Here is a 125,058-nt window from a genome sequence, read left to right as displayed (position 1 = left end):
CAAATCAAAACAACTTTGAGATATCATCTTACACCTGTCAGAATGGCTAAAGTCAAAAACACCAAGGATAGCCTTTGCTGGAGAGGCTGTGGAGGATGCTGGTGGGAATGCAATCTTGTGCAACCACTGTGGAAGTCAGTGTTTCAGTTTCTCAGGATTCGGGATCAACCTACCCCTGGGCCCAGCAATACCACTCTTGGGAATATACCCAAGAGATGCCCTATCATATGACAAGAGCATTTGTTCAACTATGTTCATAGCAGTATTATTTGTAATAGCCAGAACCTGGAAACCACCTAGATGCCCCTCAATGGGAGAATGGATGAAGAAAGTGTGGAATATCTACACATTAGAGTACTATGCTGCGGTAAAAAAACAATGACTTCTCTAATTTTGCATGCAAATGGATGGAAATAGAAAACACTATCCTGAGTGAGGTATCCCAGACCCAAAAAGATGAACATGGGATGTACTCACTCATAATTGGTTTCTAGCCATAAATAAGGGTCACGGAGTCTACAATAGGTGAACCTAAAGAAACTAAGTAAGAAGGTGAACCAAAGGAAAAACATATAGTTTTCCTCTTGGCTAAGGGAAGTAGACAAAATTGCCGGGGAGAAAATTGGGATCTTGGGGGTGGGGTGGGATGGGGGTAAGGGGAGATGGGGAGAGAAAAGTTAGAAGGGAAGGAGGTGGGGCCTTGGGGAAACAGGAGGATTGGGATAAAGGAAGGTTGGACAGGGGAGCACGGAACCACAATTCTTAGTTAAGGGAGCCACTTTAGGTTTGGCAAGAGACCTGACCCTAGAGGGGCTCCCAGGGGCCCAAGCCAAGGTCCCCAGTTAGTTCCTTGGGCAGCTGAGGATAGGGAACCTGAAATGACCCTATCCTAGAGCAATACTGACGAATATCTTGCATATCATCATAGAACCTTCATCTGATGACGGATGGAGATAGAGACAGAGACCCACACTGGAGCACTAGACTGAGCTCCCAAGGTCCCAATGAGGAGCAGAAGGAGGGAGAACATGAGCAAAGAAGTCGGGACCACGAGGGGTGCACCCACCCACTGAGACAGTGGAGCTGATCTATTGGGAGCTCACCAAGGCCAGCTGGACTGTGACTGAAAAAGCATGGGATAAAACTGGACTCTCTGAACATGGCGAACAATGAGGGCTGATGAGACGCAAAGGACAATGGCACGGGGTTTTGATCCAACGTAATGTGCTGGCTTTGTGGGAGCCTAGCCAGTTTGGATGTTCACCTTCCTAGATATGGACGGAGGGGGGAGGACGTAGGACTTACCACAGGGCAGGGAACCCTGACTGCTCTTTGGACTGGAGAGAGAGGGGGAAAGGAGTGGGGGGAGGGGGAGAAGGGTGGGGGGATGGGGAGAAGGGTGGGAGGAGGGGGAGGGAAATGGGAGGCTGGGAGGAGGTGGAAACTTGTTTTTTTTCTCCTTTTCTCAATAAAAAAAAAGAAGAAAAAAAAAGACCCCAACAGAAAACCAGACACACTGAACTTATAGACGAAAAAGTAAGGAATAGCCTTGAAAGCATTGGCACAGGAGACATCTTCCTGCACAGACACTAATATCAATAATCAATAAATTGGGCCTCATGAAACTGAGAAACTTCTGTAAAGCAAAGATAATTGTCAAGAGGGCAAAACAGCAGCTAACAGAATGAGATTTTCACCAACTCCACATCTGACAGAGTGAAAATATCCAAAATATATAAAGAACATAAGAAACTAGATACCAAGAAAACAAATAACCCCCATTTAAACATGGGACACAGATCTAAACAAAGAATAATCAATAGAGGAACCTCAAATGGCTGAGAAACACTCGAAGAAAAGCTCCACATCCTTAGCCATGCACAAAATGCAAATTAAAACTACTTTGAGATTCTCTCTTACATGTGTAAGAATGGCTAAGATCAATAACAGAGATGGCAGTTTATTATGGTGAGAATGTGAAGCACCATTAAACCACAAGAACACTTGTTCAACTATATTCATTGTGCCTTTACTTATAATAGCCAGAAACTGAAAACAACCTAGATGTCCCTAAACTGAAGAGTATATAAAGAAAATGTGGTACATTTACACAATGGAATATTATTGGGCTGTTTAAAAAATAATAACATCATGAAACTTGTAGGAAATAAAAGCAAATCCTGACTGAGGTAGCAGAGACCCAGAAAGACAAACAAGGCATATATTTAAAGGGGTTAAATCAGCTCCCTTTAGAGGGCGGGGTTTGCCTCAGGCAAATCCCTGCCAATAAAGAGTGCGCGGAGAGGCGGCTCGGCCCTTTTGTTCCTCGCTACCTGTGCTACGCTGGAACTTTGGTTCAGTAAGTTTAACAATAAACTGGTAAATATTCTTTGATATCTGCATTGCCTTTATTTTGTGCCGGTACATCTGGCGCCTCCCCCGTGGGGCTTTGCCGAGAACCGGCCCCGAATTGGAGTCTCCTGCACCCCGAGCCGCTGCAGCGGTCTCTCTGGGCGCACGCTGAAACGGCTGAGATTCTGAGCGGCTCGATTTTCCCTGCTGCTTGTTAGAGTATCAAGCAGTTAGTTTGATTCGACAGAGCCTTTTTAACAGCGCCTAAGACTCTGTTCCGAGCCGCCCCGGCCAGATTTCCCGTGCGCAACCGCCCGCCGGCGCGCGCGCTGCCTGTGTCTGCTCCCCCTCCCACCCCCACCGCCGCCAGCGCTCAGGTCACGTGACAGCGGCCTGAGAGCCCCGGCAAAAAATACTTATCAGCTTGGTGTCTGTTTCAATTTTGTTTTTGAGTCCTTTTATTTCAGATTTAGGACACGTGGATTCAACTGGGCTCTTTCGCCACCACTGGCAGGAACCAGTTATTACAGGTAAGAGAACTTTTTCTTTTCTAAATAATGTCTGACAACGTGACCTCAGCCTATTTCAATAGTTCTTTTGAATGCACCATTTGGGAGATCTTACAAGAGGTGTCTACCACACCACATATATGGATATTCCTGGGATTCTTAATTTTCCTTAGCACTATTTGGTTTGATAATAGGAAAATGATCAAATCTCTTAAGGCAGAGGTTGAACGTTTAAAAACTATTGAGAATGACAACAATCTTCTCAAGAATCAGTTTGAAGTTCTCCAGGAAGAAAACAAATCTTTGTTTAACATGACTCGGTTAACTGAGCAAAATCTAAAAAAAGTACAGGTTGATGTTAAGGAGAAATTCATTACTATGGAAGAAGGAACAGCTGAATTGGATCGTAAGTTTCAGCAGTCCCTTTCTGATGTTAAGGAGAAATTCATTACTATGGAAGAAGGAACAGCTGAATTAGATCGTAAGTTTCAGCAGTCCCTTTCTGTAGGAACTGAAACGTTAACTGAGAGAATCAAAACTGCTGAATGTGACAATCGAATTTTGTCTAAAGCGTATGACAGATTGGCGGAAAGATTGTCAATACAAGAAGGCACGGTTTATGCCATAAAAATTATGTCCAAAGATGACAAGTTATCTCTACTGGACAAATTTCATACTCTAGAATCCTCAATGAAGGCTTTAGAACATAATTCTGGGCAGGAGATTCAGACATTACAAAAAGCAATGGTGAATAGAATTGAAAAGATTGAGGAATTTCTAAATTCTGAAGAAGAAGAGCAAAGGGTAGAAAGGCAAATTTTAACTACATCTGTGGATAAATCCCTCCGGGACAATTTTCACAAAGCTCTACCTACAGCTCTACATGCCTTTCCTGTAATAACAACAGAAAAGGTGGTTGGTTCCAGAAACCCTAGGGTCATCAAGGAAGATACATGGGAGCCTGTCCGTATGAATGATCTCAAAGAAATTAAACAGGCCATCATGTCTTTTGGGATGCACTCCCCTTTTGTTAAAGAGATGCTAAAATCTTGGGCCACAACAAGCAAAGCAACCCCCTTGGACTGGCTCCAGCTGAGCTCCGCGGTCCTTGAGAGTGGACCGCACTTAAAATGGAAATGCTTATTCAGGCAAGAGGCTAGACTTATAGAACAGCAGGAAAAGGCGAAGGGAATTGACGTTTCCCTAGATAAAATTCTAGGTGAAGGGCTCTTTTCAGACCCTCAGGAACAAGCTAATTTGGATGAAAACATACTTTCTATGTGTACTACAGCAGCCTTAAGGGCTTGGGACAGAGTACAAGACCCAGGACAGAGAATGGAATCATTTGTCACAGTTAAACAGGGTCAGAGAGAACCCTTCAGTGACTTTTTACAAAGATTAACTAAGGCTGTACAAATGGGGATACCTGACCCAGAAGCAAGACGTATAATAATTGAGTCTTTGGCTTACGAAAATGCTAATGTGGAATGCAAAAGGATCTTGAGGCCTTTAATGTTCAGATCAGCGTCCTTGGAAGAATGGGTCTTGCATACACTAGATGTTGACACATTTGACTATGGCACTGAAGCATGGGTAGAAGAAGCAATTTCCAATGGTAAAAGGAGACACCAGAATACCAAATGTTTTAATTGTGGCAAAATGGGTCATATGAAAAGGAATTGTAAACAACGGGTTTTCAGAAATAATAATAATGCGTCTTCTAGAAATAACAGGAATAGAAGGAATCAGCCTTCAGGTTTATGTAAAAGATGTGGGAAGGGCAGACATTGGACGAATGAATGCAGGTCTACAAGAGATAGACAAGGCAACCTGATACAGACGGGAAACGTGAGAAGGGGGGCCTCTCAGGCCCCCATGGCAAACATGGTTCAGACATTCCCAGTTTCTGCAGAGAACATGCCTCGTCAGGACAATTAGAAAGCCACATGCCTACTGTTACAAGCAATAGTAATCAGAAAGATGAGTTACGTGTGTTTTGGCAAACTTCTATAAATGATCAAAGACCTAAGCTGAGAGTGTGTGTAAATGGCATTTTTATTACTGGCCTACTGGACACAGGTGCTGATGTAAGTATCATTACCCCAGAATCTTGGCATCCATATTGGCCTCTTCAGAATGTAAATGTTCAGCTCCTGGGAATTGGAACCCTATCTCGAGTAAGGCAGAGCACGAGATGGGTTGAATGTATAGGGCCTGAGGGACAAATAGGAAAATTAAGGCCTTATGTAGCCAATATTGCAATGAATTTATGGGGTCGTGACCTATTACAACAATGGAATACTCAAATTAACATTCCTGCTACTTCTAGAGCCCATATTTCTGAAAGGAATATTAAAAGTTATTACAAAAGGACAAAACCGGCCATTAGGGCTGTGCAGGAACAAGCAATTGATGTCCCTTCAGAAATACCAACAGCCTTGCCTCTAAAATGGTTGACTGAGAAACCAATATGGACAAAGCAATGGCCTTTAGCTGAGGAAAAGCTACAGGCTTTAGAACAGCTGGTACAAGAGCAACTAGATGCTGGACATATAGAAGAATCTACCAGCCCTTGGAATTCTCCTGTATTTGTGGTTAAGAAAAAATCAGGTAAATGGAGAATGGTGACAGATCTCAGGGCCATCAACAAGGTTATTCAACCTATGGGCCCTCTGCAATCTGGAATTCCGTTGCCCTCTTTATTACCAAAAGGATGGCCTCTCATAGTTATTGATTTGAAGGATTGTTTTTTCACTATACCTTTGCAAAAAGAAGATAGAGAAAAATTTGCCTTCACAGTGCCTACTTATAACAATTCTCAACCTTCGAGGAGGTACCACTGGACCGTCCTCCCCCAGGGTATGTTAAATAGCCCCTCCCTGTGCCAATATTTTGTGAACCAACCATTGCAAATAATACGCAAGAAATTTCCCAAATCTATTGTATACCATTACATGGACGACATATTGTTATCTGATTCAAACATAGATACCTTGAACAGGCTGTTTGAAGAAATACAGATACTGTTACCTAAATGGGGATTGCAAATTGCTCCTGAAAAGATTCAGAAGGGAGATTCTGTTAATTATTTAGGTTATAGAATAGGTTTGCAAAAAATTAAGACACAGAAGGCACAAATTCGGAGGGATCGCTTACGGACTCTTAATGACTTTCAAAGACTGTTAGGAGACATTTCCAGTTTACGACCAACTATTGGGATAACACCTGATCTAATAATTCATTTGAACAAGACCTTGGATGGTGATACAGATTTAAACAGTCCCAGAGAATTAACAGCTGAAGCAGAAAAGGAACTGACAATGATTGAGGAGAAATTACAACAGGCACATGTGGACAGAGTGAATCCAGAGCTCGATTGTATTCTCGTCATATTACCATCGAAAATTTCTCCTACAGGAATTTTAATGCAGAGAGATGATATTATCTTGGAATGGATCTTTTTACCACATAAACCAAGTAAGAAACTGAAAACTTATGTGGAAAAAGTCTCTGAGTTAATTATAAAAGGCAAGCTGAGACTTCGTCAACTAGCAGGCATAGACCCAGCAGAAATTATAGTGCCTTTCACTGCTGATGAACTAAAGAAATTATGGGAAGATAATGAACCATGGCAAAGAGCTTGTGCTAATTTTTTGGGAGACATTAATAACAACTATCCAAAAAGCAAGCGGCTCAACTTCATAAAGAGAACTTCTTGGATCCTTCCTCGAATAGTCCGTGATGCTCCAATAACTGGAGCCCATACATTCTATACTGATGCCAATAAATCAGGGAAGGCAGGTTACAAATCAGAAGACTTGGGTAAGGTGGAACAAAGTCCTTATGATTCTGTCCAGAAGGCAGAATTATATGCCATTCTTATGGTACTAAGAGATTTTAAAGAACCTATTAATATAGTTACTGATTCACAATATGCAGAAAGAGTTATTTTACATATTGAAACTGCTGAATTTATACCTGATGATACAGAACTAACCTCATTGTTTATCCAGGTTCAAGATTTGATCAGGAACAGGCTTTGCCCTATGTACATAACACACATCCGATCCCATACGGGTCTGCCAGGTCCTCTAGCACAAGGTAATGCAGAAATTGATCAATTATTGATTGGTAGTGTGCTTCAAGCCTCTGAATTTCATAAAAAACATCATGTTAATAGCAAAGGTTTGAAGAAAGAGTTTTCTATTACATGGCAACAGGCTAAGGAGATTGTGAAGAAATGCCCTACCTGCTCTTTCTATAACCAAACGCCACTGCCAGCAGGAGTTAATCCAAAGGGCACTCATAGAAATGAAATCTGGCAGATGGATGTGTTCCACTTTCCAGAATTTGGCAAATTGAAATATGTTCATCACACCATCGACACTTATTCAGGCTTTCAGTGGGCAACTGCTTTAAGTTCAGAAAAAGCTGATTCAGTAATCACTCATTTATTAGAAGTCATGGCTATCATGGGTATACCTACACAAATAAAGACAGATAATGGTCCTGCTTATGTCTCTAGGAAGATGAAACGGTTTTTTGATCATTACAATATCAAGCATGTTACAGGTATACCATACAATCCTACAGGTCAAGCAGTCATAGAAAGATCAAATCGAACTATAAAGGATATGTTGAACAAACAGAAAGGGGTGGAAAACACCCCTAGAAATAGGTTACATAATGCTTTGTTAACCTTGAATTTTCTCAACGCTAACGAGAAGGGAACGACGGCTGCAGAAAGACATTGGATAATGGAAAAGTCTGCTGAACTAAATCAACCAGTTTATTTCAAGGATGTACTAACCTCACAATGGAAGCCAGGAGATGTGCTGCGTTGGGGAAGGGGTTTTGCTCTTATCTCCACAGGTGAGGAAAAATTATGGATACCGTCAAAATTAATAAAGGTTCGGTTTGAGGAAGAGAAGTCACTTGGAAAAGATAAATAACAATTCATTCACAAGGATGACCGACATACAGATGGTAAGGATTACTAATAGGATGGGGGCAGGGTTCTTTTCCTATCTCCACAGGAAAATATTCATCTCCAAAGAATTTGAGGGACCCTGAATATTTAATTACTGATGGATGGAAAATAGATACGACCCATTAAACATCAACAATAAAATTCTATACGTATAGTAAGTATTGGTTTTATATATATTTATGTATATTTATATGTTTTATTGAACACTTCTTTATAAATGTGTAGAGCTGGTTTTGGAGTTGGACTATGGCTCAGTCCTTCTTCAATTCCAAGCCTGTTGATAAGAGATATTTCAAAGTTTCTGTCTCAGGTCAGGAGCCATGAAATGGGACAGAATAAGAATAATTTTATACTTGATAAACTTTCTTTGCCTTCCCTCACATCTGTGTCTTTCTTTATATGTCAGTATAAGTCCTTGTTGTTAATGTTTAAATTTCCCATAACAAGCAACATATTTTCCTACAGTAATTTTTGAAGTTTCCAGGATGAAGATGGGGCCCCACAACATCAACTCAATCTGGTTTTTATGACGTCATGAATTTTTTTTTTTAAGCACTAATTTTGGATCTGTTTTTTGGTACCAATTGCAAGAGACAATTTCATATGATGCACATTTTTGACAACACTCTGGCCGGACCTTCTCGAAACACACAGAGACTAGTTATAGTCTTCTTAAGTCAAAGGTTAATTTGGGAATTTTACCATCGTTTGCTTTCACAGGGGCCCCTAAGAAGAACGTCGCCCCCATGTCAGCTAGAAGCAATCTAAGAGGACGACGTCCCCTCTCCCAACAGAGTTTGCCCACAGGGTTAGGGACATCTTTTAGTGGTTGGTTTAGGGGTGAGGGGATGGGGAGATATTGTATGGAATTAGGGATATATATATAAAAAAAAAGAGGGGGATTAACTGGGTTGATGGGATGATTGGTATTTGTGACTTACTGTTTTTAGAAAATTATGTTGGTACTGTTTCTTGTATATTGATATATTGAATATTGAATGTGAGTGTTCCTACCTCTATTTTGGTATAAGAGTATGCTTATATTGTATGGATACATCTATCATATCACAATGTACATTTCTACCTCTGGTCCTATTTATGTAATAACATTGTTTACATTTGATAAGTAATGACATTGTTTACAAGTGAAGATCATTGTCTTCATACATTGCACAATTGTTTATTCCCTTAGTTTTCAAATTAGATAGGTATTGAGAATTACATGTTTGTCATATTATTTTTAGGTTAATCAGGTTTTTTAGATACATAGAGATTATTTTCAGTATAGATAGTATAATCTTCAGCTTCTTTGAAGAGCTGTAGAAAATGGCCTTTAATCTAACCTAGAATTCTGTGCCATCGAGACACAATTTACTCCTGGCAACACCACTCTACTCCCGAGAGAACGTTGAGCACCAAAGACACTCCACTGGGAGCTTGTCTTCCTGGCAGAACTGGCCTTTGGGTTAAGAAAAACCCATACCTCAACTACTGACTAAGATATAAACAGGATTGTCTTATCTTGCCAAGACAGGGTAGGATAATCCTAAGAAAGTTCCTTGCATTTGAGAATGGTATGTCAGTTATGTTAGGCCTTAGCCAAAGTTGGTTGACTCAACATTGCAAACGAGATTTTGGGTGATTGCCCAGGCAGTCAGTTGTCTCTGTCATTTGTTGCACATTTTGGATATCTCTTTTTTGTTAAGTAATATTTACTCCCTTCTCAGATCTTTGATGGAGTTGAAGATTATTTAATTGTAGTTACTCTTTAGCAAAACTTTTGCTCTCAATATTGTTTGTTATATTTATCATTTGTTATTATTGTTATAGTTATATTTGGTTTAGTTGTGTCTTATTTAGACAAAAGGGGGAGATAAAGGGGTTAAATCAGCTCCCTTTAGAGGGCGGGGTTTGCCTCAGGCAAATCCCTGCCAATAAAGAGTGCGCGGAGAGGCGGCTCGGCCCTTTTGTTCCTCGCTACCTGTGCTACGCTGGAACTTTGGTTCAGTAAGTTTAACAATAAACTGGTAAATATTCTTTGATATCTGCATTGCCTTTATTTTGTGCCGGTACATCTATTCACATATAAGTGGATATTAGCTATTGAGCAAATGATAATCAAGCTTCAATCCACAGACCAGAGAGGTTAGGGAAAGAGACGGAGTCCTGGAGGGAAGCCTGGATCTCAATGGCAAGGAAAATAGGACAGAATTTGCAGGTGAACTGAGGGCAGGCTGGGATGGGAGCAGGATGGATCAGGTAGTGGGGAGGGATCATAGGAGGGAGTTGGGGGACAGATAGCTGTATTTGGGGGGCATATGGGGGTCTGTGTGCAACCTAATGCAAAAGAAACTTCCTGGAACCTATGAGGGTGACCTAGTGAGGATTCCTAGCAACAGAGAATATAGATTCTGTACTGGCCATCTCTTGTTGCCAGTCAAGACATCCAGTGATGCAACCATGGTGCATTCTATTGAATTATTGCCTGAGGGGGTTCCTTTAGAAATTTTCTAAAGACTCTAGGCCAGTGCTATGACATAAGGTTGCTCTCTGAAAACTGACAGTGGGGCCTATTGCTGACGACAACATCCACAGCTCATTAATAGTAGAGAGGTCGAATTGTTGCCTGCAAGGAGCCTTCATCCTTACAGTCTAATCTCTATGGAGCAAGAAGGTACTCTGCAGGCTACAGAAAGAGAAACCTCAACACTAACCCAGTCACAAAACCCTTAGCCTGCAATCTGTCCTCCCTGCAAGATATGCAAGAACTTGTGGAAGTGGACAGCCAATGTCTGATTTAATTGATTTAATTTGAGACCTAGACCACAAGAGAGAACCATTGCTTCACACTGCCTGGAAAGCCAGGCAATGGAAACTGGATAGCCCAGAGACCTAGAGTGAAACTAAACGTTGCTGGGGAAAAATCAATAAAAATGATTCCTTATGATATTCTGCTATACTCATAGATCAATGCCTTGTCTAGTTTCCTTCAGAGAGACTTCCTATGGCTGTTGATGGAGCTGCGGGCTGCGTTCCTGCCACTCGGCTCCTGGCCGCCTGGCTAGCTTATGCCCCGAAATAATTACACAGAAACTGTATCCTTTTTAACACTGCTTGGCCCATTAGCTCTAGCCTCTTACTGGCTAACTCTCACATCTTGATTAATCAATTTCTATTAATGTGTGTCTTACCAGGAAAGATTCAGCATATAAGGCCTGGCAGCTGGCTCCATCACATCTTTGGCAGTTTCTGCCAAAGGATAAGGATGACTATGAATTTTCTGTTGATATAATTTCTATAAAATCAGAGTATAATAATTAATTTTAATGCCAGAAGTATTTAGTATCATTATAGAATTCTTAACTAACTGCATGTGCTATAAAACAGTAGGGAAAGACAAATAAAAGAATGAAACTGGCAACATTATTAGTTCACCCCAGAGATGCATGGAGTATATCATGATTCTCTATGGCCATGAAGTGCTGTAGTCAACCTACCAAGATAGCATAAAGAATTAAAAGAAATATTTGGGTATAACAGTGTATCCAAAAGAAATCATACTGACTCAGAGACAAAAGCACGAAACTTGGCTAAGAAACAGAATGATTAAAAGTAATATTTCCCAGATGTCAGTATCAATTCAAATAATACACTAATATTAAAAACACTCAAAGCCAGATGGTAGTGGTGCACACTTTTAATCTCAGCACTCGAGAAGCAGAGGCAGGCAGAGTCTGTGAGTTGGAGGCCAGCCTGGTCTACAAGAGCTAGTTCCACAATAGGCTGCTAATCTCAGGATGATTTTTATAATATTTCAAAATCAAATGAATTCACTAAATTTAAAGAACATTTTTACATGACAGACATATAAATTTATAAAATTATTAAAAGCATATAATACAAGAATGAATTTTAAAACATGCAAGTATTATCACTGCAGTTATTTATGGAACAATTCTATGAATAGTCAGGATATTTATATGCATCAAGTCAAGAAACATTTCAAACTGTGTATGAAGGAAATAATAATCTGCAGATACAAAATTGATCAGTAAGGACATTTCTGGAAGTTTCCTTGACTTTGGACTGAAGTCAAAGAAAGGCTGTTATTCTTTGGGTCCCTGCCCTAGCCACGCCCACTCCTTTTAACCTCTGACCTCCGCCCTCCATTACTCTCTCTCCGTTTTCTCTCCCAGTGTACACACGGGGCTTTGCCTCTCTCCTCCTCTCTCTCCCTCCTTCTCTCCCTCTCTTTCTTCTCTCTCTCCCTCTCCCTTTTTCTCTTTCCCTCTTTCTTAATAAATGTTTATGGCTATTTCCTGTGTTTATATGTCTGTTACCGCCGCCACCGCCAATGCGGCTCATGGCGACTCTGCCAGCCCACCCCGGGGACCAACAACCATCTCGTCAGGGCTAGCAGTTGCTTTTATGGCTTCATGGGTCTGCTCACATGCGCCCACTGCATTGGGGGTTCCACCGCGTGGCTTCCCGCTGCCGCTGGGAACCCCCCTATATATTTTTTAAGAATAACAAAGGCTTTTCCAAAAAGTGACAGTCAATTGCAGGGAACTGTTGTGGTTTATTATATATTATAGCGTAAATATGTAGCTCTGTTTCTCCTTCCTCAACCACGTAATTGTAATATGCCAATTTTAAACAACACAAAACAAAGAGTGGGTAGCTTTGTACAAGCATTTGATCTGTATAAATTCATTTACTGTACCCAGACCATGCAAATATCTGTCATGTGATTTATCTGTTGGAATTGTTAATACTTCCTTCCTAACTATAATAAAAAAAAAACACTAATAGAATGCAATAAAAAATAGTAACATCCAAAAGTTCATGTGAAAATAATATATGGGCTAGGCAGTCTTGGTGCATGTCTTTAATCCTAGCACTAGGGAGGCAGTGCCAGGCAGATCTCTGTAAGTTTGAGGCCAGCCTAATATACAAGAGCTATTTCTAGTAGAGGCTCCAAAACTACAAAGAAACCCTTTCTCGAAAAACAACAGAAAAGAAAGAAAGAGAGAGAGAATATTGGTAATACTAGAGGACATTGTGCTTGTGGAGTATAGGAACATAAAATCTGATTATGTGTTAGTGGTATCTTAGTTAAGGTTTTTTATTGCTGTGAAAAGACACCATGACCATGGTAACTCAGTTTTTAACTTACTTTTTATTTAGTCTTTGTGACATTTACATCATGCATCTCAATCCCATTCTTCTTTCATCCCTATGTACCTGCCCTCCAAGCTTCTCAATGTGGTTTTTTTTGAGACAGAGTTTCTCTGTAGTTTTGGAGCCTGATGGTGTGGGCCCATATTTCGATATGGCACAAAAGCCATTAGCCCGGTTTGAGCGGATCATGTAACTCTGCAGACAAGCTGTCTCTGCCTTTAACAAAAGCCAGGATGTGCTTCTCCTAGCTTTCTTTTGTTAAAGTGTGGATTACCTGAGAAGAGATGTTTGACTGAAGCTGATGAGTTATGAGTTTAGATGTTTGGTGCTTCCTTCTTTTGTAATTTGGAGTATGTCTTATAGAGATGCTAATTCGTGGCCTACCTGACTGCTAGATGCGGACATGACTTGAGCCGAGGCCCCTGGTTGCCTAGGTGATGGCGTAATGTGTGGGTATATAAGATGTTTGGAGAATAAAGGGTGATAAAGGGTGAGCTGGCTTTTTCCATGATGACAGTGTAAGCTGTGCCAGTTTTATTCCTCGTGACTCCGTTCCAGCACAAGACTTTAATCCCAGCTCTCTGGAGAAGGGGCAGGCAAATCTCTGTGCGTTCAAGGCCAGCCTGGTCTACATAGTGAGTTCAGGACAGGCTCCAAAGCTCCCGAGAAAATCTGTCTCAAAAAAAAAACAAAAAAAAAACAAAAAAACAAAAAACCTTGGAAGCAGGAGCTGAGGAAAAGGCCAAGGAAGAGCGCTGTTACTGGCTTGCTCTTCATGGCTTGCTCATCCTGGATTCTTATAGAACCCAGAACCATCAGCCAAGAAAGGGGTGGGCCCTCCTACAATGTGCTAGCCCTTCCTATAGCAGTCACTAAATAAGAAAATGCTTTATGGGCTTCTCTGCAGCCCAACCTTAAGGAGGCATTTTCTCATTTGAGACTTCCTCTTCCCCAATGACTCTAACTTGTGTCAAGTTCACATAAAATAAGCCAATGCAACTGTACTGGATAATTCCACTTTTGCCTGGAATCCTAGTACTTGTCAGGAAGTAGAGGCATGAGTTTCAAGGTTCACCCTCAGCTAAACAGTAACTAAATTCTAGGCTACCCAAAATTTTGTCTCACAAAAAAGTACAGTCTCTATTTCTGGAAAGAAAAAAGGATGTGATGAAGGCTGAATTGTCATATGAAAACATCTTAACCTGGTGCTCCATTCATCCTTTTTTTTTTTTTTTTTTTTTTTTGGTTTTTCGAGACAGGGTTTCTCTGTGGCTTTGGAGCCTGTCCTGGAACTAGCTCTGTAGACCAGGCTGGTCTCGAACTCACAGAGATCCGCCTACCTCTGCCTCCCGAGTGCTGGAATTAAAGGCGTGCGCCACATCATCCTTAATAAACATAGGACCAATAATAACCTCAATATAAAAAATGAGAGAAACTACAACCATATTCTTTCTGGGTGAAGACTGAGGTTATTATGTGCAATTCTGGAGGTAGCTAGATTTTGAAGGTAATTCATCCCCAAGTTAATGAAGAGGAGAGAATTGCATGCATCCCAAAGTAGCTTCCCACAGACAGAAAAAAGTCTCCATTCTGTGTCTCCAGTGACGACGTCTACGGGCACTGAAAGGGCCTCTGCTTCATGAAATACAAAGAGTTGCTCTTCTTATGAGTTACAGAGATTCTTCTGGGTTTGATTTCAAGCAGATTTCATCATTTTCATTTCTTCCCCTTTGTTTAATTTTAGTGTGAATAGTGCTAATTCAGTTTGGCTAGCATAGGTCAAGCTGAATGTCTCCACTTCCCTCATCCTGAGCCGATATCTAATTTCACAGAACAGATTTAAACACAAACCTGGTTAACTCAATGCCACCAGAGCCTTCCAGTCCTTCTGTGTCTTCATCATTTTACATATCTGACCCATCACACCCAAACCTGCTCCTTGACTGTGAGCATGTACGTTCAGAGTTAAACAGATTCTTCATTCTGGGAAATGCCCTTCAGTGGTTCCCATGCCTGTAATGAAGCTTCTCTTGAACAATCCTTATCATGCCCCACCTCCCAGGAAAAAGAAAATAATTGTCACTGAGAAATTCCCCATCATCCGCTAGGAATTTGAGATCAGAAGCTCTGCACTAAGTGGCAACAATATGCAAATATGTTTATAGAAAATTCCGAAAAGATGGAAAAAGAGGTGGATGTGGTGTAAATGTCAAAGAATGAAAATAGCAGAGACACACGTCTTCAATCAGGTCAAAAGTGACCAAGTTTGCAACCATCTATCTCTACTGTGTATTGTAGGCAGCTACAGCAGGAAGCACAGTCACCCTCTGTGAAATGCTGGCATCTGTGACAGGAAGCACCTGCCAATTTCTGTGGAATGTTGGAATTGGTACATCATTATTGTTATCATAATATTATTTTGATATTATTTTATTATTGTTGCTGACTGGAGAAGCCACTCATTTGCCCCCAGTTCCTTTCTTTCCAGGTGACTTTACAACACTAAAAAAAATCTGGGACATTATCTGCCTCATGGCTCTGCCTTTCAGGTTCAAAATCTTAGGGATAAGGTCATCTTAGCCTCAGGTATAATGACGTTACTCATATCCCCAAACATTAAGGCTCCTGGGAGGAAACCATGTTGGACATATTTGGTCCAGGCCTCTATCAAAAAGCTATTTGTCTGAATACCATTGGAAATGCCATCAGGGGTGTGTCTCAGAAGATCCACAGTTAGATGTAAAGCTAAGATTCTAGAAGGACCCATGACAGTCAGAACTTCATGTGTATGCTCTGGGTGTTCCATTCCAAAGTCCAAGGCAGGGGGAAGCAATTCATTTGTAGAGCAACCATTAACCATGAAGAATGCACAGTGAGGCCCATGCTGTAACCTTCAAAATTACAGAACACTCAACAAGAGCCTGTGCTCTACACACAATAGAGAACCCATGATCACAATGACCAGGCAAAGTCCAAAAACTCCCTGACTCATGCTGAATCCACTAACACCCGGTTCATCATTTACCATAACGAACTATTATTTGAGTTATAAAATATGATCTCCTTCCCTGACCCTTATTTTTCACAGATCAGTACCCTCCAATGACCTACATCATTGTTTTCTTCCTTTGTTTATGCTCTCATCTTAGCAGCCATTAGTTGCTGGGAAGCAGCCCTGTGTTTAACATTTAGAACAAAATAGTAGCTGAAAATATCCTTTATTTGATGTGTGAACTCTCACTATATTTCCTGGTAAGATTTTTTTTGTCAAATTTCATTATAGTTAATTTGTGTGTAAATCTTAAGCATGCATTCACATCTCCTGTGAGCTCATGTGCACAATGGTTCCGTTTAGAGCTGATAGATGAGGCTCCTAGCTGGCTTTCAGCGAGTGGGATGGGAGAGAATGCAACATGAAAGGAAAATGCTCACTATGGAAGTTTTATTCCCACACCACTCTCCACCCAGCGATGAATCAAGAGCACTTGCGGTGCACTATATCAGGACCTTGTTCCTCGTACTGCTCACGCTGGATCCAGCGGGACTGGAAGGCACACAGTGAGGCTAGAATGGATCCCCCAGTCCAGACTGAGAGGTTCCTATTGGGTTGGGCAGCCACAACCACATAGGCGTCTGGACTAAGACACTGCAGCAGCTCAGCCTTGAAGCGACTTTCGAAGCCAGAGAAGAGAGAGGAGCCTCCACACAGCAGCACATTTTGTTCCATTTCGGCCTGCAGCTCCTGTGGCACCGTGCAGAGGCTCTGTTCCACCATCCTGGGGAGGCCCAAAGATGAAGGTCCCGAGGTCTCCGGGGGATGGAATAGTAGTTCAGGACACTGGAAGAGCTCCTTCCCCACTGTGATCATCTGTCCATCTGGCAGCTTCAGGCACCGCCGGAATTTGTCATCAGGGCGCCCTTGCTCCTTCTGGAAATCTGAGGCCACATAGCAGTATTGATGCTTGATATTCTCCATTGTGTCCATGTCTTCCTTCTTCAGTGGCAAGCTAGATCTCAAGATTTTCTCTGCCAGGAAGGTAGTCAAGTAGTGGCCAGCCAGGTCAAGGCGCTGGATGCCACTGGGTAGGTTGTAGCCTTGGAAGACTGGCACTGTGTAGCTGACCCCGTGGCCAGTGTCTACCACCAGCCCATTAACGCGCCCATTGGCATAGACTGACAGCACGGATTGGGAGGCCACATATATGGCAGGGGAGTGCAGAGACTCGAAGGCTACTTCCACCAGCTTTTCGCGGTTGCTTGCAGGGTTGAAGGGCGGGTCGGTGAACAGCAGAGGATGGTCCTGGGTAGCAACTCGGAGGTCATTCTCCAGGATGTGGCGCCAGATGATCTCAGCTGCTTCCCAGTTCACCACAATACCATTACGAACAGGCTGCATCAGGGTTAACTCCTGGCAAGCCTGGGCTGCCTCACCAATAAAAGTGTCCACCTTGGGCTGCCCCATTGTGGTTTGTTTCTTGGGCTGGTAGCCCACAACACTGGCCACAATGTAGCCGGGCTGAGTCTGTCCTGCGAAGCCCATCTTACATGTGCCAGAACCCATGTCGATGACCACAGAGCTCTTCTTTGTTGGCAGCTTGTTACCAACCACACAGCAGGGTTCTTGTTGCAGATTCTTGTGTACTGGGGTTGAGCGAGGGTTCAGGTCAAGCGGCCTGTGGGGTTCCATGCGCTTGGGACCATTTACATCCATCTTGCAAGTAGATTCGGTGAGGATGATTGACAAAGTTGACAACTTTACTCCGGGGTGCAGGAAAAAGAGGCTCAGCCAGGACTAGCATGAGCAAAATGAGAGAGAGGTGTTCCCTTGATATCTATGAGATCACTCAACCTGCCTTGGCTTCACAATGCAAGGACAGGGTGTGGTCAGAAGGGGTACAACCCTGCCTCCAAGTTCAGAGTTGACTAAGGCCACAAAGCCAAATATGGAGAGGTAAGTCTGGCCTCTGTCCAAGTCTTTGATTCTGCATCATCTCCCCCAAAATTAGTATCTATCACCCATCATAAACAGCCATGTGCCAATAGGAATCTGAAGGTGACAAACCAACTTGAGTTTCAGATTTTTTATCTCATATGCCTATGTGGTCATAGTGTGCATTCATATGTGTATGCAGGTTCACCTGTGTATGGGTGTGTTTGGGGGGCAGGTGATCCACGTGTACTTATCTCCCTGTGTGGATGGGAGCCCAATGTTGTTTGTTTTTATTATTCAATTTTTGGCATAGGCTCTGTTTTGGTTACTTTTTATTACTGTGAGAATATACCCTGACAAAGTTAAGTATAAGGAAAAGCATTCAATTTGGAGACTCAAGGTTCCACAGGGTTAGAGTCCATGACCATCATTTTAGGGAACACGGCAGCAGGCAGGCAAGCATGGTGCTATTGTTAGAGCTGTAGTTAAGAGCTTACATCTGATCCATTGGCACAAGGCAGAGAGAGCTAACAGGGAACAGAGAGAGCTTTTGAAACTTCAAAGCCCACCCTCAGTGACACATGCCAAAGAAGGCCAAACCTCCTAATAATTCCAAGACAGTTCCTAATACTGGGACCCAAACATTCCATTATATGTGTAAGTATTGCAGCTCAGATGGAAAGGTATCCTGGCAGTCAGGAGCCAAAATTACCACAAAGTTACTGTAAACATAGCAGCTTACAGTTCTGCTCCAGGGAAAGGTTTCCCCAAAGCAAGTGTAACAACTATAGGATTTCCCCAGCAAAGTTATTACAGCTCTGCTCAGGCCAGATGAAATGTTACAGCTCTGCTCTGCTAGTGGAAAGTTTCCCTGGTAAAGTGTTACAGCTTGTTCCACTCCAGAAAAAAATGTCACACCACACTCAAGAGATTTATTGGGAAGAAAGAATCCAGCAGTGTGGCTGCCCCTAGGGTAAGAAGCAGCAGCAAACTGAACAGGGCACAGAGCTACAAACAGGGGTTCTTGGGAAACAGATCTTTCTAGGGTGACTTGAGATTGGTGAATTTTTGTAGCCTGATTTGGGGACAAGCCTAGGAATTGGTGGGATTTCAAGCCCTGGTCCTGGGGTCAAGTCAGAGTCAGGGTGCTTTTTCCTTGACCTTTTTCACCCTATAGTATTAGCCTCCGAGGACTCCGCATTCTCCATTCCAAACAGCACGGGGTCTTTAAATCAAAACAGAACTTACTGAGGCAGGTAGTCTTGCAGTTCTATTTGCTCTAGGGTTTTCTTTCTCTGAATTCCCAGGTTTAATTACAGGTAGGCTGCTGTGCCTACATGGACTGTTGGATCGTTATTCCAGATCTCCTTGAGCTTCTTAACCATGAAGCCATCTCTTTGACCCTGGCTTTCTGATTTTTGAAAGGAATAAAGAGCCAGCATTGTAAAAAAAAAGGGGGGGGGGATAAGTAACTGTCTCAAATTCCTTGTCCTTTCTGTTACTACACTTGCCTCAATCATTCTCATAATTCCCTTTAAAAAACACTACATATATGGGTGTTTTGTCTGTCTGTATGTCTGTGCCATGTATGCCCCTAGAGACTGGAAGAGGGCATTAGATCCATGGAACTGGAGTTACAGGATGGTGGGAACCACTATGTAGGTTCTTGAATTTGAACCCAAGTTATTAAGAAGTGCAAAAAGTGTTCTTGACCACCAAGATATCTCTCCCAACTCCTAAACTCTAGACCCCATCCCCTTCTAGCAGAACAGGAATTTGCCTCTTCAAATCTCATCTCAATACCTTCCTCCTGGAAATGGTCCCCAATTCCACTCTGTATTTTCTTAGAGAGGGGAGGGTTGTCTGCCTTCTCTTTGTGTACTCTGCTTTCTCCTGGTTACAGTGAGCCTCTTGGGATGCACAAGCTGGTGCTTCCACAGTAAATACTAGTGGCATTTGGGAACAGAGTTCAATAATTGTTAGCAGGACTAGTGAGATAGCTGGGTCTTAAAGCACTTGGCTAGTATGGTGAAGCTCTAGGGTTGACCCACAGCACTTTAGAACAAGCCATTAGTAACATCTAAAACCAACGTAGTAGACAGCATCTATCTTAGGCTACTCACTCTAAAACCAATGCTTCATTGGACTGATCTCAGGAATTATCTGTTAAAACCAGACAAATAAAATATATTTGCTTTTTTCTTTGTAGATGTGATGCAAGGAGTGACAGCATTACCATAGACGGGTACACTGGGCTTCTTAAAAGAGATTTATTTATTTTTATTTTATGTGTATGGTTGTTTTGTCTGCATGTATGTCTGTGGGCCATCTGCATGCAGTGCTCACAGAAGCCAGAAGAGGGCAACAGATCCCCTGGGCTGGAGTTAAGGTGATTATGTACCGTCATGGGAATACTGGATATAAAACCTGCATTCTTTGGAAGAACAGCCAGTACATTAACCACTGAGACATCTCTCCTGCTCCCAGACATTATTTTTTTCTGAAACAAGTCTAATTAACTAGCCTTAAATGGACTGAGATTTTTCTATATAGTCTTGGCTGGTATTGTTTCAACGAGATCCACCTGTCTCTCTCTCTCTCTCTCTCTCTCTCTCTCTCTCTCTCTCTCTCTCTCTCTCTCTCTCTCTCTCTTTCTCTCTAGAATACTGGGATTAAAGACATGCCCCACCACTCCTGGCACTCACTGAACATTCTTAAATGTACAAAAATGTAATCAAAATGTACTGTTTGTTTCTGTCAAAAAGATAAATAAGGCAGAATTCTATTTCAAAAAAAAAAGGCAAAGAAGCTCCTTGGTAAAACTTGTCCATGATCAATTGTTCTTGAGGTGAAATGTTCAATAAAGGTTTCATGTCGGTGCTCAAAACTATGTTCTGGTAGTAACTGCATTGTTTTAACCCAGCCACTATCATAAGTATGTGAGGTGAGCTGTGACCATTTAAGCACTAACCTCTTTCCTTTATGGAAGAAGTCCTCGAGCGACCCCTGCTGGGTGTGTTTGCTTGTTGAGCTTGACACCATTATGCTCCCTTCCACAAAAGTAAAATTTTTGCCTGGCCATTTTCTTGAGATGCTCAGATCCATTACTAACACTAAGAGAGATTAATTTTTTTTAGTTTTAATGTCTTCATTTTTATGTCTGAGTGTCTTCCTTTGCCTAAGAATAGTGTTTATGGAGCATGTGTATTGATTGATTTATTAACTTTTGCTATATGTTGTTTAATTCATACGTTGGAAATGTTCATACACTATTGAGTTTCATTAGCTCACATTCACAGTAATTTCATACATGTTGTACTTTGTTCTCACTCATCTTGCTATGACAGTGAACTCCCCATTCCCAAGGCAACTGCTGGTTCCATCCCTGCCCCTCTTTCCTTTCCATTTCCATGTTTCAAGTGTTCTATTACCCACCCTCTTCTTCCCTAACTCTAAATGTCTCTCACTCCTCTTCCTAGACCCTTTTCTCTTCACACACACACACACAAACACATACACTAATTCTGCATATTTGAAAAAAGTAGGCAACATTGTTTTTGAACCAGGTTTATTTCCTGGACACTATAATCTCCAGTTAAGTCCATGATCCTGCAATAGTCATGATTTTATTCTTACTAATAAATTCATAAAATTCATTATGTACTTGTATCAATTATTTTGTTTCATTTTATCAAAATTTTGTTGTTCCACAGCCACTCACCTGATAGGACTGTTGTCTAGAATGTACAAGGGCAGAGGTAGTTCTGCACAGTAGAAAGATACTGATTGGCAGGATGCAAAGCTAAGCCAGCGTGGTTTTACCAGTGAGCAGACATCATTTCATTTACTGCCCTCAATACGTGGCCTTAATTTCTGGATGGGAATAATAATACCTGCCTGGACTATTTTAGAGTACTTTGAAGCAAATTTGTGAAAGTATTTCCAAATTGCCATGCAAATGTAATCAATTTTTTTCTTTCAGTACTGAATATTGAAGAGGAATTCTGCAAATAAAAACATATTTTCAGGCTTGTGAAATGACTCAACAGGAAAAAGTGTTTGCTTTGTAAGCCTGGGAACCTGAGTTTCATCGCCAGTGGAATGAAAGAACCAGCCCCAAGTTCTCCTCTCATCTTTACATGCATACTGTGGCCACACACATAAATACGCATCAATAATAATAAATAAAATACTCATATTAAAAATTTAAAAACATGCATTAAACTTCTGTTATATTGTGATAGCTTCATTACAAATATATAATTTTTATGAAGAGTGGATAGGAGTTTGAGTAGGGGGAAGGTGGTGAGAATGGGCGTGGGAAGAGTGGAGGGACGGGGAACTGTGGTTGGTATGTAAAATGAAAAACAAGTTCTTTAAAATTTTTTTTAAAAAGGAAATGTCCTGTAGTCAGACTGATGATTATCTTAAAAGTCACCATAGAACCTTCATCCAACAGCAGATGGAAACAGAGGAAGAGACCCACAAGGGAGCACTGGACTGAGCTACCAAGATCCAGTTGAGGAGTGGAAGGAGTGAGAGTATGAGCAAGGAGGTCAAGACCATGAGGGGTCATCCACTGAGACAGTTTGCCTGAGCTGATGATGGGAGCTCACCAACTCCAAACTGTCTGGGAGTAAACAAGCATGGGATCAAACTAGTCCCCCTGAATGTGGTTGACAGTTGGGGCAGACTGAGGGGCCACTGACAGTGGCGCTGGGATTTGTCTCTACTGCATGTACTGGCTTTTGGGAATCCTATTCTCTTTGGATGTATGCCTGGCTCAGCCTAGATGTAGTACGGAGGGCCTTGAACTTTCCACAGGGCAGGGTGCCTTGTCCTCTCTTAGGATTGAAGGGGGTTAGGGGAAGTGGGAAAAGTGAAGGGAGTGGGGATTTGGATTGGTATTTTTTAAAGTAATATAATAATAATAATAATAATAATGGAAGTGTGCTGTTAAAAACAAAAAAGAAAACAGTTCTATAAACCACAGAAAACAGTCACTGCTTTCCACAATGATCTATTTCTTCAAGGTCTAAGTACTTCCATAAAAACAACTACTTCATTCTGATGTTTACTCTAGATATAGTTACTCGACTAGAGAGATATCCTACTACACAGGTTTGGTCTCAGCACCCACAGGGTGACTCACAGCTGTCTGTGACTCCAGTTACAGGGAATTCAATGCTCTGCTCTCTGCAGCGCTGTGAGCATGTGGTACATTCTCCTATACCCAGCCAAAACACTCAAAACCTGTAAAATAAAAATACTTTAAAACTTCTTTGCTGCCTTATGAAAAAGTGAAAACCTGGTATTTTACATTTAAAGGGTGACTCAATTCTTAAGATATACCTTTATTAATGATAAAAATCTAAACAGCTTTTTGTTATGCAAACTTAAGATTTTAGGATAAGCTTGTTTGCAGAGAGATCCTTTTTCATAATTAGGACTTGATCTAATTAAAATATACCTAGATTGTTAATGAGACAGTGGGCTAATTCCGTTGTGATTTAAACTGTTCTGACAAACTATTTGAGGCAGCAATATCTTCATTTTTTTGTTGTTGTTTGTGTATTGGTTGCTTGGTTGAGTTTTGCTGTTGTGTGTTTGTTTGTTTGTTGGTTTTGGAGACGGTTTTTCTGTGTATCAGTTCTAGCTATCCAGGAACTCACTCTGTAGAGCAGACTGGGCCTTGAACTCATAGAAATCCACCTGCCTCTGCCTCCTTAGTGCTGGGATCAAAGGCGTGCGCCACCACCCCCCAGCTCTTCATTTCTTTTAAAAAAAACTATTCCTTTTAGTTTTTATGATTATACTATAACTAAATCATTTTCCCCTTTCCTTTCCTTCCTCCAAACCTTTCCATATACTCCTTCTTGCTCTCTTTCAAATTCATGGCCTCTCTTTTCATTAAGTGCTGTTCCACAAATGCATCAGTGTGAAGGAAAGAAATAAAATTATTTTCCTACTGGGGTCATTTAACCAAGAGAGACTCCAGATTTTACTCTCTACTTCATGCCTGTTGTGTCTTCTGTCCTTGGTTGACTACCTTGTCTAGCTATCAAGTTTTTTAATTCCAGCAACCGAAATCTCCCTTTACCTAATCTAATTAACTTGCCCAATCAAAACACACCACTGCATCCCAGTCCTTTCTAACACTGACCTCCACCTTTTTTCTCTTTAAAAACAAATCACACCTTCAAGGTCACTTCCTGCTGTTTTATTGTCTGAGTCAGAAATCAGTCACTTTAATTCGAGCCCCCCTCCACCCACTCCCCGCTTAATAAAGGATCTCTCTGTGAAGACGTGAAGAAGATAGGTGTTTGGGTGTGGTTCTAATCTGGGGTCAGGGAGGAAGCACCCCCCTTTTTGTGGGCGTGGTCCCTTCAGTTTTAATATTATATTTTGGGAATGGGACAAAAAGCAATTAGAATTTACGATGTTTGTTGTCTTTCGCCGTGCGATTTTTTGTTTGTTTGTTTGTTTGTTTTTTAAGACCAGAAGGCTGATATTCCAAGACGAGAAGTTACCCAGCGTGGGGTCAGACGCCGCAGTGCAGCGTCCTCCTAGATCCAGTTCTGGTCACGGCCGGCAGCAAGCAGTGGGGAGGCTGTGCCGAGCGGGTCCGGGGCAGCCTGACCTCCTGAGCTGTGTGGAAGGTGGCCTGAGGCGGAGTGAGTGGGGCAGGTCTCGGCGGGGCGGCCCCCAAGAGCGGTGAAGAGGAATAGGAAAAAAGCTGAGTGTGCCTGGAAAACTGAGAAATGGGAAAGCGCCTGGCGTGGGCGGGTTTAGAAGAGCCAGGGTGACGAGATCCGGGTTGTAGTGGGCGGAGCCAGGGTTGTGCTCTAAGGTTCCAGGATAGAGTGACAGAAAAACGCACCATTCGCTGTGGGAACTCGGGGAGCCGCATAGCCCAGAATCCGGGGCGGAGGACAGTGGCTTCTCTGGAAGGACGTGAAAACTCCCGGTAACCATAGGTGACACGTTCGGTGGCCTGGGAAAGTCAGCAGTCAGCCGCGCAGTGGCGGGAACCGCAGCCCAGCGGCCCTGGAACCTCCCAGGTCAGAGGAGCTGCGGGGCTGGGACCCAGGAGGGTAGGGACCAGGGGTGTGCTCGCTGAGGCTGCTCAGAAAGACACATTTTTTTTTTAAATTCCCTTGTGAATATTGTCCCGTTGTCAGTAAGTTTGAGATCCTATGAGGTGGGACTTATGCTTGCCAGAATATTTTCACAAAATAACCTGGTAAAGCGTTTGTATTATATGCTGTCTGCAAACACGGTTCTCTTTGCTATCATTGTAGCAGTTACAAAGCCCCTGGAATTTAAATTCATCCATGCTTTCTTAATTCCCCTGTTCTTCCACGTTCCTATTCAAGAGAATGGCCTTTGCCACTGGGACTAGGTAACCAGAGAGCTTAGTAGATATTAGTCACATGAGGAACTCGTGCAGGTTTAACTGAATCAGAAAATACACTGTGACAGGACAAGACCATGCAGAGGTTCCTCCATCTTGTATTCTTGCTGAGACCGTTCCCAGGGTTAATTAGAAACTGATTTCCTTGATGGAGAATCTACGGAAAACTACCCAGCTCTATTCTAGGAAGCAAATTCTATTCTATCTAAACTTTCTTAACCTTTTTAAAAACTGTTTGTTTGTGGAGAACCTCCTCCAGCTGCACACACATCCTAGCTGCCTGTGTGTGCAGAAACCCTTCTCAGGGTTTCTAACATCCTATCTTAGCTCCTGTTAAAAACTGCTTGCTTCAAACTGCTGACACTGCAGAACTTCCCCTGCGATGCCAAGCAAGACGCCTGGACTGAGACCTCTGACCTTAAAAACTCTGTGTTCGGGATACTTGAAGCCTTGCCTAGGTGTGATAAAGCTAAAGCTAAAGCTAGCTGGGATAAAGACTTGAGCTGGCTGTAAACTGTTTGAGTGCTAATCTCTGGTGTCAAGTACCACAGCTTTGGTTGAGAACATTAACTTTTACTAAGCAAACTTTTAATCCCCATTAATTTTTCATCTGAGATTTATGTGTTCTATGATGTGAATGCAGCATTCAGAAATATATCTTCATATGCTAGGTTTTTAATGTAACCTCTTAGGTCCAGGCAAGTACAGTATGTATGTTGTAAGGATATCAGGCCACACTATTTTTATAGTTAGAAAACTCATTATAGGTGAAAACAAAATTAGAAAGCACTGTTTGAATAAAATAATCACTCACCTAAATCAGAAAATCTGTCTCCTTGGTTGAAGAAAGGCACTTTTCCCATATACTCGTGGCCAGTCTGTTGTTTTTTTACTTCAGGGTCTGTTGACATTCAGTGCTGTGACTGTGGACTTTTGCAGGAGTGGGAATGTCTAGACCCTGCTCAAAGGGCTTTCTGCAGAGATCTCCTGTTGGAGAACTGTAGCAGCGTGGATCCTGAGGGTGAGAATATCTTCCTGCAGTCTCTCTTGCACTGCATGTCTGAGAGCTGCGTGTGAATGAGTCTCACATCTTGGAGAGTCAAGTGAAATCCTTAGAGAAAGAGACATTTGTCTTGATATTTTCTCTCTCCTTCGTGTTTATCCTTTCGTCAGGTGTTAGCAACTTTCGTTTTTATTCCATGAAAAGTTCCAGGTGCTTTCTGAAGAATCTCTTTGTCCTGTGCAGGTCTCACATTGCTCAGTTGGACCTGCTCACCTGTGCAGCCGAACAAACCCCCTGGCTGGAGAAGAGAGAGGAGACGGCAGCAAAGGATCCAGGTATGATAGAGGATTGAGGAAAGGGTAGGAAGGTGCTGGGTGTTTTGTGTTATTCAGGTCGGTCGAAGAAAGGTCACGCCAAGATGGATTTTAGGCCCTTCTTTATTATTACACAACATTTGTTTTTTTGAGAAGAAAAAAAGTTTCTCATATCATAGCCCTGATCTAATCTGTAAGTTTTCTAAAGGAAAATATCACACTCCTGCCACTGTAGTGTTCACAATAATTCAAGCTATCCGGGTGTGCCCAGAGAGTCTTTGACCAAAGCCATGCAAAAGCTGTAAAGCTGCTTCAGAAAAACAACTCTACACATCACAGAAAACAGTATTTTCCACAGTGGTTTCTTCAGGGTCAAAGTACATCTAGAAAACAACTATTCATCCTAATGTTTACCCTAGGTACAGTGACTATTAGATTCCCACAGCAGGGAGGGGCTCAAGTGACAGTAGAAACAGAATATAAAAATGGTTTTGCCACATTCTGGTTCATTAGAATTGATTCTTTAAAAGTCTGCTGAGAATAATCTCAGGATTGTCCTATTATATTTATTAGAAGACTCTCTGTAAGAATTAATACTGAGCCGGATGGTGGTGGCACACACCTTTAATCCCAGCACTTGGCAGGCAGAGGCAGACAGATCTCAGTGAGATGGAGACCAGTCTGGTCTACAGAGTGAGTTCCAGGACAGCTAGAACTATACCGAGAAACCCTGCTTGAACCCCCACCCAAAAAAAGGAATTAATACTCAGAGGCAAATATAATTTTATCTGATTGTGATGCTGTCTCTCCTTCATCTCACTGGTTGTATCTTCATATGAATATTAAATAGTTTTCCTTATTTTAATTTTGATATAGTTTTTAGGTAGAACAATTCCTTCAGGTTCTGTATCTTTTAAGGTTAATTTCTCCACTTCTAAGGTAATACCAGTAGTATTTTGATAAAATTTGGTTAATATCTCTCTTAATATCTTAAAACTCTTAGTAACAGAGTAGTAAACTCCGTCTGTCTTTTTGTCTTCCCATTGGTACCCTCTGTCGTCTGTCTTCATGTCCTCATGCATTGCTACAATTTTCATATATTTTGAAATCACTTCTGGGTTTGATGCTGTTTCATAATTTTTTAACTCTTTGTGGTTTCTCAAAATTTTATAAATTTCAGGGAGATTTTCTCTATATTAAAAAAAATGACTGTACAATCTTGGTACAAATGACGTAGAATCTTTACAGAACACAAACATCCTTTTGTATTTCCTCACATGCTTGAATGAGAACATGTCAGCAGTGAGTCAGTGTTCCCATGTCTTCCATGGATTCTTCTGTTTTCTAGCTACGGTTGATGTCAGCCTTCTAGATTCTTGCAGGAGACACTTTATTTTGGTTTTTGGTATTTTGTTTGTTTGTTTTTCAAGACGGGACTTTTCTGTGTAGTCCTGGGTCTCCTGGAACTCACTCTGGACCATGCTGGCCTTGATCTCAGAAATTGATGTGCCTCTACCTCCCAAGTGCTGAGATTAAAAGTGTGTACCACCACCACTCAAAGGAGACACTTTTCAAACCTTGATCTTTACTAGGTTTGAAGATTTGTTCTAAGACATATCCACCCTGGAGCAAGCTGATTGAAGTTAGAGAAGACTGAGTGTCTTCTGCTCTTGTGTGCATGATTCTCTGGAGTCCTGCTAGGCGTTATTGGTTTTCTGTGCTGTTCATGGTCTTTCTCACAAATGTTCTGCCGTGATTTCCAACATCACTGACTGAAGCTTCCCTGCATCACTGTCTAGTTGCTTCCTACTGTTCTGTCAGTGATTGCTTCATGTATTTGAAAACTTTTGTGAAATGCATTCATGTTGATCATGGCGCTTTCTGGCAAATGGACCACTTGATCATTTGTTTATACTCTTTCTTTTGTATGTTGATAGATTTGGTTTTTCCTCTTACCTACCATAATTATGACCAACCCTCGTCACAGCATATTTTATTAAAAAAAACTTCCTTCACTCTTAGCATTTTGTATCCTTATATTTGAAGTAAAAATAAATATTTTCATAGAATATATGTGTGTGTGTATATGTATATGAGCATATATACATATATATTGATTTCACGTTGTTTTGGGTTTTCTGAGGCTGTATCCTATTTTCATGTTTGGTTTTGGGAATAATGTCCACATACATTTTAAGAAATTACTGAAGGAAAAAATAAACTCATCATCATTTTGTTAACTATTCTCTGTCTGTTATGTGTCTTTTTCTTTCTGAGTTCCTTTCTACGTTGTTGATATTCCTCAGCATATGTCATTCCTTTATAAACTTGAGGAGTATCTGTTTTGGGTTTTCTCTTTTTGCTTGTTTGGTTGTTCAAGAAGCTGCACACTGTCTTGCCTGATGGCTGCAGTGAGTTGGATTTCCAATGATACTATATCTGTTCTTCCTCTTGCATTGGCTCCAGTGTTTGCTATTGTTTAGGACTTTGAGTGTAGACCCTGACTGGGCAGAAAGAACTCAGTGTACATTAGATGAACATTTTCTTCATGACTAAACATGTGGAGCATGTGCCATTTACATTTTGACTGTTTCAGCTGCTTTTGAGCAGTGTTTTCTTTTTCCTACTAATTTTTCTTTCTTTTTGATTATGTATTTATTAGAACATTATTTACTTACTTGATGGATTTTTTTAAAAAAAATATCCATTGTATAAGCTGTTTCTTCATACTTTCAGTTATTACCATGTCCATGCAAGTTTGTATTTGCACATAATCCTGTTTGCTGCTTCTTATTCTTGTGTTCTGTCGTTCAGAAACTAGGTCCCTATGTTTATATGTGGACTATTTCCCATGTGTTACTCTGCAGGTTTCACAATTCATCGAATTGGACCCAGTTTCTTTCTTTCATGAACAGATACTTTACTTTTCCCCACACTATCATTTGACGAGGCTGCCCATCCTATATCATACATTTTTGGAATTGTGGTGAAATTCAATAGCTTCGCCTGGTTCTATATCTGCTCCTCTTACTGCTTTAGGTGTCTTCTCTTCTGTCACCGTATTGGTGTTCATGTTCCTGTGGTTCTGGCTGTCATTTGAAGTCCCAGCTGGGATGACTGAAGCCCTGTTCTGTGTGCCTGGAGTTGCTCTGATAGCTCAGACTCTTTGTGCTTCCATGTGGATTTCTAGGATTGACCTGTGAAGTCAATCATGAGAAAATTGATCGTCGTGAATTCTGAGTTAATTGTATAAATCTTTTAACACTGATATTTTTACAATGTCTCCTATTCCAAGTACATGCAGGGGTTTCCCATCTTTTTCTGTCATTCTCGGTTCCTTTTGGCAAATTCATGTTTTTATTTCAGAAATCTCTTCTGCTTGGTTAGTTCTTTTCCTTTGTTTTCTTCCTTTAAAAAAAGAAAGAAAAACTAGTCAGAGCTACAGCGATGGATCAGTGGTTAAGATCACTGGTTGCTTTTCCAGAGAATCCAGGTTCAATTTCCAGCCCCTACATGGCGGCTCACGATTGACTGTAACTACAGTTCAAAGGATCCTAACACCCTCTTCTGAGCTTCATGGATGCCAGGAACATAACGCACAGATACTCATCAAGCAAAATACTCATATACATAAAATAAAATTAATTTAAAAATACTATTAAAATTGTCACTAAATAAACAGAAGCAATAACAGATAGTATAAAGCTTTTCTAATTGGTTGGTTAAATAGATGATAAAAAAAAGTTTTGCCTACAAATAGGTAGTGATGTCTTCTCTTAAATTCTGTTGACTTACATTTTATTTTTTTCTAGTTTTATTTTATTTAAAAAAAAAGATATCTCTTTTCTATTTTACATGCCAATCCTAGTTCCCATTTCCTCCCCCTCCTTCCATTCTCTCCAATCTTCCTCCCCATCCACTCCGTAGAGAGGGTAAGACACATTGCTTTGAGGCCTTCTCTACAGTATCTAAACTGAGCAAGTTATCTCTCCAAAGAGAATGTAGCCCCTAAAGCCAATATAAGCAATAGGGATAAATCCTGGTCTCACAGCCAGTGGCCTCGCAGTCTGCCCCAGACGTACAACTGTCACCCACATTCTGGGAGCCTAGTTTGGTCCTATGCTGGTTTCTTCCCTGTCCGGTCAAAGTTGGTGAGCTCCCATTAGCTCAGGTAAGCTGTTTCAGTGGGTGTCCTCATCATGGTCTCGACCTCTTTGCTCATATTCTCACTATTCCCAATCTTCGGCTGGACTTTGGGAGCTCAATCCAGTGCTCCGATGCAGGTCTCTGCCTCTGCTTCCATCAGTTGCTGGACGAAGGTTCTATGGTAATATTTAAGATAGTCATGAATCTGACTATAGGGCAGATTCCCTCTCCCCTATTGCTTAGCGTCTTAGCTGAGGTCATCCTTCTGGATTCCTGGGAATTTCTCTAGTACCAGGTTTCTCTTTCCTTGCTCTCCATCTCTGTCATTACCACATCTTGACTATCTCATTCCCTCAAGTTCTCCTCACCCCTCCCCTTCTCCTCCCCTCCTCCCCTTCGGTGCTCCCTACTCTCCCCATCCCCATGCTCCCAATTTTCTCAGGAAATCTTGTTTATTTTCCCTTTCCAGGGGGATCTGTATATGTTACTCTTAGGGTTATCTTTGTTACTTAGCTTCTCTGTGGTCATTGACTGTAAGCTCTTCATCCTTTGCTTTAAAGCTAGTACCCACTTATGAAAGAGTACATACCATGCTCATCTTTCTGGGCCTGGGTTATCTCACTTGGGATAGTTTTTTTTCTAATTCCATCTATTTGCATGCAAATTTCATGATATCATTGTTTTTTACCGCTGATTAGTTACTCCACTGTATAAATGTACCACGTTTTCTTTATCTATTCTTAAGTTGCGGAGCATTTAGGTTGTTTCCAGGTTCTGGCTATTACAAATAATGCTGCTATGAACATAGTTGAACAAATGTCCTTGGATTATGATTGAGCATCCTTTAGGTATATGCCCAAGAGTGGTATTACTGGGTCATGAGGTAGATTGATTCCCAATTTTCTGAGAAACTGCCATACTGACTTCCAGAATGGTTCTACAACTGTGCATTTCCTCGAGCAATGGATGAGTGTTCCCCTTACTCTGCAACCTTCCACCATAAACTATCATTGATGTTTTTGATCTTAGGCATTCTGACAGGTTTAAGGTAGTATCTCACAGTTGTTTTGATTTGTATTTCCCTGATGACTAAGGATGTTGGACATTTCCTTAAGTAACTTTTGGCGATTTGAGATTCTTCTGTTGAGAATTCTCTATAACATCTGTACCTCATTTTTAATTGAATTGCTTGGTATTTTGATGTCTAATTTCTTGAGTTTTTTATACATTTTGGAGATCAGTCCTTTGTCTGATATGGCATTGGTGAAGATCTTTTCCCATTCAGTAGGCTGCCTTTTTGTTTTATTGACTGTGTCCTTTGCTTTACAGAAGCTTCTCAGTTTCAGGGGGTCCCATTATATTCATTGTTGCTTTCAGTGTCTGTGCTGATGGTATTATATTTAAAAAGTGGTCTCCTGTGCCCATGCATTGAAGGCTACTTCCTACTTTTTCTTCTATCAGGCTTAGTGTGGTTGGATTTATACTGAGGTCTTAATCCATTTGGACTTGAGTTTTGTGCATGGTGATAAATATGGATCTATTTTTATTCTTTTACATGTTGACACCCAGTTATACCAGCACCATTTTTTGAAGATGCTTTCTTTTTTCCATGGTGTAATTTTAGCTTCTTTGTAAAAAATCAGGTGTTCATAGGTATGTGGATTAATATCCAGGTCTTTGATTCGATTTGGTTGGCCATCCTCTCTGTTTTTATGCCATTACCAGTCTGTTTTCATTGTTGTAGCTCTATAATAGAGCTTGATGTCAGGGATGGTGATGCTTCCAGAAGTTCCTTTATTTTACAGGATTGTTTTTGCTATCCTGGACTTTGTTTTTCCATATGAAGTTGCATATTGGTTTTTTTTTTGAGGTCTGAGAAGAATTGTATTGGAATTTTATGGGGTTGAATCTGTAGATTGCTTTTGGTAGGAATGCCATTTTTTATTATGTTGATCCTACTTATCCAAGAGCAGGGGAGATCATTCCATTTTCTCTTATCTTCATCAGTTTCTTTCTTAGAAGACTTAAAGTTCTTGTCAAACAGGTCTTTCACCTCTTTGGTTAGTTATTTGTGGCTAAGGGTGATGTTTCTCTGATTTCTTTCTCAGCTTCTTTATCTTTTGTATATAGGAGAGCTACTGATTTTTTTGAGTTGATATTGTATCATACCACATTACTGAAGGTATTTATCAGCTGTAGGATTTCCCTGGTTGAGTTTTTGGGGTCACATGTATACTGTCATATCATCTGCAAATAGTAAAAGTTGAATTGCTTCCCTTCCAATTTGTATCCCCTTGATCTCCTTTTCTTGTCTTATTATTCTAGCTAGAACTTAAAAATTATGTTGAATAGATATGGAGAGAGTGGACAGCCTTGTCTTGTTCCTAATTTTAGTGAAATCACTTGGGGTTTCTCTTCATTTAACTTGATATTGGCTGTTGGCTTACTGTATATTGCATTCATTATATTTAGATATGTTCCCTGTATCCCTGATCTCTCCAAGACCTTTATCATGAAGGGTTGTTGGGTTTTGTCAAATGCTTTTTCAGCATCTAATGAGATAATCATATGGGTTTTTTTTTTAGTTTATTTATATGGTGGATTACAGTGAAAAACTTTCATGTTGAATCATCCCTGCATCTCTGAAATGAAGCCGATTTTATCATGTTGAATGATTTTTTTTAATGTGTTGGATCTAGTTTGCCAGTATTTTATTGAGTATTTTCATATCTATGTTCATGAGGGAGATGGGTCTGTAATTCTCTTTCTTGGTTTAGTGTTTCTGTGTTTTCAGTGTCAAGGTATCTGTAGCATCGTAAAAAGAGTTTGGTAATGCTCCTTCTGTTTCTCTTACGTGGGATACTTTGAAGAGTATAGCTATCAGCTCTTCTTTAAAGTTCTGTTAGAATTCTGCACTGAAACTATTCAGCCCTGGGTTTATTTTGGTTGGGAGACTTTTGATGACTGCTTCTGTTTCCTTGCAGGTTATAGGTCTATTTAAATTTATCACTTGGTCTTCATTTAATTTTGGTATGTCATACATATCCAGAAAATTATCCATTTCTTTTACAGTTTTCAATTTTGTGAAGTACAGGTTTTGGTAGTATGAGCAAATGATTCTCTTAATTTTCCTTGGTGTCTGTTATGATGTTCCTATTTTCACTTCTGATTTTGTTTATTTGGATGTTCTCTCTCTGCCTTTTGATTGGTATGGATAAGGGTTTATTTATCTTGTAAATCTCAGAGAACTAGCGCTCTGTTTCATTAATTCTTTGAATTGTTTTCTTTGTTTCTATTTTAATGATTTCAACCCTCTGATTATTTCCTGTCATCTGCTCCTCCTGGATGAGTGTGCTTCTTATTGTTCTATGTCTTTCAGATGTGCTGTTAAGTTGCTAGTGTGAAATTTCTCCACTTTCTTTATGTAAGCACTTAGTGCTATGACCTTTCCTCTTAACCCTGCTTTCATAGTGTCCCATAGGTTTGGTTATGTTGTGACTTCTTTTTCATTGATTTCTAGGAAGTCTTTAATTTCTTTGTTTATTTCTTTCTTGACCGGGGAGTGATTCACTTGAGCACTGTTCAATTTCCATGAGTTTATAGGCTTTCTGCAATTATGTGGTTGTTAAATTCTAACTTTACATCATGGTTATCCGATAAGATACAGGGGGTTATTCCAGTTTTTTTGTATCTGTTGAGGTTTGCTTTGTTAATTTTAGAGAAGACTCCATGAGGTGCTGAGAAGAAGGTATATTCTTTTTTGTTTGAATGGAATGTTCTATAGATGTCTGTTAATTCCATTTGAGTCATGACATCTGTTAGTTCTCTTTTGCTCTCTGTGTTAAGTTTCTGCCTGGTTCACTGTCCAGTGGTAAGAATAGGGTGTTGAAGTGCCCCATTATTAGTGTGTGGGGTTAGCAATGTAAAATGAGAAAAGATGGTATTCAACAATGCTTAATAAAAAATTAGTGCTGAAATAACAAAAAGAAAGAAACAGTAGACAATCTGGAGGCATTGTATACAGATTCAGATAACAACAGAACAAAGAACTTGGAGGTATCACTGCTAGTGTGAGAGTAAGTATGGATCCTGCATATGTGATGCCATAGCCGACACCCCATGTCAGCGTTAGAAGACTTGGGATGATCCTTATAGGGGAGTAGTTGTTTGTGCCCATGGAGCCCGAGCTGAAGAACATCCTGCGCCCATTGTAATGTAGCAAAAGAAGGTATATCACATTGATGTTATAGTTAAGAACACAGCAGTAACTTTTGAGAGGATCCTCTCTAATCATGGAAGAATTTATAATTCAGTAAAATGCTGTCCCCCAGCTTCTGATCTGTAGAGAAGTCTGCTATGGAAGGATGGTGAATTATTTCAAGCAGCACAGTTTTTTTTTATTCAGTGGTGTAATGACAGGCCCCAGATCTCAAAACCACCTCACTGATGAGTCATGTATGATGTGGAAAGGATATGCTCCTATTCTAAATAGTTCATGATGCCAAACAGGACTCAGAATTAAGAGCTGCATGTTCATATGTCCTAAGTCATACACAACAAACTCTTCCATGCTGTTCATAAGTGAAATCCACTGAAAATAAACACAAAGTGACATTCTCACTGTCACACTAACTTCAGTGCTGCGGTTTGCCCTTGAGCTTCTAAGGTCCTGAAGATCATCCATATTCCTCCCTGAGGAGCGTTGGCTGCATGTGTTGCTCCTCACTGCAGCTTTAATCTTGCTGCATTTTACCTTCATCTCTCCACTGCTGTTGAATTCCATGTTGCTGCTGTGACTTCCACTATCCCCTAGTACCAGCTTCTGTTGAGAGGACACATCCCATTTCTATTGCTGCTCATCAGATCCTTCCCTCTTTGTTAGTTTAAAGATACTGAATTCTCCATGTGTCCTCTGGTTTCTCCTAGGTAGGATTAGTGGAGATAGTGAGTGATGCCTCTTTCCCCAAAGTTGAAGATTTCTCACCTATTTTTCTCATGTTGTAGCATTCAGAGCTACAGTCTGTCATCTTTGTATTGCTTAACTTTCCTTTTATTCTGTGAATTTTCTGACTTCATTTACTTGGTGTTCTTCTTGCTTAGCTCATTGAATATCCTTCAAATTCCTCAAGGAATTCATTAATATCTGCTTTTTATTTCTAGAGATTTAGTTGTTCTTTTATTTATATTGATCTTTGAACACTCCCTTGACTATTGTTTGCAGTCGTTCACTTGCAAAATTTGACCATATTATGGAAAACAGTAGAGCAGTTCCTTTGAAATTATGGGAAAGAAACATACAGTGCATCTGCTCCATGACCAGGTATGATCAGTTGGGAATTAGTTAGTGATAAGTGTCATTAGCTGCTCCATACTTGCTCTAAAGTTCTTTAATAAGAACTCAAGGAATTGTTCATTAATTATAAAGCGCCATAATTATGTAAGCTAAAAACATTATCCAGACATGCAGAATTAAGGCCTACTTTGTGACACAGGAGTAACATAAAATATAACATAGTTACATAAGCTAGGTGTCTAGACTAGTCAATCAGTTCCAGTTTCACATGGAACTATAAAATTGATTTTTCCAAAGCCTTACCCACTCTGAGCAGTGGATGGGGAGAGGAGGTTGGGAAGGCAGGAGGAGGGGAGGGAGTGGGAATGGGGATAGCTATATAAAATGAAAAAAAAACTGTATTAAAAAAAACAATTAAAAAGACACAAAAAATTTCCACAGGGGAGATTGATAGCAGACAGAGACTGAAGGATCTCAGAGTTGTACCAGTATATGTCGGTTGTCAACTTGAGTGAATTGAGAACTGCCTGAACACTGGAGAAAAGGCTCAGAGTTTGAGTGCGGTAGGTAATAAACCACAAGAGACAAGAAGGAAAACTCGGTTCAGCCCAAGTTAGTTGGTGTAGGCTCAAACCTCTACGGAGTCTAACATCAGGTGTTTTATTCTAAACCTATTTAAATATAATACAGTTTAAAAAAAATATTTCTACAATTACAAAATGTAATACATTCTGTGTTGCAGAACGAGGCATAATTACATCAAAACTCAACTCAAAGTACATGTCATTTTTTTCAAGGATAGGCTACATATATTAGTTTAAGGGACTAGAGAGGAGTCTGGCGTGTTGTTGATCATCCAGATCATATAGACAGTGTAGAGGTCAATAGCACAGTTTATAAAGTACATGTGACAGACATCTCCTGTAAGGATGGCTTCTATTGGCTAAGAAGCAAAGCTAAAGAGAAAGATCTAGGGAAGGAAAGTCTGGAATGAACATTCTGGAGTCAGTGGGTGAGATCTGGCTCTATGGATAACAGAGGTCACCAGGTCATTAACAACATATGGCCAGCCTTCTGAGTAAAAAACAAATGTCCATTTCCTTCCTTAAGGAGACAACCTCGTGTGGTTAATATTCCTGGTTTCCCTACTGACCTGGTACTCCCAAGAGCTCCTCCTTTCTAAGTTTTTTAAAGAAAAGATACTGTAATCGATGCCAAGGTTGAATACATTGCCTCTATGGCTAGTCTAATTACTTTAGGCAAGAACATTGGGATCTAGGGTGCCATTCGTCCACCACATTGGATTAGTTATCTAAGGGATGTTGAGGCCAGATTGGCTTGCAAAAGCTAATAAATTTGGCGCCCTTCAGGTTGGGAGCCAAAAGTTGGAAGTTTTCTAAGAGGCACCTCAGGAAGGGGGCAGAAGATATGGATGACATCATTCCAATGGGTGAGGAAGAGAGGAAGGTCCTAAGACTAAAGTCTAGGGTGTCAGGGAGGACTAAATGAAGAATACACAAGGCATTTAGTGGACATAGGGGTCAGGGCTAACAGCCCAGTGAGACTTGGCACCTGGGTGAAAACCTAGCCTAAAAATAAAGCCTAACACAAGGGAAAGGGTCTAGAGTTGGGTAGGTACCTCTACCTACAAGAGTACCAGAGATTCAGGGAAGCATTTACATTAATTAACTGAGAGGAATCATGTACCAATTGCCCGTGATGGATGGAGGGCAAAGCAATTGGTGGGCCAGAAGGTGGGTCTGCTAAGGGTAGACTGGAGATAAGAAATAGGGTCCCAGTAAAGCTCAGATCCCTGAAGGGTAACGTCTGCACCGGGTTATCCTATCAGAATCACACAACACCAGTGTTAGAGTTTTGAGGCAATCGAAGAACCAAAGAATGCCGTAAAGATAACAACATGCAGCCAACCTCACACAAGAGATTTATTTGGGGGCGGGGCGCATGAAAGGCTGCTTCTGAGAGGGGATGAGGGAGAGAACTGGCCGTGATGGTGCAGACTTTATGGGGTGGGAGATAATAGAGCATTCACATATATGACCACGGCAACAGTGGAAACGTCGCCTTTAGTAGTGGTGTGAAGCTGGTACTGAATCATTCAAGGTGGGAATCTGGTTCTGGAATGTGGGCAGTCCCTAGCAGTATCCGTTTCTTCTATCACATCTTGAGCTCCTGAGATTCTCTTTTCTGTCTCTTGTATTCTGTTCTCGAAGCTTGCCTCTAAAGTTCCTTTTTGAATTACTAATTTTACCATTTCCAGAATTCCCTAAGTTTGTGCTTTGTTTATTGATTCTGTTTCCATTTTCAGGTCTTGAACAGTTTTATTCATTTCCATACACTATGCTTTCCTGAATGTTTTTAAGAGATTTATTAATTTCCTCTTGAGGTCTTTTCCTGTGCTTCAGCCATGGTGGAATATTCAGGGCCTTCTGTAGTAGCTAGGATAGCTGGGCTCTGGCACAGACATCTTGCCCTGGCTGTTGTTGTGTTTTTAGGTTGCCGTCTTCTCATCTGGGATTGGGTTGATTATAGGCCTACGTGTTGATTTCTAGAATTGTCTTTGTTGGGTAGGTGTTTCCTTGGTTTCTATTTCCTCTGTCAAGTTTTGGAGAGCGTGATGATTGTATGTTGCCTGGTAGGGAATTTTCTTTAGACCTGATAGTTGTGGTTACTGGAGTTTCAGGTAAAATGTGTTTCTGGTCTTGGGAGATGACACTTAGCAATGTGGTTAGGTTATAGACCTGAGGGCTTCCACAAGAGAGAGTAGAACAGTGTTCAACAAGGATAGTCTTACTTCATCTGCTGAGAACGGAGGGAGTCAGTGAAGCATGGTCACCACAAAGGGTCTGCTGGAGCTCTGGGGATGAGAGTCTCAGGTTAGATCTAGGGGAACGGAAGGAAAGAGGGAGATCTACAGGCAGCCCACCTGCTTTCTTGGCAGGAATGGCTGGTGGGTTAGTGCGCAGTGTCTGCTGGAGTTGCGACTAGAATAAAGCAGTAAGTCTGAAGGGGAGTTTAGGCAGGGAAGGTCAGTGGGATCCATAGGAGGAGTGGGCAGAGGGGGAAGGAAGGCTGTAGCAGGTGTTCTGTTGTAGAGCTGGGGAAGAGACAGGGGCACTGGATCTGGGGAGCAGGGGGAAGAGAGGGTCTACTGGCAGTCTACCTGAATTTCTGGCAGGACTGGCCTGTGGATTAGCAGAGGGTGCCTGCTCGTTTGGGGGTCTGGAGTAAAGCAGTAAGTCGGGGGAGTGAGGTTAGAAGGGTAAGATCTGTGGGATGCACAGGAGACGGGAAAGGAGAGCAGGGAAGGCTGCCACAGGTATTCTTTTCCTTTTAGTTTTAAGGCAAAGAAACTCAGCTAAAGTAGTGCACTACACTGGTGTTTTCCATTTTTGTCTCCAGGCTACTCATGTCCTGTTTCCTGCTCCATCCTTGAAGACCTCATCCCAAACGTTTTATTATACCTTTCTGCGTCCACAATCCCTCTGCAGCAGAGAGATTTCTATTCTCGGTGCTTCTCTACGCTCCATGTGCTAATGTATGTATGAGATCAGTTCACGTCAGCCTCAGTCTGCCTTCAGGATACCCATTGGGGTGAGGATGTGCAGACTGAAGTTTTAAATCTACCCAACATAACTGGATGACGCCAATTCTTTCTTAGTCCACCCAAGAAACTGTCATTCAAATTTAAGTAAACAATGGAATCGGTTAGAATATTTAGTGGGTGGGAAACATCTAATAAGATTTGATGGAATGTAACAAGTCCAGACTGTTGAGCTGTGCAAGTGGGATGGTTACAGTATTGCTTGGAGCACTTAGAATTTTATATAAAATGTGTTCTTTGTTCTTTTGAAGAGCCATCTGTAAAAGCATTAAAAGTAATCTCTATAGAATTTTTTTATGTAATTTTAGGCAATACCCATAGGGCATCTCAAAAACAAATATTGAAAGGATCTTTTGGATAGTGATTTTCTATTGAGCCCAAGTAAAATGCTAATGCAACCTGCCAGTTATTACCAGTGTGGAACAAACCATCAACCTGCATTTTATTTAGTGGCATAATGATTTCTCTGGGCTCTTTACTAGTAAATCCTTTAACATTTGTCCTTTCCATCAATATTAAGTTTATAATTTCATATAAATAAAGAGTTATAGATTATTGCTTACAATTATGACATGAATAAATTTCTACAATACTTTGTTGTTATATAATTCCAGCAGGAGATGAAGATAAGGGAAGGGTAAGTGATTGTTAAGGAAGTAAGGGATTAATTCTGAGTTACTGCTTTAGCAGCAGCATTATTTAATAACCTTGCAATCCACGCTGCTTCAGGTGGTACATTTCTTATAGAATTTAACCAGAAGTCTCCAGCAGGCAACTTTAGGAGCAGAGCTAAATCCTCAGTAGTGATAGACAGATAAGAGTGTACCCAATTGACATGACCCAAAATTTTAAATATTGCTCTTTTAGTTTATTTATCATGAAACTTAAGCATGCACTTAAATGTTAATTAGACAAACAAGAGAAAAGAATGTCATACATATAATTGGTCACCAATACCTCAGGAAATTTAATCATCATTGCTTTAACATTCTAGTTACAATTGTTCCTGTACTAGAGGTTCTCCCTATTTTAATTTCTCCCCACGAAGGGACCAGTGATCAATCTATAATGAGTTTTTTTCCAATGTTAGAGAAAAAAAAACAAACAAAATAACTAAGCTCTGGGGCAGCCAGGCTAGCTCATGATGGAACAGCAGAGCCCTGCTCACCGTTCCTTGCAATTGATGTGTTGTATCAGATGCCATTCTGTGCTGCGCTAAGCCAAACCCAGACCCTGGAAAAGGCAATGGGGCTGGAGAACTGTGAGTTTCAGTTTGCTTGTCTGAGAGGACAAGCCCCAAATACATGTGGCTCGCCTGGAGGCCGAGTGACTGTGGTACCCATTTGGCCAGCTCAGCCAAGATGTGTCCTGCAGAAAATGTTTTTTCATGCTCATTTATTTATTTTTTTTAATAATTGACAGGGATTTTTCCCTCCCCCTTTCAGGGACTCTCTTTACTTTGGTTCCTATACTTACAAAGTTGCAGAGCTGTAGTTCTGAATATATTGTTTTTCTGGATTTTAACAAACATTTCAATAACTTTACAAAATGCTTTGTTGCAAAGGAATGAGAAGAACCCATGTTAATTCCACTCTCTCACTTATGGTTGTTAATCCTTGGGCAAGAGGCTGAGTTTCCCAAAAAGCTAATTTCTATTAAAGAAAGCATTTCTTTTTTTTTTCTAAATTATTTTGTTTTAGAAAACGCACCAAAAAATTACGATGAACATTAATGCACTCATCCAGTTCATCTATCTGTCACAGCATTCTGAAAGGAGATGCAGTTGAATAGTATTTGAATCTCTTAGCAGAAGAAAGCACAGGCTGAAACAGGGAAGACGGAAGCAATGAGGCAGAACAGGGTATGTGCCATGCAGCACAATTATTCCCAGACTCTCTTGAGAGGACTGGGAAAGCAGAGAATCTCAGCCACCAACTAGTGCAATGATATCTCAGCTTAGCAGATGCTGAGCTGTGGAAGAACACAAGCTTGGATTGATATATATATATATATATTTTTTTTTTAAAGCTCAAGGTTTGAAATTTGTTTCTTTCTCTGGTTGTAACTCCTCTTTTGCAAATGCATTTTTTTTTTAATTTGCCGTGCGAGCCTGTTGCAAAACAATCATGGATCCAGTCTGTGGGCTGCAGACAGACGTCTTGCTCAGCTGAAGCCACTGTCAGCTCCCTCAGGTGTGCCATTATTTACATTAGGTTCTTCAACAGGAAGAGGAAAGCCTCAGCATCTCTGCCCTGTGTCTTCCCCTCAAGACAGATCTTAAAATTTTTATTGGACATTTACAATCATAATTGCTTTATTTTAGAAAACTTGCATTGGAGCAGATAGTTTGTCAATCTTAAATTCATATCTAGTCTTTCTACTGATATTAGTCTTTTATATGCATCGAAGTATACTTGCTTTTAGAAAATGTGTGTGGAAGAAAGAGAATGAGAGGTTAGGATAAGAGGTAGAATATCATCTGCCCGAATGTTAATCAACTTTGTAAGAGGATTCAGAGTACCATGAAATACTGTTATCAGGTCTGGTGACCTTGGTCTCCCCTGCCCCCAGCACACTCCAACCCCAGCTTGGCTCCAATTCCCATCTTGTTCCTTGTGCTCCTGTCTAGGGCTAGCTTCTGGCTTGGGAAAGGCAGAATGGTCAGGTTGTGATAACAATGAAATAGGAGTTGTGTGATTTTGTTCAAATGTATCATCTGTTCATTTTTAAGCTTTTCACTGAACTGAAATAAACATAAAAGAAGGGCATTTGCTGTTGTTTTGCAAGAATAATGCATGCAAACTGAACAGATCAAGACAGCTGTACCCTGGAAACCACCGATCTTACACCTATCTGGCCATTCCTTAGGGGCTAGATTTCACTTTTAAATTTCCATTCATAGCATCCCCCTGAGAGTGAAAATAGAATATGGTTGGAAACAAATTAAAGCTCAACAGGAATTGGTCACTGAGCTACAAAACTACAAAGAGCAACGGCAAAGCTCTGGTGAATGACTCAGAACATTCTCTGTGGTCTTGCAAATCTTTCTCTCAGGAGACAAGCGCAAGGGGATTGGGTGCTTGCACAGGTGCTGTGAATTTTGCCTCCTATGATCAGGAACAGCCTTTTTCCAGAAGTCCCCCGAGCTCCTTCTTTTCCTATACACCTCCATGGTTCTGTTCAGGCAGGAGTGTGTGTACCACAGCTATGCCCTCATGTCTGTGACAATGATATTTGTGAGTCCTGGCTGTAAACCACCCAAATGCCCAGTAATAGAACAGAAAAACAAACCTTGATCTATTTAAACCTTTGAAATGCGTAAGATACAGCCTAATATAAAAGGTAGTTAAATTTTATAGTGCAACATTGAGGGCAGGAAACCAGACAAGGATATATTGGAAGACAAGGTCAACAAATAGACATAATTCTACATTGCTAATTTTCAGTGAGGTCTATGTTCTAGGGGTAAGAGAAAAACAAGAAAGCATTTCTTATCTTCTCTAAGAACTGCACTCCTTTCATTGATATTTGTGGTTTTGCCGTGACCATGTGACTGTTTCCATATTGGCTTTTGTGGAAACTGTCAGTATTTTGCTGATGAGAATTGCATCGATTCTGCTGGTTGCTGTTAGTAACATAATCACTTACACCATGTCATTTGTCGATCAGTGTGTGTGGCAGTCCATTGCCTTGTGTACTTTTCCTTTTTCATTTCTGAGTGCCTTAAAAATTTCCTCAGAAGTAAAGTCATTATTTTGGCTTATTCCTAGACCTTCCTGAAGCAACTTGAATGGGTCAAATTGTCATTATAGACTTGGAGGAAAACTAGTCATTTTGTGTATTAGTTTTTAATTTTTTGATAATAGCTAAAACACTTGTCAAGTCTAAGAGTTTCCCATGGCATCTGTGGGGAGTTGTGTGTGTGTGTCTGTATCGTCACTACAGTGGGGTTAGGTTCCTTTCTTTCCTACCTGTATTTCCTTTTTATCTATGGACTTACTCAGACTTTTCTAGCTCACTCATATGTCCCTGCAGTAAATGAGCTTGGAGAATACCTGCATCTTTCTCCTCTTTACAGTTTTTCTGCTAATGCTGTTTATTTTTCTGCTGTACTGTACTGCTGATCGGCGTGTGACACACATGCCCTTACTGTTTTGAACTGTCTTCCATTTCTTCCTAGCTCCTTTAGGAGTTCATCACAAACTCATTGAACATTCAATGTTGTAGACATTTCAATTTCTAATGAGATTTTCATGTCACAGGGATTTTATTCCTTATATGATTTGTTTGTTTGTGTTTTTGAGACAGGATTTCTCTGTGTTGCTTTGAAGCCTGTCCTGTAACTCACTTTGTAGACTCGGCTGGCCTTAAACTTTCAAATATTCGCCGTCGCCTCCTGAGTGCTGGAATTAAAGGTGTGCACCACCACTGCCCTAACCCTTATATGATTTTTTAAAAATATTCCGTTGGCAAAATTACTGGTAGCATTTTCCTCCCTCCTGTTAGAAATAGCGGTTCACATGAGTTGGGCATGGTCGTTACTCCCAGCTCCCCCTCTATTGATCTATTCTTTATGTAAAATATCTTTATTTCCTGTTTTCTCATGGATCATTTCTCTCAGATTTTTCTATGTATAGTTTACTTCCAATTATGATCTTTAGTGTTGCTTGAGTGAATGGCATGTGTTATTTCATAACGTCCTTCAAATGCACTTCCTTCTTCATGAATTTTCAAAGTCCGTTTCTGGGTGCACTGATAATGTCCATAGCTATTTTCTTTCATCACTCTAAATATATCTTCCCATGCTCTCTTGTCTATAGAAATGTCGACAATATTGCTGCTATTATTTTTGTTTGGAGGTTTTGTTGTATGGTTTAGCATTATCTGTAGCAGGGTTATATTAATTTTAGCTTTTTTTTTTTGAGATCTTGATGTAAAATGTCAAGAAGAGTTCCAGTCTTTGGTCCTAAGACAGAAACTCAGAGAAGAGCAACAGGGCAAATGGCTGCTTCTCCAATAAATGCTCCACAGGTCAGTATCATGTCCACATTACTTTAAAAAAAAAAATATTATCTAAACCATGCAAGCCTTTAATTCCCTACCTCTAGTAAAGCAATCTAAAGTGTTTATTTCCTATCATGTTTTTCTTTTTCTTCTCTGATAAGTAAGATTAAACCTTTAAATTTTGTCACCACATTGCTCAGCTCTGTTCCTTTGTATCCTCCCTTGATTATTCCTGTGAAGACATATATTTTCCATGCACTTAAAAGCTACAATTCTGAAAGATTTGTTATAAATGATGATCAGAGAAATATATTGATGCCAAGTTCCTACAGAGGATAGACGTGGGTCCTTTAGTGAGGAATGAAGGTCTCATGTGCCACGGGATTTGCATTGCAGGGATAATAAGATTTCTAGAACCATCTTATGAAAGTAGCCCTAGAAATACATGGACCTTTTGGCTTACATCTCTGAGCTATTAATGAAAAAGTAGAAATAAAGAGACTCAGAGGATTGAGTCCTAGTAGTAATTGTTGCAAGACTGTAGAGAGTGGAGATGATGGAAACAATATATGGCTTGTTCTTGCTGGAACACTGACGTGTCTGAGAGGAGATGCAGATTGCAGTATAGTAGATTTTTTTTCTTTGCTATTTGCTATCACACAGTGATGATGGGTGTGTTGACACCTGAAATTTTTCTTGTCTCAGGAGAGGTGCTGCTCAGTGTGAAGTTCTCAGTAGACAGATCGGTGTTTTGTCTTTCAGTTTCCAGGCAAGGCGTAAGCAGTCCTGCTCCTACCTCTATATTGCATCATGGGGAATATATTAATAAGAATTTTCCAGAGCTATTGACTGGGTGCTGTGCACAAGCCATCAATTTTCAAACATTAACAAATGTCCTTCTTAATGACTTTGCTCTCTTCTTTGGGCAGAGGAAGGCTCTTCCCCTCCCACTTTACGTTTCCATTCCCTGAAGCTATGTATTACATAGGCAGAGATTCTGTAAAGAGGTTTCAATGGACAGGTTTCCACTTCCTTACATTTTAAAAAAAGAAAAAGAAAGAAAAGAAAACTAGTTGAATTTATAAGATTCAAATTTTCAATTGAGACAATGTCATGAGCAATAATATTTTTCAAAACTGATGAAGAGTTAGCATCATTCTCATACAACTTAAAGTAATCATGTTGATCACAGAAAATCTACTTCGTCTGAATGCATTGTCACATTGTACATGAATTTACACATTGTTTTCAAACTATTGTGTAGTGTACCCTTGTATGGGATTTATGAAATTGTAATTCATCAGTATTCGTTTTGTTGACTTTTAGAAAATGTAGATAATATTAATGTTAATGCTAATTTTTCTATTTACGTAATGGTTATGAAGATATTCTAATTACAATAACTGCACAAAGTATTTGAGTCAATGTGTTGTTTAGAATGTTGGATGTCTACACTAATGCTACCCTCTTTACTGTTTAAAGAAAACACTCTGACTTTTAATCCATCCATGTATTCAGCATTCCATATTCTGCCTCTTTGCTCTAACAAGGATGCAGCATTGTATCTAGACTTCAGGATTTCAACTGAGCATGTTAGAAGAGAGTCAGGTGAAGCCCATCTGCAGACAGGATTGATACAGTGTCCATATTTGAACAAAATCGGCAGTTGTAGAATTTGGAAGCAGTTTTGCTCATATGTTTTCATATATAATGCAGCAATGTGATCCTTTTTGATATCCATATAACATTCATAAAGTTACATCCTGCACTTAGACCTCAAAGGTGCATTTTACAATGCCTCACAGTTTGCTGATTGTGAGTCTATTATGCTATCCAGTTCTCATAAAGACAGAAAATACAATATCAATTATGAATAGTCTACTAAAATTAGCCTTCACTTTTCTTACATATGTGGATATATTTACCAGAATATTTACATGCATAGTATTTGTTTTCTGTCCTGTAGAGTTCAGAAGACATTATTGGATCTCTTTGAATTAGAGTTATAATCTATTAAATAGTGCTTTGTGTGTGCTGGGAACCAAACCTGGGTTCTCCAGTTGAGCCACTTCTGAACCATCTCTGTGACATTGTTAGAAAACTTTTGTTTTTGAATAATATTGTGCCTCATCTATATCATGGAGGTATCTCTAATTCCCTGGATCTAATTTACTTAGGAAAACATTTTGCCCACAAGCACATGGTAATTGGATAACTTCCCCGTTACAGGATCTGTTGACATTCAGAAATGTGGCTGTGGACTTCTCTCAGGAGGAATGGGATTGTCTAGATTCTTCTCAGAGGGCTCTCTACATGGATGTAATGCGGGAGAATTATAGCAATTTAGTTTTTGTAGGTAAGAATACTTTTCTTGTAGAATTTCTGACTTTTCCTTTGTATTTATCTACATTGTAGGTATGTAAACTCTCTAATCTATCTAGAGACTGGCAGAAATAAGGGAAATTCTGATAATAATAGCCATAACATGTTTTCAGTGTTCCCTACTAGAGCACCCAATGCTATATACTGTGCAATCTCACTAACCCCCTTATTTAGTTTTTAGTCCTAACTTAAGGATTGAATATTGGAATTTCAAAGAATTTCAAAGAAATTTGGTATTCAAAGTAAGGACATGCATTTTATTTTTACTGTTGGATTAAGCTATTTACCTATTTCTAATTTTTAAAAGATGAAGTGACTTTAAAATAGAGAAAGAAATGTTAGTAGTGTGCATATTGTTGTTATTTTTTACTTTTTCTGAGATAAGGTCTCTAGTCCTGGCACAGCATGATTTTAATCCTGTCACTAGGGAGGTGAGTTCCAGGCCAGCCTGTGTTACACGGTGAGTTCCCAGCTAATGAAGGCTGTGACTCTCTCAAAAATATAAGCAAGGAAAAAAGAGACGCACTCTCCATATGATCATTAAGAGCGCCTTTCTCAAGGTACATTATTGCTCCATTGCCTATTTGTTCAACCTTCTGCAAAGTATGAAGATTAGATAAAAATGTGGTCCTTGTGGTTTGATTGGAGATGAGAGTAAAGATCCTTTTGAGCCTCGAGTAAGAGTTCTGTTCCTAAGATTTGCTAATTTATTTGTCTTAAAGAACTTAAGGATGCATCAGTTACTGGATCTGTTTAACCAAGCATAAGTCCTTATTATCCCTAATTGTGCTAATTTTCCAGAGAACCATTGTATATGTGGTAAATATGAGAATGTCTTGGATCAAGACTCAAAGCATGTTGTTCATCAGCATATGTATATTCAAGAGAAGTCTCACAAATCGTATGAGCCTGGCAAAATGGTTCATAAATCCTCCCAATGTATAACTTCTGACACAAGTGATACTGTACAAAGCTGCAAGAATTACAAAAGTGGTAGTCACAGGGATACTTCTACTGAGTTATCAAACCTAAAGAGACATGAAAGTGGAAGCACCGTAAAAGAGCAATACAAATATAAAGATTACGGGAAGTGTTTAAGCTTGTGTTCCACAATCAGTCAATATCAACGGATCCACACTAGAAAGAAAGAACACAAAAATACAGAATGTGATGAATTTCTTGACTCTAAACATGAACACACAATTGAACAAATCCATAGTGGAGAGAAAGCATATCAATGCAGGAAATGTGGAAAGTGCTTCCAGACCTATTTGAGACTCAGTAAACATCAGAGAACTCATCCTGGAGAGAAACCCTATAAATTTATAGAATGTGATAAGTCCTTTCTGAATTTGTCACACCGCAAAGTACATTACAGTATCTATCATGGAGAAAAACCCCGCAAATGTACAGAATGTGGCAAGTGCTTTTATAATTCATCAGGCTTTAAAAGACGTTGCAGAATCCACACTGAAGAGGAGACTTACAAATGTAAAAATTGTAGAAAATCCTTTATCTGTTGCTCTGGTCTGAGAAAACATCAGAAAATTCGTGGAAGAGAGAGGCCTTATAAATGTAAACAATGTAGTAAGTCCTTCTATACTTTGTCACACCTTGAATATCATTGCAGAACTCATAGTGGAGAGAAACTTTACAGATGTAATGAATGTGGCAAATCCCTTTCTACCTCCTCAGGTCTTAGAAAACATCAGAGAATTCATACAGGAGAGAAAATTTACAAATGCAATGAATGTGGCAAATCCTTTACCTTCCGCACATCTCTTAGACTACATCAAAGAATTCATACAGGAGAGAAACCTTACAAATGCAATGAATGTGACAAATGCTTTATCCAGAAAGTCAACCTTAGAACACATCAGGTAATTCATACAGGAAAGAAACCTTTCAAATGTAGTGAATGTGAGAAATCCTTTACCGTTGGCTCTGGTCTTAGAAGACATCAAACAGTTCATACTGGAGAGAAACCTTATAAATGTAATGAATGTGGGAAATCCTTCACAATTGTCTCAGATCTTAGAAATCATCAGAAAATTCATACTGGAGAGAAACCTCACAAATGCAGTGAATGTGGGAAATCCTTTATCTGGAAAGCTGATCTTAGAACTCATCAGAAAGTCCATACAGGAGAGAAACCTTACAAATGTGAATGTGGAAAATCCTTTACCACTGGCTCAGGTCTTAGAAGACATCAGAGAATTCATACAGGAGAAAGACCTTACAAGTGCAATGAATGTGACAAATATTTTGTCCAGAAAACCAACCTTAGAAGACATCAGAGAATTCATACAGGAGAGAAACCTTACCATTGTAGTGAATGTGGGAAGTCCTTTAACACTGACTCATATCTTAGAATACATCAGAAAATTCATACTGGAGAGAAACCTTACAAATGTAGCGAATGTGACAAATACTTTATCCAGAAAGCGAAACTTAGAATACATCAGAAAATTCATACAGGAGAGAAACCTTACAACTGCAGTGAATGTGACAAGAGCTTCAACCAGAAAGGCAATCTTATAACTCATCAAAGAATTCATACAGGAGAGAAACCTTACAAATGTAGTAAATGTGAGAAATCCTTTGCCATTGGCTCAGTTCTTAGAAAACATGAGAAAATTCATACTAGAAGAAACCTTACCAGTGCATTGAATGTGACTAATCCTTTATCCAGGAAGCCAGGCTTAGAACTCATCAAGGAAGTCATATAAGAGAGAACCTTATAAGTGCAGTGTATATAGCAAAGTCTTTACCCACCCCTAAGAAAATATCAGAAAATTCAAACTGGAATCCAATATTTCCATATTAAATAATATGGCTTATAATTTATTCAAGCTCTGTCCTTATGGACCAATGCAGGGTCCACAAAAGAGAATCAGTATGAACATGAGAAACTTGTGGAAGCTTTTAAGTCATGTTCAAAATCTTAGAAAAAAAATCAAGACTTTATATTGAGGAAAAATTCTGAATATGTCACATTATAGGAAACTTTTTTAAAAAACATTTTACTTTTTCAACCACAAATGCTTCATATTAAGGACAAAATGGGGAAGTCTGTAGAATGTGCTGTTGTATCTGGAGACTGAAGCATTCCATCCAGAAGAAATAAACCATTCATAATTGATTCAAGAAGTTTCTGAAACTGACAAGGTTCACTATGCTTAATTCCATTGAAGAAACTTGTATCAGTCTTGCTGCTTCGAAGAGGGTTTGATGAGTTGAGCCAGTAAGATACGGTGCCCTTTAACATGTAGATATGCCTGTAGGTGTGTAGGATGCTGTGGGTATCCAGCTTTCAAAAGCTGTATTTCATGCTGCCTTGGAGTTTTGTGATGGCAACTATCTTTGAGTAAACTTTACTCTTGTAACCAACTCCAGTTCTGTATTTATATAAGTAAATAACCCAATAAAGTCCATTGGTTTAACAAGATGGATTTCAGTTGAAAGCACACTTGGTTCTGTGGTCAGTTCCCATTTTGACTTACTGGGTGCATATGAATTTGTCTCTCCTCAGGAAAAGTCTCTCATACATTTGCTGAATGTTTTCATTGTTCCTCCAAACTTGTACACCAGAAAATTAATGTTAAAGAGAAAGTATTTGAGTCTACTGAAGAAGGAAAGCTTACTACTCAAGTAGTACGCTTCAGGCTTACTACTATGGTAGTACATGGTTCCATTGAAAGGGCTCAACACAGAAGAATGTAGATTAGGGAGGCTAAGAAAGAAGGCCATTCTCCCTTGCATTCATGGAAGAGAGTGAGAGATCTGCAGTGGAACACATGAAAATATATGTACAAACCTGTGTTATTGACAGACATCATCCAAACAGGGCTGTGTCTGTGCATGACTCTGAAATCATGCTTAGACTCCATGATTCTGTCAAGCTCCAGTGACCCTCAGAGCACTGCTGTGCGTGGGTAAATAATGAACACCATTGTGCTAGCCTTGTGTCCTGTTGTACCTTAGAAATACCACTCTACAAGCCTAAACAAATGAATCAAATTCCTTTTCTTAAATTCTTTACATGATGCTAATATTGTAGACATATCAGAAAATTCAGCATTAAATAAAACTCAAGAAAATACTTTAATAAAAACATATTCAGCCAGGCAGTGATGGCATATACTCTTCTTTAATCCAGCACTTGGGAGGCAGAGGCAGGCAGATCTCTATGAGTTCAAGGTCAGCCTTGTCTACAAAGCAAGTTTCATGACAGCTAGGACTTACTTAAACAAAGAAACCCTGTCTCGAAAGATAGTAAGACATATTAAGCTTAATTTTATGTATGAATCCATCCATACAAATATTAAGAGTCTACAGAGCTTCAAAAAGATGACCTATGAGCAAGAGAAAGTGTGCATGCTCATATTCAGCTTAGAAATCCCCGAGGGTGTGCTGGAAGATCATTTTGAAATACTGAAAAAATTTGGTGAAGTATTTAGTCCAATTCCAAAGTACTATGTTAGAGTATTGATACTAAAATCAGTAAGACTCAAAAATATTAGACCTTAGACAAGGCAGCATGTTACAATGCACAAAACGATACCTCTGCATGAATGTTTCATGGGTTTCAGTACAAAAGGATAGTTATATTCAACTAATGGGGAAATATTGTTTAAGGACAATTTGGTGTTCTCAGTATTGGTGTTTGTTGAAACATAAGCTCAAATAGTTAGTACTACCTTGAATAAATTTAGGCTCTTGTTGGAAAATGACAATGCAATAATTTATATCAATTGCTGTTGTATATGAGCTGATTAATCTGAAACTGGGAACAGTGGAAACTTAAGCCTTCTGGACTGGCCCTTAGCAATCTGGAGAATGCAACCAACTGGGTAGACTCCTAGGATGCCAATTTTAACTGTTTCATAGATTGAGGCTCCTCTGATGACATTAGATAATTATCCTACCCACTTTATCACAGATTTCCAGTGGTAAATTTGTAAACGGGAATGATGAAAATTTCTCAATTTATATCCCTCACACAACATTTATAAACACAGTTCTGGTATATGATAGCAGCAATATGTAGGGAGGCTGGCTAGAACAGGTCAGGGTAGCCGGATAGCTGGAGCTGTGCCAAAGGTAGCCTGGATAGAGTAGGACAAATGTGTATCAACGTGGCTGAGAAATAACCTGATCAGAGGAATGATGGGGAAATGAAGCAAAGGTTTGTGAGCTTAGAAAGCCCATCAGCATTTGTGCAAGTAATTAATACAGTTTCTGTGTGATTATTTTGGATCTGGGCAGCCAGGAAACAACTGAGCAGGCTCCTACTACAAAATGACACAACAATGTGGGACAACTACATTCACATAAAACCAGGGAGAGGTGGAAAGGATTTCGAGACACAAAAGAACAGAGTTTAGCAAAGCTTCTTGGTTTAATGGCATTTTGTTTCAGATGGGATGCATTTGCTGGCAGCAAGCATGGGCTCCAATAGCTCCTTTAAGAGAGGTCTTCCTGACTCAGCATTGGCATCAAAGACTACATGGCTTCCTTAGGGGAGCATTCCCTGGTTTGCTGACATGAAAGCCTCTGGTTCTACTGGGAGCTGCATCCATGGAGCATTTGAATGGGTGTTTGAGCAGATTGCTACATACCTCCACAATGTTAGACAGGGCAAAGGCAAAAGGCAAAACAGCCTTAGTCCTAGCCATGCCTGCTTAGCAATTAAAAAAAGAAATATTCCTGGTTTTCTGGTCAAAAATGATTACAGATATTACAGATTTACGCAAAAAAGATTCAGAAGGAAAAATTCCTCTGAATGGGTCAGAGTGTTAGATAAATGTACATAAACTTGGGAGAGAGAAGAAAAAAAGAATATAGTTATTTTTTTGAAAAAAAAAAGTAAAAGAGACAGAAAAGCCATATAAAGAGTCTGGATTATTTATTTTATTGTGTTTTCTTTCAGTTATTTTTTTTTACTGTGAATGAGGTAAGTATAGAGAGATGTATAGGCTGCTAAGCTAAACCATCTATATAAACATATATATTTAAAAGGTATCTTGACTTAAAATTTGAGTGTAAGGATATGTTACTTTGGAAAAGAGGTTCTGCTTTTGTTTCCACAGAGGAGAGATGGATTCCTTAATGGCTAATATGGTTTGATCATACAAGACTTCCTGAAGCAATGGCCCAAATGGTCCAATATTCATGACAGCTTCAAGAATGCAGGCTGAGATGGACCTACCACACAGGATACCCCATAAAGACCTGATTAACAGTGTGCCCAATCATGAGAAGGTAGCCTAGAGAACAATGCCCAAATTTCCTAAATTATTGTTTATAAATGTTTGTTTATATTTAAAGGGGGATGTGCCTTAGAGATGAGTACTTTGCATTGCTGTACATCTTGGTTTATTGATAAAAATTTAAGTTCAATTTATATATATATATATGCCCTCCATTAATTGTGTTTGTACAGCTCATTTTAAAATATAATTTATAATTAAGAAATACAGGTTGGTAGATAGGCATCTATAATAGTCAAGTGTTTAATCAAGTTAGGTTTTATAGGTGCACAGAGATATATTTAAGGTGGATAGGTATTCTTCAAACCTTTCAAAGATGTACAGAATATGGAATTTACAATGTTTTAAGAACTTATGACTTTATATGACAATGAGACACATCTGCTTCTGGCATCTCTAATCTACTTCAAGAGGATGATGGGCATCAAAGAGGCTCCTTATGGAGTTTTTTAGCCATTTGGACAAGAAAATGTTCTTGCCTGGACTGCTTGATGGTATGCTATGTGAACTGGACATGCAGGATACACAGAAAAATGACTGTTGAACTTGCCTAAAGATGAGACAGTCCTTCAAGATTCTTCTACATGAAAGGCCTGCCAAACATTTTGCAGGACACAGAAGAAAGCATCTAATGAACTTTGTCATAACAGGGCAAAACATCTTCAAATTTTCTGTTTCATGGAAAATTTAGCCAGATATTATGGCCTGAAGTCTGAAGATGGATGCCCCCCAAATTACAGAAGAACTTTGGGTGACTGTACAGGCAGCAAGATGTCTGTCAATTCTAAAGCTTTGGAAGTTGCTTATAATGCACTTCCTCTCTACTTAGGTAATATATCCTTCTGAAGTCTTTGATGGAGTTGAAGACAGAAGTCATAGTATTCCTTAGTTATGATAAAAATAAATGAATTTAAATTCACAAAGATAGGATAGAAAATATTTTCCTTGATTTCCCAAATGTAAAAGGACAGAATATTGTAGCCATAATTCTTGCTTGAACTGTTTTTATATGTAATTTTCATAAGCTAAAGTTAAAACATTCCTTTTTATTTAGACAGAAAAGGAGAGATGATGTGGGATTCCCATCTGTATGCTGTGAATATGTATAATTACCATTGGTTAATAAAGAAACTACTTTGGCCTGTAGAGGGGCAGAATATACGCAGGATGAGAGAGATATAGAGAGAAAGTAGGCAGAGTCAGGGAGACACCATGCAGCTGCCAAAGGAGACAGATGCAAGATCCTTAACAGTAAGCCACAACCATATGCCGATACATATGTTAATAAACATGGGTTAGTTTACAATATAAAAGATAGCTAGTAATATGCCTGAATCATTGGCCAAGTAGTGTTGTAATTAATATAGTTTCTGTGTGATTATTTCGGGTGTGGGCAGCTGGGATATGAATAGGCATCCTCCTACTACATGGAGTCAATTCACATATCAAAAGACACAGGCAAAAAGAAAAGAAAAGAAAGCAACACATAAACAGAAGGACCTTTTACACCATTGTTTGTCATAGCCAGAACCTGCAAACAACCTAAATGCCCCTCAACCGAAGAATGGATAAGGAAAATGTGGTATATTTACACAATGGAGTACTACACAGCAGGAAAAATAATGACTTCTTGAATTTTGAAGGAAAATGGATGGTTTAGAAAACATTATTTTGAGTGAGGTAACCCAGACAGAGAAAAACAATTATCACATGTACTCACTCATAGGTACTTTTTAAACCTAAAGCAAAGAAAGCCATCCTACAAACCACAATCCCAGAGAAAGTAGACAACAATGTGGACACTAAGAGAGACTTACACAGATCTAATCTACATGCAAAGTAGAAAAAGCCAAGATCTCCTGAGTAAATTAGGAGCATGGGGACCTTGGGTGAGGGTTGAAGGGGGTACAGGAGAGACAGGGAGGGGAGCAGAGAAAAATGTAGAGCTCAGTAAAGATCAATAAAAATAATAAAAAAAATTCTTAAAAAGACACAGGCTAACAGAATGGAAATAAACGCAGGATCCATCCTGCTGTATACAAGAAAAAAAAACTCAACCTCAAATGCAGACTTTATCTCAGAGTAAAGGGTTGAAGAAAGATTTTCCAATCAAGTGAACCTAAAAAACAAGTGGTGTAGCTCTACTATGTCACAAAATAGATCAAACTAACAGCAAGAAGAAATGGAGAAAAACACTTTTTACTCATTAGAGGAAAAATCCATCAAGGTGAAGTCTCAATCCTGAACCTCTATGTCCCCCAAAAAAGAGCACCCACATATGTAAAAGAAATATTGCTAGAGCATAAATTGCACTTCAAACACCACACACTAATAGTGGGAGACTTCAACGCACCACTCTCCCCAATGGCAGGTCTGCCACACTTAAAATAGAAATGAAAGAATTAACAGATGTCATGACTCAAATGGACTTAATGGACATCTGTAGAACATTTTATCCCAAAATGAAAAAATATACCTTCTCAGCACCTCATAGAACCTTCTCTAAAATTGACTACGTACTCAGTAGCAAAGCAAAGCTCAACAAAAACAAAAAAATTGAAATAATCACCTGTATCTTATTGAATAACCATGGTTTAATGTTAGAATTCAACAACACTAATTGCAGAAAGCCTACAAACTCATGGAAATTGAACAGTGCTCAATTGAATCACTCCTCATTCAAGGAAGAAATAAAGAAATTAAAGACTTCCTAGAAATCAATGAAAATGAAGACGCAATTTACCCAAACCTATGGGACATTATGAAAGCAGTGCTAAGAGGAAAGTTCATTGCCTACTTAAAGAAAGTGGAGAAATCTCACACTAGTGACTTAACAGAACACCTTGAATGCTCTAGAACAAAAGAAGCAGACTCAGGAGGAGTAGATGACAGAAAGTAACCAAACTGAGGGCCTAAATCAATAAAATAGAAAAGAAAACTATACAAAGCATCAGTGAAACAAAGAGCTGATTCTCTGAGAAAATCAACAAGATAGACAAACCCTTATCCAATCTAATCAAAAGGCAGACAGAGAAAGAACATCCAAATTAACAAAATCAGAAATGAAAAGGGGCATGTAACAACAGACACCAAGGGAAACCAGAGAATGATTAGGTCATACTACAAAAATCTGTATTCCACAAAATTGGAAAACGTAAACAGGACAATTTTCTGGATAGGTACCACATACAATAATTAAATCAAGACCAGGTGAACAATTTAAATAGACCCATAACCTGAAAGGAAATAGAAACTGTCATCAAAAGCCTCCCAATCAAAAAAAAAAAAAAGCCCTGGACCAAATGGTTTCTGTGCAGAATACTACCAGAACTTCAAACAAGAGATAATATTTATACTTCTCAAATTGTTCCGCAAAGTAAAAACACAGGGAACATTGCCAAACCCTTTTTATAAGACCAGTTACTGAAAACACACAAAGACTCAAGAAAGAGAATTCCAGACCAACCTCCCTCATGAACATTTATGTAAAAATACTCAATAAAATGATGGCAAACCAAATCCAAGAATAAATCAAAAAAACTCATCACCAATAATCAAGTACAGTTCATCCCAGAGATGCAGGGATGGTTCAACATACAAAAATCTATCAATGTTACCCACTATATAAATAAACTGAAATAAAACCATATGGTCATCTCATTACATGATGTAAAAGCATTCAGCAAAATCCAACACGTTAGAAGCTCAGGGACACAAGGAATGTACCTAAACAAAATAAAAGCAATACACAAGCTGACAGCCACCATGAAATTAAATGGAGAGAAATTCCAAGTGATTCCACTAAAATCAAGGAAAAGAGAAGGCTATCCACTCTCTCTGTATATATTCAACATAGTTTGTAAGTTCTAGGTAGAGCAATAAGACAAGAAATAGATCAAAGGGATACAAATTGGAAGGTAAGAAGTTAAACTTTCACTATCTGCAGGTGATAAGACATTATAGTGACACCAAAAACTACCAGGGAAATCCTACCCACTAATAAATACCTTCAGTAATGTGGTAGGATACAATATCAACACACACAAAAAAATTCAGTAGCCTTCCCATATATAAATGATAAACTTTGAAAGAAATCAGAGAAACATCACCTTTCACAATAGCCACAAATAACATAAATATCTTGAGGTAACACTAACCAAAGATGTGAAAAACCTGTTCTACAGGAACGTTAAGTCTTTGAAGAAAGAAGTTGATAAAGATACCAGAAAATGTAAAGATCTACCAAGCTCTTGGATAAGAAGGGTCAACATAATAAAAATGGCAGTCCTACACAAAGCAATCTACAGATTCAATAAAATCCCCATCAAAATCCCAACGTAATTCTTCACAGATCTCAAAAGAATAATACTTAACTTCATATAGAAAAACAAAAAAAAAAAAACAGAAAAGCCAAAACAATCCTGTACAATAAAGGAACTTTGGGAGGTATTGACATCAAGCTCTACTATAGGGCGACAATAATGAAAACAGCCTGGTGTTGGCACACGGACAGATTGACCAATGGAATCAAATTGAAGACCCAGATAGTGATCCACACACCTATGACCACCTGATTTTTGATAAAGAAAAAAAAGCTAAAATTATACAATAGGTAAAAGAAAGTGTCTTCAATAAATGGTGCTGGCATAACTGGGTGTCAACATGTAGAAGAATGCAAATTGATCCATATCTACCTCCATGCACGAAAGTCAACTCCAAAGGGATTAAAGGCCTATATCAGATCGCACTGAGCCTGATAAAAGAAAGTAGGAAGTAGTCTTCAATGCATGGGCACAGGAAACTACTTCCTAAGCATAATACCAGCAGCACAGACACTGAGAGCTACAATAAATAAATGGGACCTCCTGAAATTGAGAAACTTCTGTAAAGCATAAGACACAATAAGACAAAAAGGTAGCCTACTGAATTGGAAAAGATCTTCACCAACCCCACATCAGACAGAGGACTGATCTCCAAAATATATAAAGAACTCAGGAAATTAGAAAACAAAATATCAAATAATTCAATTAAAAATGGGGTACAGATCTTACAGAAAGTTCCCAATAAAAGAATCTCAAATGGCCCAAGGACACTTAAGGAAATATTTAACATCCTTAGCCATCAGGAAAATGCAAATTGAAATGACTGAGATACCATCTTACACCTGTCACAATGGCTAAGATAAAAACACCAGTGATAGCTTATGCTGGAGAGGATATGGAGTAAGGTGAACATTCCTCCATTGCTGGTAGGAATACAAACTTGTACAATCACTTTGGAAATCAGTGTGGCAGATTCTCAGAAAATTGGGAATCAACCTAACTCAAGACCCAGCAATTCTTAGACATATACCCAAAGAATGCTCAATCATACTACAAGAACATTTGTTCAGCTATGTTCATAGCAGCATTATTTGTAATAGCCAGAACCTGGAAATGATCTAGATGCTCTGCAACTGAAGAATGGATAAAGAAAATGTGATACATTACACTGTGGAGTACTATTTAGTAATAAAAAAATCACATCTTAAAATTTGCTTGCAAATGGGTGGTACTAGAAAAAAGCCTTCCTGAGTGAGGTAACCCAGACCCAGAAAGATGAGTATGGTATGTGCTCTTTCATAAGTGAATAGAAGTTGTAAACAAAAGATAATGAGCCTATGGTTCATGAACCAAAAGATGCTATGTAACAAGGATAACCCTAAGAGCAGCATATATAGATCCCTCTGGGAAGGGGAAATAGACAAGATCTCCTGAAAAATGGGGTGGGCAGAGAAGTGGGTCAGAAGAGATGAAGGGAAGTGGAAGGAGAACTTGTGGGAATGACAGAGATGGAGAACAAGGAAAAAATATCTTGGTTATGTGAGCCATTGTGGTACTAGCAAGGAACCTGGCACTAGAGAAATTCCCAGGAATCCACAAGGATGACCCCAGCTAAGACCCTAAGCAATAGTGGAGAGGATGCCTGAACTGGCCTTGCCCTTTAGTCAGACTAATGATTATCCAAATATCACCATAGAACCTTCATCCAACAACAGATGGAAACAGAGGCAGAGAACCACATCAGAGCACTGGACTGAGCTCCCAAGGTCCATTGAAGAGTGGAAGGAGTGAGAATATGAGCAAGGAGATCAAGACCATGAGGGGTTCACCCACTGAGACAGTTTGCCTGAGCTAATGGGAGTTCACCAACTCCAACTGGACTGACAGTGAATGAGCATGGGAATCAAACTAGTCCAACAGAGGTGAAGGGATCTTCCAAAGAAAGAGGAATAGAATATAGTGTGATGGGGAGATAAAGAAGAAACCAAAATAAGAGGATTAAATGTGAAGGGGGATAAGAGGAAAAGATAAAATAAATATTGGATGACCCAAATAGCACTAAAAAAAAATCTGAAACCAAGCTTCCTAATATATACACATATATAACAGGAATGGAGTCACCTTATAATAGAGGAGACAGTGATCTCGTAGACTTCTTGTGTCACTAAGCAAAATAGTGTCAGGAATAGGCTACATCATTCGCCAAAGGGGTCCCATAAATACCCTCTGCAAACATTACAGGCTGTTGTCTGTTATCTGCAACAATGACTTGTCTGTAAGATATACTAATGCAATAGTGCCAAAAATGTAAGAGTAAACAATCACTTCTTTTTACTGGATTTAAAGTTCTATTCCTGAGATGGTACACATACCTGACATTGCTAAAGTGACTAAGAATCTGAGACTAGTTAAGTCATGATCAGAGGAAAAACTTATTACCTTTATACCTGCTTGGCAATAGTTCTTAACCTGTGGATTGAGACACCCACACGGGTCACATATCAGATACGCTGCATGCCATATGCTTACATTATGATTCATGACAGTAGCAAAATTACAGTTATGAAGATTCAATGAAATAATTTTGTGGTTTTGGGATCATCACAACATGAGGGACTGCATCAAAGTGTCACAGTATTAGGAAAGTTGAGAACTATTCTCCCAGAGAACATAGCAATGAAATAACTCCTAATGACATATTGCTATATCCATTGAGCAGAAGAAAACTGTTCAGCCTTCATCAGAGCCACTTCCTGTTGAAACAGATGGGAATTAACACCGTGACCCACAACTGTAAAATGTGGAGAAAATGAGAGGCTTTAACAAACTCAATCCTAATTGTAATGCTTGCATCAAATCCCTCCCACCGGGGCTCAGGGATCTATGCAAAAGAAGAGGCAGAAAGATTTTATGAGCCAGAGGTAATGCATGAAAAGAATGGCAAGTGCTAATCCTCATTCTGAATTTATGAAGATGCTGTCATTTAATGTCCAGGCTCAGGTCTGCCTGTAGGGCTGTTCTTTGTGTCTGAAGTTCTTTCAAATAGGACATTACCTACATGAACTCTGTCCTAGTTAGGGTTACTGTTCCTGTGATGAAACACCATAGCCAAAACAGCTAGGGGAGGAATGGCTTTATTTGGTTTATGCTTCCAAATCATTGTTTATCATCAAAGGAAGTCAAGAAAGGAACTCAAACATGGCAGGTACCTGGAGGCAGGAGTTAATGCAAAGCCCATGGAAGTGTGATGATTACTGATTTGCTCTTCATGGCTTGCTCATCTTACCTTTTTTTTATAGAACCCAGGAACATCAGCTTGGGGTGACTCCACCCACCATGGGCTGAGTCCTCTCTAATCAATCACTGATTAAGAAAATGCTCTATAACCAAATATGAAATCAACCTCTCAATTGAGGTTCTGTCCATTCAGAAAACTCTAGCCTGTGTCAAACTGACATGAAAACATCCAGCACAGGTCAATCGGCATGGGCTGCTCCCCTCTGCTGGGGCATTTCTCATCCCTAACCCATCCCAGTTTGCATTCAGGAACCTCCTCCCTTCTTCCTCCCTTTGCAGGACCAAGGGATCCGCCAGCTTAGCCTGTTTGGGTGTTGGGATGGGGTGCTGAGGCCAACGGGGCCAGCGGGAATTGCTTTGCTTCAATAGCCTGCCTGCAGCAAGGTAGGCCCTTTGTCAGCGAGGTCCCTGGCTAGCAAGGGAACCTGATCCTGTTCCATAAGATCCACCGGATAGCATTTGAAGGAAGAGATGGGCAGGCACAAAGGCAAGAATTCCTCCACCAATCTTAAAAATAACATGAAAACATGAGAACACAGTGATCTGACAACAGAAGGTCTTAAACACCCTAATCCAGAAAAGGGGGAAAAATTGACACTATGAAAGTCCCTTAAAGACCATGTAAAAAACGCCCTTAGAGAAATGGATGAGAAGTATAACAAAAAGTTTGAAGAAATGAATAAATACATAAATGATACTCTGGGAAAACAAGAAAAAACAATCAAACAGGTAATGGAAACAGTTCAAGAATTGAAACCTGAAATGGAGGCAAGGAAAAAAACACAAACAGAGGACCAACTGGATATGGAAAATCTAGGGCAATGAACAGAGACTACAGAAACAAGCATAACTAATAGAATACAAGAGATAAAAGAAAGAATGTCAGACTCTGAAGACACCATTGAAAAAAAATGCACTGATCAAAGAAAACAGCAAATCCAAAAAATTCTCATCACACAACATTCAGGAAATATGGGACACAATAAAAAGACCAAACCTAAGAATAATAGGGATAGAAGAAGAAAAAGAAGTACAGCTCAAAAGCCCAGAAAATTTAACAAAATTATGGAAGAAAACTTTCCCAACATAAAGAAAGATATACCTATGAATATTCAACAAGCAACAGAACACCAAATAGACTGGATCAAAAAAAAATCCCCTCACCATATAATAATAAAAACACAAAACATACAGATATAGAATATTAAGAGCTGCAAAGGGAAAAGGTCAAGTAACTTATAAAGATAAATCTATCAGACTTACACCGGACTTATCTATGGAAACCATAAAAGCCAGAAGGTCCTGGATAGATGTACTGCAGAATCTAAGACACCATGGATGCAAGCTCAGACTACTATTCCCAGCCAAGCTATCATTCACTATCAATGAAGAAAACAAAAAATTTTCCAGGATAAGAACAAATTTAAACAATATGTAGCCACAAATCCAGCCTTACAGAAAGTAATTGAAGGAAAATTACAAACCAAGGAATCCAACAATGCCCACAATAACTCAGACATCTAGAGACCCTTCAACAGCACACCTCGAAGAAGGGAAACACACAAACTCTACTACCAAAAACATGACCAGATTTAACAACCACTGGTCAGTAACATCAATTAATATCAATAGACTCAACTCACCTATAAAAAGGCACAGGCTAAGAGATTGGATACGAAAACAGGATCCAACATTCTGCTGTTTACAAGAAACACACCTCAACCACAAAGACAGGCACCTACTCAGAATAAAGGGCTGGGAAAAGGCTTATCAAGCAAATGGAACTAAGAAACAAGCAGGTGTGGCCATACTAATTTCTAACAAAGTTGACTTCAAACTAAAATCAATCAGAAGAGATGGAGAAGGAAATTTTATACTCATAACAGGAACAATTCATCAGGATGAAGTCTCAGGCCTGAATATCTATGCCCCTAATATAAAAGCACCCACTTATATAAAAGAAACATTACTAGAACTCAAGGCAGTCATCAAACCACACACACTAAGAGTAGGAGATTTCAACACTCCTCTCTCACCAATAGACAGGTCTATCAGACAGAAAATTAACAGAGAAATAAGAGATTTAATGGAGGTAATGAATCAAATGGACTAAACAGAGATCTATAGAACATTCCACGCAAATAGGAAAAAATATACCTTCTTCTCTGCAGCTCATGGAACCTTCTCGAAAATTGACCACATACTCGGTAACAAAGCAAACATCCACAGTTACAAAAAATATTAGTAACCACCTGTGTCTTATCGGATCACCATGGATTAAAGTTAGAATTCAACAACAATGCTACCCCCAGAATGCCTACAAACACATGGAAACTGAACAGTCAACTACTGAACCACACCTGAGTCAAGGAATAAAATAAAGAAATAAATTAAAGTCTTCCTTGAATTCAATGAAAATAAAGAAACAACATACTAAAACCTATGGGACACTATAAAAGCAGTGCTAAGAGGAAAGTTCATAGCACTAAGTACCCACATTAAAAAAATGGAGAAAGCATATATTGGAGACTTAACAGCCCACCTGAAAGCTCTAGAATAAAAGAAGCAGACTCACCTAGGAGGAGTAGCAGGCTGGAAATAATCAAACTGAGGGCTGAAATCAACAAAATAGAAACACAGAAAACAATCCAAAGAACCAATGAAACAAAAGCTGGTTCCTGGAGAAAATCAACAAGATTGATAAACCCCTATCCAAACTAATCAAACGGCAGAGAGAGAATATGCAAATTGATAAGATCAGAAATGAAAAGGGGGACATAACCACAGACAGAGAGGATTCAGAGAATCATTAGATTTTACTACAAAAGCCTGTATGCCACAAAACTGGAAAATGTAAAAGAAATGGACACTTTTTTAGATAAATACCATATACCAAAGTTAGACCAGGACCAGGTGAACAATATAAATAGACCTGTTAGTTGCAAAGAATTAGAAGCTGTTATCAAAAACCTCCCTACCAAAAAAAGCTCAAGACCAGATGGTTTCAATACAGAATTCTACCAGAACTACCAAGAAGACCTAATACCTATACTCCTTAATGTATTTCACAATATAGAAACAGAAGGGTCATTACCAAATTCCTTTTATGAAGCTACAGTTACTCTGATACCAAAACCACACAAAGACCCAACCAAGAAAGAGAATTACAGGCCAATCTCGCTCATGAACATCAACGCAAAAATCATCAATAAAATACTGACAAACCGAATCCAAGAACACATTAGAAAAATTATCCATTATGATCAAGTAGGCTTCATTCCACAGATGCAGGGCTGGTTCAACATATGCAAATCTATCAATGTAATCCATCATATAAATAATGTGAAAAAAATCATATGATCATTTCATTAGATGCTGAAAAAGCATTTGACAAAATTCAACATCCCTTTATGATAAAGGTCTTGGAGAGATTAGGGATACAAAGGTCATACCTAAATATAATAAAAGCTATTTACTGCAAGCCAACAGCTAACATCACATTAAATGGAGAGAAACTCAAAGCCATCCCACTAAACTCAGGAACATGACAAGGATGTCCACTCTCGCCATACCTCTTCAATATAGTGCTTGAAGTTCTAGCAATAGCAATAAGACAACATAAGGGGATCAAGGGGATTCGAATTGGAAAGGAAGAAGTTAAACTTTCATTATTTGCAAATGATATGATAGTGTACATAAGTGACCCAAAAACTCTACCAAAGAACTCCTACAGCTGAAAAACAGCTTTAGTAATGTGGCAGGATACAATATCAACTCCAAAAAATCAGTTGCCCTCCTATACACAAGGGAAAAGGAAGCAAAGAGGGAAATCAGAGAAGCATCACCTTTCACGATAGCCACAAATAGCATAAAATACCTTGGAGTAACTCTAAACAAGGATGTGAAGGATCTATTTGACAAGAACTTTAAGTCTTTGAAGAAAGAAATTGAGGAGGATACCAGAAAATGGAAGGCTCTCCCTTGCTCTTGGATTGGGAGGATCAACATAGAAAAAATGGCAATTCTACCAAGGGCAATTTATAGATTCAATGCAATCCCCATTAAAATCCCATCGAAATTCTTCACAGATCTTGAGAGGACATTAATCAACTTTATATGGAAAAACAAAAAAAAACCCAGGATAGCCAAAACAATCCTATACAATAAAGGAACTTATGGAGGCATTACCATCCCTGACTTCAAACTCTATTACAGAGCTACAGTAATGAAAACAACGTGGTATTGGCATAAAAACAGAGAAGTCGACCAATGGAATCGAATTGAAGACCCGGATTTTAACCCACAAACCTATGAACACCTCATTTTCTTTTTTTTTAATATTTATTTATTATGTATTCAGTATACAATATTCTGTCTGTGTGTATGTCTGCAGACCAGAAGAGGGCAGCACACCTCATTACAGATAGTTGTGAGCCACCATGTGGTTGCCGGGAATTGAACTCATGACCTTTGGAAGAGCAGGCAATGCTCTTAACCACTGAGCCATCTCTCCAGCCCCTGAACACCTCATTTTCAGTAAAGGAGTTAAAAGTATACAATGGAAGAAAGCAAGCATCTTCAACAAATGGTGCTGGCACAACTGGATGTCAACCTGTAGAAGAATTAGAATAGACCCATATCTATCACCATGCGCAAAACTCAAGTCCAAATGGATCAAAGGACTCAGTATCAATCTGAACACACTGAACCTGATAGAAGAGAAAGTGGGAAGTACCCTACAACATATGGGCGATAGAATCTCTTAAAGAGCAAGTTAATAAATCCCTTCAAAGCAATCAAGTGATTCTGGAATGAGAACAGCATCTTTAACATATGGTGCTATTCAAATTGGATATCTGCAGGTATAAAAATGAAAATAGATGTATACTCATTACTCTTTGTAAACTGTTTTATAAATTTTTCAAAAGCCTCAACAAAAGCCAGATACCCTGAACCTGATTGAAGAGAAAGTGAGGAATAGCCTTGAACCCACTGAAACAGGAGGAGAAATGCTAGAAAGAACATCTTTAGTTCAGGAAATAAAAGCAATAATTAAAAAACAGGGCTCCCCTTCAACGAAGAGTGGATGAAGAAAGTATGGAATATATAAATATTAGAGTACTACTCAGCAGTAAAAAACAATGACTTCTTGAATTTTGCATGCAAATGGACGGAAATAGAAAACACTATACTGAGTGAGGTAAGCGAGAGCCAAAAAGAGGAACATGGGATGTACTCACTCGTATTTGGTTTCTAGCCATAAATAAAGGACATTGAGCCTATAATTTGTGATCCTAGAGAAGCTAAATAAGATGGTGAACCCAAAGAAAGACATATAGTCATCCTCCTGGAGATTAACTTTCATCGGGCGCTGAAAGCAGACAGAGACATCGACCCAAATTGGAACACCGGACTGAAATCCCAAGGTCCAAATTAGGAGCAGAAGGAGAGAGAGCACGAGCAAGGAACTCAGGACCGCGAGGGGTGCACCCACATACTGAGACATTGGGGATGATCTATCGGGAACTCAACAAGGCCAGCTGGCCTGGGTCTGAAAAAACATGGGATAAAACTGGACTCGCTGAACATAGCGGACAATGAGGACTACTGAGAAGTCAAGATCAATGACACTGGGTTTTGATCCTACTGCACGCACTGGCTTTGTAGGAGCCTAGGCAGTTTGGATGCTCATCTTACTAGACCTGGAAGGAGGTGGGAGGTCCTTGGACTTCCCACAAGGCAGGGAACCCAGACTGCTCTTCGGGCTGATGAGGGAGGGAGATTTGATTGGGGGAGGGGGAGGGATATGGGAGGCGGTGGAGGGGAGGAGGCAGAAATCTTTAATAAATAAAAAAAAAACAAAACAAAAAGAAAAAGAAACAGGACCCCATGAAACTGAAAATTGTCTCTAAGGAAAGGATCCTATCATCAGAAAAAGCATGAAGTTACAAAATCAGAAATGATTATTACTAACTCCATTTCTGAAAGAAAAATCACTTAAGGTTTCTATTGCTGTGAAGACACACCATGACCATGGCAATTCTTATAAAGAAAAAAAAAATTAACTGGAGGTGACTTACAAATTCAGAGGTTTAGTTCATTGTCTTCATGTTGGCATTCAGGCAGACATAGTACTGGGGAGGAGAAAAGAGATCTACATCTTGATCTGAAGGCAATAGAAGCAACTGTGTCACTGGACATGCCTTGAGCATATATGATACTCGAAAGACTATATCCACAGTAACACATGAGCCCATGTCCAGTAAGACCACACATTCTACTAATGCAACTCTCTATGGCCAATCATTCAAAAACATGAGTCCATGGAGGGTGATACCTATTTAGATCACCACATTCCACTATATGCTCTTTAGGCATATAATCAAAACAAAATGAAAAATGCATTTAATCCAACTTCAAAAGTTCCCATCACAGTCTCAATAATATTTTAAGATCCAAAATTCAAAATCTCTTCAGAGATTAGTACAATATGAGAGACTTTCCTCTGAAACATCAAAGAATTGAAGATGCTCATTCCCTTGGAATGAGATTGGGACTGTTTGGATTCTTCTAGTGTATTAAGTCAGCAGAAACAAAATACAATTCAAATTACTTCTATTTCCTAATGATTTTGTACTTGTGCATGAGACCCTACATGTTCCCTGTGAAAACTATTTAATCTGATGAATACAGGAAAGTATCAGAGTGCAAAATCAACACACAAAATTAATTGTTCTCCCATATACCAGAAAGGATCATACTGAGAAATATGTCAAGGAAGCAACTCCATTGCAATAACCAATAAAACATAAAATACCTGGGAATAAATGTCATCAAGGAATTCGAGCATCTTCCCTGTTGAACAATTTATAACACTGAGGAAAGAAACGAACAGAAAATGAATGATAGAAATTAACCTGAATGATTATTTATTCATATAATTTGTATTGTGAAAATAATACTTGCCTATATCATGAACAATATACTAATATTTTGCACAATATCCATCTAAATTCTATCATAATCTAAATAAAAAAGAGAACTATAAAAACACCTTCCTAAAATTCAAACAGAAAACCAGACTACGTGAGTCACCTTGCCCAGCTTTAATACATAGGCGGTGTTAGTCTTACTGCAACTTGGTATGCCATGCTTTGTTGATATCCATGGAAGACCTGCCCTTCCCTAAACAGAAATGGAGGAGGTTTGGATTATGGGGTGGAAAGAGAAGGGCGAGTTGGGGAGAGGGACGAGGAGGGAGGGGGAACTATGTGTGGGATGTATAATAAATGAATTAATTAATTAATTAAAAGAATGTATAATAAGTAAACTGTATGTGGGATGTATAATAAATAAATTAATTATTTGAAAGAAAAGAAAAAAAAGAAAACCAGACTACGGGAAAACCAAGCAATGGAAAACAAAAAGAACAAAGCTGGAGATATCATAATACTAATGTTGCATTACACTGTAGTCCTACATTCTCAGAGGGCCATAATATTGACAGTCCACTCAACAAATCTTCCAATGGAGTAGAAAATCTAAAATTAGATTTCACAGCTATAACCAACTGAGGTATGGCATAGTATTAAAAAGAAATCTAGTGGGAAAGACAAAAAAGCATAAATAATTTTCAGGCACTGGACATAAAGAATCAGTATCAGAGAGCAACAGAATGAAAAATTCTGAGCAAAAAATGGGACAATTTTAAAAGAACAGGACTAAGAGTTCTCAGAAGATAAAACAGACATGGCTGAACAACACTTAAGAATGTTTAACATCTTTAGTCACAATGGAAACACAAATAAAACTATTTTGGTGATCAAATGATGATTGTATGGGGACAGAAGAGTTAGGGAATGTGTGGAAAGACCACTTGAGGAGAACTATGAAAAATAAATACAACAGAAACTTTCTCAAAAATATAAAATGAAAGTATATTCAAAAATGGTGTTGACATAACAGAATATCAATGTGTAGAAGAATAAAAATAGATCCATATCTATCACTACGCACAAAACTTAAGTTCAAATGGATCTATAACCTTAAAATAAAACTACCCACAATGAACCTCATAGAAGAGAAATTAGGAAGTACACTGAATGCACTGACCCAGACTACTTCCTAAATATAACTCCAGTAGCACAGACACTGAGAGAAACAACTAATAAATGGAACCTCCAAAAACTGAGAAACTTCAGTAAAGCAAAGCTTCAGAAAAACAAAACAAAATGGAAGCATACAGAATTGAAAATGATCCTCACCAACACCATATCAGGAAAAAGGCTGATCTCCAAAATATACAAAGAATTCAAGAAATTGGTCATCAGAAGAACAAATAAATTAATAAAAAATGAAGTGCAGAACTAAATAGAGAACTCTCAAGAGATGAATCTAAAATGACTGAAAGACAATTAAGGAAGTGCTCAACATCCGCAGCCATCAGAGAAATGCAAGTCAAAACGACTCTGAGATTCCATCTAAAACCTGTCAGAATGACCAAGATCAAAAACACTAATGACAGCTTTTCCCGGAGAGGGTTCTGATTAAAGGGGACACTCTCAATTACTGGAAGGAATGCAAACTGGTACAGCTGCTTTAGGAATCTGTATGATGATAGCCTAGAAAACTAGAAATCAACCTACCTCAGGATCCAGCAATAGCACTCTTAGGAATATACACAAAAGATGCTCAATCACACTACAAAAGCATTGTTCAACTATGTTTATAGCAGCATTATTTTTAATAGCCAGTACCTGGAAACAACCTGGATGTCCCTCAACGAAAGAATGAATTTTTTAAAAAATGTACACATTAGAGTACTACTCAGCGGTGGTAAAAATTTGTAAACACTCAGTGGTGGATGAAATTTGTAAACACTATCCTGAGTGAGGTAACCCAGACCCAAAAAGATGAATATGGTATGTACTCACTCATAAGTAGATACTAGCTATAAACAAAGGACATTGATCCTATAGTTCGTGATCCTAGAGAAGCTAAATAATAACATGAAGCCAAAGAAAAACATATATAGACCCACCTGGAAATTGGAAACTGACAAGATCGCCTGACAAAATTGGGAGCATGGGTGGGGGAGAAGGAATGCTAGAAGGGGAAGAGAATGGAAGAAGGAGATGGTTGAGGCAACTTGAGGGAATGGATAGTCAAGATGGAAGAAGGACAGATGTGAGAGCAAGAAAAAAGATATCTTGATTGAGGGAGCCATGATGGGGTTAGCAAGAAACCTGGCTTTAGAAAAATTCCCAGGAAACCACAAGGATGACCCCACCTAGTACCCTAAGCAGTAGAGGAGAGGGTGCCTGAACTGGCCTTGCCCTGTAGTCAGAGTGATTAATATCTTAAATATCACCATAGAGCCTTCATCCAACAACAGATGGAAACAGAGGCAGAGACCCACATCAGGGCACTAAATTGAGCTCCCAAGGTCCAATTGAAGAGTAGAAGGAATGAGAATATGAGCAAAATGGTCAAGACTATGAAGTGTTCATCCACTGAAACAGTTTACCGGAGCAAATGGGAGGTCACCAACTCCAGTTGAACTGGGAAGGAACAAGAATAGGAACAAATTAGTCCCTCTGAATGTGGTTGACAGTTGTATGGCTGGGGCAGACTGAGGGCCTACTGGTAGTGGCACTGGAATTCATCTCTACTGCATGTACTGGCTTTCTGGGATCCTATTCTCTTTGGATGTATACCTTGCTCAGCCTAGTTGTAGTAGGGAGGGCCTTGGACGTTCCACAAAGCAAAGTGTCTTAATCTCTCATAGGATTAGATGAGTGTGAGATGGGAGGGTAGGTGGACGGAATGGGAGGATGGGAGGGAGAGGGAATTTGGATTGGTATTTTGTTTAAATCTAATAAATTATAAAAAAAAAAACAAAAGAAGAAAAAAAAGAAAAAAAAGCCTCCAAATTTCTATATAGATAGATATAGATATTGCATATTAGATCTCCTTCATACCTAGAGAGACAGAGAGAGACAGAGGTAGATAGAAACATAGATAGATAGATAGATAGATAGATAGATAGATAGATAGATAGATAGATAGATAGACAGACAGACAGATAGATAGGAGATCTAAATTAATTCACCAACTATTAAAGGAGACAGATCCCCAGATGATCATTTTATTGCCAAATGACAGTTTAGTTACATGCAATCCCAGACATAGATGGACACAGAAAATTCAATCAATCTCATTTTTTGAGGTACTTGTCTCATAATGTTTTGGCAGAGTTTAGCTTCTTGCCCCCAAAATTTTAGGTTTGTCATAATAATACAAACATACATACATATGTATGTGTGTGCTTATGTATGTACACATATACATATATAATAATTCTCACTTTTTAACCTATGGTTATTTTCATGTATATTATGCATTCCAGGTTAAAATTTAAGCAATTTCTAAGTGTTTAAGCATATTGTTATGCTTTTCATGCCTTCTCTTCAGCTCTATTCCTTACATGTTTCCCCATTTTGATGAATTCCAATGTGTTAGTTTTTCTTTATCTTAGTATATTTTTATTATTATCCTATGGAAACTTGATTGTTTCCAATGAGAGATAGAAATGGGATGAATTCTGAAAAGAGAGATAGTGATATGGAGCTGAAAGGAATAGAAAGAAGGCAAACCATAATCAGGGGATGTCACATGGAAAAAAACCCTATTTTCAATAAAAAAAAGTCATTGTTTGACTGTAGTGCTTTGTAAAATTCAATATAAGAAATTTATTTATTTTATAGTACGTGAGTTTTGGGGGATTCTTATTATGTGAACATCTGAGTTTCTTGGAAGCCAGAAAAGGGCATCTAATTCATTTAGTTATTGTTATAAGCTGGTGTAAATTTCAAGATATGTGGATTGGAAAGTGAACTTTTCTTTTCTGAGATATTCATTCATGATTTTAAATGCTCAGTATCTCTCCATATTACTCAGTATTCTTTCTATTCCTCTCTCTTTCTCTCTCTCTCTCCTAAATTCTACTTCTCTCACTCTCCAGATGTACCAGGATTCTCTTTTCTGCCCCCAGAGAGGGAAATTAGTTTGATCATCTGCAAACATTCACTCACTTAACTACAAGCTTTCTCTTTTCTCTTACATTTGAAGTCAAACATTTTTTATGATACCAAAAGAATTGCTGGGATTTTATTTCAACTCTTATTGTACATTAGAGAAAGTAAGGAACACATCCCCTTTGTACTAATGTCCATGCATAAGGTCTTATAGTCTGAGTAGAATATTATAGGTCACAATGTATAGAAAAGAGGTATATGTGATACTTCTGAGCATCTTCATAAGAAGAAACAATGAGAATCACTAGCTAATGTATATAGCTTGCATTTTATTGTAATATGTAGATCTGCATCAACACTACAGCTGTCAGTTACAATTTATGAAATGTGTATTCGGAAAAATGTTTTCTCCCTTAATTTTTGAAGAGAATTTCTCTCTGGTCTTAACAAAATTATGTAGCACTTGGGAACAAAGATGCATCCCAGTAGGCCTGCACTGAAAATCAGAATGGATAAGACCTCCACAACCACCATGACCTTGCCCTTGGTGCTGTGGTAGACTGGGATAAATGTGACCCAGACACTGCAGAACAACAGCATGCTGAAGGTCAGCAACTTGGCTTCATTGAATGTATCAGGGAGATTCCTGGCCAAAAAAGCCACAATGAAGCTCGCTAAGGAGAGGGAGCCATGGTATCCCAAGACACAGTAGAATGCAGTAACTGAGCCCTTGTTGCACAAATGATGATTTGGCCATGCTCAGAGTGTGCATCATTATCAATAAAAGGAGGATAAAAATGCAGCCAGGTTGCACAGAGAATAAATTGGATGAAAGTACAGATGGCAATGATGTAGTTGGGTGCCCCTCGAAGCAGGAAGGATCTTATCCTTTTTCCAGGGGCTGTGAATTTAAAAGCCAGCAGCACAGTCACTGTTTTGGCCAACACGGTAGAAACTGCCACAGTGAATAAAACTCCAAATGTGACTTGCTGTAGGATACAGATAGCTGAGCTGAGATGCCCAATGAAGAGCAAGGGACACAGGAAACTAAAGATGAGTGAGATGAGCAAGATGTAGCTGAGATTCTGGTGGTTGGCCTTCACAATGGCAGTGTCACGATGCTTCACAAAGACCCCAAGAACCACAGCTGTGAATGCACAGAGGCATAAGGATGTTAAGGAAAGAGCCATCCCCACAGGGTCTTTGTAGTTCAGAAAGACCACAGCTTTAGGAATGCACTGGTTATGTTCTCTGTTGGCATACTGGTCCTCTGGACACCTCAGACATTTACCCACATCTGATGGAGAAAGGATAGTATGATTAGTGCAACTGTAACCATGTATTGACAAGGTGTTTCAGTTAAGTGTGTTAAAGAAAATTTGCAATATCTGTATTTGTTGCTGATGATATAGTTGAAGGACACTGCTACATAGCAATGTTTCCATTTCATAATATGCAGTATCATTTTGGGGAGTGATATCAAGCAACACCTATGTTTTCTATTTAACTATTTGTTGATGATGCCATTTGTTAAGTTATCAGAAAACACTGCTGTAGGGTAATGCTCTTGTACTGTGTAAAGATTTGTTCTTTCTATGGATTTAATGAAACATTGATTGATCAATAGCCAGGCAGAAAGTATAGGTAGGCAACCAGACTAGGAAAATTCCAGAAAGAGGAAAGACTCATTCTGCAGTCACCAGCCAGACACAGATGAAGCAAGATGAGAATGCTTTACTGAATAAGATACCAAACCTAATGGTTAAACATAGATAATGAGCCAGATGATGGTGACATATGCCTTTAATTCTAGCAATAGGGAGGCAGAGGCAGGTGGATCTCTGTGAGTTTGAGGCCCACCACATCTACAAAAGCTAGTTCCAGATCATACTCCAAAGCTACACAGAAAAACCCTGTCTTTAAAAACAAGACAAAACAAGCATAGACTAAAAATTATAGGTTAATTTAAGTTGTAAAAGCTAGCTAATAATAAGCCTGAGCTAATAGGCCAACCAGTTTATAATTAATATAAGCCTCTGTGTGTTTTATTGGGAATGAATGGCTACGTGACCAGGTAGTACAGAAACTTCCATCTACAAATCACAAATATTTTCAGTACATTATTAGCATGAGAGAATAGTCTGAATTCTGTCAATTATATTTTAAATAAATGCTGTTTGGCCAGTAGCCATGCAGGAAGTATGGGCAGGACAACCAGACAGAAATTAGAAGTAGGTCAAGGAATTCTGGGAAGAAGGAAGCCCATTCCTCTGCAGTCCTTTCCTTGACCAGAGAAAAAGAAAGATGTGACTGCCTCACTGAAAAAGGTACTGAGCCTTGTGGCTAATATAGACAAGAATAATAGGCTAATACAAGTTATAAGATTTAATAAGAAGCCTGAGCTAATGAGTCAATAAGTATATAACTAATGTAGACCTCTGTGTGAACTACTTTGGGACTTAATGACTGTGAGAAACCAGCAGGACAGAAACCCTGACAACACATTTTGAATGCTATGATGAAATGACTTAAACTGGTTAATTGACAGAGGTTAAAAAATTAACCATTGTATGGCATAGAGTGAATTTGAATGAATACTCTGCCTGAAATAGATGGAGACTGTGTCTTCTCTTGGGACAAGTCATGTGATATGTTTTATAGTTTGAATTTACCAGCCCAAACACATTGACATAGAAGCAACACTAAACAGACTCTGTAAAGACCCTTGGAGTTAGCACATAACACACCAATACCAAGTACTCAACCAAAAGGAGAATGATTTGCCCCAGGGGACCATAGGTAGGGCATGAGAGAAAACAAACAGAAAATGGAAAATGGAGAAGGGGAAAGCAACAAGAGAGAGTCTATTTTTATTATGTAGGATGAGAGGCAATAGGAAAGAAAAATTATCTAACTGCATTTTTATTTTAATTTTTTGAGACAGGGTTTCTAAGTAGCTATGAAGCCAGTTCTGGAGTTCACTGTGTAGACAAGGCTGAGCTTGAACTCACATAGATCTGCCTGCCTCTGCCTCCTGAGTGGTTAAATTAAAGACTTGTACCACTGCTGGTCAGCTCTACCTGCCATTTTTATGTAGCCAACTCTAAACAAATAATCATTTGACTAATATGGGCTGTGTAGAAGACAACACAAATTTGGGTAAATATGGCTAATTGCTTCCATAGGAAACCATTTTAATCTTCTAATTCTGACATTATTAACTGTGTGATAAATATAAAAATATTGATTTAAAGGACTGTATATATTTTAGATCATGTGCTACATGTATCCACACTTCCCTAGATCTCAAATCACTTTGATCCTTTGAAAACAGTGTCTCTGGATATTGCTTTAAGGCTTCTGTTTACTAGGTAACAGTGTCTGATAATTTTACAAGTAATGGTTTCCCCTCCTCATTAATCTTACAGAGGACTTGGATGTGGATCCTACCATATACATAACTGAATTCAATGGATCTGATGCCATATTCTGCTCCACATTGATTCCTGCTTGTACATGATGCCTATAAACTTACACATACAATGACACATGCAGTACAGATATGTAAATAGAAAAAAATTATTGAAGATTCACAACAGGAATCAAATCTACATGTTGTTTCAGAGGAGATTAATCACTATTAAAGACAATGTCTAGAATTCCCTCACACTGTAGTTTGATAATCAAAACTGTTTCTTTGAGAAACAACCATCTACCATGAATTTTCACTCAGTCAAAAATTATGTACTAGTATAACGTGGTGACTAAAAGTGACATTGTTTATGGTCATAGTCCTATATAAACTAATTTGGACAAGTGGTATATTTTATTTCTGCAGTGACCTTTTAGAACCTTTGATTATTCTAGTGTGTTTGGGAGAGAATGATCTATGTGAAGGATTTATCTCAATAGCAAACACTTACTTGTCTCATTAGAGACTTCATTTTGTAGGCAAGAGCTACAATCAAAACAGCAGGCTTCCATTCCCTCCTGCCGGAATTTTCTGAATCCAGAACCACAATCAGTACTGAACACAGAGGGTGGCATCTGAGGAAAACAGGCACATGCTGGTATCAGGAATTTTATCTACTCCTATAACTATATTATACTATCATGTTGAAATATTGATGTTTATTTTATAAGCACCAAATGAGTAACCACATTAATGAGATTTAAAACACCAAGCATGTGAATGCATACAAACAAACTGATGTAAAGTTAAGTAGCTTCTCAATCTTAGAAATTTAGGAAGAAGAATGGATGGTTATTTGCTGTGGGCAAACACCATGGAGCTTGCAAACTGGTTTTTCAACTTAATTTTTATCACCTTTAATAAAAGTACATTATAAAGTTAAAGTGAACCTTAACTGAACTATTTCTCTCCATTAGTCTAGCCTGTTGTCAAATTATTTAAGCATTTTATTACTGGGTAATTGATGTAAGACTGCCTGGCCCACTGCAGGCAGTGCTGTCCTAGACAGGGCTGGATGAGAATTCAAGCATAGAAAGCCAGTAAGCAATGTATCGTCACACTCTATCCTTTACTTGCAGACTCCAAATTCCTGCCTTGTCATCCCTTTACTGTAACCTGTGAGCTAAATCAAACCTGCTCCTCACTTTAACTATGGTTAGTGTTTAGTCACAGCAGCAGCACTGAAAGCTAGGATGAATGGAGACATGGAGACTTGAAGCAGGGTCGCTACCTCTTCAAATCTCAGATAGCACACATGAACTCAAAAAATAGCACAACAAAGCATGACAGAGTGTAAAGAGAAACAGAGCTACATATGAAGAGCATTGTGCATCTGTGGTGAGGACGTGCTGAACTGATGTGTATTGAGCTGGAAGGTGGAGTGTTTCCTGATGTGAAACTGCTTTACAAAGACTGCAAATACTCAGACCATCTGAATAAAGGTTAGGTTATTTTAAAGTTAATTGGGGGATTTCTTAAATATTAAAATATAAACCTTTGTATACTCAAAAACCTGGTGATAGAGCTCTATATACTGCTTCAGATAGCTGTCAATGGTTGGGGTGCTCACTCTGCATACTTTGTTCAATATTGAGTTCTGTGTGAAAACCACATTGTCTCCTATGCGTGGGCTCCTTCATGTTCTCCCAGGTCCCTTCTGCATCCCTAGCCACCAGCAGAGAGCTTTCTTTCTAGCTGTCAATCCACCCTGCCTCCAACTCGTCATTCCCTGAAAGCTCTGTGGAGACCAACACTTGGTGGACATTAGAGGTGAGTCAGCAGTGGCCCTGTGACCCCGGACCACTCACACCCTAAAACCTCCACATGGGAGAAAAGCCAGGGGCCTCCTCCCCAGGTCGTTTCAGCATCCCTAGCCAAAAGCAGGGAGCCGGAATCCACCCCACCTCCAACCCGCCATTCCCTGAGAGCTCTGTGGAGATCAATACTTGGTGGACATTAGAGGAAGAGATGGGAAAGCACCAACACAAGGATTCCTCCCACATCCTAAAAAGCAACAGTGTAACACCAAAACCTAGCAGACACACAAAATGAAGACTTGATCATCGTAACCCAGAAGATGTAGAAGAAAATGACTTTAAACAGAATTTTACGAACATGATGGAGACCTTTAAAGAGAAAGTAAAAAACTCCCTTAAAGATATAGAGGAGAAGACAAACAGAAAGCTGGAAGAAATTAATAAATCCCTTAAAGAAAACCAAGAAAAAGCAATCAAACAGGTGAAGGAAATAGTTCAAGACTTGAAGATTCACATAGAGTTAATAAAGAAACCACAAACTGAGAGAACTCTGGAAATGGAAAATCTGGGTAAACGAACAGGAACTACAGAGACAAGTATAACCAACAAAACACAAGAGAAAGAAGAAGAATCTCAGGCGCTGAAGATACCATTGAGGAAGTAGACTTATTGGTCATAGAAAACACTAAATCCAACAAATTCCTAACATAAAATATTCAGAAAATCTGGTACAACATGAAAAGACCAAACCTGAGAATAATAGGGGTAGAAAAAGGAGAACTACAGCTCAAAGGCACAGAAAATATATTTAACAAAATTGTAGAAGAAAACTTTCCCAAACTAAAGAAGGATACCTCTATAAAGGTACAAGAAGTTTATAGAACACCAAATAGACTGGATAAGAAAAACATGCCCTTGCCATATAATAATCAAAACACAAAACATACAGAACAAAGAAAGAATATTAAGAGCTGCAAAGGAAAAACGTCAATGAACACATAAAGATAAACCTATCAGAATTAAACCTGACTTCTCAATGGAAACCATAAAAGTCAGAAGGTCCTGGATAGATGTGCTGCAGAAACTAAGAGACCATGGATTCAAGCCCAGTCTACTATACCCAGCAAAGTTTTCATTTACTATTGAAGGAGAAAACAAGATATTCAATGTCAAAAAAAATTTAAACAATATGTATCCACAAACCCAGCCTTACAGAAAGTGCTAGAAGGAAAACCTCAACATAAGGAAGCTAACTACACCCAAAATAACACAGACATCTGATAAACCCACACAAGCATAACCCAAAGAGGGGAAACAAACAAACACTACTACCGAAAAATAACCAGAGTTAACAACCATGGTCAATAATATTGCTTAATATCAATGGTCTCAACTGACCTATAAAAAGACAGGCTAAGAGAATAGACACAAAAACAGGATCCAGCCTTCTGCTGTTTACAAGAAACACACCTCAAACTCAAAGACAGACACTACCTCAGAGGAAAGGGTTGGGAAAAGATTTTCCAATCAAATGGACCTAAGAAATAAGTGGGTGTGGCTATACTAATATCTAACAAAATTGATTTCAAACTAAAATCAATCAGAAGAGACAGTGAAGGACATTTTATACTCATAACAGGAACAAATCATCAAGATAAAGTCTCAGTCCTGAATATCTATGCCCCTAATACAAGAGCACCTACATATGTAAAAGAAACATTACTAGAATTCAAATCACACATCAAACCCCACACACTAATAGTAAAAGATTTCAATGCCACTCTTGACAATAGACAAATCAAACAGAAACTTAATAGAGAAATAAGTTAGTTGTAATGAATCAAATGGAATTAACAGACATCTATAGAACATTCCACCCAAACAAAAAAGAGTATACCTTCTTCTCAGCACCTCATGGAACTTTCTCTGAAATTGATCACATACTCGGTAACAATGCAAACATCCACAGATACAAAAAATAAATGGAGTAATTCATTGTGTCTTATCAGATCACCATGGATTAAAGTTAGAATTCAACAACAATACTACTCCCAGAAAGCCTACAAACTTATGGAAACTGAACAGTCAACTACTGAACCACTCCTGGGTCAAGGAAGAAATAAAGAAAGAAATTAAAACCTTTCTTGAATTCAGTGGGACACTATGAAAGCAGTGCTAAGAGGAAAGTTCATAGCACTAAGTACCCACATAAAGAAAACAGAGAAAGCTCACATTAGTGAGCTAACAGCATGCCTGAAAACTATAGAAAAAAGAAGCAGACTCACCCAGGAGAAGAAGAAGACAGAAAATAATCAAATTGAGGGCTGAAATCAACAAAATAGAAACACAGAAAATCATACAAAGAATCAATGGAACAAAGAATTGGTTCTTTGAGAAAATCAACACGATTGACAAACCCTGATCCAAACTAATCAAAAGGCTGAGACAGAACATCCAAATTAACAAGATCATAAATGAAAAGGAGAACATAACAATGGACACTGAAGAAATTCAGAGAATCATTGGGTTCTACTACAAAAAAAAACCTGTACTCCACAAAATTGGAAAATGTAAAAGAAATGGACAATTTTTTAGATAGATACCATCTACCAAAATTAAATCAAGACCAGGTGAGCAATTTAAATAGACCTATAAGCTGCAAGAAGCTGTCATCAAAAACCTCCCAATTAAAAAGGCCCAGGTCCGGATGGTGATTTTAGATTTTTTTTTTCTGGTGTGGTACTAGTGAAAGAGACTAAGTCCTTTTTGTTAACCCTCAACCAGGAGACATTGACATTGGTTTTACATCCCCAGGCAGCACAATAAAATATTTTAGCCCCCCCCCCATACTGCAGAGTTTGCTTTTCCCCCGCGGACAAATATATCATTCAGAATATTTGTATACAGGATAAAAGTTTCTGGGGTTTGCTCAGTATCCTCCCAAGAGTAATTTGCTAAAACACACAGGTCAAAAGTTAGCTGGGGGAACCAGGCATCCAGGGGATGAACTGCAGTGGCTAGCCTTAAGGCTGGCCCAGTCTCAAAGTTAGTCAGGGTCCAGGTTAAGTCCTGAGGTATAAACATCAGGGCAAAGATCAGCAAGCCTGGCAGAATCAGGCCTCCTTGAGAGGATTTTGGGTACGCTGAAGCATTTATTTGGATAGTCCTGGGTCGTCCTGTGGAGGTGCAGGCTTGATGTGAGACGCAGGCAGGCTGCAATACCGTTCACTTTGAGGGCAGTAGGCATAGGGTCCCTTCCAGCGAAGTTCAAGATTCTGAGACCGGTGTCTCCGAATGCACACAGAATCGCCAACCTGGAACGGGTGTGAGATTTCCGGGTGCCAGAGATGGTGTTGGGAAGTGCCGGCAGAGAAGCAAGAAGAGTAGCTTAGTCCAGCGGACAGCAGCAGGGATGTCTAGGGCCCCTTTAGGGAGGGTCTAGTCCGGCCGGCAGCAGCAGGCTCTGGTCAGATAAATACCATTTTATGTCCCAGGTCTTTCCCGACACCCATGGAGACAGTCCCGCTTCTCACCCCTGGGAGACAAGTGGGGGAGATGTCTGCACCCCCGTGTTTAAATATTTTTTCCAGGGGAAAATCTTTTGCCAGCCTCCAGGGGCAGCTGTGGGGGAGGGGGGATATGCATCTCAGATATCCCAGGAGTCTAGCCCTGCTACTAGTTAACAGAAATCAGGGGTGAGGGCAGGGGTATTAAAAACCAAGGGCTTGAGGAGGTATGGATTGCAGGTATGAGTGGGCAGCTGCTGTTCTGGCTGTGGAGTGCTGCAGCTTTTCTCATGTCCCTCCAGATATACCCCAGGTGTCAATTCTGGAACGAATGTGAGATTTCCAGGTGTCAGGGTGGCCAGGGGTCTCTATGCCTGGGCTCAGAGATCTGGAGAGCCTTCAACCGCACCTACAGATGGGGTTTGTGAGCAAATGGGTCATGAGGGGCCTTAGGAAACTAAGAGGGGGGTCCCCCATATTGGATCTCATAGGGGATTAGTCCAAGCTGAGACGGGGTGTTTCGTACACAGAACAGGGCTAGGGGAAGGAGCTGTACCCAGTCTCTAGTGCCAGATTCCAAAGGCTAATTTGGTAATGGTCTTTATTTATCCTTTTTACCTGTCCTGAACTCTGGGGTCTGTATGCACAATGTAATTTTCCCCAGTCTTACCTATGTCCTGACTTTTCTGAGCAATAAGGCAGTTTTACCATCAATTCCGATTACATTGGGCAGGCCAAACCTCGAGAAGATTTCTTCTTTGATCTTCTTAGTCCAGGTAAGAAAAGGCTTCTCTGCCATCCGCCCAATGTCCCTTTAAGTAGGCTGCTCAGGTCATTTACCATTGCTGCCCTGCCTTCTTACCAGCATTCGCCACCAAAACCGGCTCTGCTTGGGCATTGCTGTACCCCAAGCTTTCCACAGCTGCTGTCTGGGAGCTGGGGGCAGTTCTCTGTGAAACTTGCAAGCAGCTTGGGAAGGCTGTTTGGAATTGGGCTCGGGCACCTCCCAGGCCCCTCCTCACTTCAGTTGCTACCTGCTGGCGCAGGTAGCTGTAAGCAGAGTTCCCAAGCTTGGGCTGTGACCAAAGGCAGCTGGGAGGAAGATTCAGCTGGTAGTGGCTGCAAAGCCTTCCTCAGCGAGGTGGGCATGGCGAAGGCAGAGAGCAGCCTGCTTTTCTTTACAGTCCTGGAGAACAGTAGGGGAAGTCAAAGTCTCCAACAGGTCTTTTTCTAATAAAAGCGTGGGACACTCAGGAATAATCAGCAGTCCTTGTGTCCGTAGTCAAATGCTTTAGATATAGCAAGGGGGAACCCCTTTCCTTTTTTTCTCTGTACACCCCAGAATCGAACATCTGGGTGCACAGCATAAGCAAGGGGGGGGGATTTCAGTACTATCACTGTGGCTGCTGCGTTGGCCTCTCAGGTGGGCAGAGTGCCGCTTCAGAGCCGGCTGCAGGGAGCCGGACAGAATCACCATTACAAAATGGAGCCTGATGTCCTGTCTTGTTGGAAATAAACAACTCCATATATGGCTATGCCTTTGGGAGCTGCGTGTCCCCCGCTTCCCACATGCGTGGTGGTTTAGGGCCCTTGGGCCTATCCTGATGCAGTCTGGTGTCAGCTGATGGTGGCAACCAATCACAGGGTGACCCGTGTGCCTACTCCCTATATAAGCAGCTGCTTTAGTGCTCTCGGGGCCCCTAGCTTCCTGCTCTCCCTCAACCAAGAGGCACTCCAATAAAGCGTGATCTGAGAAGAATCCTCGTGTGGTGGTCGTTCTTCCTCGCTGGTCGAGAAGTTCGCCGCAGCTGGTGCCGAAACCCGGGAAACTTCGGTCGCCAGGCGAGGGGCGGAAGAGGATTCAGAACTCAACACGCGGAGTGGTGACATCGGTAAGTTTCTCCAAGTATGCTGATTGCAGTCTCTCCAGGTATGCTGTTTGTGGGAGTTGATCCTTGGGTGTTTGGTCTTGTGTTCTTGGCGTTTGTGGTGTTTGTCCTAGCCTGATGTTTCTGGTTGTGCTGCCATCAGCCTGGCCATGGCCTCAAGGAGGGAAACAATATGGGCGTTCCAAGAGAGGGGCAGAGAGCCCTGATTAAACACCAGGACAGTCTTTCAGAATCAGATTCAAAGGGAGAAGATTTGGATAGGTCTAAAAGAAAAAGGGAAAAGGGAAAAACAAAAGAAAAAGATAAAAAAAAAAAAAAGAGAGGATCCTGATGCAGCCCTCCCTAAAGAGGAGGCAAATGAAAAGAGGGGAGGTCCCCTCTATCCGGTGCTCGAGGAATTTTCAGGCCTGGATTTGTCAGATGAGGAGTTAGATCCTCAGGAGAAAGAAGAATTAGAGGAAACCACTGCTAGTTATATGGACGGCAGCGACCCCCAGCATATAATGTTTCAACGGGGGTAGGTGTGGGGCCATCAGCACCTTTGGGGCCTCATCCTCCCCCTGTACCTCCTTCCTACTCGCAAGCGGGAAAAAGATGTAAAGAAAGTAGGGGATCTTTCAAGAGTTAAAGTTCTTATCCTACAAGTTTTCCATTTGTACGGCCCGCTCTTGGGTGGGAATCGTATTGTTTCAGCTTGAGGTCCTTTCCTGCTGCTATGTGTGGCTTCAGGGTGGACTGCTGAGACTCAGGCCTCTTAATTAAGTTTATCAAGGGCCAGAGTTATACTCTAACAAGCGATAATGGTTAAAAATAAAAAACATTTCCGCCTTCACAGGCAGAGATGACAGGACCCAAAACTTCTGTCCTGCTTGCTTAGAGTTACTCCAAGATATTTTGTGGTATTCATGGATATTTAAAAGGATGATGTCTCATTTATCCTAGATGTAAAAGAGGTACATATGGGTTATTTTCAGATTCTGGCTGTGATAAAGTAGTTCTGCTATGGGCATGGGTTGTATGGTTAAACAACTTTGTATTTAGGCCCAAACGGAGTATTGCTGAGTTTTGAGGTGGATATTTGCCTAATTTTAAATAATAGCCATAATGGGGGACTCTCAGTGTTGGGGAGACTCTCACTCAGGTCTCGGGATGGCGCCCCCCCATAGCTCCCTGGAGACCATCCTTGCTGAGGTCGTGCATGCGGCCTTGGTTGGCGGGGGAGGAGTTTGACCCCAAGTGACAGGGAGAAAAAAATTTTGAGAAAAGAGACCACAGTCCAGTGGTCCAGGAGGGTCATAAAAATTCCAAAAATCCAGTGGTGGTCGCAGGAGGACAGCTCCCTACCTCCGGACCACTCCCAAGGTCGTAATCAGCTAGTTCCTCAAACAGTAGTACCTACAGGGGGAAACTCCCTGTTTCTCAAGATTATTCTCAAGATATGGTCTGGCTTTCTCTTGGGCTAGTTCCTAAAACAGTGATAATCGCGATGGGGAGGCTCCCTGTTTCTTGGGATTATCAGGATTGCAGTCTAACTTTGTCTTCAGCTAGTTCCTGGTGCAGGGTCACTGAACAGGCTAGTCCTGGATTTTTGATTCTTCTCTTCCTGCTGGGGGAGTCTGGTTTGTCCAGGTTTTTTAATATTAGGTATGATCCAAAAGTGGCTGTGCCAGTATGCACTTCCAACACCAGTTTACACTTCCAGCAATAAAGTTTTTTCTTTACCCACACTTTCTTAAGCATAAATTGTTAGCAGTAATTTTTAATCTTGGTCATTTCTATAAGGATAAGGTAAAATCTCAGAGTTTTGGTTTACATTTCTCTGAGGGCTAAAGGATGTTATATTTAAACATTTTTTAGGTGTCTCTCAGTCATTTTTAAGTTTGTCTGCTGAGAGTTTTCAGTTTGGGTCTGTAACAAATATTTTTATTGGATTAATTTTTAATAACTAATTTCCTGAGTTCTTCATATATTTTTAAAATGGGTTTATGATAAGTAAAGATCTTTTCCCACTCTATAGCCTTGTTATACAAAAGGTTCTCAATTCAGTAGATCTAATTTATGGTCTTTCCTAATGTTTATGCCACTGAGGCTATGTTTGAGATATGACAAAGTGTGCTTCAAAAAATTTTCTCTATGAGGTTCAACATAATTTTTATATGCTGAGGCCTTTGGCTCATTTAAACTTGAGTTTTGTACATGGAGATGGATATGGATCTATTTTCATTTTTCTACATGTTGGTGTCTAATGAGGCCAGCATTATTAGTTAAAATGCTTCCTTTTTCCATTTTCCTATCTGCAAGGCAGACTTGCAACTTAAGAGGAGGATAGCTTACAAACTTTTGGTTGGAGGTCCAATGGTTAAAGTCCTAGTTATAATATTCTTATGGGAGACCTTGAGCCCCTAGGTAAAATTCTTACAAAAAACCAGTTCCCAATAGAGAGCTTAAAGCTGCTTAATAGGTACTCAAGCAGGTAAAATATAAATCAACAGGTAATCTGACTTCAGAACCCTTCAATTTATTTTCAGATTCTAAATATGTGGTGAATGCCGTTGCCTCATTGGAGGTGGCTGCCTTTGTTATAAATTCAAGTACAAGTTTCCAATATTTTGTGTCAAATTCAAGCATGCATTTTACGAAGGGATAATCCCTTTTTCATTGGACATATTCGGGCTCATACTTTGCTTCCAGGACCCATGTCTGAGGCCAATGATTTGGCTGACTGCCTTACCCGGTCCATGGCTTTGGTTGTCTCGGACACTGTAGAATTAGCACGAGATTTTCATAAGCTTTGGCATGTGCCTGCCAATACCCTTAGAAGAAAATTTCATATTTCCAGACAGATAGCCAGAGAAATAGTTAAAGCCTGCTCTTCATGTGTGACCTTTTTGCACCCCCCTAATGTTGGGGTCAATCCTAGAGGGCTACAACCTAACGCGTTGTGGCAAATGGATGTTACCCATGTGCCTGAATTTGGCAAATTAAAATATTTACATGTATCAGTGGATCCCTTTTCTGGCATTATTCATGCCACGCCCCTAGCGGAAGATAAGGTGACTTGTGTACAAACACATTGCCTTAAGGCCTGGGCTGCCTGGGGAAAACCCCTATGCCTTAAAATGGCCCGGCATATACCTCCCATGGATTTCGTGCCTTTTGTGCACAGCTCCAGGTGACCCACATTACGGGCCTTCCATACAGTCCGCAAGGACAAGGTATTGTGGAGAGAGCTAACAGAAGTATTAAAGAAATTCTGAAAAAATAAAAAGGGGGAATAGCTGAATCCGCATCCCCCAGGGAAAGAATCTCCCTTGTGCTCTTCACACTTAATTTTTTAAACCTGAATGAGTCAGGTACTACAGCAGCTAAAAAGCACGCAGCAGGCCCTATGGAACAAAAGGAATATATGATGTAAAAAGATGTATTGGATAACAAATGGTATGGACCAGATCTTGTGGTGGCAAGATCCAGGGGAGCTGTATGTGTTTTTCCACAGGGCCAAGAGGCTCCGCTTTGGGTTCCAAGCCGGCTGACACACATGATCAAGGAAGTTCCTAAGGATGAGGCTGAGTCTCTGGAAGAAGATCCTGCTGACATCCCTGATGATGTGGATCCAGGGGAAGGTGAAGCACAGATGGGGAATCCTGTCAGCCTTCCCAAAGGCGATGCCTGTTCGGCATGATGCCACAGTTTTCCCCAGATTTTTACCACCAATAAAAACCTTGATTTACTATTTTCAATGTATGATTCTGAAGTAGCCCCTTTAGGAGAAGCACGTAACATTACAGAGAAAGGGTCCCTGTGCTTTCAATAAGGAGTGAGTGGGCGTGGGCATGTTTTTGGCAAACTGCCTGGGTGGCTGTGTGTTGTGCCTGTGGTTGGTCTGCTGCCTTCATGCCCAAATGAAGAGGGACAAAGTAATTATCTCCCAAACATTGGCTGCCCTGGAGTGTGGCTCCTCCCCCCAGATATGGCTATTGGCACTAAGAGACACTTAGGACTTCCATCATGCACAGCCTATGCACCCCATGGGATCTGTTGATCCATTGCACTTGGGTAGGTGTGTGGATGTAGGTTCCTGCGACACAGTCTTTGCACTCCCAGGGGTTCCTTGAATACCCATTGCACAGGGGAAGGTGTGTCCATGGAGTATATCTTCCATCCTCGATCGACCAACACATCATGAAGTGGGGGTCAGATTGGATGACGTTAGTCCTGCACTCAGTGCTCACAAACAAAAAGGGGGAACTGCAGGGAGCCGGACAGAATCGCCATTACAAGATGGCGCTGAAGTCCTGTCTTGTTGGAAATAAACAACTCCATATATGGCTATGCCTTTGGGAGCTGCGTCCCCCCCACCTTCCCGCATGCGTGGTGGTTTAGGGCCCTTGGGCCTATCCCGATGCAGTCTGGTGTCAGCTGATGGTGGCAACCAATCACAGGGCGACCCGTGTGCCTACTCCCTATATAAGCAGCTGCTTTAGTGCTCTCGGGACCCTTGGCTTCCTGCTCTCCTTCAACCAAGAGGCACTCCAATAAAACGTGATCTGAGACGTGTGGTGGTCGTTCTTCCTCGCTGGTCGAGAAATTCGTTGCAGCCGGCTGTGCTCGGTGCCATTCTCCGACCCGCTTCTGCTCAGCAGCTGCTTTGGGAAGTGTCTCGAGCCCAAAGTCCTGTAGGGCCACTCCTCCTCACTGAAGTCCGCATTTGGACACTCAGGGGCTGCTCTGTCTGAGGTGCGCAGTCTCTGCAGCTGTCATCTTATGTTGCCTCCCTATCTGTCTAATTTTTTCCCCTTTACTAAGTCCTGGAGGGAGCATCTCTGCAGTCCCTCCATTCTCTGCAACTTGCTACAAATATCTGATGCTGACTGGCCTATAAAAGACATCACTACATTGGCTTGGCGATCTGCTGCCATGGGATCAAAAGGGGTTTACATCCTGTACCCCTCCAATAGTCTTTCTAAAAATCCTGTAGGAGTACTATCAGACCTTTGTACTATTGCTCTTACCTTAGCCAAATTAGCAAATTAGTGGGGTGCTTTGCAACCCCCCCCCCCGCCTTTTTTTTAGACCTGCCAACTGGACTCTGGCAATAAAGATGGAGCTGCTCCCTACCAGCTGGAGTATTGAAGTCCCATCCTCTATCTTGTCCGGTGATTGGGTTGGACTGCTGTCAGCTCCTGGGACATTCTTACAGGTTAGGAGCACCTGTAAGAGCTGCTGGCAATCATCCCAAGTGGGCTGACCAGAACAGATTCTATAAGCCCGGTCACAGCCTGAGGGTCCCGAGAAAAGGAAGGGTTGTAAATAAAGATTAGAAGCAGAAAAAGGCAGTATTGTAATTGGCCTGCTACTGAGCGAAGGGAAAAATGCTTGGGAAGTCACTCTCATCCTTCCCCTGTCCCAGCGTGGACGCTGAGTACCGAAGTTTTCAGGGTTAGGGCCCAACCAGCAGGGCTCCTCAGGAGCGAAGTGCTTCCCCAGGGGGAAGGAGGAGGGAGAAGTCTGTCATGGTTGGCTGGATATCAGGAAGAACCAGAGGTGCCTGGATTCTGGGTATCTTTTGCCCCTGTACAGGAAAGAGAGAAGACAAAAAGGCTTGGGGAGGAGCAGCCATCACCTCCTCCAGCAGTGGGCTGCTTTCGAAATCAGGGAAACATGATGGCCAGGGGGCCGGTGCCAGGTTCTGAATTCCTGCAGGTGGATTTTAACAAAGACAAACCATCATACAAAAACAAAAATACAAAGAGACAGACATAAACTCAAAACCAGAAGCTGGTGCTCTCACCACCACTCTGGTGTAGAACTGAAAATACACAGGAACAAAAAGACATAGACTCAAAATCAGAAGCCGCGCGGCAGCAGATCCAAAAATACAGATGGAGGATCACATCTCCCCTGGAGATTAGGGCGACCTGGTCGCCCCTTCCTCCCAGAAATGCCCATGAAATGTCTTTCAGGGCTAGGGCAAGGGATCTCAGGACACGTCTGCCTCCTCCCTTAGCCCCGTTTCAATACAGACCCTGCACAAGTACAATTCTCAGATTACTGATTTACAATTACACAGAAACAGAAACACAATACACAAACAGACAGACATAAAAATGAGCTCGTTTCTTTATACCTCCAACTGGGTCTAGAGTGTGTCTGGGAGCGACTCGATTCCCGGTCAGGGAACCAAATGTTGGACTCTAGCGTCCAAACACCGAGGAGGAGTCGCCCCCAGAGACAATCTCACACACCACAGCCGATGAAAAAGCATGAGGATTTTATTAATTCTGTCATGACAGGGTCCCTCAGCATTCAGGAAGCCGAGAGACCTTGAATAGCTGGTACTGTCTATTTTTAAAGGGGCCACAGAAGCAAGGGGAGTTGTTCTTTGACTATTCTGATTGGCTTATTCGAAAGGGCTATTACCAATAATTGACTGGAGAGCTGTTGCCAGATCAGATGAGGTAAGAGGTCATTTTGACCCCGTTTCCCAGGGGACCGAACCAAAACATACGTATATGGGTAATTGTTCAGGAACTGAGTACGTGCGAGTGTAGCTGTTAGGTCCTTGGTTCCCAGGGGAGGAGGGGAAGCACTATATCACAGAGGCTGAGAGTATTCAGAATTGTCAAAAATGGCTTCAGGATTGTCTTAAAGTCTTACAATTTTATATACTGCTACATTACTGAAAGTGTTTATGAGTTGTAGAAGTTCCTTGGTAAAATTCTTGGGGTTGCTTATAAAAATATTTCACAAATTTGCATGTCATCCTTGCACAGAGGCCATGCTAATCTTCTCTGTATCATTTCAATTTTACTATATGTGCTGCTGAAGTGAGCACTCACTTAAACTTTTAAAAGACATAAACACAGAAAACAGAACAGCAACATAGCAATAGTCAGACACAGACCAAGACAAAGAGTGCTCATTGACTCATACCTTTATAAATCTCTAGACTCCATGGTCCCTTCTGCAGGGAATCGGGAGCACACATTCTTTACATATTTCAAAAACTGAAGCAATTGCTGTTGTCCTTCCTTAGTACCGCTAACCTTTAAAATATCTGTAAGTAAATGTACAAACAGCTATTTGCTGTTTCCTTGTCCCATAATTACATTTTACAATTATACTCGAGTTATTTCTTACTTGTTTTTTTTATTTTTTTTTCTTACTTGTTTTTCATGCTGCGCAGCTACTCTTTTTATTTACACTGAGCAACTACTTTTTTTCTTTTTTATACACTGCAAATGCTCTTAATACTCCCAAAATTGACTTTCCACACCTCCACTTTTCCAAGCGCTCTTTAATGCATGATAGCCTAGGGAAAGTTCCCCTTCTCAGAGGCCACATGGTTGGGTGCCTCCTGTAGGAGCCCCCTCCTACAAAGTCAGCTAGGGTTCCTGAATTGGGAGTCATCAAGGCTGAGGAAATGTCAGAGGAAAGGAAAAGAGACGGAAAAAACAGGATACAATCAGGAGGTCTGTTTAGTCAAGCCAAAACAGCCAAACAGCCCAGAGTTTATTTCAGAACTTGCTTATATACAAAAGCAGAACAAAGCACAGCACAGTCAGCTCAGTCAGTATCTAACCACAAGACCATTCAGGAATGAGTGAGCAGCCTCCTAACTAACAGGCGCTTGTTGCTAGGAAGCAGCTTTCCTTTCTATCTTGCCATCCCTGAGGTTTGTCGTCAGCGGTATACTTTCTTCTGGACAGTGTTCTTTTCTCACGGGCAAAATCAGAAGTCTCTCACAGCTCTCAAGTTTACTGGAAAAAAACAGAGTAGACAAGCTTGAACTCAAATGACTTATAAATCAGAATGAGCTCCAGATGGAAAGTGAGGCACACATGGGCTCCCACAACAAGTGACAAAGAGAAACCCAGTGTTAGGATGAGGTGTTTAGTTTTAATTCAGCATGTTAATTAGGCGACCCAAAGGGGGCTTCTGATTGCTTGACTTTGATACTTTGATAACTAGACTTTGGTAGTCAGCCTCGTGGAGAGGAAGTGGCCAAATAAGGGACTAACTCTTGACTGGCTAGCTTTCGGAGTGTAATCTAATGGTTTTTAGCAAGGAAGAAGTGTTGGGACCCTAGAGGACAGGCCCTTGCACCCCCACTTGATCTGTTTTGCACTCTTGAGGTTAGCTGAAAACAGGAACAAAAACAGGAACAATCTGTTGTTTTCAGCAATTTCCTTTTTTTAATTTTTTATTTTTTTTTATTGAAAAAAAATTTCCGCCTCCTTCCAGCCTCCCATTTCCCTCCCCCTCCCCCCACTCCTCTCCCCCTCCCTCTCCAGTCTGAAGAGCAGTCAGGGTTCCCTGCCCTGTGGAAAGTCCAAAGTCCTCCCCGCTCCATCCTGGTCTAGGAAGGTGAACATCCAAACTGGCTAGGCTCCCACAAAGCCAGAACATGAAGTAGGATCAAAACCCCGTGCCATTGTCCTTGGCTTCTCAGCAGCCCTCATTGTCCGCCATATTCAGAGAGTCCGGTTTTATCCCATGCTTTTTCAGTCACAGTCCAGCTGGCCTTGGTGAGCTCCCAATAGATCAGCCCCACTGTCTCCATGGGTGAGTGCACCCCTAGTGGTCCTGACTTCTTTGCTCATGTTCTCCCTCTTTCTGCTCCTCATTGGGACATGGGGAGCTCAGTCCGGTGCTCCAGTGTGGGTCTCTGTCTCTATCTCCATCCATCGCCAGATGAAGGTTCTATGGTGATATGCAAGATATTCATCAGTATGGCTATAGGATAGGATCATTTCAGGTTCCCTATCCTCAGCTGCCCCAGGAGCTAACTGGGGACATCGCCCTGGGCACCTGGGAGCACCTCTAGGTTCAGCAATGTTTCTAAGGATGTTTACCCCTAAGCCATTGAGTTACAGCGATGAGCTTCCTGCTATTGCTGGTTTGGCCTCCCCTGCTGAGGGCTATATATACTTGTGAGAAAGTGGAATAAAAGGCTTGTCTGCAGAACCTGAAGTTGAGTTGCGTGTTAATCCCGACATCCCTCACTCAGAAGAACGACAGTTGCCGTGCCGTGCTGGCGCGGCAAAGGAGTGCAGAAGGGCAAGGCCCACCAGAGCTCTGGTTGCCACACTCGAACTGGCCAGAGATCCCTTTAACTATAATATAACTAATATGATACAATATCACTGAATAAACAAAACAGTTAAATGCCATAACAAAGTATTTTATTAACGATCTTCCAACTGCGCATGCCCACAATGTGAACAACATTTCCCAGAGGCATCCGGGCAGTGTCAGGCCGATTTGCGTGCTGGGAGAGAATTGGTGTGGCTGTAATAAAGAGTTGAAAATATATGTGGTCAGAGTGCATTGTATACAACTATAAAATTCTCAAAGAATAAAGAAAAATGCTTAAAAGAATAATAGGCTTATTTACCTATTACCCCACCAACCCAAGCACTACGGACTATATGTCCCAGAGGTCTGTGCGTAGTGCACACCATGCAAGGTTGCATTCTGGGAGGTGCAATTTTTAAAGAGGTTCTGTCCGGTCGCCATCAGGGTTCAGCTTAAGGCATGCTTCTGGGGCTGGTGCAAAGAATGGGAGAGAAAAGTGGTCTCTGGATAGAAAATTGTATTCTCCCCAGATTAAATCTGGAATGGTCTTCTGCAGAGACTCTAAGTAAAGGAGAAGATCTTGAAAGACAAAAACCAAGCAAGATGTAATCCTGGAGAGATGGAATACTTGAGTCTCTAACTCAAAAAAAGAAGAAGAAAAGGAAGTAAGGAGATATACAGAGAGAGACAGAGAAGAAATGGAAGGAACGAGAAAATGGACTGGACTGGAGCAGCCTGGAGGGCTGAATCACAAACTGAATGATGAGACCCTACCGCATCCCAGGATGGACGTCTGCGCTGTGAATATCTGGTACACTCTGGCCTGTGGCTGTGTCTTGTTGCCTGATGAGAGCTCTCTCTGTGGAAAGATTGAGGTGAGGCTGTGGGAACATCTTTATAGTGAGCAACCATAAAGAGCAAGCACGTGTACTCTGGTGTGTCTCCTTAACTAGGAATTACTCTGTACCATGTCAACAGGTGTCAGCAGGTTGAGTTGGCTTCTTAAGTGAATGCAGGTGAGAGTTAGTTCTGTTATCTTTTACTCCCCTTTTTAAACAACTTTTTTTCCTTACTGAGAGTCTTATATGGGTAGAAACATTGCAATGATAGCCCAGAAAGCTCTTAAACATGCTGCCTCCCCGCTCCCCCGATTTTGTTAATAAGACAAGCAGAAGGCACTTATTATAATCCAATCTTTTTTTCCCCTTGAGATATATATTTTTCTCCACTACCCTCCCTTCTTCTACTCTCCCCTTTAACCCTCTCCTATTGCCCCATGCTCCCCCAATTTACTCAAGAGATCTTGTCATTTTCTATTTCCCATGTAGATTAGATCCATTTGTGTCTCTCTTAGGGTCCTCATTGTTATCTAGGTTCTCTGGGATTGTAATTGTGGGCTGGTTTTTCTTTGCTTTATGTCTAAAAGCCACTCATGAGTGAGTACATGTAATATTTGTCTTTCTGAGTCTGGGTTACCTCATTCAACATGTTTTCTAGATACGTCCATTTGCCTGCAAATTTCAAGATGTCATTTTTTTTCGGCTGTGTAGAACTCCATTGCATAATCCTTATCCATTCTTCAGCTGAGGGACATTTAGGTTGTTTACAGGTTCTGGCTATGACAAACAATGCTGCTATGAACATAGTTGAGCACATGTCCTTGTGGCACGATTGAGCATCCTTTGGGTATACACGCAAATGTGGTATTGCTGGGTCTTGAGGTAGGTGGTTTCCCAATTTTCTGAGCAATCACCATACTGATATCCAAAAGGGCTGTATCAGTTTGCACTCCCACAAGCAATAGCGCAGTGTTCCCTTTACCCCACAACCTCTCCAGCATAAATTGTTTTCAGTGTTTTTGATTTTAGTCATTCTTACAGGTGGAAGATGGAATCTCAGAGTTGTTCTGATTTGCATTTCTCTGATGACTAAGGATGTTGAACATTTCCTTAAATGTCTTTCAGCCATTTTAGATTCCTTTGTTGAGGGTTCTCTGGTTAGGACTGTACCCCATTCTTTATTCGATAATTTGTTCTTTTGATGACCAGTTTCTTGAGTTCTTTGTATATTTTGGAGATCAGTCCTTTCTCTGTCTAATGTCAGGTTTGTGAAGATCTTTTCCCATTCTGTAGGCTGTCGTTTTTTCTTGTTGACTGTGTCCTTTGCTTTACAGAAGCTTCTCAGTTTCAGAAGGTCCCATTTAATAATTGTTTCTCTCAGTGTCTATGCTACTGGGGTTATATTTAGGAAGTGATCTACTGTGTCAATGTGTTTAAGTGTACTTTCCACTTTCTCTTCTAAGGGGTTCAGTGTGGTTGGATGCCAATCTTTTCAATAATATATTTGTTCCTTTACAATTTAACAAATATTGATAATATTCTCCCCATTTTCTTCTTATCCCCTCCTTTCCAACAAGTCCCCTCAGCTATTTTCATATCTTCTTTTGTTTGGTTTTGTGGCACTTTGTGGGGGAGGCACTCGCTACATACAGTTATGATTGCTAGCATGGGAAGGGGGTTATTTACTCTGCAAGGGCAATTTAGCACTGGCTAGGGAATATAACAGGAACTGAGTGATAATGATCCTGTCTTAATGTATGTTTAAAATTCATGAGCTGAAGTTATAGTTCTGAGAGTAAAAAGCACTTTCATGTACCACACTTGTGCACATAATGCACACACAAAGCTCACCACTTAACGTGATTTTCCATAGAGTTTATCTATCATTGCCTCTCCGTTCCAGGACACCATGGAACACTGTGCTGTCATAGCTCTTACATCCCTCCTGACTATGATGCTGACTTCGTTTTCAATCGTCTCCACACTTTCTGAGGTGAAGTATTTTGTTGGCTGCTCCTCTGCAGGAATTTTTCTGCTATTTCTCATGAATTCACTGGGACGATAGGGATGAGGGAGGGATTACCTACGCTGCCATATTTATCACAACAGTATCTCAAAGTCCTCCCTGACTACTTGACAGCAATTTGAAGGACAGCCTGGAATACAGGAGACCCTTACCTCAAAAAAAGCTACAGAGAAACCCTGTCTCGAAAAAAAAAAAAAAAGAATTACAGAATGTATCATGTTACTGTTCTCAACAGTGACAGCTAGCATACTAATTTGTACAGTGCAGTTTAACTATCCCTTTGTTTTTGTTTTTCAAGACAACATTTCTCAGTGTTGCCTTAACTGTCCTCGAACTCACTCTGTAGACCAGGCTGGCCTCGAACAAACAAAATCTACCTGCCTCTGCCTCCAGAGTGCTAACATTAAAGGCATGCACCACCACCACCCGGCTTAACTTTCCCATTTTTAAAAGGCTTAAAAACAATCCTGTCTTGGAAAAAAAACAACAAAACAAAGGTCACAAGAGAAAATTATACTATGTATATTATTACCTGTACATTTATATTAAACTGAAGCAAAAATACCTTGAAATAGAAGCAATCCACTTGGCTGGCTTGGTGATCCATGCCTTTAACCCCAGCACTTGGGAGGCAAGGCAGGTGGCTCTCTGAGAATCCAAGGCCTTTGTGGTCTACGGAAACAGTTCCAGGACAGCCAGGACTGTTACACAGAGAAACTCTGTCTCAAAAGAAAGGAGGGAGGAAGGGAAGGACGGAGGGACAGAGACACAGAAGGGGGAATAAATAAACCATGGTCCATGGTTTAGGGAGAAAGCCTGGTATTCTGCTGAGTAGAGAATCATGGAGAGCCTTAAAACCTAGTCAGACACTCCAATGTGAGGCTGAAGATGCCCTCCTATAATTCTGGCAACCAGGAGACTGAGGCAGGAAGATTGAAATAAGGCTGAGTTTAGTGGTGTGTACCTTTAATCCCACCACTGGGGAAGGAGACAGATGAATTTTGTGAGTCTAAGGCTATCCTGGTCTACAGAGTGAGTTCCAGGACAGCCAGGGCTACACAGACAAACCCTGTCTGGGGAAAAAAAAATCTCTGTTGAGGCTGGGGATTAGAAAGATCTGTTAAAAGTCTTGCTGCTTTTGACTAGAACACAGGCTTGAGTCCCATTACCATGAACGCTCAAATCTGCCCATAACTTCAGTCTCAAACATGTTCAGGTACACATACATAGATACCAGCAAAACACCCACAAAAAGTTGATATCAAAGCCCTAATTATCAAAATAAAATAAATAAAAGGAATCCCGTACAGCACCACACCTACCACTCCCTACCTCCCCCATCCCTCACCACCCCTACTTCCCCCACCCCCATCCCCTCTACCTCCCCTATCCTCACCACCCCAACTTCTCCCACCTTACCCCACCCCCCACCCCCACCACCCCCCCACCCCCGTCGCCATTATTAGACCCAAGCACCTCTTTGTTAGGTTGCAAACACTCTTGAACTTGTTTTCGTGAATTGCATGCTGGGAATTACACTCGGGTTTCCAAGGATACACGCTAGCTTTTCCTAGAAGGTAGAGAGCAAACTGAAAAGAATATTTTCACATGCTGTAATGCCTGGTTACAGTGTTTGTGCATGAGCAGCACATTTTCTGGGTGAACACCTACAGAGGTTTATGGGTGTAGTCGCCAACTTTAGAGATGAATTTATCTGGGTTCGGTGCTGAGCACGTGCGTTGTATAGGCTCTGCGCATGTGTCGTACATGCAGTGCGCATGCGTCGTACAGGCACAGTGCGTGGGTTTACATTCACTGCGCATGCACAAACCTGTCCCCACCGCAAACCTGATCCGTAATTATGACTCTTTTATTGTCACACTGAATAAGCACAGCTATTACTGGCTAGACCAGAGCTCAGAAGTTTGAAGTGGGTCTCACTGGGATAAGCTAAAATGTTAAGGCTGCCCTCTTAGAAACTCTGCAAGGTGTCTTACCCCCTACCTTGCCAACTTCTAGAAGTTCAGTGAGTTCAAGGCCAACCAGGTCTACAAGAGGTCTTTTCAGGACAGGCTCCAAAGCTACAGAGAAAACCTGTCTCAAGAAACAAAAAAAGAAAGAAAGAATGTGTTCATTTTTTTTTATTTTTATTTTATATTCGTTGGTGTTTTGCCTGTAAAACGTCTGTGTGAGGGCATCAGATGCCCTGGAACTGGAGTCACAGACAACCCATGTGTTGCCATGTGGGTGCTGGGCATTGAACCAGGATCCTCTAGAAGAGCAGTCAACACTCTTAACCAATGAGCCATCTCTCCAGCCCCCAGATAGGAAGATATGAACATTATTATTAAAAGTTTTTGTTATATGTATTTAGTTCAGTGTGTGTGTGTGTGTGTGTGTGTGTGTGTGTGTGTGTGTGTGTGTGTGTGTTGGCACAGGCATGATGCACATGTGGAGGACAGAGGACAACTTGCAGGACTCAATTCGCTGTTCCACCGTACGGGTCTCAAGGATGGAAGTCAGGTAGCCAGGCTTGGCAGAAAGTACCATTACCCACTGAACCATGCAGCCAGACCCCAAATATGGACATTTTTTTTTTGAGTCACTCATCCTGTCTACCTCAGTCCCATACATTCAGACTCTCCTTCGTGGTTTTAGGGTCCCAGCTGTCATATAATCTGTCCCTCCCTTACTAATCTGGTTTTTTTATAATTAAAAATGCCTTTGAGGTTTAAATTCCTTAGTGAGAAAAATACAAATCTGTGATCAACAGAAAAAAAAAACTGAGGACTCTAAGCAACTTATAAAGAATATCAGGCAAGGTCAGCTAGTACAACCCTAGTTCTGAGTCCAGGTTGTGGGGGAAACTGGAGCAAGAGAATCACAAATTCAAGGACGGCCTGTACAACTTAAAAGAGATCCTATATCAAAAAGTGAAAAAAATGGGGGGGCTAGGCTGGATGCTGAGGCTGGCTAGTCAAAATTACCTGTTATATTACCATCCGCAATCATTCCTTCATTTCCTATATATTTATATTCATGCTTGTGTTTCTGGAGTCTTAATTCCTTCTAATTAATTATAGAAATAAATTTAAAAAAGACTATAAACCAGTGGTTCTCAACCTGTGGATTGTGACCTCTTTGTTAAGCCTCTATTTCTAAAAATATGTACATTGCAATTCATAAAAGAAGCAAAATTACAATTATAAAGTAGCAACAAAAATAATTTTATGGTTGGCGGTCACCACAACATGAGGAACTGTATTAAAGGGTCACAGTACTAGGAAGGTTGAGAACCACTGCTCTAAATTGTAGTATATGAAGGAATCATGGGTCACTAGATGATTCGGCTAATAAAGTCATTTGCTGCTAAGCCTGATAACCCAGATTCTATCAGCTGGACCCACATGGTGGTAGCAAAGAAACACTTCTTGCAAATTCTCCAGTGACCGACCACCACATACCCACGTGCACGTTCACACATACACATAAATGATTTTTAAAACTGTTAAGTAGCTGGACAGTGGTGGAGCATGTCTTTAATCCCAGCATTCAGAAGGCAGAGGCAGGTAGATCTCTGTGAGTTCAAGGCCAGCCTGGTCTACAGAGTAACTTCCAGGACAGGGAAAAAACTATTAAGTGCAAAATATCTTTTTCCTTTAAAGGAACCCATGTCAATTAGAGGTCACAGTAAGGTGAGAGCTTGTGGTGAAAATAGCTGTACCATACCCATGAATTCTGTCTTACCTGGAGAACATCATATTTAACCTTATAGCACAAGAGACTTACTTCTTTCCCAGAACCAGATGGTAATCCCTGGCCTGACACCTTATAAATCAAAGCTAGAAATCACATGGCCTTGATCACATATGCAGGCTACAAATCAAACAGTAGTCTTGAGACATATAAATAAGAAGACAGTGATTTATAAAGTTTCTATCTGTTTTGTTTTGTTTTGTTTTGTTTTTGTTTTTCAAGACAGGGTCCTTCTGTAGCTTTGGAGCCTGTCATCGAACTAGCTTTTGTAGACCAGGCTGGCCTCGAACTCACAAAGATGTGCCTGCCTCCGCCTCCCGAGTGCTGGGATAAAGGCATGCACCACCACTACCCAGCAAGTTCCCATCTCTGAAATCAGACAGAACACACTATTGAAGCTCTTGCCAACGTTCTCCCAATGTAACATCTTCCCAGAGGAATTCACAAAACTAGATTCTTGACGCAGAGGTACATCTCCGGCTCTCTAATTTCCTCATGCACCTTGGGGGGGGGGGGAGGTAGGAAGAATCTTTATCACCATAAATTTCTACACTGGTGTATTCAGAAATACTTACAACGCATGTAGCCCAGCCTCCACGACTCCACTCTTGCAGTTGAGTCGCTGGACTCTTTCTGGAATAAAAGTACCCCCACACCTAGAGTGAAAGAGATGAAATGTTACCCATGGACCAAAGCCTGGTAGACATGGTTCACCCAGACAAGTGCCTAAAAGGACCTTGTCTTGGGCTCAGTTTGCGTTATCATCTTACTCATACCCCCCAGGCTAATTTACATGTCAGGATTAGCGAGACTGAGTGGGGACTGCGTGAATGCATGTCCGCTGAAGCAGAGTGTATCAGAAGGCAGAGTAGGAGCTAAGCATTGTCTCCAGTCTGAGGTGGTGAGATGATCAATTTCAGAGGCTGGTCTAGTTTGGCTCTCACGGTCTGCTCCTGGCTGAGGTCCACACCCACAGCTTGATACCTGCAACTTTAAGCACTTTTTGTGTTCCATTAGCCAAGTTTTTCAAGAAGTGCTACAGGCTTGTGTGCCATACCCTCGGAGGTGCCCTGAGTCCTTTGGGAGCAATGGAGGATAGTCAGACACGATCTCAAAGGGGAGTAACGACATACATACATACATGTATAACAAAATCTAAACTGGAAGTACACGTGGCAGAATTTTTGTCGAGTAGATGGCTGTTTCTTGGCAGTTTGGCCAATGTCATCTTAAAAGTCCTATTGAAATTTGAACACATTTCAAGTTAATTCTGTGTGAGGGTAGGAAAGGCTTCTACTCAGCCTGGGGGGAAAAAGTGCACACCACAACTAGCAAATTATCAGTCCCCTCTCCTGGGTGGAGTGTCAGTAAAGTCCACGTTTAGGTGTTTAAATGGAGAGGAAGGACTCCTGAGTTTGTCAACATGTGGGCCTTGGGTCCCTGCTTGGTTTGTTCTGGGCACACTGCAGACATGCTTTGCTAGCTTGCTGGGTCAGTGTTGGCAACCACCAAATTTCTTTGCAACAGTTCTTCCAGGGCAGTTTTTCCAGATGCGTTGTTCCATAAGCTTGCCAAACTAGTCTGGGACCGGTCATCTCAGAAATGACTATTTTCCTTTCTGTGTTCATCAACTCCTGCTTTTCAATAAACCTCTTCATCAGTTGTTCTTTTTCCTCTGGTTTCTATGAGGAGAGCTCTGGGAGCATGCAGAGTGTAAACATACCTTGGAGGGGTAGGAAGGGAGGGGACTGCAGGACTGTGTCTGCACTGAGGGCAGCATGTTTGGCTGTCTAATCTGCTAATCGGTTTTCCACTCACTCTACCTTGACTCTCTGTGCGATCCTGCCAGTGCACCACAGCCACAGCTGGGGGCCCAGATAGCTTCTAGGACCTATAGGATTTGGTCTTGGTTTTTAACTTCTTTCTCCCATGAGGTCTCCTGATATAAGGGGCTACTCCTATTGTTGTAAACTTCAACTCCCATCCATAAAAGGTTCTATATCTGAATCAGGGAGCAGCTCATCCTTTAAGTCTGACTGTATAGAAAAAGTCTCCTTTATAATTTCTCTGAAATCATGGAAGGACTCTCCCACTTCAGGGAAGTGTATGGCTGGTTTTAGGGCCTGGTACCATAGCTGTAATCTTGGACGAGGGGAGTGCCTGGCATTTCCCTCAATGGCACATCGAAAAGGGGATCTTCCCAGCCACCCAGCTGGCCAAAGTCTTGTGAGCATCCCCATGTAGTTGTTGAGTCTGGCAGAGCTGGCTGGCCTGCTTAGGTGGGTGAGTATTGTGTCCAGATAGATGCCACTGGAAAGGCAGGAGAAAGTGGTCTTTCTACTGCCTTGGAGCTGTGTGGTGCTGGCAGTTGGAGCTGGTAAGGAGGTGGCATCACAGGCAAAATTTCACCCTCTGAGGAAGCTGATAGGGGTGTTGCTTTGATGTCTTCAAGCTTAAAAATCTTTGCAGCCAATGTGGTCTGGGCTGGTAGTGAAGCCATAGCAGAGGGTCTCAGGGAAAGAAACAGCATGGGACATGGTCTGAGTGACCAGGTATTCCCATACAGATCCCTCCAACTCTATTAATCAGATTCAAATCCAGAGTACCTTCAGGGGGCCAGAGCCAACATCAACAGAAGGCCAATCAATTTCACAGTCTTTAATTTGAAGAATTTTATCTTTTTCCCATAGTCAGCAGTAAATCCTCTTTTAAAATTGTTTAGCATGGTTTGTTGGACTGTGCAGGTCTCGCACTGGGACTGTAGAGACCCCGTGATGACAAGAGTTCCCCAACCAGGAGTTTGGGAGGTTAGATGTGCCTAGCCCTGTGTGGTAAGTAGGGTGGGATGGTGAGGACGATTTTCTCTCTCAAACGGGGGTCCCTCTGGCCAACCCCCTCACAGCAACCTAAGAGGTCGTACCTAGGGTCACATGGATGTCCCCTTGCTTATTCACCTCTATTCAGGTGAAATGACCTTAGCAGAACTGAAGGTTGGCATTCAATCTGATCCTGTAGCCACAGAGCCGTAGGACCATTACAAGCATTCACACATTCGTTCAGTAGTTATACATTCCCATTTTAAAGCCCTAGTCCATTTTTCTGGGAACCAATCTACCGTTCCCTTGAAGACTAATGCCACTTTTGTATCTCATCGAGGCTTTACATACAGTTTTCCACAGGGTAACCAAACCTGTGCTGGCTCCTGTCACCTACCTCTCTAAGGATCCTTACCAGGACATCCAGCTTAGTTCCATCTTCCACTCCAGTCCTGAATCTCACAGTCCCCTTGTCCGCTGGACAGGAGCCCAGGAGTCCTGTCGGGGGCTCACATGTTCCAGTTTCAGAGAGGCTGGGAAGTGGCAGCCTCTCTTGACCAACTGGAGACCTTCAGAAGTGCCATGGAAATCTATGGAATAGGCACTGCCACACCAATGAGAGTGGAAGAGACGAGATGTCACTGGCAGACCTGTAACATGCGGGGGTCGGCTTTTTGGGGTTTCTGTCCCGCCCTGCACCCCACAGCCGGCAAGCCCCAAAGAAAACCATGCAGAGATCTCCATAAGTTATAAAAACTGATTGGCCTATTAGCTCAAGCTTATTAGCTCTTGTAGCTTATATTAAGCCATAATTCTTACCTATGTTAGCCAAGTGGCTTGGTACCTTTCTCAGCCGGGCAGATTATATTTTGCTTCTCGGTGGTCTGGGCAGGAATGAGGGAAGAATTTCCTTCTTCCCAGAATCCTCCTGTTTTCCCTGCCCTGCCTCTACTTCCTGTCTGGTTTTCCCACCTATGCTTCCTGCCTGGCCAATCAGCGTTTATTTAAAATATGATTGACAGAATACAGACAATTCTCCCGCACCACAGACCAAAGCCAGGATCTCTCCTGAAAGTCTCCGATCCCAGATCCAGTCTGCATTCTCCTTTTATACTCAAAACCAACTACTATATTCTTGAACTTTCCACTAATAGACAGCCATTGTTGGACTAGCTGGACCACAGCCTGGAATCTATGTTAATAAATACTAATGTATATACATGTGTGATTTTATAGAATTATATATAAATATATATTCTATATTTAATATATAGAATTATATATATATTCTATCAGTTCTATTACTCTAGAGAACTCTATTGAAGTAAGGTCACCTGTGGTCCAGGCATGCCTGATGCCCTGAGAGGTCAGAAAAGTGCACTGAACCCAGGGAATAGAGTTAGACAGTTGTACGCTGCCATGTGGGTGCTGGGGATCAAACCTCAGTCCTCTGCAAGAGGAACATGTGTTCTTACTTATCCATCTCTCCACACCCTGAAATCTACTTTTAAGCTCCACAAAGGCCCTAATATCTCATCTATATCCTCTTCTTTCCCCCAGCCAGCTGAAAAAGAAGCAGCTCAAAATAGAAGTTTCCAAATGTTAAGGTAAGTTGCCATTTGTTATTAAAGATCTCATTTCTATGAGGTAAACCTGTTTCCTTTCTCCCTTAATTGCAGTTAGCCCTGAGATTGCTCCCCCAAAGATGTGTTGGGGGCACACAGCATGCTCTCCACTGACCAGCCTTCCCCCAGTGCTATGCCCAGACTCATGTGGAGAACTGTCCAAGTCCTCCCTCAGGCTCTGCTTGTCTAAGAATCCAGTGGTGCAGGAAAAGGCCTCGACATTAATTTTAGCACCAGTTCCTACATGAAGGTGAATTTGTGATTTTTTTTTGTAACTTAAAAGTTGCTGTTTTTTATGTGTATATGTGTGTCTATGTGTTTAAGCCACATGTCTGCATGGTTTCACAGAGACCAGAAGAGAGATTGATCCCCAAGAGGCAAACACACAGGTAGTTGTGAGCCATCTGACATGGGTGCCTGGAATCCAATCTGAATCCTCCAAAAGAGGCAGAAATACTCTTAGACACTGAGCCATCTCTCCAGCCTGTAATTACTTTTTTTTAATGTACCTTTTTTTAAAATCTTTTTTTTAAAAAAAGATTTATTTATTTATTAAGTATACAGTGTTCTGCCTGTATGCATTCCTGCAGGCCAGAAGAAGGCACCAGATCTCATTACAGATGGCTGTGAGCCACCATGTGGTTGCTGGGAATTGAACTCAGGACCTTTGGAAGAGCAGGCAATGCTCTTAGCCACTGAGCCATCTCTCCAGCCCTGTAATTACTTTTTTAAAATAGCATTAGTACTGGAGGCTGGAGAGATGGCTCAGTAGTTAACAGTACTGGTTACCCTCCAGACAGCCTGTGTTCAATTCCCAGCACCTGCACAGCAGCTCATCGCTGCCTGTGATTGCAGCTCCAGGAATTCCAACACCTTCACATAGGCACACATAAAAAAAATACCAAGGCACAAAAAATAAAAATTAAAATGTATTGTCATTAGTACTTAAAAAAATTAACTGGGGGCTAGAGAGATGGCTCAGAGGTTAAGAGCACTGGCTGCTCTTTCAGAGGTCCTGAGTTCAATTCCCAGGAACCATATCGTGGCTCACAACCATCTATGAGATCTGGTGCCCTCTTCTGGCAGGCAGGCATACATGCAGGCAGAACATTTTATACATAATAAATAAATAAATAAATTTTTTAAATTCTGCTTTTAAAAAAATTAACTGAGCTAGGAATATAGGTCAGATATTTATCTCAAACTCAGAAAGTTCTACTATCAGTGTCCAGAAATGAGACGGAAAAGTTGGCAAATGTGTTCTATTGCTGAGGAGAGACACCATGACCAAGGTAACACAAAGAAGAAAACATTTAATTAGGGGCTTGCTTACAGTTTCAGAAGGTTGATGCATCATCATCATGGCAGGGAACGTGATGACAAGCAAGCAGGCATGGTGCTGGAGTAACAGCTGAGGGCTGTGTTATATCCTGATCCACAGACAGCGGGCAGAGGCTGAGGCGGAGACACACCTCCTCCAACAGGGGCACACTGTCTAATGCTTCCCTAACTATGCCACTCCCTGGCATCTAAGCATGCAGATATTCCAAGTCAGTGTTGTCGCTGTCATTCAATCGCCACACTGGTAATTCCAGAGCCCCAGAAGTAGAGGGGGGAAGAGCAAGAGTTCAAGTTAGCCAAGCAGTGGTGGCAAGTGAGTTCCAGTACTGCACAAAGCTACACAGAGAAAACCTGTCTGGTGGGTGGGGCAGTTCAAGATCACTCAGGAGGCAGAAGCAGGTAGATCTCTGACAGATCTTTGAATTCGAGACCAGTCTGATCTACACAGTGAGTTCCAGGACATTGAGGGCTAGACAGAGAGACTGTAATCTAGGGTACGTAGAAACCTTGTACCAAAAAAAGAAGACAAAATCCTGTGGTGGTGGTGGTGGTGGTGGTGGTGGTGGTGGTGGTGGTGGTGGTGGTGGTGGTGGTGGTGGTGGCGGCGGCGGTGGTGGTGGCGCACGCGCACGCCTTTAATCCCAGAACTGGGGAGGCAGAGGCAAGTGGATCTCTGTGAGTTCGAGGCCTGGTCTACAGAGCAAGTTCCAAGACAGCCAAGACTATTATAGAGCGAAACCCTGTCTCAGAATTTTTTTTTTAAAAAAAGACAAAAATGTATGTAGTATTGTTCTGGAGAGATGACTCAGCAGTTCAGAGCACTGGCTGCTCTTCCAACAAAGACCTGAGTTCAATTCCCAGCAGCAGCATGGTGGTTTACAACCATCTGTAATAAGATCTGGTTCCCAGATCTGGTTCTGGCCTGCAGGCAGAACACTATACAATAAATAATATATCTTTTAAAAATTATGTAGTATTAAACAACGTTTCAAAATTTGTATAGATTCTGGAGTGACTAAATCAAAGGTGACCCACAATCCATCCCTCCCCTTACTCATGGTCGTATTTGTGAGGACAATAAACTCTTCACTCGGCAGTTTTCAAGTAGGCTCGACTCGGCTTTTCATGAGCATCTCCAGTTTCCGTAATAGACTTGCGAATGAACTCCTCCTCTCTAACTGAAGCTGCGCAGGTCCTCCCCACTCTCCCAGGCCCCAGTGACCACAGTTCTACTCTCGGTTGTCCGAACTTCATTACAGTCCACCTGCTATTGCTACAAGGTAATATTTGCATTTCTGGGACTTATTTGCCTATTTTAATTTTCTTCTTATTTTTAGGGTTTTTTTTTATGTGTATGGATGTTTGCCTCCTGTATGTCTGTTCATCTTGTTTGTCCTTGATGCCCATGGAGGAGAACAGAAGAGGGTGTTGGATCTCCTGGAACTAGAGGTACAAACAGGTTTGTTTGGTGGTTGTTGTTGTTGTTGTTTGTTTGTTTTGTTTATTTTTCTTTAATCCTGGGGGCAGGATAACATGTTTGTATGAGTACAGGGTCCTGGAAAATCCAGAAGAGAGCATCAGCTTTACTTCCCACCCCAACCCTGACCTCTCCACTGCATTTCCAGGAGGGTGGTAAGCAGAATGGGTGCTGGCAATGGACCTCTGGCTGCTCTACAAGAGCCATGGGCACTTTTTGATTTTTATGAGTGTGCGTGTCTGGTCAGAATGTATGTATTTGCACCAATTGCATGTCTGGTGCCTGAAGAGGTCAGAAGTCATTGCTGGAGTTGTGGGTGGTCGTGAGCTGCTGTGTGGGTGCTAGGAATTGAACCCAGGTCCCCTATAATAGCAGCAAGTGCTCTTAACCACTGAGCCCCGATATATTATATTTAACCTTTAGTCCTAGTACCTGGAGGGCAGAGGTACATGGATCCCTGTCAGGCCAGCATGGCCTACATACTGAATTCCAGACCAGTCAGCACAACATAGTCAGACTTCATCTTTAAGAAAAGAAAAATTAGGGCTGGTGAGATGGCTCAGTGGTTAAGAGCATTGCCTGCTCCTCGGAAGGTCCTGAGCAACCACATGGTGGCTCACAACCATCTGTAATGAGATCTGGTGCCCTCTTCTGGCCTGCAGGCATATATGCAGACAGAATATTGTATACTTAATAAAATAAATAAAAAAAAAAGAAAGAAAAGAAAAAATAGAAAGATCTGTGCATGTTAAAATATACATAAAGAAAAAGGCCTCTAAACTGTTTCTTTTTCTCAGTAAATACTAATTATACATAATAATGGTTTTTGCTGATGTTGTCCTACCTATATGTGATGTATTTTGGTCATATTCACTGTGCTGAATAGTTATGTTAACTTGATAGTATGTTAACTTGGCACAGGCTAATGTCATCTGAGAGGAGAGAGCCTTGATTAAGAAAATGCCTCTAAACCGGGCTGTGGTGGTGCATTCCTTTAATCCCAGCACTCTGGGAAGCTAAAGGTATATGGAACTCTGTGAATCTGAATCTGTTCTTGGCAGTTCCAGGACTATCTCAAAAAAAAAAGAAGAAGAAGAAGATCAGATCAGATGCTGACGCCTCTCTACCCTTGCAGTGGTGGCACGCGCCTTTAATCCCAGTACTCTGGAGATAAAAGCAAGCAAATCTCTGTGTAAGTTCAAGAACAGTCAAGGTTAGTTTCACAAAGAAACCCTGTCTCCAAGAAAGAACGGAAAAAGAAAATCAAAAACTTCCTATCCCTAGATTAAGACTACAGGCAAGACTGTAGACCTTTTTTTTTTTTTAAATAATGATTGATGGGAGAGGAGCCAGACCATTGTGAGTGGTGCCATCTCTGGGCTCCCAAAAGAGAATGCTGAATAAACCCTGTTGAGCTCGCCAGTAAGCACCACCCTTCTATGGCCTCTGAATCAGCTCTTCCAAGCCTCCAGGTTCCTGCCCTTTTTGTGTTCCTGTCCTGACTTCCTTGTAGGATGAGCAACAGTATGGAAGATAAAGAAACCCTATACTCCCCAAGTCTTGGTGTTTCATCACAGCAAGGATAACATTACCGTGCGTGTGTCCGGCAGTGCGAGCGTGCCACCTGCCTGGGTGTATGTACGTATGTGGGTGTGTGCCTGCGTGTGCCTGTGGTGTCCTTGCATGTGCGCGAACGCATTTGCACATAAGCTCACACTTGGATCCGAGTATGTGCTCCCGTATTCTGTGCTTACCCCAGTCGGAACTCCCTGCCCATGTGCGCTGTACTGACTGGGCTGAGGTAAGTAGGGATGGCGTAGTTTCCTGTGTAGGGTCCCAAGGTGACTGCCCGCCCCCAAGAGTGACGCACACATGTGTGGCGTCACTGGCATTTTGCTGGACGCTGATACGGCCAGCTGTTGCCTTGACAACGCAGCAGGAAACTGCACAGGGGCCACGGGGCTGCATGCCCTGCAGTGAGGGACTGCAACATCTTCTGTGCGAACACTTGCAGCGTTTCTATCTTGAATGTGGAGTGGAACAGAAACACGGTCTGCACCATTGCCGAAGTATACCGAGCCCACCGTGCGTGTTCCCCTGACTGCTCCATTAGGAAGACCGGACTGGCATTAGAGGTTGTAAGTGAGAGGCGGGGGGGGGGGGAGGGGGGGGAGCAGCGGTGGGAGGGTGGAGTCAATATACATTCAGGCTTTCTAAATGACAGAAATAGATGACCCCTTTGTAGGCATACAAAGATCCCTCATACTACAGGTAGGAATACTAAAGGCGGGCCCTCGAGTATCTGGGAAATTCAGAGCCAAAACACACAATTTAACTGATAGTCTAAAAGTAGTTGAGCCTCGGGTGTGTGTTCTGTTTTAACCTGTTCTCCACAGAGCCTCTGTAGGATAACCAAAGAGACTGTGTCTTCGCTAAGAAGGACTTTGAAGCATCTTAAAAGAAAGGTGAGTTTCTCTTTTTGATTAGAGAATGTTGCCTTATAGATCTGAATTGGTCAGTTGATGTGCTGATACCCATACTTTAAAAGAAAAATGGTGATGGTTTTTCTTTATTTTAAAGATAATGCAGATATCATAGAAACGAATAGATGAGGTCAAAGGTGCTAACATCACTACACCATGTGCAAAGTGTGCAGTCTTGTGACCCACCCACATTGTATCCATTTGGGGCAGTAGCCAATGACCTGCTTTAGTATATCACGTAGACAATAATATAATATTAATTAAAAAGTATTTGAGATGAGAGAGAATTTTTGACCTGTAACTGGTTCCTCCTACTTTTGTGTGGGTGAGACCTTTTGAAAATTGAGTCATTATAAGGATAGAATGCGTTAACATGCTTATAACCCCAAGCATTAAATAATCAGTTAGTAAATACTAACTGGTTATCACATGAATAATGGTAAGCGTGGGTATTTATAAACCATGAGAAGCAGCATACATATGAAGGTAAGAGTGAGGGGTGCTAAGAAGCTCACAGAGAGAAACAGCTTCGGATGATCAAGAACAATGACCATGTGCACAGCAGCACAGGGCTGTATGTTCGTCACAATGGCTCCTGGCCTCCACAGTGAAATTCTCTTTCAAAAAATAAAAATAAATTCTATGTGATGTAGATCTATGATCCCAGCACTTGGGAAGTAGGGGCAGGAGAATCAAGAGTTCAAAGCCAGCCTGGGAGAACTGTCTCTTTAAAAAAAAAAGAAGAAGAAAAGAAAGAAAGAAAGAAAGAAAGAAAGAAAGAAAGAAAGAATTCAATCTCCCACATTTGAACACATGTGTTTTGTTTCTAGAGCAGTGCATCCTCCTAAATATTTGTGTCAATTCACAAACGACCCCAAAGCTTAGTTAGTGAATGGAATCCAGAGCTAGGGATGTGGGTCCATCACAGAGAACCCTGGATGCAGCCTCTTAGCTGATTTTTGACTCGGAATTACTCTGACCCCTGGCTGTTCATGGAGAGGATGCATTTCTTCATGGAATACAGTTATATAAGTGTTTCATGATGAAAACCAACCTCTGAAAACCTGACATTGATGTCATTTATTTAAACAGTTTAAAAACCACAAACTTAAGCATCAAGAAGGAAAGCTGAGCTTGCTCACACATGCCTATAGTCTACGGAGCAAGGTCCAGGACAGTCAAGGCTACACAGAGAAACCCCGTTGCTAAATAAACAAATAAATAGCCAGGTGGTGGTAGCACACACCTTTAATCCCAGCTATTGGAAGACAGAGACAGGTGGATCTCTGTGAGTTTAAGCCCAGCCTGGTCTACAGAGTGAGTTCCAGGACAGCCAGGTCTATTACACAGAGAAACCCTGTCTCAAAAAACAATAATTAATTAATCAAGAAGGCAAACAGTGAATGGGGTTAGAGATGTGGCTCAGTGATGGGGTACTTACCTAACATGTGCAAGAAACTCTATTTGAGGCCCAGAGCAAAGAAAAAAATTAATAAAGAGATGTCTAAAATTCTTGATCTTTACTAGTAATAGATAAGATATTAATCATTTACATATTGCTGCATGCTTTAGATAGATTATCTTAAATTTGGGACAGCCACATCTCATAATCTTTCTATTCCAATTTTAGCAAAAAGGAAACAAACACTATGAGGTTAGTAACTGTCACTCAAGATCTGACATTCAGCTGGCAGGGGTTCGAGCACATTAGCATGAATGACTAACAGCCTACATGCTTGATCTCAGTCTCCAGGTCCGTTGTGGCTGTGTGATCCAAGCCCTTCACCAAGTTGGTGTTTACAGATTTCTCAGCCCCCGCCTAGAGCAAGGCAAAGCATTCTTATCAGGTAAGAGGGAGACTGTCTCTTGAAATCTGGGGGTAGAGGCCAGATGTTTGGAGACAAAGCCAGATTCTTTACAGCATCCCAGATTTCTCCCAGACATACTCTTTGAGACACCCCTCTCCCCAAAAAAGTAAAATGCCTTTTTCTCATGTTCTTGATTTTTATCCAGAATCTTTTTAATCTCTCTCAGATGTGCCTCACTGTGTTTGTGTCTAGACCGGGATGTGACAATAAAAGCTATACGTCATTTGAGAACCCTGCTGCCACTGGTTTTAATTATTCACTTTTTCCTCTAGCTCTCACCTCTCACACTTTGCATTTATTGTGGAAGAAACCTCAAGATGACAGATAAAGCTTTGAGTCCTGGAGCCATAGACCGTGTAAGTGTATATTTCCTTCCTTCTTAAAAGGTATTAGTCAGGGGTGGGAACCTTGCTATGATTACCTAGAGCTAGGCAAGTCTTACCTTCTTAGCTATTTCCCAATTTTCCTTATGCCAGGGAAGGATAGTCCCATATTATGTGTTTACTCAATCACTGAATTATTTTTGAGAGTCTCCTGTGTGCTCAGTTTCTTTTTGGTCCAGAGTAACATGACAATGAAGGAACAAAATCCCATGTGTAAAATATTGTCGTTTCTGTGGCCTGATTAGTTGGACATACTGGTCCCACTGGACCATACGAGAAAGCATCGTTCATCTCTGCGGACTGGTCTTATGTTCTGGGTAGGTAAGAAGGAATATGTCCAGTGATCTTCATCCTCATATATGCTGACATACAAGCTTTGTGAGGCTTGTCAATCTGACACTGTACTGAATAGGGTTCTAACCACGTGCTTGCCATGGAAACCAGAACAAACATTTTGGTTTTGGATGGTCCTGTCAGACTGCCGTATGATGCTTAGTCGTTTGGTACCAGTGTCCTCTGCATCAGGAACAGGAGAAAGGAAGAACTAACAGTTGTGTCAGTCAGCCAAGTATATGACGCCAATAGGCTTAAGTCTCCCTAGCCTGTCTATAAGAAGAGATGTTTTCATACTTCAGTCATTACAAAGGGAGACTGCTCAGTGACTTGAGCATTCAGAGCACTCGAATATGCAAAGCCTAAATTAAAAGAACTTGAGGCCATCCTGTTTTACATAGCAAGTTCCAGGACAACCAGGACTATATAGAGAGACACTTGTCTCCTCCCCTCCCCCCCCAAAAAAAAACTATAGTGGTGCACATCTTTATAATCCCAGATTTCAGGAGGCAGAGACAGGTGGATCTCTGAGTTTTGAGGCCAACCTGGTCTACAGAGTGAGTTCCAGGATAGCCAGGGCTGTACAGAGAAACCCTGTCTCAAAAAACAAAATTAATTAAATAATATAAATTAATTAATTAATTTTAAGAAAATAAGATCTTAAAAAGGAAAAATTTTTCTTTCCTAAGAACAAAGAGAGAGGGTCTAGAGAAATGACTCAGTGGTTAAGAGCACTGGCTGCTCTTCTAGAGGACTCAGCTTCAATATCCAGCACCCACATGGCAGCTCACAGCCATCTGTAACTCCAGTTCCAGAGGATTCCACAGCCTCTTCTGGCCTTTGTAAGTACCAGGCATATATGTGAGGCACAGACTCATGCAGGCAAAATACTTATATACATAAAATTGTTTGTTTTTGAAGAGAACAGAGACTTGAGTACAGTGAGCGCCTCATATGCATGATGCCCTGGTTTCAACCCCCTGTACTCCCAGAGAGAGAAGGTGAGCCGGGCGTGTAGTTCGGTGATGGAATGCTTAGCACTCACAAGGCCCTGGGTTTGAACACCAGCATGGAGTGGGGAGGGAGAGAATAGCATCTGGGAGACAACAGGATTGCTCATCATTAAGATGCTTGCTGCCCAGCCTGGTGATCTGAGTTTAATCCCCAGAACCGACTCCCACAAGTTCTCTGACCATACACAGTCGCACATGTACCTGCACACAAACAAATAACTTTTAAAGAAAACTAATCTGAATGTAGTCGTGCACCTCTCTAATCTCAGCATGTGGAGGGCGTCTGCGGCAGGAGGATCATGAATCTCTTGGTTTGCCTGGGCTACATAACAAGACCCTGTCTCAAAAACCTAAAAGATGTGGCTAGAAATGGCCCAGCAGGTAAAGACACTTGCCACCAAGGTCTGACAACCTGAGTTTGACACTCAAAACCACAATAAACAGACAACTTGTCGTTTTGACCACCACATTGTATGGCATGCATGTGTCCACATTCACAATCAGAATCAAGATGAACTTATTTTTTTTTTAAATAATAGGATAAAGATGCCATAATATCCTCCACCCCATCCCCATTGGAAATTTACCAAGCAGGCACTCACACGCTGTGCTTGTGAACAAAAGGGAAGATTGATTCATCTTCTCCCTGGCAGATCATTGTCTGCCAAGCCATAAGCTCTGTAGTAACCCAGCAGAGCTCAGTCCGGAATGTGGCGTTCCTGCTGCCACGCATCTTGAGCTAACACAGTGCCAGCCAATGCCTCCTTCATCCTGAAGGTCTCTCCTGCCACCTCATCCGGTGTATGTGGGTTTCTGTTTTCAGAATTTGGTGACCTTCTCTGATGTGGCTATAGGCTTCACTCAGGAGGAGTGGGCCTGTCTGGACCCTGTGCAGAGGAAGCTGTACTGGGATGTGATGCTGGAAAACTACAGTAACCTGGTCTCCATAGGTAAGCTGTATACTTCCCCGGAGCATCCATATTCGCCTATGACTTTCAGGACCATTTTCCAAGAGACTGGCTGAATTTCTTCTTCCTGTTGCAAAAGAAGGCTTTGAGCTTTGTCAGTGTGAGAGTGAACTCCCCAAGCCTTCTTCTTCCAATCCATCAGCCTTTGTCCCCTTTGGTTATCCCTCCTTGTGATCTTCTCTCTTCCCTCATGATCGAGGGGTGGTGAATTGGAATTCTGGATCTCTATAACCATCTTCAAAGAAGGCCGCCTTGTCTTTAGATGTTGTGTTTACACCCAAACTGCTTTTGGGAGCCTTTTGTACTTTGAGGACCCACCTTTAGGGGAAACGTCTCCATCTAGAGATCTTGAGTCCTCCTTTGTGTTTAATAGAAATTAAAGTAAATTAGACATGGAGTTTGTGTAAAATTGAGACGGTCCTGAGTCCCAGCAACCACATGGTGGCTCACAACCATCTGGAATGGGGTCTGGTGCCCTCTTCTGGCCTTCGAGCATAGACACAGACAGAATATTGTATACATAATAAATAAATAAATAATTAATTAATTAATTAATTAATTTAGAATTGAAGTGAGTAGATTCCCATTGCCAGCATATTGTATCTAAAGTGAGATCGGGAGTTACAGTCTGTGAACCTTGTGGTTGATATTGGATGCACGTGCCTGCAGTCCCATTATGAGTTTGATTGTGAATTTGAGGCTAGCACCATAAGGACCATGTCGTAAAATAAAATAATTCGAAGAAAGGCAAATGCTAGGCCTACCATGTGTCATGCACTCTTAAAAGCACAGTGTGTGCTTGCTGTGCATTTCATTCTCACAAGCTTGTGAGTCATGGTTATGTCATTGCAGGAGACAATTATACTCAAGTACAAATGAGTAGTCACAGAGAAGACAGAAACTGAACTTGCCAGGCATGATAGCACATTCCTGCAGTGTTAGCACGTAGGAGTTTGAGACCAGCCTGGGCCACATAAGAACCTGTCTCAGAAAGAAACAGGGCTAAGAAATCAGGAGCAGAAGGAGAGAGAGCACGAGCAAGGAACTCAGGACCGCAAGGGGTGCACCCACACACTGAGACAATGGGGATGTTCTACTGGGAACTCACCAAGGCCAGCTGGCCTGGGTCTGGAAAAGCCTGGGATAAAACTGGACTCTCTGAACAGAGCGGACAATGAGGACTACTGAGAACTCAAGAACAATGGCAATGGGTTTCTGATCCTACTGCACGCACTGGCTTTGTGGGAGCCTAGGCAGTTTGGATGCTCAACTTGCTAGACCTGGATGGAGGTGGGGGTTCCTTGAACTTCCCACAGGACAGGGAACCCTGATTGCTTTTCGGGCGGGGGAGGGCACTTAATTGGGGGAGGGGGAGGGAAATGGGAGGCGGTGGCGGGGAAGAGACAGAAATCTTTAATTAATAAATAAAAAAAAACTAAAAAAAAAGTTTGAGGTGACAAAAAAAAAGAAACAGGGCTAAGGATACAGCTCAGTTGACTGGCCTCTTGCCTAGCAAGCATGAGAATCCTAGCCATCCCCTGCACTGCAAAAAAAAAACAAGGTATCATGACAAACACCCATCCTACCAGCCCTCAAGAGGTAGAGGCAGGAGGCCATTCATGCTCAGTTACATAACAACTTCAAGGCCAGCCTCTGCTACAGGCTACATGAAACCCTATATCAAAACAACAACAACAACAAAAAAGAAAATCAGGAATTAAAAAGTTCTAATTCTGCCTTCCTAACTGGATTCAGGAGCTCACACATATAATCCTAGCATTGGGAAACTGAGGCAGGAAGATTACTAGTAGTTCGTGGGCTGCAGAATATATATACAATTCAGCCAGGCCGTGGTGGTGCTCACCTTTAATGCCAGCATTCGGGAGGCAGAGGGAGGCAGATCTTTGTGAGTTCAAAGACAGCCTAGCTATTTTATAAGAGCTAGTTCCAGGACAGCTAGGGCTGTTACACAGAGAAACCCTGTCAAAAAAAAAAAAAATATATATATATATATATGTATATATGTGTATATATATATATATATGTATATATACACACACACACACACACACACAACTCAAAGTTATCTCACTACCCCTCCTCCCCAGATCTGGGGTCTGAAGATGTACCTCGACTGGCATGCCCAAGGCTCAGGGTTCCATCCCCAGAACCAGAAGAGTAATTCTGGCAAAAATTCAAGCATGCTGGCAGCCGTCCTGCTCCACTTACCCTGAGGGTTTTGTGATCGAGTGTTTTCCTCATCATCTGATTTCCTGCTTGTTCCTTAAAGCTGTCTCTTTCATGAAGCCTTTATCAATATCATTTTGAGCTTCCAATAACTACAACCTAATAGTTCCTGATTAAAAAAAAAAACTGAGGTAAACACACCCGTGATCACATTCCTAGGGCAACTGAGCCAAAACCCTTGCAACTTGAAGTCTGGCTAATTAGCAAGACACTAGGAAGTTTTTTGAGCTTGTAAAAATTTTTTTCTTCAGGGCGCTGGCAAGACAATTCACTTACTGCCAAGCCTGGCAGCTTGAGTTCGATCCCAAGAGCTCACATGGTAAAGGGGCAGAACCAACTGCCGCGGGCTGTCCTCTGACCTCCACTCTCGGACTGTAGCACGTGTGTGTGTCGCACACACACATACGAACAGCATTATTCATCCTGGGGGCTGGAGAGATGGCTCAGAAATTAAGAGCACTGACTGCTCTTCCAGGTTTCCTGAGTTTCATTTCCCAGCAATCAATGGTGGGTCCCAAGCATCTGTAGTGAGATCTGCTGCCCTCTTCTGGCATGCAGGCACGCATGCAGGTAGAACACTACATATAATAAATAAATGATGTATTTTTACAAATTCATCTTTTCTTTGTAGTGAGAATATTATCTTGAAATATGTGAAAGCTGGGCATGGTAGCATATTCCTCCTCCTATCTAAGCACTTAAGAGGCAGAGGCAGAAATCAAGAGTCAGTCTTAACCACCTTCCAAGTTCAAAGCCAGCCTGGACAACTTGAGTCATTTAACAAACAAACAAACAGTGCTCTAAATCTCTATTCCTTACAGCTCTGTACTAGAGCTTAATCTTCCTATTTATCTGCTGCATTGTTATCAACTAAACAACTTCCCTGACTCCCTGCTTCTTAGCCTCCCAGCTTTGGGGAACTTGTATTCTACCTGCTACTTTTTTTTTTTTTTCTTTTACTCAGGTTTCACTGGCTAGCCTGAAACTCTCCATGTATCCCAGGCTGGCCTCAAACTTATGGCAACCCTCGTGTCTCAGCCTTCTAAGTGTTTCAATTACAGGTGAAGCCACTATTCCCAGATTTTACCCTCAACTTCATCAATCAAGATTTTTTTGTGTTTGTTTTGGTTTTTTGACACTGGGTTTCTCTGTAACTTTGGAGCCTGTCCTGGAACTAGCTCTTGTAGACTGATGGAGGAAACTCATCTGTCTATGTGTTACTTTCATTGGATAAATAAAGAAACTGCCTTGGCCCTTTAATAGGACAGAAAATTAGGTAGGCAGAGTAAACAGAACAGAATGCTGGGAGAAAGAAAGCCGAGTAAGGCAGTCGCCATAGCTCTCCTCTCCGAGAGATGCAGGTTATGAATATTCCTGGTAAGATGCCACATCGTGGTGCTACACAGATTATTAGAAATGGGTTAATCAAGATGTGAGAGTTAGCCAGTAAGAGGCTGAAACTAATGGGCCAAGCAGTGTTTAAAAGAATACAGTTTCCATGTAATTATTTCTGGTGTAAAGCTAACCATGCGGGTGGCCGGGCGCTGGGAACGCTGCTGCCCCTCCTACTACAGTAGACCAGGCTGGCCTTGAACTCACAGAGGTCCGCCTGTCTCTGCCTCCTGAGTGCTGGGATTGAAGGTGTGCGCCACCACTGCCCAATTTTACATTTCCTATTATAAGAACACAGAGTGTTTGTTATTCTGTTCCTAGCTTATTTCCCTTAACATAATGTCCTGCAGGCTTATGCATGTCATCCTGAATGTGTATTCTGCTCCACAGCAGCCCTATATTGGCTTTCCTGGATTTTCCAAGTACATCATCTCACCATCTACAGCATGCATTGTATTGCTTGCTTTTAAGACACTTCAGCCCTCTTACGGAGAATTCCCAGAGCAGCAGTCAGTGTCCTTTCCCATTTGCCTTTAGCATGAGCCCCCATTGTGTTCCCTCCCTAACCGCTCTGGTCCCAAACTATCAATTCTGCTGGGAAAACTTGAATTGTGGTGAGTTTTGCTTCTGATTCTTCCCTTTAAAAGAAACAAATGAGGGCTGCAGAAATGGCTCAACAGTTGAGAACACTTGCTCTTCTTACAAAAGACCCTGGTTTGGTACCCAGCACTCACAAGGTGGCTCACAACCATCTGTAAGTCCAGTTCTTAGGCATCAATGCCTCCTTCTGACCTCCAGTGACAGCAGGCATAATTGTAATGAGCATACAGAAATGCAGTCAAAATATTCATGCACATAAAATAAATATTTTTTTCTTAATGTTATTTTTCTTCCAGATACACAATCATCCTATAGAACCAACCATTTAACTAGTCGAAGAAGCATTGATGGATTGAGCTTTTACAAAAGTAATCCAAATGACAGAAGTCTATCTCCCCACCCTAATGGGATTGGTGAAGGTAAATATGAACAACTGCTGGGCTCTAGAGAGGGAAATGTCAATAATGTAACAGACAGTACTAGAAAAGCACCCACTGAGAGAGATAGCACACCAACACCATATGTGAGGCCTCAAACGGAGAGGTCCTTCTTATGTCAGGGCTGTTGGAAAGCCTTCAGTCATGGGTATCTGCTTAGTCAGCATCAAATTCACACTGGCGAGAAGCCCTGTGAGTGCAAGAAAGCCTTCCTCTGCTGCAATCCACTTGCTCAGCACCAGAAAACTCACACCGGGGAGAAGCCTTATGATTGTAACAGCTTCGGAAAGGCCTCTTGCTGGGGTTCGAGCCTTGTTGTTCATAGAATTCACAGTGGGGAGAAACCATACTTACTTAAACACTGTGGGGAAACCTTTAGGTGTGGCGACAAACTCACTCAGCATCAGCAGTTTCATACTGGGGAGAAATGCTATGAGTGTAAAGGCTGTGGGGAGACTTTCAGGCACCTCTATAAATTTATGCAGCACAAGAGAATTCTCTGTAGGGATAAGCCCTATGAGTGGAAGGACTGTGGGAAGGCCTTTATTTGTGATTCCAGCCTCATTCAGCCTGAGAGACTCCACACAGGTGAGAAACCCTTTGAATGCCAAGAGTGTAGGAAGTCCTTCACTAGAGTCAATTTCCTCACTCGGCACCAGAAGCTTCACACTAGCGAGAAACCACATGAGTGTAAGGAATGTAGGAGAGCCTTTCACTGGCTTTCAAGCCTTGTTAACCATGAAAGAATTCATTCAGGTGAGAAACTCTATAAATGTACAGAATGTGGGAAGGCCTTTATGTATGAATCAGGCCTTCTTAAACATGCGCGAATTCACACTGGTGAAACCCCTTATAAATGTAAGGAATGTGGGAAGAACTTTATATATCGATCGAGCCTTCTTAAACATGAGCAAATTCACACTGGTGAAGCCCCTTACAAATGTAAGGAATGTGGAAAGAACTTTATATATCGATCAAGACTTCTTAAACATGAGCGAATTCACACTGGTGAAACCCCTTATAAATGTAAGGAATGTGGGAAGAACTTTGTATATGGATCAGGCCTTCTTAAACATGAGAGAATTCACACCGGAGAGAAACCCCACGAACGTAAGGAATGTGTGCAGTCATGCCCATCAGCTTAGACAGCACGAGAAAACTCACATGGCAAAACCATGTTAGGAGTGTGGAAAGATTCACAGTAATATAAAGAGAACATTAGAAGACTCATGCACATTGAGAACATTGGCTACAAAGAGCACACCAAGGCCTCTACCTTACATTCATTCTTTCCTTGGTGATTAATCTATCTTAAGAAAGCCTACCATGGGCATTTGCCTGCTTGATATCAGAAGGCATACTAGAAGTAAATTGGGGGAGTGTAAAAGTCACTTTTCTTAATGATCATGTCCTTCTGTATTAGTGTTCTTACTGGATGAGTTGGTCTTTCCTTAGCAATCACTTCCTTTCCTCTTGGTGTTCTTACTGGATAAGTTTGTTGCGTAAATTCGTAGATGCGCAAAACCACTCCACCTTTCATTGCATTTAGGTTCACTCGAGGGGAGCAACCCTTCTCATGTGACACTTGTGACAAAGCCTTTAGTCTTGGCATATGCCTTACCAGCTAGCATCACCATTCCAGCTCTTTGCTCTCTGTGAGACACTCACAAGCTGCTCCTCACCCCTGACAAATCCATCTTACACTGCAGGAGATCAGTTCAAAATGCACTTAAGACACCTTATCAACCAAACACCACAGCTTAACCCAGCTTGCCTCCAGTGTGCTCAGAGCATGCCTTCACCAACACTGGGCAAATCATCTAACACAAAGTCTATTCACTAATAAAATACAGAGGCTCACACAATTTCTTGACTAATGGTCAGGCATGTGCTAGCCTCAAGAGACTGAGATAGGAAGATTGAGAGTTCAAGGCTAGCCTGAGCAACATACCAGATTTCAGACTAGTCTACATAGCATCACCATGCCTCAAAAAGTTTTTCTGAATATTGTGTTAAAAGTGAAAATCAGTGGTGGATCAAGGATGCTTTCACACCATCGTGACGTTGAAAGATCTGTGGTTATATTAGGTACACTGTCACACCATCTTGAAGTTGAAAAATCAGTTCTTGTGGTTCAGTTCACTTCTACAGAGTTGAAAATTGAGTAGTTATATTGAATATGTTTTCACACCGTTCTAGAGCTGAAAAATCAAGTGGTGGCTTGGAGGTTTTCACACTGTCATAAAATGGAAAAAGCACTTATGCTCAGTGTATGTCTGTGCTACTGTACTGCTGAAAAACCAGGTCATGTTGACTGTACTTTCACAGAATTGACAGCATCAGTGATTAGACTGGGCATGCTTTTGTAAACCTGAAAAATCAGTAGTTATATTGAACATGCTTTCACACTGTCACAAAGCTGAAAAATCCATAGTTGTGTGGACACCCTTTCACAATGTTGTGATTTGAAAAGGCTATGATCCAGGCAGTGGTGGCTCATGCCTTTAATCCCAGCACTGGGGAGGCAGAGGCAGGCAGGTCTCCGTGAGTTCGAGACCAGCCTGGACTACAAGAGCTAGGTCCAGGACAAGCTCCAAAAGCTACAGAGAAACCCTGTCTCAAAAAACAAAAAAAAAAAAAAAGGTTATGGTTGTCTGGACTGCTTTTGTGCCATCAGAAAGTTGAAAACCTCCATATAGCAAGACTGCCTGTGTTTATAAAATGTCTGTTCTGTGCACGTCTTTCCCATAAATGTAAACTCCTTAAGACTGTCTTAGGAGACTGTCAGCTCCATCTGCCTACCACTGTTCTTGTGGTCATCACCATTAGTACTGTTATCACGAGCCATTCCAGGTAGACCCCTGTGGGTTCCCTTGGAATGCGACCGAGATGGCATTCGGATGACTGTTTCCATCTTGGATTAAGCAGTGATTTCTTAGTGCATGGACCACACTGAAGGGAAAAGATCATTAGACTTCGTCAGACTAGAGTCTGTTGATGAAGAAAAAAAGAAAGGTGAGGAACAGAGTGAGGTGTGCACCAATCTGCAGACTGCCCGAGGCATCAGGAAGCCCACAGTCAACAGAGACTCAAGAGGCGACACATGTCAGAGATCACCAGGTGGCCAATAAGTTGATGGAAATGTGTCCCACCTCATTCCTCAGCAAGGAAACGCAAAGGAAAACCACTATGGCATGTCAGGAGAGTCACAGGAATTCCTAACACTAAAATGAGGAAGTAGATCAAAAATCTCACCACACAAGTGAGGTGATGGATGTTTCTTCGGTTCAGTCATTCTCCATTGTATATATGTATTAAAACATCACAGTGTTCTCTACAAAGATAATATACAAAGTAAATACTAAGTGTAACACATTTATTCATTAAAAGTAACTAAAATTTTAAAAAGTAACTTTGGACTGGATTTGTGTAGTCAGATCAACTGTTTGTAAATTAATGCAGCCAGTGAACATTGCAGATGGAGGCAGGGGGCTGAAAGCACTTGTCTTGGTGAGGGAACCATGACACATGTTTCCTAGAGTCCTAGGTGGGATGTGGGGAACAGAGATGGGAACTAAGCCTTCTTATGAGAGGGCTAGAATGAGGGGATGATAAACTCGGGGAGGAGCCTGGAACTAAGGGGGCCTGGGTTTGATGTGAGTGGAACTAGAGTTAAAGTTTCTGGAGCCCAGAAAGGGACAATGTTTTGCTGATGCCCATGGGAGGGCCGTCCTTTCAGACTGGAGACAGAGGAGTAGTGGGTATGGGGGAGCAACTTAGAATGGGATGTAACACAAATGGAAAAAATTTAATTAATGAAAAAAGAAAAAGAAGGAATAGATAGAGCTCAAGACCAAGTGCCAATATATTAAAAATAATAATAATAAAATAAAAATCTGGAAAGAGTTCAAATGCTCAAAGCTCCTTGGAGATGCTAGACGCAGAAGAACTTCAGTTGTGTGACAGTGGGTGCCTGACGCCCAGGACTGTCTTATGGAACTTGGTCAAGACAATGAATCTAGGGCTGAAGAAAGAGATATGTTTGTTTTACTCAGTGTTATATATCATCTAAGGTTTCTCATTATTGTGTCGTATATGTATTGATAATATGTTAATAATTTTGAGTCCTCTCCGGGCAGTGGTGAAACACCCCTTTAATCCCAGCACTACGGAGGCAGCTAGGCAGGCAGAGCTCTGTGAGTTCGAGGACAGCCAGAGCTACACAAAGAAACCCTGTCTCAAGAACAAAACAAAAAAAGATTTTTTTTGGAGTTTTCTAGGCATGTTCACAGTGCCAGACTCAGGTTTCAGAAGCAGCCTTCCCTCCTGCACTAGGCTTCATGTGCAAATATCCTTGTAGATGCTCTGCTCCTCATTGCCCACTTCTGAATACACCACGCCAATATCAGAAGGGACCCAGAACTCCCTCCCCACTACCAATGGAGCTGGCTCTCTCTTGCTCACTATTGCTTTGTAAACTAGAGACAGAAGGGGTAAGAAAGGAAGACCAGGTGGTGGTGGCACACGTCTTTAATCCCTTTACTCTGGAGGCAGAAGCAAGCAGATCTCTGTGAGTTCAATGCCAGCCTGGTCTATGAAGCAAGTTCCAGAATATCCAGAGCTGTTACACAGAGAAACCCTGTCAAAAGAAAGACAAACAGACAGAAAAGGGAGGGAGGGAGGGAGGGAGGGAGGGAGGGAGGGAGGGAGGGAGGGAGGGAGGGGGAAGGGAGGAGAGAGAGAGAGAGCAAAGAAAGAAACTGAGCAGCATGGTAGCACCTGTAATACCAACACTTGGGGAAGTGGAAACAGGGATGAGGAGATATGCCAGTAAACAAATACATGCACAACAGTTGATGCAAAATGTTTATTGGGGGTGGGGGGAGGGTGAAAAAGCAAAAGGCCACGTTGGAGTGGGGACATGAGAGAGGCAGGCAGACAGACAGAGACGGAGAGGAAAGGGAAGAGACAAGAGGAAGAAGAGAGGCGTGAGAGGAAAAAGGACACAAGAGAGGAAGCTGTGCCTGGCGGACACTTTTAAGGAGCACCCATGTTGCTGGTCTGTCACTTCAGGAGGTGAGTTCTGTTTGGACACGGGAGAGGTTGAAGGCGGGTACTGGGATCCATGTGCGTCGTCACCGGATCCCTCAGTCAGCTCAGGTGTATGAATGTGTGGTGGCTGCTTTGTATGTGTACATGCGTGCGTGAATGTGCGTGTGTATGTTTCTGTCAGTTTCGTTTCCCTGTATTGAGCTGATATATGAGACCCTCCTCCTACCTGGCTTAAGACCTGTTCCTCGCTCCTGTTGGGGACCAGAATCCTTTTGACTCTGCTAGGTCATGAGAAAAAAAAACAGGAAAAAAAAAAACAAAAACAAAAACCTCCACCTGCCCCACTACCGGAGCAGGAGAGCTCGCCTGTTCTGTTGTCCTCCTGTTCACAGGGTTGGTCGCTGTGTGGGGGATGGGGAGCGATGGGGCCTCACATCCAGGGCCCCCGGCTGTCTACGCAAACTGTACACAAGGAGGGGGAAATGGTTCACCCAGGTGAGCATTCTCTCTGTTCCCTGCCTGCCCTGAACAGGTCCAGGGCAGGAGGAAAGTTCCCCTGAGCTAAGTCGAAGGCAAAAGAGAACATTCTACTCCTTTCTCTTTCGTGATTTATGTCTTCATTTGAAAAAGTAAGTGGGGGCCGGGCTGTGGTGGCGCACGCCTTTAATCCCAGCACTCGGGAGGCAGAGGCAGGTGGATCTCTGTGAGTTCGAGACCAGCCTGGTCTACAGAGCTAGTTCCAGGACAGGCTCCAAAGCCACAGAGAAACCCTGTCTCGAAAAACCAAAAAAAAAAAAAAAAAAAAAAAAGAAAAGAAAAAGTAAGTGGGGGGGAAAAACACTGTCTCTGGTCTCGTCGGGGGGGCTCTCAGACAGACAATTACAGCCTAGACAGAATGGATTTTCCTTTCTTTCCAACACTAATTAGGGAGACTTTAAACAACTTTCACTAAGTCCTTTTTTAAATAATTAAAGACAGCTACTAGGGGGCTGGAGAGATGGCTCAGTGGTTAAGAGCACTGGCTGCTCTTCCAGAGGTCCTGAGTTCAATTCCCAGCAACCACGTGGTGGCTCACAACCATCTGTAATGAGATCTGGTGCCCTCTTCTGGCATGTGGGCATACATGAGGCAGAATGTTGTATACATAATAAATAAATAACTAAATAAATCTTTTTTTAAAAAAAAAAGACAGCTACTAAAAAAATTCTCTTTGTCACTCAGTTGGCCCCAAATATTTAAAAAGTAGTAAAATTTTCTTAAAAACTTAAGGTATAAGTATGTTCCAGATGCAAAAGGTAACTTAAAGGATGTTTAACTGATTGAAACAAGACCTTTTACATACATTAAAAGCCTTTGCAGGGTGGTGATGGCACACACCTTTAATCCCAGCACTCAGAAGGCAGAGGCAGGTGGAACTCTGTGAGTTCAAGGCCAGCCTGATCTACAAGAGCTAGTTCCAGGACAGGCTCCAAAGCTAAAGAAAAACCCTGTATTGAAAAACCAAAAAAAAAAAAAAAAAAAAAGCCTCCGTCACCTTCTCTGATGATAAGACAAATTTACAGAAACCCAATAAAATTTTGGTGTTTCACACTCTATCAGAAGAACCCAACATTCAGGACTGGCCTAACACCAAGCTCCAATAGTTGTTCAATTAACCAGTTCAGCTACCTCTATCCAAATTAAGAATACCCAATGACCCTGGAAACAAAAGGACTATTGCAATCCATATTGCTGGCTTGAAGTGACAGGCATCCTGGTCCTTGTCAGTACCCTGGAATGCACCTCTCCTGCTTACAAAGAAGCCTGGAACCTCTGATTCTCATGAGGCTGGGTCATCCAGAGAAACAGGTGTTCACTGTCATAGACCTGAAGCATGCATTCCTTGTTTCTGCCTGCTGCACCCCACATAGGAAGACATCTACCCCCTATGAGGTACTGTCTAGAAGACTTACTCCATTGTCTCCGATGCTCAGAGGGCAGCAGTTGGCAGAACTCTCTAGCCATTCCTCTCTCAAGTCACAACAGGCACCCTAGTTCTCCATACAGGTTATTCATTGACTATCTGAGAGATCCAGCCAACCTCAGTCCACCAGCACCTTCCTTTTGTTTGAGTCTAGTGATACTCTCTGGGTCAAGCAAAGAACGAAAAGGGTGCTAGAACTAACCTGAAAAGGACCCTCCAAGGTGTCCAAGGTGATACTCTCCACTCCTATGGCAATGAAGGTAGTTGGCATTACACCATGGATCCACCACACCTAGGTCAAGAAAGTAGAAACCACAGGTGCCAATAAGGTTCCATTGGGCCCCCAGACCTTCTACTCCCTGTCCCTCTACCTCCTGCTTGTAATGGTAAAAATAAAATGCTGCAGGTCCCCGAGTGGCGGCAGTGGGCAGTGGGTCCTGAGACCTCGGCTGGCCACAAAGGCAGCCAGTCCCAGGCAGGGAGCCACATGGCGGGTGAGAGACCAAGATGGATAGGCACACCATGCAGAGTGAGGTTGGATGTTTATTTAGTGGGTTATGAAAGGGAAGGAGAGAGGGAGCAAGAAGGGAGACAAGGAAAGAAAGAAAGGGAAGAGGAGAGGAGCCACGGCAGCAGCTACCTCTTTGGGAGAGACAGGAAGGGCTCAGGC

The 125,058-nt window shown here is 41.2% G+C and overlaps 3 protein-coding genes and 2 pseudogenes across 6 annotated transcripts; 2 read left to right on the top strand and 3 right to left on the bottom strand.

Moving 5' to 3' along the window:
• Nucleotides 1–16,507: 16,507 nt before the first annotated feature.
• On the bottom strand, nt 16,508–17,743 carry LOC142842458 (actin-like protein 9). The gene has a single exon (XM_075959172.1). The coding sequence runs from the start codon at nt 17,741–17,743 to the stop codon at nt 16,508–16,510; it is 1,236 nt and encodes a 411-aa protein (XP_075815287.1).
• Nucleotides 17,744–24,802: 7,059 nt separating this feature from the next.
• On the top strand, nt 24,803–54,774 carry Znf761 (zinc finger protein 761). Its single transcript, XM_075942889.1, is given in 7 exon segments — nt 24,803–25,023; nt 26,623–26,714; nt 39,553–39,688; nt 44,680–44,785; nt 46,988–47,114; nt 47,942–49,783; nt 49,786–54,774. Coding segments are annotated over 4 exon segments (2,097 nt in total). The 5' UTR covers nt 24,803–25,023; nt 26,623–26,714; nt 39,553–39,688; nt 44,680–44,692; the 3' UTR covers nt 49,821–54,774.
• Nucleotides 54,775–72,445: 17,671 nt separating this feature from the next.
• On the bottom strand, nt 72,446–107,711 carry LOC142858887 (vomeronasal type-2 receptor 116-like; annotated as a pseudogene).
• On the bottom strand, nt 89,427–89,526 carry LOC142842759 (U6 spliceosomal RNA; annotated as a pseudogene).
• Znf331 (zinc finger protein 331) lies at nt 92,206–120,776 on the top strand. Of its 4 annotated transcripts, XM_075942903.1 has the most exons (10): nt 92,206–92,644; nt 94,512–94,601; nt 102,767–102,813; nt 102,886–103,081; nt 105,510–107,787; nt 108,046–108,114; nt 109,879–109,979; nt 110,273–110,356; nt 112,553–112,679; nt 117,233–120,776. In XM_075942903.1, exons 8-10 carry the CDS (start codon nt 110,318–110,320, stop codon nt 118,516–118,518), a joined length of 1,452 nt encoding a protein of 483 aa, XP_075799018.1. In that variant the 5' UTR covers nt 92,206–92,644; nt 94,512–94,601; nt 102,767–102,813; nt 102,886–103,081; nt 105,510–107,787; nt 108,046–108,114; nt 109,879–109,979; nt 110,273–110,317; the 3' UTR covers nt 118,519–120,776. The 4 variants fall into 4 exon arrangements, with proteins under 4 accessions (XP_075799018.1, XP_075799027.1, XP_075799041.1 ...); XM_075942912.1 differs by lacking the exons at nt 92,206–92,644; nt 94,512–94,601; nt 102,767–102,813; ... (2 more) ...; nt 108,046–108,114; nt 109,879–109,979 and adding exons at nt 110,547–110,700; nt 111,406–111,558; nt 111,638–111,717; XM_075942926.1 differs by lacking the exons at nt 92,206–92,644; nt 94,512–94,601; nt 102,767–102,813; ... (2 more) ...; nt 108,046–108,114; nt 109,879–109,979 and adding exons at nt 110,629–110,700; nt 111,406–111,558 and having other exon boundaries at nt 111,638–112,679.
• The last annotated feature ends 4,282 nt before the right edge of the window (nt 120,777–125,058 follow it).

The sequence above is a fragment of the Microtus pennsylvanicus genome, chromosome 1 (genome assembly GCF_037038515.1).
Source record: "Microtus pennsylvanicus isolate mMicPen1 chromosome 1, mMicPen1.hap1, whole genome shotgun sequence".
Taxonomy (NCBI): domain Eukaryota; kingdom Metazoa; phylum Chordata; class Mammalia; order Rodentia; family Cricetidae; genus Microtus; species Microtus pennsylvanicus.
The sequence above is the reverse complement of the archived record's forward strand: the minus strand, read 5'-3'. Positions and strand labels throughout refer to the sequence as shown.

Excerpts from the sequence above, each read along its gene's own strand:
- LOC142842458 (XM_075959172.1), bottom strand. The coding sequence starts at position 17,743 with ATGGATGTAAATGGTCCCAAGCGCATGGAACCCCACAGGCCGCTTGAC.
- Znf331 (XM_075942903.1), top strand. The coding sequence starts at position 110,318 with ATGACAGATAAAGCTTTGAGTCCTGGAGCCATAGACCGT. Across the intron at positions 110,357-112,552 it reads GTCCTGGAGCCATAGACCGT|AATTTGGTGACCTTCTCTGA; the intron begins GTAAGTGTATAT and ends TTCTGTTTTCAG. Across the intron at positions 112,680-117,232 it reads CAGTAACCTGGTCTCCATAG|ATACACAATCATCCTATAGA; the intron begins GTAAGCTGTATA and ends TTTTTCTTCCAG.